Below are 144179 nucleotides of genomic sequence, written 5' to 3' on the forward strand. Positions count from 1 at the left end.
ACTGTCCGCTGAATGCATGAACAGAATCACTCAGGGCTGAGCTCAGGCTGATGGGGGAGGACAGTCTTGCGCAAGACCGTCCCGTTAGGGGCTTCTTCTCCCTCACCCAGAGGTGGAAATTGAGGCTCAGGGAACATCAGGGGACTTTGATCCACGAGTCAGGGGTAAATGGGGACCCTAAACTTGGGGAGAAGAATTAATTGGTGGAAGGGCGAGGGCGGGAGGAAGGAGCGCGATCCCCCATGCTCCAGGGTCCTCAGTCCCCCATGCTTCACCCTCCAGCGCCCCGTCCTGAGTGGGTGCCGGGGGCTGCGCTCACCTGGCCGGGGTTCCCGCGGCGCTGCGTGCTCCCGGGGATGCTCTGGTCTGGGCGTCGAGCCCGCGAGCCGCGGGGGCCACCGCCTCCTCGGGGCGGGGCGGGGCTAGGCCAGGGCCCCGCCCCGCCCCCGGCCCCGCCCCCGGCCCGCTCACCCCGCCCCCTGCCCAACCCCCGCCAGCTCCCGGCGCCCGAGCACCTCCTTCTCTAAAGCTCTCAGCAGGAGAAACTGAGGCCTGTCGGGTAGCGGTGGGGTGCAATAGACCGCGCTTCGGGTAGGAAAAGAACGCAAAGGCCCTGCCAGCCGACCTCTGCCCGTCCGTACAGGCGTCCTTAGAACCCCCAGAAACAGCTGCTGCTTGCTCCACCCAGCCCGCAGCCATCCCTTCTTCCACCCAGTCCTCTCTGTGGAGCCTACCTGCTTGTTTTCCTGCCGCCTTCCCTCCCTCCTCCTCTTCCTTCCCCACTGCCCCTCTCCTCCCTCTCTTCCATCTTTCCCACATTCCATCGCTTTTTCTCTTTATCCGTTCAACCATCCTTTCGCCCATTCTTTGAGAACCATTTTTTTGTCCATTCATCTGTCCATTGGTCCATTCGCCCGTTATTCCATCTGTCTTTTCACTTATCTATCTGACCTTCCTTCTACCCAAACTTCCACCAGTCATTTCTTGCATCCCCCCGCCCCTCACTCTGTTGGTGCTTTCACCAATCGCATCTTAGCAGCTGCAGTGAGTGCCTCCTCGGTGCTGGCCTGCGCCCTGTGTGGGGAACCCTGATGGCTCAGCCGCCTTGCCCCAGGAAACACATATTCAGGTGGCAGCAGCAGGGGGCAGTCAGAGGGCTGCAAGAGCACTGAGGGTTGGTCCCTTGGCTTTCAAGGGAGTGTCTGGAAAGATGTCACCTGCATGAACGTCTGTGGGCATAGGCAGGTGTAGGGAAGAGAAAACCAAAATCTTAGCCAGCACATGCTGGTGCCAAGGGATAAGATAACTGCTTTAATCATCACAATGCTGAGTTTTGGTCCCATTTTCGAGACTGGGAAGCAGGTTTGGATAGATGAAAAGGGGCTCCAAGTGTGGTGGGAAAAGCACAGGCCAAGGGGTCAGACCTGGCTTCACATCCTGGCTTTGCCACTTTCTTTCGGTGTGTCTTTGGGCAACTATGAGCCTCAGTTTCCTCACCTGTAAACTGGAAATGGTGTGCACTTTACAGTTGTGAAGTTGTGAGGCTTATGGCTAGTACTATATGTGAAGACTGCTTAGCATGTCGTCCGCCCAGGTGGTGCTCAACAGATGGTAGCTGCTATCACTGTGTGAGAGGCTGGGATTCAGACCCAGGCCCCATGATTTTCCACTTCAAAGCCCTGTGTCCAGTACATTCCTCCATTCACAAAGACTAGCCTCTCCCTCTCCCACCAGCGGGGTCAGAGATTTCATATTCCCCAGGAGCAGCTGGCCAGTGTTGTCTTGCCAGGAGAAACCTAGCTTACACCCAAACCACCACCCATCTCTGGGTTTATGACCCAGAAGGGCTCCGTTCCATGCTTCCAGGTACTCCACCTCCACCAAAGGTGCACCTTTATGGCACCCAGGCTGGGCTATTCGCCTTCCTCTGTGCCTTCACAGCTCTCTGAGCTTCCCTGATAACAGTTCTGTCCAAAGTTGTCTGATGACCAGAGTGAGAATTGCCAGGCAAGGGCTGTGTTTGTTGCTGTCTCCCCAGAGCCCAGCTGCCTGGCCAAAGCACGAGGCAGGCAGGACGTGTTGAATGTATGAATAACTCCAAACCAGACAGAGGGCTTGTCAAGCCTTAGTAAATTGAGTTTTTGTTTTTTTTAATTAACAGCTGGATTTTTTAAGTCTATGTTTGCATCAATGTAACCATAACCCAGATCAAGATATAGAATATTTTCAGCACCTCAGAAGCCCCTTTATGTACCCTCTGTGTAAATACCTCCAAAGATAACCACCCTTCTGACTTCTATCACCAATTATTAGTTTTACCTGTTCTTGAACTTCGAATAAATGAAATTACTCAGTATGAATTCTTTTGTGTCTGGCTTTTCTTACCCAATATTGCTCATGAAACGGATGCATGTTGTTAAACATAGCCGCAATTATTTTTTAAAAAAATTGTCTTGCAGTATTCCCATTTGTAAGCATCACAATTTATTTGTCTGTTCTACCATTGATGGACAATTTTTGGCGCTTATGAATATACATTTTTATATATGTCTTTTGTCAAAAATATGTACTCATTTTTCTTGGGTAAATAACCAGGATTGGAATTGCTAGGTCCTAGAGTAGGCACATATTTTAATTTAGTAGAAATTGCCAAATAATTTTCCAAAGTGGTTGAATCAATTTATACTCCCTCCCTGACCTAGACCATGTATGAGAGTTGTAAATGCTTCATATCGTGAGATTATGTCTTTTTATTTTTAGCCATTTAGACTAATAAAAATTAATCTTTTTATTTTAGACCCATGTGGTACGTCTGTAGTGGTATCTCTTTTTGGTTTTAATTTGCATTTACCTTTGATGGGAAGGCCATTGAACATCTTTTCAGTTGCCTATTGTCCATTTGTGAAGTCTTTTTTGAGTCTTTTTTTAAATATTGGGATTTCTGTATTTTTCCTATTGATTTAAAGGAGTTTTTATATATTCTGAACAAGAGTCTTTTTTTTCAGCAACTTTATCCAATCTTCCAAAAAATATGGAAACCTTCACAAATTTGCATGTCATCCTTGTGCAGGGCCATGCTAATCTTCTCTACATCGTTTCAATTTTAGTATATGTGCTGCCAAAGCGAGCACGAGTCTTTTTTTTTTAAAGATTTATTTATTTATTTAATTCCCCCCCTCCCCCCGGTTGTCTGTTCTCTGTGTCTATTTGCTGCGTCTTGTTTCTTTGTCCGCTTCTGTTGTCGTCAGCGGCGCCATTCCTGGGCAGGCTGCACTTTCTTTCGCGCTGGGCGGCTCTCCTTACAGGTGCACTCCTTGCGCGTGGGGCTCCCCTACACGGGGGACACCCCTGCATGGCAGGGCACTCCTTGCGCACGTCAGCACGGCGCATGGGCCAGCTCCACACGGGTCAAGGAGACCCAGGGTTTGAACCGCGGACCTCCCATGTGGTAGACGGATGCCTAACCACTGGGCCAAGTCCGTTTCTGAGCACGAGTCTTTCAATAGTTTTACCTCCCCAACATTTACATACACACATCACTTCAGTTAATAAAAAGGCATTCTGATTCTATTAGTGAAATAAAAGTATTTTTCTTTCCTTTTTTATAAAATGATCCCAGGCAACATAATATATGACACACTCATTTCATATGTACACAGTGGGGCAGGGCCCAGAAACCCAGCCTAATTTTCACGAGCTTACACAGAGCGTTCCTGTTTGTCCGGACTGGGCTCCAGAGCAGGTTTCAGTTGGTTGAGCAAGGGTAGGGAGAGGAGGGGAGGGCTCACAAGATGGGCTGATGGTGAATCTGCACCAGCCCCGGTGGCCCAGGACGATGGGAAGCACAGAAAGAAAGACAAGGCAGAAACAACCCCAGCTGGCTGGTTTCTAGTTGCTCCCACAACTAAGCTGGATGCTCACTGTTTACTGCAGTCGGCCACGTGGCAGGTGCAGGGGACCCAGCAATGGCTGGATACCAGCCTCATCCTGAGGGGCTCTAGGAGAAGAGTTAGACAAGCCAAGTAAAATTATGAAAATATTACTTCATCAATCGCAGCAAAGTTACCACACCAATGCCAGATGTTAGTAATAGGGCGGCGTATGGGAACTCTCCATTTTATGCCCGATTTTTCTGTAAATGTACAACTTCTCATAATTTTTTTTAAAGAGTCAGACAAGCGAGCAAGGACTCATACTGGAGTACTAAGTTCAGGAAGAGGTATGCTTGGTCAGGATGCGATGGGAGGAAGGCTCCCAGCTCTTGTTGGGTCCTGGGAGCTGATAGCATTTGAGCTGGGTCTGAAGGGATGAGCAGGAGTCACGAGGAGAGGGTGGCAAGAAGGAGGCTCCTTCGGTGCAGGGCTTCCCAGTGAGTGACCGGCCTGTGGCTGCAGTGTAGGGTGTGTTGAGAGACACGGCAGGAGTGCTAGGGACCTGGGGATGGCCCTGTACACAAAGGAGAATCTTTGCTTCCTTGGCTTCCAAGGAGTCTTGGCTCCTGGCACAGTGTTTCCAGGGGAGAAGCCGTGGGTCACAGCTTTCCAGTGCCTCTGGCTGCCATGGCCAAGAAGGGCGCAGTGAGCGGTTCTTTGTAGCATGGCCTTTCTGCTTAGAGGAATCATTATTTCTGACCCTTCCCCATGGTAACTGCTCCCACAAAGTTGAGCAGGCAGTCGGGCATTTAGCAAAGACCTGAGACCGAACAAAATCAGGGTTCTTTTCTGCCCAACGAACTTCAAAGACCCATTCCTGAGACACCGGGGTTTCAATGAGAGAATGTTTTTGTTGCTAGTGCACAGCAAGGAGGTCGGATGTCTAAGGGCTAACACCTGCCTCCCCCAGCTGCAGTCATTCTGATGGTTGCATAATATACAGGTTTAGGAGGTGTATACTCATGAGTAATTGGGGTGGGGCTGGCTCAGTTTCCTTCATGAATAAATCATTAAGGGGCTTTCCAGTGATCCTAAGACTTTAAGGTTGTAAAACAGGAGGGGGGTGGGTACAAAACGGGGAGTCAGTCACAAGGTCTTTACAATCACAAGACAAAGGTTGTAGAGGTTTACAATCACTGTCGGAGATCAAGGCCTCAAGATAATAGTTGAGCAAGTTTCAGTAATTTCAGGTATTTACTTTTACAAGGCATTAGAGAGTAAAAAGGCATTTATATAACGATTCAGTAATTATAATCTTTGGCTAATTCTTAACCCTCTGTTACAGATTCAACACCAGGTCAGTCCCTCCCCTCCCCTCACCTGAGTATTTCTCTAAAGAAGAGCGACCTCTGGTTCCGTGTTGTTTTTCTTCTGGAGTTGGGATCTGGAAGACAGGAAATGGGGGAAGAGGGTCCCCCTGATGCCCAGATTTCTGGGCTTGGCAGGGAGAAGCAGAGCTGGATGCCAGGGGTGAGGGTGCCAGGACCAGGGTGGGCACAAGGTTGGGGTGGGCTGGAGCCAAGGCGGGAGGGGCTGCTTGTAGGGCACACCTGAAGGACTTGGCTTGCTGCAGGAAGCTTCTGGCCTTGGTAATCTCCTGGGCCAGCCTCTTTAAATCATCACCTTCAAAGAGCGGCAGGACAGGATCCTTGAAAAGGGGAAATGAGTAGGAAGTTAAATCCATTTAGTGACCTTGGTGGGACCCGAAAATCCACAATCTCAGGAACAGAATTTTAGAACTAGTTGAATCCAGCCTCCCAGTGCAGGAAATCTTGTGGGTCTTAGCTTGCATGCCTTCAGGGATGGGGAGCTCACTGCCTCCCAGGGCAGTCATTCTGCAAATGGGACATGTTGAAATAAGAGGCTGAGAGTTGGTATAAGAAATGGGGAAAGGCAAATCAAGATGGTCTTTGAACTTCTTTGCCATCAGCACCTCTCTGGGGCCTGTAAAACAGAACTGGCTATATGCTTTTTAGCTCATTGTTATTAGGTGAAATCTCTCAGCTCTGTCTCCATTTCTGCTAGGAAAATGGCGCTCCTTATATCAACTAATGAAATTCCAGAGCCTAGCCTTAAAAACAAAAGTTCTCATAAGAGAATCTAAGAAAGAGGTGAAGGTATTCCTTCTTGGCCGCGGTACCTGGGGAGGTCCCATTCTGCATCCAAAATGATTCACAGAATTTGGTCTGATAAGGTAATAAACTGAGAACCTCCGCTACATCATCAAGTTTGTTTTTCTGTGTAGTAAGGCCACTTGGGTGAGAATTCATTCCTTTTACCAACTTGTTCCAGTCTCTGTATTATTTGTAATATTTGTCCCTAGAAGAGCTACTTGAACAAAGGGCTCATGTAAGGCACCCAAGCTTCAAAAATCACACCAGGTCCTATGAGAGTAACCTTTAACCTCCCAAATGAAATCTCGGATTCTGATTGGTTGTCTTACTTGATAATCCTGTTGCCCTGGAAATGTGATAATTGATAATACTGTGTTCCTAAAAGGTATAAATATGTTCATAATTTCTCTATCATTTTGGAAGAAGATCATTTGGAGTTTCCTCTTATCCCATATGCATGGAGGAACTCTGACTTTACTGGATTTGTTATTTAATGGATAATTTAAATATCTGTGTTTCAATGAATTTAACCCAGGAAGACAGAAATAAACGGGAGGTAAAGCATAGAGTTTAAGAGCACAGCTGCCTGGGCTCAGGCTTTGCCATTTACTGTCACTTTCAGTATCTCTCTACACCTCACCAAGCCTCGGTCTGTTCATTTTTAAATAGGTATAATGATGGTTGGAGGATTAAAGTAGGTCATCTTGAGAAAGCAAAGCACACAGTAGGCACTCAATAAATGTAAGCCGTTTCTATTAGTAAATGACCCTTCCAAACCCTGCTTCTTCTCTACCCTTGGCGACAGTCAGCTTAAAGCAGCAGGGAAACACCATCCCTTTAGCCAATACTCTGTCTTACAAGCAGAGATCTTTTTTAGGTAGGATGACAAAACCGCGCCTGCTGACGTTTTGCTGAGCCAGTTCAACAGGCCTCACCGCTCCACCACCTACCCCTTCATCAATGAAGCCTTTGGTCAGCAGGCCACGAATTTTGGAGAGCGCGTCTTCACGAACTGGGCAGTGGTAGCGCCCGCCGGTGAGTGAAGCCAGCTCTCTCAGGAATTCAACCGCTGCCCTGATGGGGTTGGAATAGATGGCTGGGGAGAAGAGGCCCCAGTCAGCTCCCCAAGCAAGAGCCCCGCAGCCCCTGGGTCCAGGGGAGTTGGACGCTGTGGGGCCTGAGGCATCACCATAGCCAAGAACTCTTTCTCCTCCAGTTTATGGGCAACGATAATATCACCATTTAGCCTGGCCTCCCTCAGAACACCTGGCCAGCATGCCTTGGCCCCCTTCCCTTATTGTTGGACCTGCCAGGGACACTAGTATGACTGTTACGGAGCTCATAGTTTAGACCAAGAAGCCAAATATTTTCCAACCTACTAGAATGTTCAGTTTTGCTTCTCTGAAGAAGCTGAATCTCTCTTACCTAAGGAATGTTCTTCTGTAGTGAGCGTCTATGAAAATGGCCAGAACGATGCTACATTCATCTGTTATGTTTTTCTCTCTCGTATTTTTTTTTTCCCTTCCTAAATATTCACAACTGTGTTTCCAGGAAAGATCAAGATGGAGAGTAAAACATGACAGCGTGAATCGGTGCAAATCTGTTTCCACGCAGGGGAAAAGCAGAAGAGCATGGCCTCTGGATGGTGAGCTAGGCACAGAGAGGTAGCTTCACTCTGTACCGTATTAGCTGTCCAGGCCCCTGAGAAAAAAATACATCTCCTAATTTCTGACTCCCAGGACTGGGGGACCAGGGAGATGGGTGTGTGACAGGAGGCCCTGACGAGGTGAGGAGGCTCAGACCTCCCCCCGCAGGCAAGCTGTCCTGGGGAAGGTAAAGCCCAGCCCAGACTTCTTATTGCTCACCTGTCAGAGCAGTTAAAGGAAATAGTGTGCACCTTCACATCTCGTTTCTCCTCGAGTCTTTGGACTTCGCTTAGAATAAGGCTACAGCTGGTGTCTGGCTTCCCATCAGTCAGGAGGTACAATCCTTCCACGTCGTGAAAACTGAAAGCTTTCTGAAAGAGCCGGGGAAGGTCGGCCGGCTCAGGGCCACAGCCAACCAGGAAGGGCAAAAACCGATGCCCGAAGCAGGCTCCTGCTATCCCCGTGGAAAATGATTCTGATCCGATCCCACTGACTTGTCTGTTAACATTGGGAGACCCCTCTTTCTGCTTAAGACAGACGGAGGAAGCTGCTGAGGTTTAGTAGAGTCTGGCGCCTTAGACCACTCAGCCATTCTGACACGTGGATAGTAGAAAAATTACAGTCCATTTCCTAGCTGGCTAACCCTGAGCAAGTTACTCAATCTTTCTGAGCCTCGGGATTGTTAGCTATAAAGTTGGAACAATGAGAATCCCTTTCTCACTGGGTCATTGAGAAACAAAACAAAATAGTACTTTGTAAATTCTCAAGTGCTTCGTAAATTCTAAAGCGGCATGCAAACGGAAAATGACGGTCTTAATATCAACAGAGATGGTTTTTTGGGGGAAGGAGGGTGTGGACCTCGATGGTCGAACTTGCCAGTAATGCTTGTAAGACAGAGGTGCTCCCCTGAGCTTCTAGATGGGTCACCCATTGCATCGCCTTGTGACACGCTGCATCTGTGCTCTCCACCAGCGTGTCCTGCCATGGTCGCAGGTCCTCTGCAAAGCCGAGCAGGTTAAAGCTGGGGGAGGAGGAGGAAAAGGGGGGGGGGCAGAGAGGGAGAGAAAGAGGCTGTTTAGAACAGGCCAGTCTATGTGACTATTGTGACGAGTAATAGAAGAAATTCTAGCATCGAGGTGGAGAAAGTGGCCACAGTAGTTGCTGAGGGCAGGGAGAGGGTAGAAGAGTTGTGATATGGGGGCATTTTTGGGATTTGTCCTTAATGATATTGCAGGGTCAGATGCTGGACTTTATATCTCGTGCCATAACCCACTGAATGTACTGGGGGAGAGTGCGAACTACAGGGTGAACTATTATCTGTGTAGTGCAGCAGTGCCCCAAAACGCGTTCACCGAGTGCGATGAGTGTGCCGCAATGATGCGGGAGGTTGTTGGTGTGGGAGGAGTGGGGTGGGGGAGTGGGGGGTATGTACGAACCTCTTATATTTTTTAGTGTAACATTTTTTGTGATCTATATATCTTCAAAAAAATAAAATTTACAAAAATGATGTGGTGGGGAGTGGGTTATATGGGAACCTCTTATGTTTTTTTTTTTTTAATGTTTTTTAAATGTAACATTCCTTGTGATCTACTAATTTTAAAAAATTAAAAAAAAAAAAAAAAGAACAGGCCAGTCTATACTGAATTCCTGGGGAAGTAGCCTCTGTGGAGACTGTTCATGGGTATCAGGGAAGACCCCTACCGAGAAGCTGTGGCCCCTCTTGGCGTGGGGTGTGGGCCACCTAAGAATGAGAAGGTTGGCACTGAAGATTCTAGATGCAGCAAAAGGGAAGTAGATTCAAATCCCAGACCAGCCACTCCCTGGTTATGTTATCTCGGGTGGGCAAATTCCTCAACCTGTCTAAGTCTTAGTCTCCTTATCTGTAAAATGGAGCCTGTTGTGAGGGTGGAAGGGACTTGTGCAGGTAAAGTGTCTGGTATGTGGAAATTACTCAATAAATGTTCACTCTTATTAATAGGCAGGCAAGGACGAACCCCACACAGCCTAGGACCTGAGGCTCCCCTGCTCCCATTTTTAAAAAATCAAGCACTGTTGAAGTCCACATTTCAGGGTCACACGGCAGTTTCTTTATTCTATTTGCAACTGTCCCTGATCCAGAGTTGGATTTATAAAAACTGCTGCAGCAGAAAGCAGCGTTCTTTCCTGTTCCAATAGCCTACTCAGAAGAGCCTTCCTGGATCCCTGAGGCCCTGGGGAACTCTGAGGAGTGAGGAGGGAAGCCTCGGGAACTCCCTCATGGATCTTCCTGAGGCCCCCACGCCCCCACCCGCACCCCTGCCTCCTACCTCTCACAGTGCTTCCGCAGCTGTTCCCAAATCAGCAGGATCAGCTCTGGCTTCACCTGCTGCAGGTAGGAGCCCATGGACCCCGACGTGTCCAGCAGGACGCACACTTTGCTCTCCAAAATGGCACCAAAGAGTCGGCGGCTCCCTGCTCGCAGGTGGGTGGAAACAGAGGCAGGAAAGGAGTGTGTGGGGGGTGTTGTTCCTCCAGGGCGGTTTCCCTCACTGTTTCTATCAAATATCCAGGCTTGCAGCACTGGTTGCCTGACAATTTATCAGATGTCAACCCACTGGCAGATGGCCTTTGAGGTGCTGTGGAGGGGGCGATTGTCCCAGGGCAGAGTGGGTCAGTGAGTCTGGGCATCAGGAGATCAAGATTTCATGTCTAGTTCTGCCTGCAGTGACTTGCACATCTTGGGCTTGAGTTTCCTCCTCTCTAAAATTAAGTGGTTGGACTAAAGAGTGTCCTGGTATTGTTTATAGCTGCAAGAACAGTTAAAGAGCATGTAGTTGGTCAGCTGGTCAACCAAAATTAAGCGAGCATCCATTATTTTACCAATCACTGTGTGGAGTACAAGGCAAACCAGAGAGGGGCCCTGTGCTCACATTGCTTACAGTTGGGCAAGGAAGATAGAAGTTAAATAAATGATGACAACTCTACCAAGGGTTAGGAAGGAAGAGATGATGTTATGGGAGCATGCAATGGGAAGAATCAAAAGTAGTTGGATATAGGCTGGGGAGCAGAGAAGCTATGACTGACGGATGAGGAGCAGTCAGCCAAGGAAAGAGGTGGGGTGTGGATGTCATGCCAGATAGAGGGAATGGAGAAAAAGCCAACGTGGGGAATGGAAAAAAGGTGGGAGGGAGAGACCCATGGGGAAAAGAGGGACACAAGTTAAACCTGGAGAGGTTGTAAGGGGTTTGGAATTCTCCCCGAGGAGGACCCAAGGCCCAGTGACTTGCCCAGGAGCAGACAGACCAGCAGTGGCAGAGCCAAGATTCAAACCCAGGCCTCGTGCCCAGGCTTTAATCCGGCTGCCTCTAATCCTAGTCCTTCTGGTTCCACAAGGCCAAATGGAGACAACACATGAAAAAGCCAAATAAACAGAAGACGGTGCGTCCAGTGTTCTCTCAGGATGCCTCTAGGATGTCATCGGAGGCAGTTGGAAAAACTGAAAACAGACACACAGCTCCCCGGAAAACCTGGTGGCCTCAGCTGGCTCGACCCACTGTCCAGGAGCCTCCTCCAACCATCTGGGTGTGGCTTCTGGCAATGCTCACGTCAAGATGAGGACATCCTGAAGCAAGGGGGGAGCTCCATGAGGATAACCCTCAGCCAGGCAGGCAGCCAAGGGCCCTCCAGCCACAAAGGCCCACTGATCCATCGTGGGAACCAGGCAGAGCAAACACCTTGCAAGCCAATAAGCCCTGCCACTTTACTCCCACCCCCACCCCAAATCTCTCTACCTCTTCTCACTTCAAACATCTCCAGCTGTCCTAACCCTTCACTCAGGCTCCTGCTAGGTTGCCCTGATTCCCCTTCACCCCTTCAATGGTACATTTTCCCCACAGCAACCAGAGGATTATTGCAAATGCTGACTTGATCACTCTCCCTTTATTAAAAACCTTTTAATGGCTTCCCGTCACTCTTAGGATAAAGGACAATGTCCTTACCACGGCCTCATCTCTCTAGGATGATCTCACCCTATCCTCTTCTTTGCCTTCAGTCTTCCCTTGGGATTAGCCCCCCTGCCCATTTCCTACCTTCCTTCTCTTCACCCAGTTAATGTCTACTCATTCATTAGATCTCTAAGAGGGTCTCTCTGCACCATGTGCCTTTCCTGCTCACACTTGTCACAGTTGTGATTTTACACTTGTTTGTGAGACTCGGTTGACATCTGTCTCCTCCTAACCATATGCTCCATGAGCTCAGGGACCACATTGGGTTTTGCTTTCCATCATCTCCCAGCACCTAGCAAGAGAGCAACATTTACTGTTGAATAATGAATGAATGAATGAAGCATCCCCTGGGTAAACGTTGAAGTGTTGGACAAGATGATTGAGTGGGTTCATGTATGTGAGGCAGGCAATTTGTACTATCAAAGAAATAGCCAAGTGGTCTTCACACGCTGGTAAATGTGAGTTGGGCCTGGGGAGGACCATGCTGTTTCTTGGCCCACCTCAGCCTCTGATCTGAAACTATACCTGGAGCATGCAGCCCCCTCCAGGGGCTTCGGGAAGCCGCAATCATTGCCGTACCTCATTGCCCGTGGGTTGTTTATACCAGGTTCTACTGCAGAGGACTGGACCTAGTGAATTTGCACAGCACCCTGATGGACCACAGGGGCCACCTGTAGGATCTCCATAAAAGGCTCCCTCCTCCTTCTTATTGCCCTTCCAGGCCCCAAAGCCTGAATACTTCTTCTCAGGTTTTTGTTGTCTGCCCAGTCCCTTGGACTTGACATTTCAGACTGTCTCTTAATTCCCAGCCCTGCTCTTCTGGGTTGTGAGCTTGGCTCTCCTCAGCCAGCCCTGGTCATTCTCCTGCTTGTAAAGAATGGAAGGCTTCCCCTCCATCATGACCCCCTCACCACCTTGACCTTCATGGACCAGTTGATGGCAACCAGTCATCTCCAAGATGAGCCCCCTGTGCCATCCATAAGGGTGAAGTATAAAAGGTGACCTTGAAGAACAGGCCTAGGTGGCCCATCTGTCATCCAGTGCCCTACAAATAGCACCTGCCCTGACCTTGCAACACAGAAGTCATGTTGTACCTGGATGACCATCCTGATCTAATCCCCTGACCTGCCAGCTCTTGAGTGCCTGGGAAGGGCTGACCCTGGGGCCCTGGGGCTAGCCTTCCATTTGCCCTTATGCCTTGGGACAGCAGGCAGGCTCACCGGACAGCAGCCACTGCAGCCTCTGGACATAGCGCTTCATCACCTTCTCCATGCATGTGATGTATGCCTCGATTTCCCTGAGGGTCCACTGAATGTGTCTCAACATTCCCTGGATGATGGCAAGCAGAGGCACATTTCTTACCATTGGCATTTTTTTACTTCCCCATCAACCACTAAAACAGCTACTCCATTTGTGGTTAATAATTTCCAAAACATCTCTTAAACATTCATTTTTAAATTTTGGTTTAAAAGCTCCCCCCTTCCCCACACACACACTTTTATTGTCCTACTAGGATTTATGGTTCCAGGAAGGAGCAGGGGAAGTGGGATGATGGTTTTGTGGCAGATGCAATCACTGTAATAATAAAAGACATAGTCTTTCTAAATTTTCAAGTGGAAAACTCTTAATGCCAGGTCAGTTCAATTCAATTTCAAACTTCAAAACTTGGTTGGAGAGGGAGAAGCATGACAAAACTATCATAAAATTCTTCTGGGAAATAAATTTGAATTTCTTTTTAAGGCGGTACCAGAGATTGAACCTGGGACGTCATACATGGGCAGCAGGTGCTCCAACCACTGAACTAAACTTGCTCCCTTTTTAGCTTTGCAGTTTCCCTTAAGGTTGATAAGGCAGTATAAAAGGGTAAGGAGAGAAAAGAGCCATGGTTAGATTTTCATTTTGTTCTGAATTTACTTGTTCCAGTGTCAAAACAATGTAAAAACTTTACCCCCAAACTGAAAATCGAGAAAAGAACTCCATCCCCACCACCATTCCACCTCTACCATCCTAACAGAACCCTCATCAGTATTGGGGGCACAGAGTTATTGGTGGATACTTCGGCCACAGCTCGTGCTGTCAGCAGATGTTTCTACTTCTCCTTTCAATGAGCCCTTCTCTGCCAGAGTGTGCTCCTCAGGTGGCTCCTGGAGGGTGACTGTGCTTCCAACAGGATTCTACTTCTATTGCCTGAGGGCAGACCCACTTTAGGGACCACGTGGGGGGCACCTTGGAAGCAGGGATATAAACCATGGTGTCATACATTCACATGGAGCTTGCCCCAGCACACTCCTCTCTGCTATTTGTGAAGATGCAGTACTTGGGGGAGAAAAAACAAAAACCTAAATGAAACATTATGACTCACGTTGACCTCTACGCTGGGGAAGACACAGCGGTATTTGGTTGAGGCTGACCTCTGTGCTGATCTTTGATGAGTGCAGTTGGGACCGAGGTGTCGAGAGATCTCTAGCTTAAGTTTTTTCAGTCCATAATTGGCTATCCACTTTAAAATAAAGAAAGAACTATTAGGTAAGCAAGGCTCAATGGAATGGTTGTTTGACTCATCTTTATTGAAACTACATATCCTAAATCTGTCTCTCATGGTAGACCTGTGGGGTTTCCTAGGAGCTCACTGAGCATCCATGGCATGCAGATTCCTTCCCCAGCTCTGGGGAGAGATGCACGAAAAATTTAGGAATGGGAAACAAAATTGACTGAGCACCTATACTCCCTAGTCTAGTGGGCACTTTGCTTCCTCAACATCCATTTCAATGCCCCCAACCCCTGCCCCCCTACATTATTTGGGTGGGAAGCCCTGATTGTTGAAAGCTCAGAGTGTAAACCAATTAGGGTCATCTAACTCCTTGCCAAAATGATGGATACAAGAATGGGCAGGCCCATCAGAACATAGAAACCAGCACCCCATAGCAACCAGCATCCCTCTCAGACTTGTACTGATGGATAGTTATGGGAAGAAAGCTGTTCTGTCTTCTAGATATGAACAGGGAGGGATATTTCTGTTGCTTGAAACTCAAAGCATATGACACCACATAGTGTTTTACACAAAATACACTTCAATTAGCCATCACATCAATCCTATTAGATGGTACAATTGTCTTCATTTTACAAACAAGGACATTGAGATTGAGAGTAGCTAAGTGACTGGCCCAAGGTAGCTAGGAAATGACAGGCACAGATTTTGAGCCTATGTATTTATCCCTTATCCCACCTGCCACATGAAGCTGTCATCCTAATCAGATGTGTCCTCATTTTCAAGAATGCCCACCCTCCTTGCTTGGGGGCCAGGTACTGGTGCAGACAACTTAGTACCTCTTGGCTTGAGCAAATTTTATCCTTTCTGGGCAACTGAATAGAAGGGTTAGTTCTTCTTACACACTTTCCCTGAGGGTACTTCTTGTAAACTGAGCCTAGGAGAAACACAGTAAGGTTATCACCTTGTGTACCTCTTACCACCTCACCCACACACTGTTCCCCTTTTCCATGCCAATTTTCCTGGTCAATCAAGTCAGTTGTAAAATTCCTTAGGTGCAGTTTGCTGAGAGGTGGAAAGGGAGGCTGTTAGGTGGATGGGAGAGGGCTGCTAAGGACCTCCCTTCTCCACACACCCATGACTGGTCTCTGGGATCTGTATCATTCCACAGGAATCAGTCAGGCTGGGCTCTGGGACTCCAACCCCTCCCCTTCTTCATCAGCCTCAATGCTAAGGAAACAGATCCCATCCACAGGATCCCAAGGACCTCAGGAGGTGTTATACTCAATACTGAAAATTCCCACTCTCTCGCTGGTGCCAAGACTTTGCATCCATTTCCCTGGCCTGGGAGAGCCAAGCTTCTTGAGGCTGGGCCTGCCCAGGGGCAGTGTGGTCCCTGACCTGGGGTAGCTGCTGCCTGGGGAAGGGAGGACCCTCCTTCCCAAGGGGCCTGCTGATCCCAGAGGGCAAGGGAGCTTCCCAGACTTTAGTGCAGGACAGTTGACCTCTCACTTACCCATGTTATTCCCTGTATCTGTGTAAAACAGTGAGAGAGAGGTCTCTGCTTCTTTTGACCTGGTGGTCTTCCTTCTCCTTTCTGCAGTCCATTCTTTTACTGGCTGGGCTGGAACTAGAGGACATTAGGCCTTTTGGCTGCAGCAGCCCTATGGGTTCACCGTCCAGTCTGGCTTAGGGGCATCCCAGTTTCAGCAACGCTCTGCCCTGAATGATGGGGCTCCAACATGGCCTCGAGGCACCCCAATCTCTGGCCTCACCTAGATCAGCAACAGCTAGAGCTACCATTGAGTTCTGATGTTTACCAAGCATGCTGCTAAGCACTTTCCATACACCATTCCATTTTCTCCTCAAAAATCTCTGGGTTACAGATGAAGTAAGTGGGTCTCAGAGCTATTAAGATATAGAGCCAAATTCCACCCTGGGTCTTGCTAACTCCACAGCTATGCTCTGCACCACTCTGCTATGCCTTTGGCATTAGAAATAAGATACAGGTCTTAGGTTCTCTGAGCTGAGCACTTGCATAAAGATATGGATGCCCCGTTAGATATGGATGCCCCATTAAAACCAGCTGGCATGTTACCCTTAGCCCTTTGGAAGCTGAGTTTCTCTGTCTGTAAAATGGGGTAGTAGAGACCCCACTGCATGAGATTGTTGGACACTTTCACTGGGCCAATCTTGGCAGAAGGGCTGGCACATGGTTAAGACTCATGGTCACAGATCCTTCTTGTTGCTTTCATCATCAGTACAGACTCCCCAAGGCACTGGGGCAGCCTTGGCCATGCCTGTGCCATCTCTCTGTCCCCCAGCCTGACCGTGACTGAGTCTCACCTGGTGGGATGCCTGCTTTGCCGCTGAGTGGACGCCATTTCAGGGCTTTCAATGGGGGACTCTTCTCTCTGCCAGGGTCCTCTTTAATGACCTAGAAAACAGGCAGTCTTTCTCCTTAGTGGCCTGGTCTCTGCAGTGGTCATTGCCCCAGTCATTCCAGCCTCAATCTGCCAATTAGAAAGCTTTGCAGTGAGCGGCCTGGGGAAAGAGATTCCTCAGGGTATGTCTGACCATCTTCTGCTGAAGATTAGGAAACATTAGGAGGGGCTCTGGACTTAGAGGTAAAAAAGTGACCTGTGTATGGTGAGTGTGTGTGTGTGGGGGGAGGGAAATGCTAGGACAGCTGAGAGATACGCCTCTCAAATCTGCCAGAGCTTTCTTCATCATCTCCCTTCTCTTCTTCCTACGAGATTGGGGTTCTGGCCCCCAGCATGATAAGCACCCATTCAGGTAACTTCTGTGCCCTACTGGGCACTCAGATTTAATGGAGGAGCTCCTTCGTTACCGTGCATCAGTGGAATGTGGCAATAGTTAAACAGTCACCAGGGCCCCAGGCCAGCTGAGGCGGCCTCTGAGCGATGCTCTGTGGAAAGGCTTGGGACCTGCCACCCCAGGGAGGCCCCGGCCCTGCTCCCGGGAGGCTCCATTAGAGGCCTCTGTGTGGCCTGAGCCTCTTCACCCTGAATAGACTCAAGAACCACTGAAGCCCAAGAGGCAGAGCCGGGGTTGCTGAGTTTCACCACAGACAGATGCTTGGGAAGGCGGGAGGGCGGTGTGCCTGGGCTGGCTCCCCACACCCGTGGAGTTCTTGAAATGAGGGTGGGGTCTGTGTGTTCAGAATCCCCAGGGACTGAGTCACTCACTATCTGGGATGGATTTCCTCACTCAGAAAATCTGCTGTGTTCACCAGGCCCGGCTCATTAGTGAAAGGCTTGGGAGCTCCCAGCTTCCCTTGCCCCTCCTGGTGCTGCGGCACAGTCACCCCTCGAGGGCCCTGCTGATTGCTGAGGTAGGGTGGGTGCTTTATGCAGCTGTGCATGGAGGCACAGGTGCACCCAGGCCCTTGTCCCATCAGGCCCCTTGGGCAGTGATGGCAAGAGCCCAGGAGACACCTGAATTCCTTGGTCCCAGAAACCCTCTGGGATAAGCCCTCCTGCAAGGGTGGTTAACACCCTGGGGTCCTTAGCGCTGGGTTAGGGAAGAAACCTGGGCTAGGCAGAGCAAAGTGTGATTGGTGGTGGGGGGGGGGGGGGTGCGGCAGAACAGGGGTGGCCCCAGGACTGAGAAGCAGGTGCCTCTGGAGGCCAGGGCTGGCGGCACCCCCGGGAGACCCTGCCCCCACCCTTGCTGGTCATTTTAGGCTCTAGGAAAGACCAGGAGACTAGGTGGGAACAAAAGCCTCTCGTGTTACAGTGGGGAGAGTCAAACCATTCTGACCACCGAGGGGGTGGCGGGCTTGGGAGGACAGAGTTTCTTGGGCTGGCTTCTTTGTGTCTTCGGCTTTTCTTTCGGGAGGGCTGCATTTTCCAGGACTTTTGCCGACTGGTTCTTCAGGGAGGACACCAGTAAGGCACACTGCAACGGGATTGGGGTTGGGAGGGTCAGCTCACCGCTCGGCCACTCTGCCTCTAAGCACTGGGCAGACAGACACATGCTGGGGTGACGGGTCCATGGGGGTCTCTGGCATCTCCTGGACTCCCCTTTCTGCCCCTGAAGTGCCACCTGGGGCTGAGAGCACTGTGGGCCAAGCCCATGAATAGGAACAACTCCCATGTGTGGAGGGTCTGGGTGGACCCAGGCTGTGGCTAGTTGAGGCCTTGTGCTCAGAACTCTCAAGCCAACCAGGCCAGAAGCCACCACCTTCCCCCCACTTTACAGAGGAGGAAACCTAAGCTCCGTGAGCTTAAGGGACTTGCCCAGGGCCACACTACCAGGCAGAGGAAAGTTGTTCAAACCCACATGGGTCTGGTCCAAAGCCAGTGCACTGTGAGGCCATGGAGGGCGGTAAGCCGGCCCTTGACAGCACGACCCAGAGACTGGAGGAGTTATGGTGGAATTCTTGGTTCCTTTTGCCTACAAATTTCTCATTTGCCTGAAATGTTCTCCAGGAATTATTCTCAACAAAAGGACCAGAAGACCCCATTAAAATGTAAATCAGCTCCTAGGAAGGGTGGGTTAAACAATGAAGGCCCTTCATCACATTGCCAGTGAGTCTGTCAGGTGAGGGTGGGACTGGTGTGCACAGAGGAGAGGGGTTTCAAAAACCCCAGAGGGACCCTCTCAGGGAGCACAGCCAAGGCACATCCAGGGGAGCCCAAGGGAAAGGACATGGGGATGTGGAGCAGCCCACAATCTGAGTGAGGAGAGGAATTGTCTCTGCCAATGGCAGAAATTAAAATGTGAAGCAGGGGAGCAGATGTGGCTTAAGCAGTTGAGCATCACTTGGGAAGTCCTGGGTTTGGTTTCTGCTGTCTCCTAAAGAAAATGAGCTGACACAACCAGCTGACGCAATGAGCTGATGCAATGAGCAGGGAGCTCAAGTGGTTGGGCACTCACCTCCCACACAGGAGGTTCCGGTGTCTCCTAAAGAAGATGAGCAGACAATGAGCGGACACAAAGAGCAGACAAATAAGGGGACAAACGAGCAGTCAATGAGAAGAAACAACAAGCAGATAGACGAGGGAGCCACCTCAGGTGGGGAGAAGAATTAAAAAAGAAAGGAGTTAAAAAAATGTGAGGCAGACTGGAACTGGACAGGGGTAATGGCTGCACAACATCATGACTGGACCTAGTGCCACAGAACTGTACACTTTAAGACGGTTACAAAGGTCAATTTTATGTTAGGCATAGTTTGCCAAAGTTAAAAAAAAAAGAGAGAAACTTAGTACAAACAAAGCAAAAACCTGGGAGGCAGGATGTGCCTCCTTCACAGGCTCCTCAGCCCAATTCCTTTTCCTGGTGGGAACGGTAGGCAGAGGACACAGCAGGTCAAGGGCCCTGCACGGGAATGTGTTTAGGGATGACCTTGATGGGATCAAGGGGCTGCAAGGAGGCCAGGGGCTACAGCATACAGACCCAAACCCCATGACTTATAGGAAACACCCATGTCTCCCAGGAGGCCTTGGATGTCAGTGGGACACGAGACATACCTTTTGGGAGTAGTTGGCGGCCTTTTCCATCTCAGACACGATGGCGTTGATGTCGTCGCTCTCATAGATGCCTGGGGACAAAGCACGTCCCGAGCGTGAGGAAGGTACAGAGTCCCCCCAAAGGGCCCCCACCTGGATGCACACCGGCCACGTGGGGGTGACCCAAGATGAAGGGTAGAGTGGGACCTCCATGCGAAAGGCAGGCTCAGCGGGGTTCCCACCAGTGGGGCAGGCCTTGGGACCCAGTGCCCAGGCACCCAGCCAGGAAGAAGTGAAGTGTCAGGAGCAAAGGTCCTGCTACTCTGTGAATAAAAGGATCCAGACGGGCTTCATTAAAATAGCTAATATCCATAGCGATTATTGATTTATTTGAGAGGGACTAGACTAGAGTGTAAGGTCAAGAGCACAGCTTCTGAAGTGGCCCGCCTTGGTTCACCTCCTGGTTAAGATACGTGCTCCGAATCTCAGCTTTCCCATCTGTAAAATGGGATCATAGTGATACCTACTTCATAAAGCTTTTGTGAAGAATGAATCACAGTGCATGTAAATGCTTAGAACCTTCCTGGCATGTAATGTTTGTCATGTAAGTGTTCGCTATTATTAGTAATAACCACCAATAGTACTGACTTCAATGTACAGGTTCAGCCCTTTTTCTATAGAAAGAGCGAGCTGTGGAGAGGGGTCCCAGAGCTCCAGTCCCGCTTACGCTACTAACTGTGTGCCCCACTGGCAGCTCATGTCCCCGGGAGTCATTTCTTCATCCGTAAATCAGGGAGGCTGGAGTGCACCAGTGAGTCCAATCCTCAGCCACCCCCACAGCACTGTCATGGTTTTTGTCTTATCAGAGCACCACCTAAGCCATCATTTAACCAATTTGAATTTTTATTTAAAAGTATATTTTTAAAAAAATGCATGTCACTGCTCACAAAGGAAAGTCAGTGCTTTCCTAAGAAATGTTAAAACAAGCTTGACTCCCACGTGTAAAAGTCTTGCTCCATGTCCACCTACAACTATATTTCGAGCCACCTATTGTGAACGCACAACCCTGTGGGGAACATTGAGCTAGGGGACCTTTGGAGCCCCTTCCAGCTCCGACTTTCTAAAATATTTTGAAGTGGTTTTACAATTTTTAAGGTCGTTTTCAAATTCAGCATTTCTGGACTCTATGACATCAAGAAGCTGTATTGGTGGTACAACAGCTGTTTGGAAAGAAAGAGGCAGAAGAGCCATTCAGTGCCCACGCACCTGTGTTTCCAAACCAGTGGAAACGGCCGCAGGCAGCCCGGGTGGCCTCCCTGTAGGCGGCGGCCGTATCAGCACGGCTGGCGTAGCAGGCAGGGGGCGTGGTGTCCACCTCCGCCTCCCCCACATAGAAGAGGCACACGTTGAGCTGGAGGTCGCAGCCTGCACAGGCTTCAGCCAGGTAGGCGCTGATCCTGGACTGCGAGGGAGAGAGAGCAGGAGGGGTCCAGAGCTGAGGGCTCGTCAGGCTGCTGGTCTCGGGGCAGCTCTGCCTACTTGTCTTTCTAGAGGGCTGTGTGTCCGGCCTAGGATTTGGCACTGACGGTGGAGAGGAATGAGCCTTGGCCACAATTTCAGCCACTTAATAGGGTATGGCCCCAGGGAGGTAGACCCCAGGGCCTGGGTACCCCAAGTATGTTTGGGGATCAGCAGCCTCGACATCACCCGGAGGTCATTAGCCCCGCCCCAGGCCTGCGGAACCAGAACCTTCCTTGTAAGGAGCTCCCCAGGGACTCGTCCGTGCATGAAAGTTTGAGAAGCGCTGGTTTAGAGAAACGTGCTGGAGTCATCGGTTGCAGGCTTCCACCTGGGGGCAGATGTGGGGTCCCCAAGGATAACGGGTACCCAAGACGCCGTACCCACCATGTCCTGGTCGGGGATGCCCCCCACGAAGAGGTAGATGCCCTGTGATTGGTGTTTGTCTTTGTCCTTGAAGTCCACTTCCAGCGCCTTCCGCAGGGCCCCGAGCACGTTCCTGCTGCCCCGACAGGGCAGCTCCAGGGCCCACCTGGGGAGGCAGGGGAGGTGACGTTGAGGCTCGCCCCGCAAGGCCCCAGAGGCGGAGCAAGCACGTGTGCACTGGCGGGGCCGCAGCGACCGGAAAGCAGGTGTTTTCTGACTTTTGCGCACTTTGGGATTATCTCAATCCCAAGAGGCAGGACCCCAGAGAGCCACAGCCTGAGTGGGGGGGGGGGGGGGGACCCGGGGTGGGGCCGAGCCAAGGCTTCCCTCAGACACTGCAGCCTCCCGCCACCTACCGCCAGGCGCTTTGTAAATTGTCGTGGCTCACGGGGACCATCTCGGGCCTCCAGCTTTCAATCGTGCTTCCAAACCTGGGAAGGAAGGAAAGAGGGCTTGCTCTTCGGCAAGAGGTAGGCGCCCTCGGTCATCCAGCCTTTGGGATCCCCAGGCTTTTAGGGGGACAACATTCTGATGACACCCCCAACTTGCAAGGACAGGCCAGCCCCAAGATTCCCTTGCTGAGATGATGCACATGTGCCCACACAGGCGGGATGAGCGCAGAGCTGGGGCTCTCGGCCAGGACACCGAGGACAGAGCTGGCCCTGGCCTGCCTGCCTTCCCGACCCGCTCACTGTCACAGCGCAGTGCCCTTCCCCAGGGGAAACTCCCGCCCCGTGGACCCAGCAACTGCTCCCTTTTAAAACTTCTCTTGCTCTGGTTCCCCTCCTAGCACATTTCCACTGTTTGTACAATCGTTTTTTTATTTCACTCTGCGTGTCTGATTTTCCCCTGTGAAACAGGCGCTTAGAGCCTTGGGAAGAGGGTTTCTCGCCCTTATTGAGGAAATGGTATTGCTGCTGGTTCCAGGCTAATTCCTCCACCTGGGCTCCTGGCCTTGTCATCTCCAGTCTTTTCTGAGCTCTTGTGCCGTAGGACACACACTCACACACACCCTCACACTCCCAACTTGTCTTCCCTTCCCCCTTCCCGATGGCCTCTACTTGCTTAAGCCTCTCCATACTAAAAATAACTTCCTCCTTCCACCCAGTGCTCTCTCCCCTTCTCCCCCTCTTCTCCTTCTCTTCCTCTTCCCCTCCTCTTCCTTCCTCTCATATTCTAACCCCACCCCGGTCTCCTGATGGACAAGTTCCCTGGAAAGACAGTAAAGCACCACTCCATCTTCTATCACTCCTCACCCTATTAAGCCAGACTGCCACCTGGGAAGTTCTCTGGCAAATATTAACAACGACCTCTTTTCTCCCCTCCAATGCAAATACCATTATTATACTTTGATACGAAGTCCAACCTTATAAACCCTTCAAATAGAATTTTAAAAATTCTCCTAATTTTTTACAGTCTAGGCCTGCACGTGGATTATTCCACACAGCTGTGACTCTGTCCCTACCCCTGGCAAAGGAGAAAGTTGGAAGAAGCTTCACTGGTCCCTGGTGCAAAGAGGACAGCTCGAGCCTCCACAGCTTACAGCACCAGCTACATGCTTGGCTCCTCCTGCACAACCAGCAAGGGAGAAACAATAGAAGCCTTAAACTAGAGAGAAAAACTGCACCCAGAAAAAATACTCTAGTAAGCCAGATGTGAAGACACCAAACAAAAATTACAATCTACACCAAGAAACAGGAAGTTATGGCCCAGTTAAAGGAACAAGATAAGCCTCCAGATGACATAAAGGAGTTGAGACAACGAATCATAGATGTTCAAACAAATCTCCTTAATGAATTCAATGAGATGGCTAAAGAGATTAAGTATATTAAGGAGACACTGGATGAGCACAAAGAAGAATTTGAAAGCATACATAGAAAAATAGCAGATCTTATGGGAATGAAAGGTGCAATGAATGAAATTAAAAAAACCCTGGAATCATATAATAGCAGATTTGAGGAGGCAGAAAAAAGGATTGGTGCACTTGAAGAAATGGCCTCTGAAAGTGAACATACAAAAGAACAGATGAAGAAAAGAATGGAAAGAATTGAACAAGGTCTCAGGGAACTAAATGACAGTAAAAGGCATGCAAACATACGTGTCATGGGTGTCCCAGAAGGTAAAGAGAAAGGAAAAGGGGCAGAAGGAATATTTAAAGAAATAATGGTAGAAAATTTCCCAACCCTATTGAAGGACATAGATATCAATGTCCAAGAAGCACAATATACTCCCATCCAAAAATATCCAAATCGACCAACTCTAAGACACATACTCATCAGAATGTCAAAGGCCAAAGACAAAGAGAGAATTCTGAGAGCAGCAAGAAAAAAGCAATGCATAACATATAAAGGATATTCAATAAGATTAAGTGCTGATTTCTCACCAGAAACCATGGAGGCAAGAAGACAGTGGTATAATATGTTTAAGATACTACAAGAGAAAAACTTCCAGCCAAGAATCCTATATTCAGCAAGGCTGTCTTTCAGAAATGAGGGCGAGATTAGAATATCACAGATGTTTATCACAGATAAACAGAAACTGGGAGAATTTCTAAGCAAGAGACCAGATTTTCGGGAAATACTAAAGGATGTGTGCTAGAGCCTGAAAAGAAAAGACAGGAGAGAGGGGCATGGAAGACAGTCTAGAAATGAAGATTATATCAATCAAAGTAACTAAAAGTGTCAAAAGAGTGGTGAAAAGAAAATATGACAGATATTAAGACAATAAATTTAACCAATGATGTAAAGCACTTGTCCTCAGAAAACTGCAACTCAATGTTAAACAAATCAAAAAAGGCCTAAATAACTGGAAGAACATTCCATACTCATGGATTGGAAGACTAAATATCATTAAGATGTCAATTCTACTCAAATTGATATACAGATTTAATGCAATACCAATAAAAATCCCACCATCATTAAAGAAAAAATTGAAAACACAATCATTAAATTTATTTGGAAGGGTAAGGAGTCCTGAATAGCCAGAAACATCATAAAAAGGAAAAGTGAACCCTCATCTCCAGACTTTAAATCATAACACCTACCTATAGTGGTAAAGACAACATGGTATTGGTCTAAAGACAGACACAATAGACCAATGGAACCAAATTTATGGCTTAGAAACAGACCCTCACAGGTATGGCCAAGTGATTTTTGACTAGTCTGTCAAATTCACGCAGCTTGGGCAGAACAATCCATTCAACAAATGGTGCTGAAAGAATTGGATATCCATAGCTGAAAGAAGGAAAGAGGACCCCTATCTCACACCTTATCCAAAAACTAACTCAAAATGGATAAAAAAATGAAAATTAAAAGCAAGAACCATAAAACTTCTAAAAGAAATTATTGGAAAATATCTTCAAGACCTGGTGGTAGGTGGTGGATTCTTAAAGGAGATCAGAGAAGGACTGAGTGGAATACTGATGTTTAATTTATGTAGAAGTTTTAATTAGCTTTACTGTAAAATTGTGGAAATGTATAGAGTGGATGGTAACACACAGTGAGTAACAGCTAGTTTATAAATGGGGATGTGACTGAAAATGGTAGTCTAGTTATATAAAGGCCAACTGACAGAATGCTTGAGAATAATCTAGGAACTGGATAGCACAGTAAACCAAGAGGTGTGTGAGAATTGTGGTTGATGGTACAGTTGCAAGAGTGTCCTTTGTTAGCTAAAACAAATGTATATCACTACTGCAGGGTGTTGGGAATGTGGAGAAGCATGGGAAAAATACAGCTGGAGTGACCTATGGACTGTGGTTGTTAGTAATAATATAATATTCTTGCATTTTTGGGAAACATGTACTGTGTTGATACTGAGGAAGTATGGAAAATGTGAGTCAAATATACACTATGGACATGGCAATAATCAGAGGATATTATTTTATCTGTAGTAAATGACGCACCACATTGTGGTGTATTGATGGAGACCTGTTGTTTGGGAATCACTTGCATGATTGTTTTATAAGTTTACAACTTCTGTCACAAAATATATATATAAATAATAGGGTGGGTTGGGGGAAGACACACCAGATGTAAGATAAGAACTATGATTAGTAGTAAGATTTTGACAATGTTCTTTCATAGTTTGTAACAAACGTCTCATGACAATGCAAGGTGTTGGTGGAGGGTTGATGTATGGGACCCTGTATGATGTTATGTATGTTTGCTTTGTAAGTTCACAGCTTTTACTATACACTTAATTGTTTATCTATATTCATATATAAATGATATAAAGATAAAATTGGATTGGTTAGGGGAAAAATACTTTGTTTAGTAGTAATATTTTGACAATGCTCTTTAATCATTAGTTAAAAATGTTTAAACACAATGCAAGTTATTGGTGGTAGGGTGAGATATTATTTATATTTGTTTGATGTTATATATGTTTGTTTTGTAAGTTCACAACTATTATACATTTATTGTTTATGTATGTTTATGTATGAGTGATATATTTCAATAAATTTTAAAAAGTTCTCCTAATTTTATTCCCCAGAAAAATTTAACTAGCCGTTCTATAGCCTCTCAGATTTAAATAAAATGTATATGTAAATATACTTTTCAGAAATGGAATTGTGCAATATATACTATTCATAACCTGCTTGTTTCCATTCATTTGGACTGATTGAGAACATTTTTCTATATTAACTTACACAAATCTCCCTCATTTTTTAATTGTGGTTATATATATATTTATATATATAACCCATTATTATTATTATTATTTTTAGAAGGTACTGGAGATTGAACCCAGGGCCTTGTATATGCAAAGCAGGCATTCAAACCATTGAGCTGCATCCACTACCCATTCCCTCGTTCTTTTAAATGCTTGCATGGTATCCCACTGTAAGAATTATTTTACCAGTTCCTTCTCAATGGTCTTACCATTTGTTTCTAGCCTTATCTGCTATTATTTCTCTACATTGAAATTCCTGTGCATTTTTCTTTTCACACTCATATTTGTATTTCCTTGAGATAGTTCATAACAATTGAAGGAACAAAGAACATATACTTAAAATTTTTTTTAAATACAAAGGGCTATATCAAATTACACTCCCACAAACAGTCACCAGCATTGGGCATTGTCAATCTTTTAAATATTTGCCAACCTGAATTGCAAAAAAATTCTATCTCACAGTTTTCACATCAGTGTCTTCTCTCCCCAAATTCCACAGAGTCCTTCACGCCTCTCCTTCCTTCTTTGCTTCCGCAGGATCTGACTCCGTCTTCCAAAGTCCTCCTCCCCTTGGCTGCCCCTCCACGCTCTCCTGGCTCTCCTCCCACCTCCCTGGCCGCTCCTTTCTGGTGCTTTGGACTTCCCCTTCCTCCGTCCACCCTTCAAAGGTCTGCGCCTTGCGTGTTGTCTTTGGTCATCCTCTCTCCCCTTTCGTCTCTCTAAAGGTGCTACTCATGCACGCTCAGGTTTTCAACCATGTAACCGAAATGCTGGTGGCTCTAAACCCCCGATTTCCTGCCTATGACCCCTCACTGCTGCTCCCAACAGGACATCTATTGAGAATACCCAAACTCGAACAATCCTTTACATCCCCAATTACCCATGTTGAGGATTGATGATACTTATCAGTAGAATTTTGGTATATTCAGCACAGGGTAATTTACCCGGCCTAGGAAGTTAGGGCCTTTAAAAGGAATGATACCTTCTGCTCTGCTGAGCTTTCTCAAGCCTGGCTTAGGCGTGATTCAGGCGTGATTGAGATAGGCCCTTAGGTTTCTGGAGGTAGGGAGGAAAAAGAGCTAGTGACTGAGAGTATAAAACTCAGCTCTGCCACTTGCTATGTGTGAGCCTGGGCAAGTCTTTAATCTGGAGATGAGATGAAAAATGGAGATGATAGTAATATTAAGATCATAGTGATATTGTTGTTAAGGGGAAATGAAATAGTGTAGATAATGTACATAACACCACACTTAGCACTCAATAAGGGTTTAAATACAGAGTTGTGATGCTAGTGATAGTATGTGTTGTAATTGTTGAATTTGCTGCTAATTATTGTTATTGTGCCTGTTGGATGGTATATTTGGGGAAGAGCAAATGATGGCCCTTGTTTTTTTAAATTTTTCTCTATTACTATATATACAACCTTACATTTTCCCTTTTAACCACACTCAGAAATATATATATTATATTATATTATATTATATATTATATTATAATATTATATTTCAGTGCTGAGATATAACACTTATTTCTTCAAATGCCTAGGTCATATATTCCTTATGTGTATTCTCTTCCATATCCCCAAAGCCTAACACAGCTCTCAAGAAAAGGTACTTTTGGGAAGTGGATGTGGCATAGGCAACTGAGTTCCTGTCTAACCACATGGAAGGTCCATGGTTGCTGGTGCCTCCTAAAGAAGACAGCAAGCTGGCATGATGGGCAGCCACAGTGAGCTGGGGCAGCCACAGTGAGCTGGCGCAACCAGGTGACACAACAAGAGACACAGGGAGGAAAAACACAATGAGAGATACAGGAAGGCAGAGGACCAGAAGTGGCTCAGGCGATTGGGCACCTTCCTCCCACATCGGAGGTCCCAGGTTTGGCTCCCAGTGCCTCCTAAAGAAACAAGGAAGATGAACAGACACAGCAAGCATAAACAACGAAGCGGTGGGGAGAAATAAATAAATAAAATCTTTAAAAAAAAAGGCACTTTCAGTAAGTTTGCTGAATGACTGAATGAAGAAATAAATGAATGAAAATGATCACCAAAACATGTGTCCAAGAATGTTTCTGCAGAATTTATTGGGGAAAGATAAGGCTCTGGGATAGAAAAATATTTAATAGTAATAGCTGACAAGAGATGTGTGTGTGTATCTATATTGGTAATTTAAATTTAGAATTGGAATCCTAAATGTTTACAATATTGTGGCTTGCTAGAACTGAGCTGGGAACTAGGGACTAAGACCAGGACATACCTGGTGACCCACCCTTTTCTCGTTTCTGTTTATCAGTTTGAAAGCCAAATGGGGCAATGGAATGGGTTACTCTACCCGGGCTGATAGAGCACTGTGTTTTGGGGACACTTATCACCTTCGCCCCAGTGGGACAGTCCTGCCACCACTAAATTATTCAATGCCCCAAACAAGCGCACCCAAATCAGATAAACCGATGGCCATGCTGGGGCGCTGGATGCTCTTTACATCTGCCGCCCAGCCGCCTGCCAGCAGCCCCAGCACAGCGACCGCGTCCTCTGGCGCGCCACGCGTCTCCCCACTGGGCTCTGCGAGGGCCTTACGCGATGATGTTGAAGCGGTCCTTGTTGGACAGCTGCTCCTCCAGCAGCAGCCGCAGGGCGTGTTGGATATGAATAATGTACGTGGAATTGGTCGCAGAGATATCCAGCAGCACAACCACCCTAAAAGGAAACACAAGCTTTAAGGGGAGAACTGAATCTCTCAGATAATGTTTATTTTGTTCCATTTTACTATTTAACGTTGTTTCCAAGGGGGCATTTGGCATGCCAACTTGACGGCCGGCCAAACTCTTTGTGGTTTGCGGTCCACAGAAGTGGGTTTGCAACAGCAGCCTAAGGGGATCCTGGAACCTGGACTCCCAGGGGGTCTGTAACGGCATAAAATCTCAGAGGGTGGGTTTAAGGGGCCCGGTATGCATATAATGATTTTCATACATTTCCTTCTTTCAAAGTACTAAGATTAAAAACTTTTATAGGTTGGGGTCAATGTAGGGAAACCAACAGAAGGCAAGCAAGTAAGACGGGAATAAGTTGTAGCTGGGCCTCTTGGGAAATTAATTGTATCTTTTTGTTTCCTTTCTCCCCCAATGTAAGATCTCTAGCTCCATTCTGCCTTCCTCTTCTTTCACTATTTCAAACCTTATACTACCACACCCATTATCATTTTGAGATAAAGATGGATGCAAAAGAAAATCCACTGAATTTAGGGTCAGAAGATCTTGGTTCAAGTCCCACTTTCTACTAGCTGTGTGACATTAGGCAAGTCACAAAACCTCTCTGGTCCTTGGTTTCTTCAACTATATGCTGTAAAGATGCTCTTCATAGGGTTGTTTTGAGAATTAAATGCTGTAACTCATGTGAAGACATTTTGTAAATGGTAAACATCACTAAGGTAAGGAAAGCTAAGAATGACTGCAAAGTATCCACTGCTTCTTGTGGCTCAGCATCCATTATCTCTTCTGACAGCAGCCTCCCATTTTCCTTTGGAAACACCTCTATCTCTATGTGGTGGGTGGAGCTGACCCCGCCCTAAGCTTACCCCAGGACAATCAGAACACCACATCCCCCTCCCGGATGGGCCCTTGACTCCAACTCTGGGGCCACTAAGCTGGTAGAAAATAAGCCTGCAGCTTCAGGTCACTATTTTGCTACCTGGATAGGAAACCCTGCCTGGAAAAAGAAAAAACAAAAACAAAAACAGAGAATAAGGCAGAACTGAGAGATGAAAAGAGAGAGATTCCTCATATGGACAAATCCCTGGATCCAGCCAGGCCTGAAGGCAGCTGCCAGATCTAGACTAGTATTTTCAGTTCCCTGAACCAGAAGTCCCTGTTATGCTTAAACCAATATGCATTTCGTTTCTCACTTTTTAATGGAAAGAATACTGCGTGACACAACGAGGGTGGTACTGCTGCTGCTGCTGATTTCTCCCCTCTCTGGGGGGAGGGGGTCTGCTGAGTGATTGTAAACCCTTAATCTAAGTGATGGCTCCTGACGCTGCCATCAGGAAATTCCCGAGATGGGTAAGTGCGCACACCAGACCCACGAAGGACAAGGGTGCTGCTTGGGGAAGTACCTTTTCTCACAGACGGTGCCCCAGATTCTTCTGCTGGCCAGGGAGAGCCACTCAATCCGCCTCTCGTACATCCGCATGGCTCTGCTGAGCTGTTTCTGCAAACCCCGGGGCCACACACAGTGAGAGAGTGATCAAAGGACGGGCAACGAAGGGGTCTGTGGGGAAAGGGGCCTTTCCCAGCTGGCTTCTAGGAATGGTGTGTCGGGTCCGCGGGCAGCCAGGCTGCAGCAACACTTTACTAAATTGTGGGAGAGTCGGCCACAGACCAGGAAGAGTCAGTCAAAGCATCCCATCACCTCAAATGGGGGAGGAAGCAGAGCTCGCCCTAAAGGACTAGATCTTTGTGTGCTGTTCCCCGCCCTGCTGGGGAGGAGAGTAGAGAAAGTTCCAGAGGTTCCACGGGGCGGAGGACAGTGTTTACAAGAGAGATTCCAGTTGGTGACCTGGGGTCTCCACATCCTGTGGTGCCTTCCTCCCGTTTCTGCTTCCCATGCGCCATGTTCTGCCTGGGCCTGTCACTGACCTGGTACTCGTAGAGGAAGGGCAGGTCCACGTGAACATTCTTCACGGTCCCGTCATGCCACTCAAATTGTACCATTGCCTTCTTCACTCAGGTGTGGGCAGGAGTGGTGATGACCAGAAGCACATGTGGGAAAGGGATTTTACGGTTAACTGGGCCCTGAACACTCTGAATCAGATGTGTGAGAGGGAAGTGTGCTCTGACACACCTCCGGTGAGATTACCCCCACCAGGTCCCTGCCTTGTCTGGAGCCGGCAGCAGAGGGTCCTTGGGAAAGGGAGCCCACTGAACGGACCATGCCTGGAGGCAAGCCAGGCTGCCTTCCTGAGAGGCTCTTCTGAGCATCAAGAGTTCTTATGACAAGATACGGTTGGACAGGGGATGCAGGTGGCTCAAGTAAGTGGGCACCTCCCTCCCACATAGGAGGTCCCGGGTTCAGTTCCTGACGCCTCCTAAAAAGAAAGCGAGAAAACAATAGACACAGAGAGCAGACAGCAAGCACAAACAACAGGGGGTGGTGGGTAGGAGGAGGGAAAAATAAATAAATCTTTGGGAAAAAAAAAAGACACGGTTGGGGATTTTGGTAATAGCAGAGTTAGAGACCTTAAAACACAATGGCCAGGGAAGCGGACTTGGCCCAGTGGATAGGGCGTCCGTCAACCACATGGGAGGTCTGCAGTTCAAACCTCGGGCCTCCTTGACCCGTGTGGAGTTGGCCCACGCGCAGTGCTGATGTGGGCAAGGAGTGCCGTGCCATGCAGGGGTGCCCCCATTAGGGGAGCCCCACGCGCAAGGAGTGCGCCCCGTAAGGAGAGCCGCCCAGCGCAAAAGAAAGTGCAGCCTGCCCAGGAATGGTGCCACACACACGGAGAGCTGACACAGCAAGATGATGCAACAAAAAGAAACACAGATTCCCGGTGCCACCTGACAAGAATGCAGGTGGACACAGAAGAACACACAGTGAATGGACACAGAGTGCAGACAACAAGGACGGCGGTGGGGGCGAAAGGGAGAGAAATAAAAAAAACACAGGCGGCGTACTTGGCCCAGTGGTTAGGGCGTCCGTCTACCCCATGGGAGGTCCGCGGTTCAAACCCCAGGCCTCCTTGACCCGTGTGGAGCTGGCCCATGCGCAGTGCTGATGCGCGCAAGGAGTGCCCTGCCACACAGGGGTGTCCTGTGTAGGGGAGCCCCACGCGCAAGGAGTGCACCCAATAAGGAGAGGGGCCCAGCACGAAAGAAAGTGCAGCCTGCCCAGGAATGGCACCGCACACATGGAGAGCTGACACCACAAGATGATGTAACAAAAAGAAACACAGATTCCCATGCCGCTGACAACAACAGAAGTGGACAAAGAAGATGCAGCAAATAGACACAAAGAACAGACAACCAGGGTGGGGGGAAGGGGAAAGAAAGAAAGAAATCTTGAAAAAAAAAAACAACAACAAAAAAACCCCACAATGGTCAGAGGTTCTTAGGTTTGGGAACCCAGGCAGGTCTTGAGGGACACTTTGAAAATCCAAATCGTTCATCCTGTTCTTTCATCATCCATCAAGCCATCATGTCCATCTTTCTATCACTTCAATCATTTGATCATTCATTCATCTGTTGCTAGAACTATATACTTCCCTCACTCCATCCCTCTTTCCTTTCATTATTCTACCTTTCTATTCATCTTTTTTTTTAAGGTACAAGGCTGGGGATTGAACTCGGAACCTCACATGTGGGAAGCCAGCACTCAACCACTGAGCCACATCAGCTCCCCTGAGTTGGTTTTTTTGTTTGTTTGTCTATTGTTGTTGGTTTTTTTCTTTTAGGAGGTACTGGGAACTGAACCCAGGACCTCCCATGTGGGGAGCAGGTGCTCAACTGCTCGAGCCACATCTATTCCCTGTATTCATCTTTTCATTCACCTACTATACTTTCCTTCCATTTCCTTATCCTTCCATTCATCTATTCTTCCATACTAACTTTTTCACTTTTCATTATCCTTCCATTTTTCCTTCCATCCTGCCATCTACTCACATTTCTATTTATCTATCCATTTAACTACATTTTCATTGATTAACATTTCCATCCACCCATCCATCCTTCTTTTCATTTCTCTTTCCAGTCTTCCTTCCATCTACCCACCCTTCCACACATCCAGTAAACATTCATTGACCGCCTACTTAACATTAGATGGAGGGAGACAGAATTGGAGAAGAAAGGCTTTTCTCTTTTAAAGGTCTCACACTCCTGTGGGGATTTAGACATGCAACAAGTGCATCCATTAACACATTACAGGAGCTATATGCAGAAGCCTCTACAAGCAGTGAGGATACAAAAGAGAGTGAGTTTCTTCTATTTGCGTGGGGTGGAGGAAAATGATGGAGGAGGGGGCCATGGTCCCTCTTGCCTTATCTCCCAAGTTTTATTTTCGGATCTTTCAAAAACAGCAGTTACAGGAGGTTTGATGCGTGTTAGGGTCCTGACTGGCAAAGCCTGTGCCCCATTCCAGGCCACCAGGCCCCATGCTCCTTGGGCTTTGACTTTAACTCTCATTGTCCAAACGTTTAAGAAGACAGGAAGTGCCAAGAAGGAACGCCCCCCGCTCCAGAGCACTGGAGAAAACTCTGCATTTGAATCCGGGTTACCTCATGGATGGTTGATGATACGGTTTTCCCGAGAATAGGCACAAATTCCTCCACAGGAGAGAATGCATTGGGTGCCAGAACCTGATAAAGGCTTAACTTCTTGGCTGTAAAAGTAGTGGGGGTTGAGGCACTGTCAGCCGAGCCCCAGTGGGGTTGTGCTTCTGCTCTGGGTTTGGCCGTCTTTGAGGCTTTACCTTTTAGACCGTGGACCTTCAGCCATTCTGTAGAAGTCGTGTCCAAGCTTGGGAACTCAATTGTGAGGGGATCCTTGTGCTTTGGGGGTTTAGGGAAGAGACTTGTGAGTGGCCCGTTTTCAACCTCTGTGCAAATCTGAGTGAAATAAAAGAACCTCACTGCAGAATCATATTTTAGAGCTGGAAAGTACTCCATCTCCCCAAACACACTCAGTTCCCCCAAGTGGAGCATCTTAACATTACTTCTTCCCCAGCCCCTGCTCTGGAGATTTCTGGAATTTCCAGGGGATGAGGCGGTTGTAGCCGGCACCTCCCTTCCCCTGTCGCTGCCCCCCCGCTGCCCCCACCTTAGCGTCAAGATCAGCGCCACAGTCTCCAAGATGGCATCGCCCACTGGGCTCAAACGCAAAGCTTCAAGGAACTAAAAAGGAGCTCCTACATCAAATCATTTAGGGAGCCCCAATCTTGCCCAGCCCTGCCCCAAACTGAAGAAATGAGGACGCTGAGGTTTTGAGGGGTTAAATCACATAGCTGGTGCATAAGATCAAACACCAGTAAAGCACAGGGCAGCAATTCCCAAACTTCGGTCATTAGATCACCACCCTCGTGAATTTTGCCGAATCAGAGCACAGATGTGTTATTATTTACATAATATCTTAAAAACATCATACATGTAGCATTAAGGCTTTTCATTTATTTTTTTACTCACTAAGTTGACTCTTTTGTACTTAAGTCATTTTAAAAAGAAGATATTATATATTACTACCAGAATGAACTAGTTTTATAGAAAATAAACATGGGACATTAAGATCATCCTGCCTACCACAGTAGTACATGCACTTCATTTTAGGAAACTCCTGGCAAGGTCTTGGTCTTGGGTTCAATCCAAACTCAGTTTTACTTAGCCTCTTCAGTTTTCTCCAAAGTCAAATGGGAATAACAATATACCTACTCCAGACTGTATGTGTGAAGATAAAATAAAACATTTAAAGGATGAAGCATGGTGCCTGTCTTATAATGAGCACTCAGTACATGAGAGCTATCATAACTATAATACTAATAATTAGTTTTATTTATAATCACTAAAAGGGCTGAAACTAAATTTAAGAACACTGCCTCTAGCCCGGTTTTAATTTACATCCAGCCCACGTCAAAATATCTGGTGCCTTGCAGCGCTCCCTTCATCCAATGAATCGATCAGTGCATCTCTCCTGTCCACAGCTAAGTTTCCTGAGGTCTGAACGCCCATAGCTTTTACAGGGCGTGTCCCCATAGCTGCTGAGTTATTCTGCCAATGTCAAATCAACCAATGCACCAGCAGGGACGTTTGTCTTCAGTGAGGTGCCGGAGTGGGGAAAGGCTTCCTCAAGACAGCCTAGCATGTGGAGTTGAATTTTGCATCGTTTTTGGGAAGAGAGGGGCAGTGGCGGAATGGAGGGAGTGGGAGGGGCCTGTTCTGTCTCTGAAATGAATTTTTCAGTTAGGAAACCCCCCAGGACCCATCGGGAACCATGGCAAAACCACCCAGCAGAACCCAGCTCAGAGCTCCGAGGTGCAGCTGGGGCTGGGGCTTTGGCTTGTTTCCTTTTCAGAAAAGGAGGCTGGAGCGAAGGTCCTGGGACGGGGGCCCAGCCTCTTTGCCCACGTGACCTACCTGCATTGTGCCACGCAGCTCCTCACGGGGCTCGTTGTGGACCAGGGCTTGGACATGGTCCAGGAGGCTCTGGGCTTTCTGGATTTCTTCCAGGAGCTCATCCGTGTCCCGGCTGGTGTAGATCTGGGGATGGGGGGAGCAACTGGACATCCACAAGTCCCTTGGCTACTGGCAGTGGCCAAGGAGGAAAGGGCAAGCAGCAAAGTCAGTTCCCAAAGCTGAGTGGCCATCTGTTGAAACCAGGGGTTGTAAACTCGGTGCGTGTGCAGATGGAGCCTGCCAATGTGTTCTGGCCCATTTGTATAGGACAGGCTTGCAGCATTTTGTTGCTGTTGTTGTTGTTGTTTTGTTTTTAAACTGAGAGATACTCTAATCTTAAAAATATAAAGCACCACCTCATATCTACTAGAATGGCTATTATATATTTTTTAAAAAGCACAACAGAAAATAACACACATGAATGAGGATGTGGAGAAATTGGAACCCTCATGCATTGCTGGTGAAGATGTAAAATGAGGCAGTTGCTATGGAAACGTTTGTAGGTTCCTCAAAAAGTTAAATCTATGTAATTAATAGCATCGAAATATATATCTGAATGTGATTAAAAGGGGGACCGTTAGATTATATATATGGTAACAGAATTAAAAAAAAAAAATTTAAATCCATGGAATTCGGCCTCACAGCAAACCCTAAGTGAAACCATGGACTACAGTTACTGGTACAATTATAAAAATGTGCTTTCATCAATTATAACAAATGTTCCACACCAATGCAAGGTGTTAATAATAGGGTGGTAGGGGAGTGGATGTCACTCTGTGTTCGAGCACCTGCTTCCCATGTATGAGGTCCTCGGCTCAATCCCTGGTAGCTTCTAAAAAATAATAATAATAGGGTGGTAGATGTAAAACCTATATTTTATGCATGATTGTTCTGTAAACCCAAAACTTCTCTGGTAAAGAAAAAAAGTTAACTAGATAATTACCACATAACCAGACAATTCTGTTCCTAGAATTCCAAAGGCTTGAATCAGGTGTTCAAATAAAAACTTGTAAATGAGTGCTCATGGCAGAGCCAAAAGGTGAAAATAACCCAAATGTTCATTAACAGATGAGTGGATAAATACACTGTGGTCTATCCATACAACGGCATGAATACTGTTCAGTCATAGAAAGGATTGAAGTCCTGATACATGCAACAATGTAGATGAACTTTGAAATCGCAATGCTAAGTTAAAGACAGATGCAAAAAGTCACATACCATATGATTCCATTTATCTGAAATATCTGTAATAGATAAATCCATAGATACAGAAAGCTGATGGGTGGTTGCTAGGGATTGTGAGGAGTAACTGCTTAATAGGTATGGGGTCCCCTTTGAGGATGACAAAAATGTTTTACAACTAGACAGAGGTGGTAGTTGCACAGCCTTGTGAATGTACTAAATGTCACTAAGTTATTCCTTTTAAAGTGGTTAATTTTATGTTATGTGAATTTTGTCTCAATTTAAAAAATGTAAATAAATCACACATGAAAAACCTAGACTTCTGGCTTTCCTAAAAAATTTAGAAGACCTGGTGACACTGAAATCACATTCCTCCAGAACAACAGTCATCAGGGCCAAAAGTGGCCGCCTCGTGCACTATCCAGTTTACCACAGTCCCCACCACTCTCTGTTGACTGCCTGCATTAGAAATTCAGTTGTAATTTTTGTTATCCTCATACTCTAATGAAGAAAATGAAACATTTTTTGTAACCATATCTCCATGAACAGTAGGAAAACAATAGATAAACCAAAAGGGCCACAGGTTTTAAGATAAAATATTTCTTAAACCAGCCAGTTTCTTCATTTACTATACTTCCTAGCCCCAATAGTTTGTGACTTCTATCGTGTCTGGGCAATGACATAACAAGAAGCGGGGTTTGTCCAAGGCAAATATAGTCTGACTTTGGGTCCCTGGTGTGAGATGATTGGTGACATCTGAATATGCTTGTGAGATGCAAATTCATTTACTTGTGGCTGTTAATGGTGAGTAGGCAAAGCGTAGTGTGCTCGCTGAATGGATGAGTGGATTCTTTATCTGCCAAACGGATCGACACACACTTTTGCTAATTGTTACCTCCGTTGTGGACACAGATTGGAAGATATTTCGCTATTAACTGGGACAAGGACATGGATGGATGTATTGGTACAGAATCAATTGTCCATTCTTCCAGGAGAGAGAATTGAGGCAACTGTTTTAGACTCGGTACTTTGGTGGAGAGAGAGGGAGGGTGGGGTCTGCATTTTTGCCAACTGGATGGTGACTCAGGATTCCACCAGCTAGGGTTAAAAGGCTCTAGGCTCACGACACGCAAACGACTCATCACACACACTGGCCCAATGATCTCTTCAGACTTGCATGTTGCCCCTGGTCATCCCACATACTCGCTTGAACCTGACCTTACCCGTGTAAACCTATGGAGCTTAGGGGAAGAGGGGAAGCAAGCATAGGGCATGATCTGTCCTAGCTCAGGTCCTGGACACAGCCTCGGAGGGAGGGACGGAGAGGGACACTGCATTGGCAGAAGGGCTCACCTCCATCTCCGGGCTGTAGCAGTGGTAGGAGCCCCCAACAGCTCCTGCCAGGTTCTTCAGGACAGCCTGCAAGGATGGAGGCATCACTTGGGCAGTGCCAACACCCAAACGAGCCTGCCCCTCGACTGGTATGCCCAACTCTCCAACACGTCTGTTTTACCAGAGAGAGAACTATGTGCAAGGAGAGGCAGAGGACAGGAGGGGACTGTGTGTTCTGGGCAACAACCTGGGGGGGGCCTCCAAGGCTGGCCCGGCTCAGTGGGCTATCATCCAATCCGAGGGCAGCCTTGGGGAATCTTGGGTACTTACGAGGGGCACCTGGTCGTTGCATTTGTAAGCGATGGTGTGGATGCAGAGATCCCTTCCCATCGTGGACTGCTGGATGTAGTGGGACAGGATTTCAGAGGGCTGATCTGGGCTGGGGAGAAGACAGAAGAGAAGGAGGGCTGTGGGTCAAATGAGTCTGAGAACATTCAGCAAAAGGATGATTCCCAGGAACATTGTGCCGGGACGACCACCTGGGTGGACCTCAGGCCTGGCCTGCCCTGGTGTCCCTGCCCCCGCAGCTCCTGCCCCCACACCTGTGTCCCTGGGGCCCTGCTCTCCAGGGCACGATTAGAGTCATTTTTGATGACCTTTCCTCAAGCCACGGATTGGTTCTTCAACACCCTTCATGGAGTCTGTCACCGGCTTGGGAAAGGAGACCTACCAGCTTCCCATTATGGTCACTAGAGAGTTCAGCCCTTTTATAGTGAAGACTTTCTTTAGGGCTTGTAGCAAGTTGTTGCCTCTGCTGGGCTGTAGTTTCTTTACCCAGTCCTTGAGTTCCTGGAGCCTAGGAAGATAATGGAGACAGTGGCAGCCACCGGGTGCTCTCAGGGAGTACCAGGCCCAGTACAAATACTAGCTCATTGAAACCCAACAATCATTCTTTGAGATGGGTACCATTATTCCCAAGTTATAGATGGGGAGACTGAGGCTCAGGGTGCAGTAACTTGCTCAGGGTCATACTGCGAGTAACTGGCAAAATCGATTTCAAACCAGGATCTGGCCACTCTGTCATTTGACGACTGAATGTCCCCCCCGCTCCGATCCTATGGGCTCTAAGAGCAGGCCTGTGGCTGGGCAGCTACTTCCCTATGGGATGGGATGCTCTCCTGGGGAGAGGAAAACGTAAGGCATGTAAGAAAGAGGTGCTGTCTTGGCTCAAAGCATCGCAGTAACCAGAGTCCTGCTCTTTTGCATGTCCATTTCATTCTGACGTGAAAAGAAAATCTCAGCTTGGTGCTCACAAGCCTTTCTTTCTTTATTAGAACTGTCAATCTCCCTTTTAAACAAAGAGCCCAAGTCCTGGGCCTAGCGCCTCTTCTAGGCAATAGGTTTCTGGCTATCACTGTTTTTCTTTCATTGGATTTAGTTTTAGAGCTACTTTCTAATTACAACCAGGGGTGTGGGCTTCCAGCTACGGTGACAATAGACTGTTTCCTTCAACGACAAGGAGAATGGAGTGCGTGTAGCTCAGTAGTTGTGCACGTGCTTCACAGGTACGAGGTCTGGGGTTCAATCCCCGGTACCTCCTAAAAACAAACAATATGTAGAGTTGATTTAAAGAAAAATAAGCAGTAGTACAAGTGGCACCAAGATATGACAGAAGCAAAAAAGATGTTCAGGAAGGACTGGTGTTGGGGGACTCTTGGCTGGATGATCTCAAGGTGACTTCAGCGTGTCAATTAGGGTGGAAATCACAAACAAAATGCTCCCTTTCACTGAGTCCAGATCCTTATTTTCTGTTTCATCTTCATAACAGCTCTGGGAAGGGTAGATATCGTTGTCCTCACTCCACAAATGAGAGAGGTTTGCCGAGATCATGCTGCCAGTGGCTGTCAGAGCTGGGACCCAAAGCCGGAGCCGCCAGACCTGGGTGCTTCTCCACCTGGAAGCTTCCTCTTCACAGCCAGCACTGCATGAGGAGCCTTCCCTCCCAGAAATCGAAGCATGGGTTTTTTCCTGGAATCTGCTCTGGGCTCTGGATTTCCTGGAATCAGCTCTTCCACCTGCTAGTTTGGAGACCTTGGGCATGTTCACTAATCCGAGTCATGCTAATCCTATTCTATGCAGTGATTATAAATATTAAATACGATTATATGTGTAAAGAGACTAGTGTGATATCTAACGTGTGATGGGGACAAGAATGTTCTCCCTCCATAGAAAGGAAATTTCTACTAACTGGTAAGTAAGGGAGGTACTGAAAGGCATTCCTGTTCCCATTTATGTTTATTTTTTATTTTTTGTCTTTATTTATTTTTTTTAATGTTACGCTAAAAAAATATGAGGTCCCCATATACCCCTCACCCCCCGCACCCCACTCCTCCCATAACAACAACCTCCTGTATCATCATGGGACATTCATTGCACTTGGTGAATACATCTCTGAGCACTTTCTGCACCACATGGTCAATGGTCCACATTATAGTTTACACTCTCCCCCAGTCCACCCAGTGGGCCATGGGAGGACTTAAAATGTCCAGTAACTGTCTCTGCAGTACCACCCAGGACAACTCCAAGTCCTGAAAATACCCCTATATCACATCTCTTTTTCCCACTCCCTACCCTCAGCAGCTACCGTGGCCACTTTCTCCATATCAGTGCTACATTTTCTTCAATTACTAATCACAATAGTTCATGAACAGAATATCAGTAAGTCCACGCTAATTCATACTCTATTCCTCCATCTTGTGGACCCTGGAATGGTTATGTCCACTCCACATCTATATTGAGAGGGGGCTTAGATTCCACATGGATGCTGGATGCAATTCTCCTGCTTTCAGTTGTAGGCACTCTTGGCTCCCTGGTGTGGTGGTTGATCTTCTTCACCTCCATGTTAGCTGGCTGGGGTAAGTCCAATAAACCCAAGGGTAGGAGCTGCAAGTCTGTTGAGGCTCAGGACCTGGCTATCACATGGACAGTCCAGAGATTCAGATCCCCTGAGTATACACTAAACCCCAGTGCCAACCACAGGTCTGGTAAAAGTAACAGGAGAGGTTTGTGAACAAAGATCACATCTGAGTCCAACTCCATCACTCAGGAACAGAAACTCCATAGTAGGGCCAACTGACATAAATACAAGATGGTAGCCCCAGAAATGCATGCATGTGTACAGACTGTCTCTGAAAGGGGTTCTGAGCAACTTACTGGGAGGTGGGAAGGGGATCTGGGGTGAGAGGAAGACTCATTTGCCAGTGTTTATCCTTTGGTACTGTTTGAATAAAGAAAAACAGACGTACACACGTTTGTTTTCATGACAATAAAACTATCTTTGTTAGTTTGCTGGATAAAAATAGTGTTTTGAGGTTGTTTTGTCTTTCACTGTGTGCACTGATCATGAGGGTAGACTTTTTTCCCCAAAGTTGCCAGCCACCTGTATTGCCGTTTTTGTGAATTGGGTTTGTATTCACTTCTCTACTGGGGTCTTGGGACCTGCACCTTGACCATACAATGAAGACACCACATCTTAGGGAAGAAAATAAAAAAACATCCTGCCAGGGCTGGGGAGCCACTCACATGGAGGCGCTGACTTCCACAGGGGCTGGCCAGAGGGCTTGGGTGGTGGTGCCGAAGGAGAGGACGTACAGCTTCTCCTTGTGGCTCAGCTGCTCATCAATGAGGCTCTGTTGGACAAAAACCGAGCCAGGGGAAAATGAGGGATGTGGCTTCACCTCTCCTGCCTCGGCTGGCTCCTCAGGGCTTGGGTGTGAGCTGTGCTGAAACGGCCCAGAGGTGCTATTTACTTCTCTCCCTTTAGGCCTCATCCCAGCTGCCCACCCTGGCCTGTCCCAGGTCTGTACACGTGGTGGGGGCAGGGCATGGGTGATCGACAGACCACTGTGGGAGCCTGTGGACCCTGGGGCTGCTGCATTCTTGGCTCGGTCATGAGGTGGGGGTGGATGAGTGCCTTGGCTGCCCTTCTCAGCATGTGCTCTGGCTGTAGCCTTGGCCCTTAACCGTGGCACTGCAGGGAGGGAGGCCTGAGGTTGGGGCAGTGGTTTCTCTCCAAGGCATGAGTTAGGCGTGGAGCCTGGGGGGCAATGGGCAGGATGGCAGTAGGTGGTGAGAATCCACCAGGAACGCTACCCCCCTCACCCGCCCTGCTTCCTGGCCAGTTGGAAATGTCAGCTGCCTGCCATGGACGCGAGCCTTGCCCGGATACCTTTGGAAGCTCGGCCCTGAGGGCCTGCCACAAAAGGGGCCTGCCCTGACCACCAGACTGAAACCAGGAATAGGGCACAAGTCTGGATGCTGCGTCCATGCTGAGCCCTCTCCAAAGGCCCCTGAACAGGCTACTGCTGCCGTGGTCCCATCCAGAGTTCTAGGGTTCCCTTCCATACTCCTTCACAGAGACCACAGAGGGTTTTCTCCATGCTGGGCTCAGCAACAAGGGTCTCACTTGCACAAATGAAGATCCTAGGAGGTAGCCACTGTTACCTTCCCCAGGTTACAGAGCAGATAACTGAGGTGTGGTGGGATTAGGTAGATGGGGGTTTTGACTCCAGTCCTCTGACTCTAGAGGGCTTTGCTTCTCTCTAACAGGCTCAGAGTGACAGTGCACCTGTCCAGGGACAGGCCAGGGACCCCAGAAGAGCTCCTCCCTCCAGAAAAGGCCGGGGAGCCCTCCGCTGTGATACACTGGAGCCCGGGTCCAGCCGATTCTGTCTTCACATTCTCTTTCCAGGCAACTGTAGGCCCCGGAGGCAAATTCTGGTTGGGAGTACTAGAGGTGAGAACGGCTGGAGGTTGTCACTACAACTGAAAATGGCTCTGGCTGGGTTTCTTAGAACTCAGCTTTAAATGAAGGTGCTAATAAAGTGTGAAGTCTTTGCATCTGCTCTACCAGAGCCAATTAGCAACCCTCCCCCCCAGAGGCGGCAGTGGATCCAGGTCTTGGAGAGACTCACCATGAAGTCCTTCTGGAGCTCCTCTTTCTGAGGCCCACAACGGATCCCTGACTCGCCAATGAGGATACCCACTCTGGCCCCCTTGATGAGCCCAAACGCCTGAAACCAGAGAGTACAGTGAAATAACCAGCCCGACCCTGTGCTCCTTAAAAACAATTCACCGGGCAGAGGGAAGAACCCTTAATCCAAAAAGAAGCAACAGGCGGCAGACTTGGCCCAGTGGTTAGGGTGTCCCTCTACCACATGGGAGGTCCACGGTTCAAACCCCGGGCCTCCTTGACCCGTGTGGAGCTGGCCCATGTGCAGTGCTGATGCGCACAAGGAGTGCCCTGCCATGCAGGGGTGTCCCCCGCTTAGGGGAGCCCCATGCACAAGGAGTGCGCCTCGTAAGGAGAGCCACCCAGCGCTAAAGAAAGTGCAGCCTGCCCAGGAATGGTGCCGCACACACGGAGAGCTGACACAACAAGATGATGCAACAAAAAGAAACACAGATTCCCGTGTCGCTGACAACAACAGAAACAGACAAAGAAGACACAGCAAATAGACACAGAGAACAAAAAACCGGGGTCAGAGGGGAAGGGGAGAGAAATAAATAAATAAATCTTAAAAAAACAAAAACAAAAAACAACAAAAAGAAGCAACAACAAGGAGCAGATGAAAGCTCCATTTTCCAGGGATAAAAAAACAACCAAAACCTCCTATGATCCTGACTTTAGCTCTGGGAATTATTTGCTCCTACTTTGTGACAGCCTATTACTTAAAAGTTGTTTTTTTTTTTTTTACCCTCAGCATTGACTGTCCACTCTTATAAAGGTAACACGTGTTCATAACTGAAATCTAGAAACGATAGAAACGTATCCTTTGCTTGATATCTCATGGTGTCAGCTAGCCTTATTTCTTTTCTGCCTGCTCTACCAATCAAAGGCAGGTCATTAAGCTTGCCAGCCGCAATGGTATTTCCGTGTGTTTTCTAATTGTGGTTCTAACAGCTATTGCTGTTTCTGTCTGAATTTGCACCTAAGTGTTTATAAACTGGTAAAGCCGCACTGCCAAGTGGAACTTTCATTCATACGAAACTGATCGTTCTCTAGGGGTGCTAGGTTCCACCTGCTGCTTTTTGACTTAAATCCTCCTCTATCAAATCCTTAATGGTCCTGCTTAATGTACAGTTCCGCTGTAGATGACTGTTTTACGACTCCTCATCTCGCCCCTCCAAGATTTCCTTTCTGCGCTGTCTCTTAGCAAATGATTTTGCCTCCAACTTCATGGAGAAAACGGAAGCATTCAGAAGAGAATTTTTCTTTAATCTTTCCACCACAGAATCTACCAACCTACCCACCCCTATGCCCACACATTTTGCATTTTTCTGGTTACAGTGGATCAGCAATCTAAGGCCAACCTTTGAACTTGTCTACTGAATCTCATCCTTCTGGCCTAATTAGGGACTGCTTCTGTCAGTTTCCCTTTGCTGGATTATCTATTTTTCCCTACTTTTGTATGATTTCCATCACCATACAAATAGGTTATAATATTTTTCATTTGAAAAGAGAAACTTTTCAGGACCCCACCTCTTCCTCCTGCTACCACCTCATTTTTCTGCTTCCCATTATAGCAACACTTCCTTACCTCCCATTTTCTTTGGGATCCACTTAAATAAGGCCTTTACCTCCCCTACACTTACAAAACCACACTTGCTGAGGTGATCAGTGACCTCCCTCTTGCCAAACCCTATGGTCAAATCTAAGTTCTCAACTTTCTTAAACGTTGAGCAGCATGTGGCCTATGTGTCAAGAATTTGATCTCTTGGATCACTTAGTGTACTTGACTCTCAGGCACTACCTTCTCCTTTGCTTCCACCTCACTGGCCAGTCCTTTGATTCTCCTTTGTTAGACAGACCTCTTTGTCATCCCAACTTCTAAATATTGGAGTTCGCTAGGACCTTGCTGCTGAACATGTGGGTCTACGGACCAACAGCATCAGCATCCCTTAGAAGTTTGTTAGAAATGAGGACTATTAGGTCCCACCCCAGACTTACCTAATAGGAATCTGCTTGTAACAGGAAGTCCCACTTGATTTTGCTGCACATTAAAGTTTGAGAAGCACTAGGCTAGGGCTCCATCTTCTACTCTTTTCTTCATCTACACCAGGGTTTGTCAAACTCAGCACTGCTAACATTTTAAATTGGATAATTCTTTGTTGGGGGGTAGTGGTGGTATCCTGTGCATTGTAGGATGTTTAGCAGCATCCCTGGCCTGTACCCACTAGATACCAGTAGCAACATTCCGTTCCAGTCATGACGACCAAAAAATGTCTCCAGACATTGCCCAATGACCCTGGGGGTCAAAATCATCCCTTGTTGGAAACTACTGATCCACACTCACTCCCTAAGTGATCTCATGCAATCTAGTGGCTTTAAATAGCATCCATAACATTGATGATCACCCACGTTCTATCTCTAGCCAGGCCTTTGAGTTCTACACATGTGCACTCAACTACCTGTTCAATGTCTCTGTCTGAATGTCTAAGAAATCTCTCAGACTTTATATGTCCCAAACAAGACCTCTTGATTTTCTTCTTCAAACTGTTCCTTCTCCAGTCTTCATTATCTCAAGAAATGCCATTCAGGGAAGTGATTTGGCTCAATGGATAGAGCATCTGCCTATCAAGTGGGAGGTCCAGGGTTCAAACCCAGGGCCTCCTGACCCATGTGATGAGCAGGCCCATGTGCAGTTCTAATGTGCGCAAGGAGTGCCGTGTCACATGGAGTGTCCCTGGCATAGGGGAGCCCCACGCGCAAGGAGGGCACCCCATAAGGAGAGCCGCCCAGTGTGAAAAAAGTGCAGCCTGCCCAGGAGTGGTGCTGCAGCAAGACAACACAACAAAAAGAGACACAGATCCCTGGTGCCGCTGACAAGAATATAAGCGGACACAGAAGAACACACAGCGAATGGACAGAGAGAGCAGACAACTGGGGGTGGGGGGGGGGTGGAGGGGAGAGAAACAAATAAATAATAAATCTTAAAAAAAAAAAAAAAGAATGCCATTCAACTTTCACCCAGGCATTCTAGTCAAAAACCAATCCCATCCATTGGCAAGATTTGCTGGTTCAACTTTCAAACTCTACCCTCAATCCAATCACATTCTGTCCTATCCACTCTAGCTGTTGAGTCTAAGTTACCATCTTTCTCACTTAGCCTGGTCTTCCTGCTTTCATCTTTCTCCTCTACCATCACTTTACAGGGTGACCCAAGTGATCTTTTTGAAACCCAAGTCAGAACATGTCACCATCCTGCTTAAAACTCTCACCTTTGGAATAAAATACAAACTCTACCAGACCCTTTCTGATCTGAAGCTGCCTGCGTCTCTCACCTCATCAGTCCACATTTCTCACTGTGCTAGCTACACTGGCCTGCTGGCTGCTTCTACAAACTGCCAAGCCTGTTCTGCCTTTAATTTACTCTTTCTTCTGCCTGGAACATTCTTCCCTCAATGTCTACACGGTTCAGTCCCTCACTTCTTCCACACTGGACTGTAAGTCCTATCAAAGCATGGTCTTGGTGTTGGTCATGTTTGTATCCCCAACCCTAGAGCAGTGCCTGATACATAGTGATCACCCAATAAATGTTTGTTGATTTAACAACACAAATGAAGCTTAAGACTTTCTAGGGCATTACCAATCCTCAGGGGACAGAATTTAGAGTTAGGGCCAGTTATATTCCTTTTAAAATTGAAAACATCTGCCATTAGAGCTTTTGCAATGGAAAACATGCATTCCTTTCAACCTAGTCATTGAAATAATTTATCCTATAGAAATAATTGGACAAGTAGATAATAGAAAATTGCAGCCCAGTGATGCCAATCCTTCTTTAGTTGACAATTTAAAAAATATTAAATACTATGGGTGCCCCCCAAAATATGGCTGTGGGCCTATTGGCCTCCAAGGCCACTAGTTTGCAACCCTTGCTTTTGTCCTTGGCAGATATAGAATTGGAAACCCAGAGAAGTAAGGTCACTTGGCAATGGCTTTAGGGACAGATCAGAGTCAGGGATTCAGACCAGTGATGGTCCATCCATCACTCCAGGCTACCGCAGCACCTAAAGTCTCACAATTTGATTTATGGGGGCTCTCTTCTCTGGGATTCAATCTGAGCCTGTTTCATTGCTCATCTGTAGCTCCATCAGAAAGGGGTGGTGGAAGGTGTGTCTGTCAATCCCTGCCTACTTTGTCCAAAAGTGCCAGGACAGGTATGGGAGGGGTGGGTAGGTGAGGGCAACATTCCTGAATGGATGTTTTTGGAATGTCTGAAGATTCCATCCCTCTGGGTTCTCTCTGCCTGTCTTATCATGTACAACCAGAGTGGGTCATGCCATAGCTGGCGACATGTATCTATTCACCAGTCCTAAGAAGGCAAAGGAGGTTCTAGATCTGAGATGTTGACAACACCCTGGAATGGGCCTGGGACAGGCAGCCTTAGCACTATGTTGTCACCTACTGGTCTTGTGGGAATTGAGAGTGGGGAGCATGAATTTTAGCATCTGCCCGTCCTCCCAGGGTTTAAAACAAGAGTTGAGGATTGCCTAAGGGTGAAAGCAAATAGTGAACCTGAAAAGTATCAGTTGGAGGAAAATAAGCTAAAATAAATAAGATAGTAAATCTGATTTTCCCATGGTCACTATTCTACTCTTGGAGTCTGAGGAAAACATTTAATCAAATGTTCGAGAAAAATTATGTTCAGATGATCAGCCTTTGTTTTCTAAATCTCATAATTGTTCTGAAGTTAAGTGATCTAGTGGACACCTGCTGTTTTTACCTGCCCAGGATCCATTTCCCCTTCTGAGTAACAGCCCTCTGGCTTTCCAAGTGCAACCAGTGGTCTCCCTTTCTTAGTCGGTGAGGTTTAGTTGGGGTTTAGACCTGGAGTACTAGTTCCAGGTCTAGCCAGTTACTATATCTCATCCCATTGGCTATAGCCATTGGTCTAAATTGGTCCAATGAGGGCCAGTCCCGGGACTTGGGAGGGTGTGCTGGGAAAGGGAAGTGAAGTCCCTTTCCACTGGAGTTGTCTAGCTGGTGGCCTGTGACCTTAGAGCTGGGGAGAATTTTGCTGAGAATGAAACCAATCCAGGGAAGTGGAATTGGCCCAATGGATAGGGCATCCACCTACTACTTGGGAGGTCCGCGGTTCAAACCCTGGCCTCCTTCACCCGTGTGGAGCTGGCCCACGTGCATGCTGACTCATGCAAGGAGTGCCCTGCCACGCAGGGGTGTCCCTGTGTAGGGGAGCCCCATGCGCAAGGAGTGCTCCCTGTAAGGAGAGCCGCCCAGTGCGAAAGAAAGTGCAGCCTGCCCAAGAATGGTGCTGCACACACGGAGAGCTGACTCAGCAAGATGACGCAACAAAGAGAAACACAGATTCCTGGTGCCGCTGATAAGGATAGAAGCGGTCACAGAACACACAGTGATCCAATGCTCAAGACAAAGAAAAAATTCTAAAAGCAGCAAGAGAAAAGAAAACCATCACATACAAGGGAAACTCCATAAGATTAAGTGCTGATTTCTCATCTGAAACGATGGAGGCAAGAAGGCAGTGGTATGATATAGTCAAGGTACTAAAGGAAAAAAATTTCCAACCAAGAATACTCTATCCAGCTAAACTAGCATTCAAAAATGATGGAGAGTTCAAAATATTCACAGATAAACAGAAACTGAAAGAGTATATCAACAAGAAACCTCCCCTTCAAGAAATTCTTAAGGGAGTTCTGCAGGAAGAAAGGAAAAAACAGGACAGTCAGAGATGGAGGAGAGTGTAAAAGCAACAAGAAAGACAAAAATAGAAGGGGAAAATAAAATAATACAAACAAAATATAACAAACACAAATCCAACCAAAATATGGCTACCATAAATAACTCTCTAAACGTAATAACACTGAATGTCAACGGATTAAACTCACCTATCAAAAGATTCAGACTGGGACACTGGATAAGGAAATACGACCCATCTATATGCTGCCTACAAGAGACACATCTTAGACCCAGAGACTCATGGAGGTTGAAAGTGAATGGCTGGAAAACAATCATACAAGCAAACAACAACCAAAAAAAGGCAGGAGTAGCTATATTAATATCAGACAAAATAGACTTTAAATGCGAAACAATTGTGAGAGACAAAGAAGGATACTATATTTTAGTGAAAGGGACAATTTGTCAAGAAGATCGAACAATCATAAATATTTATGCTCCTAACAAGGGCGCCTCTAAATATGTGAGGCAAACGCTGGAAAAACTAAGTGAAAGAATAGATGCATCTACAATTATAGTGGGGGATTTTAATACACCACTATCAACTCTGGACAGAACATCTCAAAAGAGAATCACTAAAGAAACAAAACATTTGAACAGTATATTAGAAGAGCTGGATCTAATAGACATATATAGATCATTACACCCAAACACAGCAGGATATACATTTTTCTCAAACGCACATGGAACATTCTCCAAGATTGACCATATGCTAGGCCACAAAGAAAGGCTTAATGAATTCAGAAAGATCGAAATCATACAAAACAATATCTCTGACCACAGTGGAGTCAAGCTGGAAATTTGCAAGGGACAGAGACCCAGACTTCACACGACAATTTGGAAATTAAACAGCACACTCTTAGAAAAACAGTGGGTCAAAGAGGAAATCTCAAAAGAAATCAATGACTACCTTGAAACAAATGATAATGATAACACAACATACCAAAATTTATGGGATGCAGCAAAAGCGGTACTGAGAGGGAAATTTATAGCCATAAATTCATATATCAAAAAAGAAGAAAGAGCAGAAATTGAAGAATTAACTGCACATTTGAAGGAATTAGAAAAACAACAACAAAGTAACCCAACAGGAAGAAGAAGGAAGGAAATAACAAAGATAAGAGCAGAACTAAATGAAATAGAAAATAAGAAAGCACTTGAAAAAATAAACAAGACCAAGAGCTGGTTTTTTGAGAAGATCAACAAAATTGACAAACCTTTAGCGAGACTAACAAAGAAAAAAAGAGAAAAGATGCAAATACACAAAATAAGAAATGAGAAAGGTGATATCACCACTGACCCCACAGAAATAAAGACTATCATAAGAGGATACTTTGAAAAACTATATTCCAACAAAAATGACAATTTAGAGGAAATGGACAAATTCCTAGAAATACATAAGCAGCCCATACTGACGAAAGAAGAAATTGATGATCTTAACAAACCAATCACAAGCAAAGAGATAGAATCAGTCATTAAAAATCTCCCAACTAAGAAGAGCCCAGGGCCAGACGGCTTCACAGGTGAATTCTACAAAACATTCCGGAAAGAACTAACACCAATCCTGTTGAAACTATTCCAAAAAATCGAAACAGAAGGAACACTGCCTAATTCCTTCTATGATGCCAACATTACCCTAGTACCAAAGCCAAACAAAGACACCACAAGAAAGGAAAATTACAGACCAATTTCTCTAATGAACCTAGATGCAAAAATACTTAACAAAATACTTGCTAATCGTATTCAACAACACATTAAACAAATTATACACCATGACCAAGTGGGATTTATTCCAGGTATGCAAGGATGGTTCAACATAAGAAAATCAATCAATGTAATACACCATATAAACAGATTGAGAGAAAAAAACCACATGATTATATCTATAGATGCAGAAAAGGCATTTGACAAAATACAGCACCCCTTCCTGATAAAAACACTCCAAAAGATCGGAATACAAGGAAACTTTTTGAACATGATAAAGAGTATATATGAAAAACCTAAAGCCAACATTGTTTACAATGGCGAAATCCTGAAATCCTTCCCTCTAAAATCAGGAACAAGACAAGGATGCCCATTGTCTCCGCTCCTATTTAACATTGTCTTGGAAGTACTGGCTCGAGCACTGAGACAAGAACCAGATATAAAAGGCATTCAAATTGGAAGGGAAGAAGTCAAAATTTCATTATTTGCAGATGACATGATCCTATATATAGAAAACCCTGAGAGATCTACAACAAAGCTCCTAGAACTCATAAATGAGTTTAGCAAAGTCGCAGGTTATAAGATCAATGCGCAAAAATCAGTAGCATTTCTATACACCAATAATGAGCAAGATCAGGAGGAAATCAAGAAACAAATACCATTCACAATAGTAAATAAAAAAATCAAATACTTAGGAATAAATTTAACTAAAGAGGTAAAAAACTTATACATCGAGAACTATACAAGATTGTTCAAGGAAATCAAAGAAGACCTAAATAAATGGAAGAATATTCCCTGTTCATGGATAGGAAGACTGAATATTATTAAGATGTCTATCCTACCAAAACTGATCTACACATTCAATGCAATCCCAATAAAAATCAACACAGCCTTCTTTAAGGAACTAGAAAAACTAACTATGAAATTTATTTGGAACAAAAAGAGGCCCCGAATAGCCAAAGACATATTGAAAAAGAAAAACGAAATAGGAGGAATCACACTTCCTGACTTCAAAACATACTACAAAGCTACAGTAGTGAAAACAGCATGGTACTGGCATAAGGAGAGACACACAGACCAATGGAATCGAATTGAAAGTTCAGATATAGAACCTCATGTATATAGCCATATAATATTCGATAAAGCCACCAAACCCTCTCAACTGGGAGAGAATGGCCTATTCAACAAATGGTGCCTGGAGAACTGGATAGCTATATGTAGAAGAATGAAAGAGGATTACCATCTCACACCTTATACAAAGATCAACTCAAGATGGATCAAAGACCTAAATATAAGAGCCAAGACCATAAAGACCTTAGAAAGCAGTGTAGGGAGACATCTACAGGACCTTGTAATAGGAAATGGCTTCATGAATATCACACCAAAAGCACGAGCAGCAAAAGAACAAATAGATAAATGGGACTACCTCAAAATTAAAGCCTTCTGCACCTCAAAGGAGTTTGTCAAGAAAGTAAAAAGGGAACCCACACAATGGGAGAAAATATTTGGCAACCACATATCTGATAAGAGACTTATAACTTGCATATATAAAGAACTCATAGATCTTGAAAACAAAAAGATAAACAACCCATTTAAAAAATGGGAAAAAGATTTAAACAGACACTTCTCCAAAGAAGAAATACAAATGGCTAAAAAGCACATGAAAAAATGCTCCAAATCCCTAGCTATCAGGGAAATGCAAATCAAAACTACAATGAGATACCATCTTACTCCCATAAGATTGGCAGCCATGAAAAAAACAGTAGAATACAAATGCTGGAGAGGATGTGAAGAAAGGGGAACACTCATCCATTGCTGGTGGGAATGCAGAAGGATCCAACCATTCTGGAGGACAGTTTGGCAGTTTCTCAAAAAATTATCCATAGATTTGCCATATGACCCAGCAATACCACTGCTGGGTATATACCCATCAGATCTGAAAACAAGGACACAAACCGATATATGTACACCAATGTTCATAGCAGCATTGTTCACCATCGCCAAAAGTTGGAATCAATCCAAAAGTCCATCAACAGATGAGTGGATCAATAAAATGTGGTATATACACACAATGGAATACTACTCAGCTGTAAGAACCAATACACTACAATCGCACGTGATAACATGGATGAACCTTGAGAATCTTATGTTGAGTGAAGCAACCCAGGCATTGAAGGACAAATACTATATGACTTCAATGATATGAAATAAGTTAACTGCCTCAGAGAGCTAGAGTCTGGAAAAGTGGCTTACTGGAAATTGGGGGGTGGAGGAAGGATGTGAGTTAATGTCTGTAGGGGTGGAATCTGTGATGAGCTGGGGGTAAGTATGAGCACAAAGAAGGGACAAAATGAGGGCAAGGGGTTACCTTCAGGTGGGGTTTTCTGGGTTTGAGGGGGGCTGGGGATGGGAAGAGGGGTAATATGGTCCAAGAAATAGGTGGGAGGGAGGGGCAACATACAAACATGGGAGAGTGCCAGAAGTTCATTGAGAACTAAATGTTGAGTAAAACGTACCAAAGTATAAGTAGGAGGGTTACCTGGTTAGGATGCTCAGGGGGTATGGTCTGATGCGGGAGGACTCCGGAGGGAATAGCTGAAGGCTCATTTTGCCAAGGTGGGTTCTACCAATGGGTGGGGTGGACCCATATCCTGGGGAAGACTAATGCCGTCGAATAGAGAGAACTGTATCTCTCGTGAGAAAGGACGGCTCCCAGGGCATTAGATTGGCAGGCGTTGTGGGCCCTAAGGGGAGGGGAAAATGGACGTGCAATGGATGGAACAAAGGTAAATAAGGGGGCAAAAGAGGAGTTATGTGAGAGTACACGAGGATGAATATAAAACAGCTAATATTACACCAAAAACATATAGGGGACGACAGACTAATAATGAAAACCATAAGACAAAACATAGGATAACTAAAAAATTTAGAAAACTGTACAACCTAAAGTATGGACCACATAGTAAGCACAAATGTTACCTTGTTTGAAAACTATAGTTTCAGAATCTGTACATCAGTTTCAGGAAATATGATATGAATAAGTTAAAAGATTATTGCTGTGGAAGGGAAAAGGTTTTATGGTGGATCTGGGGAAATACTGTATATTGTATATATGAATTTTGGTGATCTAAGACTCTTCTGAAGCTGACATTATGTTGGGATTCACTTTACGGGAAGTTTTGGATCACAGAGTGGTTCAACAATGACAGTGGAGGAATACTGATATGGGATGTTATTGACAGGATATATATGGTTGACAGGGAGTTATACAGGGCATATGCCCAGGGTATATGGTAATGTCTATATATACTCATAGTGGAAACAATTAAAAACAACAGCTGGGGGGTTACTGGGCTCCTGGCCGGGGGGTCACTGTTGTGGGCCCTGGGAGAGCAGCGGCAATCCTCCAGGTGCAACAGCAAGAACCAGGAAGGAAGGAGGGCCCAACAGTGGGCTCTTGATACTAATGGCTACACTTTTGAGCCTATGCACCTGCAATAAGAACAAGGCCTAGAGTAGCATTGTGCCTGGGGGTTTCCTCCTGACAGCCTTCATGTTACTCAAATGTGGCCACTCTCACAGCCAAACTCAGCGTGTAGATGTGATGCATTCCCCCCAGCGTGGGACACGACACCCGGGGATGAGCCTCCCTGGCACCGAGGGATCACTACCACATACCAGCTGAAGAAGCAACTAGAAAATGACCTTGAATTAAAGATTCAATGCGGAACAGCAGAATATACCTGTCTACATATAATAACATGACTTCGGGAAGCGGTTTGACCTAATGTAAGGGGGAAAAGGAAAGGAGAAATGAGATTATAAGGCTGTGAGTCTCTAAAAAAGAGTCTGGAGGTTGTCAGAAGGAATACCCCTATGTACAACTGAACAGAGTCTAAGAGACAGATAAGGTAGATACAACCCCAGGTATTGGTTCTTTTGAGGGATAAAGAGACCCACGGGTTCTATGGTCATGGCAGAAGGGGTTCACTGCCATGACAGATGGCCCTTCTTTGGAGCTGGTGTTTCTGCGTGATGGAAATGGACTCAGAGGGGATCTCTTTTCACAAGACTTGCATGCTACTTTATTGGAATTGTAGTTGGTGCTGGGTTTAAGATATATGTAGGGGATTTGAATCTCTGGACTGATAATATGACACCCAGGCCCAGAGCCTCAACAGACTTCAGCTCCTACACTTTGACTTATTGGACTTACTCCACTCAGCTAACATGGAGTTGAAGAAGGTCAACCACCACAACATGGAGCCTAGAGTGTCTACAACTAGAAGCGGGAAGAGTGCATCCAGTACCCATGTGGAATCTAAGCCCTCACTTGACATAGGTGTGCAATGGACACAACCAATCCAATGTCCACAGAGAAAATGTGGAATGGGTGTGGGAACGGTAGCCATGGGGGCTGCTGGGTGTGGGGAACGGGAGGAAGAGATGAGATGTGGAGGCGTTTTCGGGACGTGGAGTTGTCCTGGATAGTGCTTCACGGACAATTACGGGACACTGTAGATCTCCCCAGGGCCCACTGGATGGAACGTGAGAGAGTCTGGGCTATGATGTGGACCATTGACTATGGGGTGCAGTGATGCTCAGAGATGAACTTACCAGGTGCAATGGATGTATCACGATGATGGGAGAGAGTGTTGCTGTGGGGGGAGTGGGGGGCGGGGGCGGTGGGGTTGAATGGGACCTCATATATATTTTTTAATGTAATTAAAAATAATAATAATAAATAAATATTTAAAAAAAAAAAAAAAAAAAAAGAACACACAGTGAATGGACACAGAGAGCAGATAGCTGGGGGCAGGGGAAGGAAATAAATAAAAAATAAATCTTTTTAAAAAAAACAACAAAAAAACCCAACCAATACAGAGGAAAGGAGAGCCCAAAGATGAAAACACGTCCCTCATGACATCATTTGAGCATTTCATTACAGCTGTTCTTGAGCCTTTCATTTATGTAGGTCAAGAAATTCTTTTTTTATGTCAATTCTACACAAATTGATGTATAGATTCAATGCAGTACCAATAAAAATTCCAACAACCTACTTTACATAAATAGAAAAGTCAATTACCAGATTTATTTGGAAGGGAAAGGGGTCCTGAATAGCAAAATTATCCTAAAACAGAAGAGCAAAGTCAGAGGACTCATGCTTCCTGAATTTAAAGTGTATTATAAAGCTGCCTGGTCAAAATAGCATGGTAGTGGCATAAAGATAGAAACATTGATGAGTGGAGTAGAATTGAGAGTTCAGAAATAGACCTTCACCTCTATGGTCAACTGATATTGAGAAATAAACAAAAAATAAATAATAAAAATCTTTAAAAAAAACCAACAAAACCTAAACATAAAAGCCAGGACTATAAAATTCCTAGAAGAGGGGGACAGATGTGGCTCAAGCAGTTGAGCAACTGCTTCCCACATGGGAAGTTCTGGGTTCGGTTCCTGATGCTTCCTAAAAACAAACAAACAAAAAACAAACAACAAGCAGACAAATGAAAAAGCCAGCTCAAGGGAGCCAATGTGGCTCAGTGGAGATATGGGGTTCAATCCCCAGCCCCAGCACCTCAAAAAAACAAAACAAAACAAACACTCCCCACCCCCCAAAAAAAACCCAACTCCTAGAAGATAATGTAGAGAAACATCTATCAGACTTTGTAGTAGGTGGGGGTCTCTTAAACCTTACACCCAAAGCATGAGCAACAAAATGAAAAGTAGCACCTCAAAGAACTTTGTGGAGAGGGTTACAAGGCAGCTTACTCAATGGGAGAAAATATTTGGAAGTCACACATCTGACTAGGGTCTAATATCCATGATATATAAAGAGATCCTACAACTCAACAATAAAAAGACAAATGGACAACAGCCCTGAATTGACATTTTTCTAAAGAGGATACACAAATGGTGAAAAAACTCAGGAAAAAATATTTAACATTACTGGCTATTAGGGAAATGCAAATCAAAGCTACAATGAAATATTTCATACCTACTGAATGGCCACTATCAATAAAACAGAAAACTACAAGTGTTGGAGAAGTTGTGGAGAGATAGGAACACTCATTCACTGTTGGTGGGAATGCAGAATGGTACAGCCACTGTGGAAGTCGGTTTGGCAGTTTCTAAGGAAGTTAGCCATAGATCTACCATGTGACCCAGCAGTACTGCTACTAGTTATAAACCCAGAAGAACTGAGAGCAATGACACAAACAGACATCTGCACACCTATGTTCATAGCAACATATTCACAATTGTCAAAAGATGGAAACAAACCCAGTGTCCATCAACTGATAAATGGATAAACTGTAGTATATACACAATGGAATATTATTCAGCTGTAAGAAGAAATGAAATTGTGAAACCTGTGACAATGTGAATGAATCTGGAGAACATTATATTAAATAAAGCAAGCCAGACACAAAAGGAAAAATATTATATGATTTCACTTTTATGAACTAAATATAATGAGCAAACTCATGGAGTTAATAGTTAGAATATAAGTCACCAGAGAATAGAAAGTGGCTAGAGAATGGAAAGCTGAGGTTTAATCTGTGCAGAATTGGTAAAAAGTTGTTTGTAATGTTTGGAAATGAATAGAAACGGTGAAAGCACATCATATGATTTGTAATTAGTAGTGCTAACATATTGGTATATTTCTTGTTGCTTTTCTTTTTTTTTTTTGGAGTAATGAAAATAATCTAATATTAATTGAAGTGATTAATGTGCAACTTGGTGATGATATACCAAGTGACATTGATTGTACACTTTAGATAAAATATATGGTTTAAGAACAAAAAAAATTATAGGGCAATTTGGGGGAAAAATACACCAATGTAAGATATGGATTATAGTTATAGTAATACTTTGAATATGCTCTTTCATAATTTGTTACACATGTTTGTAATGAGGGTGTTTGTGGTGGGGTGATGTATGGGAGTTCTGTATGTTGTTTTCCCTGTTTGTTTTGTAAGTTCACAACTTTTACTGTACACTTATTATGCATGTGCAAGTATGAATGATATACTTCAATAAATTATTTTTAAAATGTGAAAAAGAAGAAATTCCTTTTTTAGCTTAAGCCTGTTTAAGTTGGAGGATTGTCCCTTGCAACTGAAAGGGATCTACAAATACAGATGGAATGAGTGAAAGAGGGGAAGGAAGAAAATCCACGTCTGTTACCTTCTTGCTGTTTTCTGTAAGCCACTGAATTCTCTGTTGATAGAGTTCAATAGTTCTGCCAAAACACCAGATAGACTCGTCACTCAAAGTTGGCTTCATTGCTGAACAATAGCCACTTACATATATGGAAGGAAGATGTGGATGGGATTTTTCTTATGTGTCTAAGGTATTGGGGTGCATATAAGAAAGGTCTAGCAAAGAGAAAACAGAAGTATTAGTTTGCTACAAAGAGAGAGGGCGTCGTGAAAGGGATTAGGCATGCAGATGCTGCTATACTGGTAATACAATGTACAGTTGGTGGAACAAGGGGTGGGTTGCTGAATGAGGGTAAGTCTGTGTAAGATGGGGGCATGGATTCTCATGTGGAAGGTGGCAGAACATTCTTGCACCTGTTCAAATCAGTATCTCCTGCTCTTCTAGAGATTGATCGTAAAGGCACAAATGAGGGAAACGGACTTGGCCCAGTGGTTAGGGAGTCCGTCTACCACATGGGAGGTCCGTGGTTCAAACCCCAGGCCTTCTTGACCCGTGTGGAGCTGGCCCATGCGCAGCGCTGATGCGCGCAAGGAGTGCCCTGCCACGCAGGGGTGTCCCGCGTAGGGGAGCCCCACGTGCAAGGAGTGCGCCCATGAGGAGAGCTGCCCAGCGTGAAAAGAAAGTGCAGCCTGCCTAGGAATGGTGCCACCCACACTTCCTGTGCCGCTGACGACACCAGAAGCGGACAAAGAAACAAGACGCAGCGAACAGACAACCGGGGGAGGGGGGGAATTAAATAAATTTTTAAAAAAAAGCTCTTTAAAAAAAAAAGGCACAAATGAGGCAGTGCAGCAGTTTTTCAATGGATTGACAAATAAAAGCATAGTTTCCAAAAGGTAGCCAGGGGACTTTCTTTAATGTCCCTTATTGCAAACCACTCCAATTGCTAGGTGGAAACTAGCACATAACAGGTCCTCAAGGCAAGGACTCGGTCACTTGAATCTAATTAAAGTAAGCTCAGGGAAGGTGGGATATGGGGCCTTAGACAGGGGCAAGGAAGGCCTTTGGATATGAAATCATGGTCCAGGGAGTGGTAAATAGCTATAAAGGATACATGAGGGAAACGGACTTTGGCCCAGTGGTTAGGGCGTCCGTCTACCATATGGGAGGTCCGCGGTTCAAACCCTGGGCCTCCTTGACCCGTGTGCAGCTGGCCATGTGCAGTGCTGATGCGCGCAAGGAGTGCCGTGCCACACAGGGGTGTCCCCGCGTGGGGGAGCCCCACGCGCAAGGAGTGCGCCCGTGAGGAAAGCCGCCCAGCTTGAAAAGAAAGAGCAGCCTGCCCAGGAATGGCGCCGCCCACACTTCCCGTGCCGCTGACACAACAGAAGCGGACAAGGAAACAAGACGCAGCAAATAGACACCAAGAACAGACAACCAGGGGAGGGGGGGGAATTAAATAAATAAATAAATCTTTAAAAAAAAAAAAAAGGATACATGAGTATGAATAGAGCCAAGAGTACAAGCTTTGTAATGAGACATGCTTGTGTTTGAGATTCAGCTTTGCCCTTTATTAGCTGTGTGACTTTGGAGAAGTGTGGTAACATCCCACAGCCCATTTCATCATCCCCAACATGAAGACAGTAATAGGATTCTCAGGTCAGTTTTCCAACAGTCAACTTGCTGAACACCAATTCTCTGAAAATCAATTTGCCGAATGAACATTTTAAAAAATGTTGCTCTGGATTCAAAACCAATCAATGGAAACATTACAGAAATCTTTAAAATCTGATTAAACCATCTGTGATGCTTTGGAGCTATGTAACCCAGAAAAACATGTTCTTAAACTTAATCCATTCCTGTGGGTGTGAACTCTTGTAAAGAGGACCTTTTGATGAGGTTACTTCAGAGGTAAGGTGTGGCCCAGCTGAATCAGGATGGGTCTTAATCCTATTACCTAAGGCCTTATATGGAAGACCACAGAGAAAGAAGCCACAGGGAGCAGCCAGAAGCTGGAAGTCAACAGAACCTGGAAGAGAAAGGAGAAGCCAGGAGAGGCCACCGCATGCATTGCCAGGTGACAGACAAGTCAGGGACCAAGGATCACCAGCAGCCAGCCCCCAAATGCCATAGTCCTCAGGAAGAAAGCATCACCTCGATGGCACCTTGATTTTGGATTTCTCCTAGGCTCAAAACCACGAGCCAAATTCATTGTTTAAGCCAACCCATTGCATGGTATTTGCTTCAGCAGCAAGGAAACTAAAACACCATAACCGCACAAAAACAGTTATAAAATTAACAGAAGGCTTTCATGTATTTGGCAAATTGGTCTCAGTGAATAATCATTTATTTAATAGCAATTGGATTTTGATGAACTGGCCTGAAAGTAACACTCTATTCAGGTTGTTGTGAGGATTAAATAAGATAATGCATACAGCCCTTAGCAGAATTCCTGATACATTAATAAATGTTAGCTATTAACTATTATTATAACATTTTAAGAAATCCCAGACAACCAGAAATCATGGGATAATAGATTGCTAGCGCTAGAATGGGATCTTAGGGACTCTTCTAAACTCTCTACTATCTACAATTGATCAAGAGGTATGTTTGTGCATATGTATGTATATATTTGCAAATATGCATGTGCTATTAAAAGTTGGTTTGGGAAAGGGGATACATGCATATTTTTGACATCTATCTGCAAAGGTATGAACCCAACCAGTTTGGCACTAAAACTGATCACTCTTAATCATTAAATAACAAATGAAACTGAGCTTTTATGTGTTTGCCTGAAAGGACATGAATTTTAAAGTGTTGAGACACACGGATCTGATCCAACTTCTTCATTTGTGAAAAGAGAACTGGGGCTAGAAGTGGGAAGAGACCTGCCCAAGATCCCACAGGGATTGTTGTTTGAACAAAGGTATTTTCAGGCTGCAGAAATGAGATCATGCTTGTGCTGTGGGGGTGTTGGGGGGACATTGAGAACATACTTACTCAGAAAGCTTTGATTCAAACTGGTGGATGACCTGGGTGGAGATGTGCATTTTCGGCCTGACATTTCTGCCCTCCTTCCTGAATAAGCAAAGCAATATGAAGAGGGCTCTTGGGTCCACAGGGGTCAAAGCTTGGGGGCAATGGCTTCAGACTTACAGGACAGATGTGCCCTGACTTAGAAGGTCAGCCAAGGTGAGTTTCTCAAACTTTAAACTGTGAGTCGAAAGCCATTCTTCAGAGTCCTCCAAAGCTGAAGGCTGAGTCTCACTCCCCTGCAGCTTCTGTAAGACAGAAACCAGAGTCAAGCACAAAACCGTAGAAAGAGAGGGCAAGGCTGAGGTGCCCTAGGTCCTTTTCATATGGATACCCATGTGTTGTCACCTCTGACCAATTCTACCTTAAAACAGTCTGTTTTAAGAACTCCCCTTGCTGAAGGAACATATGAATTGTAGAGACCTGTGTTCTGGGTTTGTTGCCCTGGCAATACCTGACTCTTACCACTCATCACCACCTGAAGGCACAATATGTAGCTAGATAACTAAAGGGTCATTTGCCATGTGCCACCTTGGGAGAATCTGAGTGTACGAATGGACAATGGCCAGACCAAATATGACAATAGAACTCTGATCCACAACCTCTGCAGCAACCAGCCCAGACAGTCAGGACTTGGCCAATGACTTCATTTCCCTAATTTTAAAAAAATTCTTGCCATGCCCCCTTCCAACTCAAGACAACCAAAAGAGTCAAACTGTCTCCCCTAACCTATCCCATAAAATACCCTGCCCCTAGTTAACCTCCTCCAGCTTCCCCAGGCCAACAATCTCCAACCAGAGTATACCTGAAGACTTCTTTTACTTCACTGTCAAACACAGTGACGGTCAGTGATGGTGGCTGACTCCCTTGTTATAGCTAGCTCTGAATAAATTGCTTTTTTTCTCATTTGAATGGTCTTTGTTCATTCCACACTTTTATCTCTGTATCTCTTCATGTGTGTGAATTCTGCCTCTTCATGGGGCTGAGGGGTATTCAACAAAATTTGACTAACTTATGAAAGAGAGAATAGGTTTATTTTATCCATTCCAGAGGCTCAAACTAGGAGCAACGTTTTAGAGGAAGCCTGGTTGGGGAATGGACTACATACCCTTCTTGTACCTAGTGACGGTCTGTCTCTTACACTGTGTTAAGTTTAGGATGAGGGTGATAGAGCTCAAATAGTTCATGGCAAGCATTCAGTATTGGCCTTGCTTTCTGGAAGGCCAAAAGGTGGAGTCCTCAACTGAGGCTCTGGGTCTGCTTTGCAGGGTCCACTCTTCTGAAACCTGCCCTTTCTTCCTTATTCCAATGGGCACTACGGAACCTTTCCGATGAGGCAGGCACTGTGCCCAGGGCTAGAGCTACAGAGGGAATAAGATAAAAGTGTTCTTGCCTCCTTGGAGCTTCCCTTCTACTATGGGTAGATGGGTAGTAAAAGAAAACTAAATAGCATACATGATTTCAGAAAGAAACAGTTCTACTGATAAAATAAAGCAGGGTAATGGGATGCCCAGCTAGGGAAAGCACATCCCAGGCCAGGGTGCAGAGGTAGGGAGGGATTGTAGTGTTTGAAGAATAGAAAAGTGGTCACTTGTGGTTGGAATGGAGAGATAAGGGGTAGTGTGACATGAGAGGTGGCTGGGAAGATCTGCCTGGCCTGCATCAGGCAGGGATTCTCAGCAAACCACTCTTAGGTTCGTATGGTTTGTATGTATCCAGAGTTGGCTACAACTCACTTAAGATATAGAAGGGCATCGTAAGGAGAGGGTGGTTCAGTCCCACTGTCAAAAGACCCCACCTTGTTGCTTCTGATAACCGTGCAATGGGTCCAAGCACAGTTCAACCCACTGGGACCCCAGTCTAGATTCAGAGATGGCTTTGCCTGCTCGAGCCCTACGTGGGTTCTGCTTGGGTGTGCATGTGTCAGGGCTTTCGTTGTGGTGGGGGAGGCGGTGGGCGAGGGCTTGGAGAATGTCTGCTGTAGCTGAATGAGCTGTGTGGGAAGGAGTGTATGCACTGGGGTTCTCCATTTATTAGCTTCGTGACAGTAGGCGAGTAGTCGTGACTCTTTCTTCACGTTTAAAATGGGCATGGTGAAGGTATGATATGGTAGAACATGACCTGATCGTTCCTGCATAAACAGTTCTCATCAGTGATACGTGTTGTCACAACTCTCCACATTTTTTGTGTTCGCTGCCTCGGCATCCATCTCACTTCAGCTAAGCGGCTTGCTTTGACACTGACCTTTGGCCAAGTTCATGAACAGCTTTCCAGCCCTGGGGCATCAACTTCCCCAGAACCCAAACTCACATCTGTGGCCACCACCCACACCACCCATGTACCTCACCCAGCACCCACAGCTGATCCTAAAGGACAAGCTCACCAACCCTACCAGCTGGGACTTTGGAGTCCCTTTCCCTCTTCACCGGCATCTGCTTTAACCTAACCAATCCTAGACTCCTGGGGCAATCCACCACCCTCCTCTCCTGGACTGCAGTAAAGGCACAAGCCCGTGGGTATCTCTCGTTTTCTGCCTGCTGGCTGAGCTCCCTGGACACCAGCTGTTCAGCTTCCTAGTTGACCCACTGTGGCACCCCTCTCTCCCTGGGGGACCTGTGAGTAACACACTACCTTTTTTAATGCATTACGGCCTCAGTTTCCTGTTGCGTCACACCTGACCGCTAGCCTGACCAAATTTAAAATCCAACTTAATTTGGAACATTTGTTTCTCGCCATGTGTCTCCTTTTGGCTTAGGTTTTTGGTTATAAACAGAAGGTAACCATAAAACGCTGCTATTATATTCCAGCCAGATAGTATTGCATGCCTTAAATTCTGTGCCTGAGGCCTGCTCTCCCTCTGTTTCAAAAGGAAATTAGCAAGTGTTAAAGAAGTGCAAAAAAACCCACATTAATACAGCAAACACTCAAGTAGCACGCATTACGTGTCAAGAACTTTCCATATATTAACTCATTTAATTGTACAAACTAGGCTCTATTGTTAATCCCATTTTGCTGATAAGGAAGTGGGTTACAGAGAATTTAAGTAACCTTCCTGAGGTCACCCATCTAATAATTGTGGAGCTGGGATTCGCACACAGAGAGTAGAGCTCAAGTCATGCTCCTTGTAACCACGACACTACCTCGCCCTTCTAAACTAGCCCCCAGTTGTGGCTTTCTCTGCGGGCGAATTGAGTGGGAACTAATGGGAAAGGTCACCCCTTTGTCATTATATGATTCTTTGCTAATTCCGCGAACAGCCCTGCTGAAAACCCTCCTCTCTGCCGCACGCTCGGAGAGAAACTGCAGCACGTCATAGGAACACTAGATGTCAGTCTCCTCCTCTTTCAGGTCGCAGCCATCCTCCCGGCTGAGAACTTGAGCTTGGTAGACTGCATCTGAAATGATCTGTGCGTTTAGGACACGGATTTTGCCCTACCAGTGCCTAAATGTCCACTACGAAACACGGCACAGATTTTGTGTTGGAATGCTCCTTTCCCTCGTCCCCGCTGCTGGGGGCCCCCAGCTGTTGCTGAAACGAGAGCGGTCCTCAGATGCCTGAGAAGTCACACATTTTGATGTGAAATTAGATGAAATAAAGACCTGTGTCATCAAGATCTGAAGTTCTTGAAAAATTCCTTCAGAATCTCAAGCCTCCATTGCCCTTTCCTCTTGTCCCTTCAGTTAAACTTGCTTTCCCTGAAGTGCCGAAACTTGAGCAGGGTGAAACATGACTATTTTCCTGATCGTTTAATTGGCAGCATGATAGCTATTGGTTTTGATTGATCATCATTTCAGAGGTATCATATTTCATTTCTAGTGCAGATTCGGTCAAGAGTTACGAGCTAACCTTGCACCTGGCAATGATGGATGACGATTAATTCTCTGGCATAAGGAATTCCGAGTTCTAAGCAATCCACTCTCCATCGTGGGCTGACAGCTCTTTCACGCAGTAAGAGCCAGCCTAAAACCACGGTTCTGGTTATTCTGGAGGTGGAGTCTCCTGCCATAACCCTCTTGTTCCACCAGCACTTCCTGAACCTGATTTTTGGATCTAGAATTTTAGGGAATCCTAAAAACAAAACAAATCTCAGGAAGGGGGCTTTAACAATTAAATGCTTTAACTTTAGGCTTTGTTAACATCAACAGAGTCTTCACATGTTCCTATTTACAGCATGGTCAAGAAGGCTGGAAAATTACTATCAACAGCTTGGAGATTCTTCAGTCATTTCTAATGACAAGGGATTAGAGAGGAATGCTTAATTCATCTTTTCCAGTCCTGGGATTCTTTGTGAAGAAAGAAATACTCAGAGTGTAACCCACTATGATTTGTAAGCACTGTTACTCAGGTAAAGTAATATGGTTTTTACCAGTAAGTCCTGTGTCTGGTTAACATGTGTAACCAGTAATCCATTATCAGGATTTCGGTCAAGTCCACTGATATCTTTTTGGCTCCATTGCTTCTTTGGATTTCTGCCAGTATTTCTCCTCAGGCTACAAAACATAAAGTGATTTGAACGATGATGCCCTGGCCTTGCATATGGACTCTGCATTGTCACTGCCTGCTCTCTTTCCCTTAGTCCCCCTGAAGGAATTTCTGTATAGTAACTGGGAAGGAGTCTTGTGGAGTCCTGATAAATTGTGGACTCCAGGTTCATGAGACACTGTATTATATTGCTTTGGTTGGTTAGATAACTAAAGCCCTCAGGAAGCTATAAGATGATGCAATGTCCGTTTAACCAGTGTCACGGCACAGTGTGGCAGACATTCCCTGTCCACTCCAGGGAGCAAAATATTGTCATCTATTTTTCCTTTACAACCTCAGAGAAGATGCTTACCAATGATCTTCCAGAAATGTATTATCTTGAGCATGGAAAGCTTGTCTATTTTGTGTAGCCATTATCATAACAGCCAAAGCTTATTTTCCTACGGAGGAAAAGAATACCAGAAAACAGAAGGATAAATGCAGCATGCCGGCAACAGCTTTATGGGGCTATCTATGTTCAGCCCCAACTAATTAATTCATTCAATAAATTACTATGGGCCACCTACTAGGTATCAGGCATTGTGCTAGGTGCTGAGGATACAAAGTTGAACAAGATGACAAGGGCTTCTCAACCTTGGCACTTTGGACATTTTGGACTGGGTAATTCTTTCTTGTTGGGGACCATCCTGTACAATGCAGGATGTTTATCAGTATCCCTGGGCTCTACCCACTAGATGCCTGTAGCATCCCCCATCTCCCCAGTTGTGACAATCAGAAATGTCTCCAGACATGGCCAAATGTCCTCTGGGGGACAAATTCATCCCTTGTCAAGAACCACTGAGATAAACATTGTCCTTGTCTTCACAGGGTTTACATTCTAGAGGGGAAGACTGATATTAAAAAATTTAAAAATGGGAAGCAGACTTGGCTCAACAGATAGAGTATTTGCCTACCACATGGGAGGTTCGCAGTTCAAACCCAGGACCTCCTTGACCCATGTGGAGCTGGCCCACGCGCAGTGCTGATGCATGCAAGGAGTGCACCCCATAAGGAGAGTCGCCCAGCGTGAAAGAAAGTCCAGCCTGCCCAGGAGTGACGCCGCACACACAGAGAGCTGATGCAGCAAGATGACACAACAAAAAGAGACACAGATTCCTGGGCCACTGACAAGAATGGAAGCAGACACAGAAGAACACACAGTGAATGGACACAGAGAGCAGACAACTGTGGGGGCGGAGAGGGGAGAAAAATAAATAGAAGAATAAATCTTTACAAAAAAATTTACAAATTACAAATTGTGATAGGTGTTATGAAGGAAATAAACAGGATGAAGTGATAAAGAGTAATCTGGAGGGAAGCAGACTTGGCTCAACAGATAAAGTGTCCACCCACCACATGGGAGGTCCATGGTTCAAACCCAGGGCCTCCTTGACCCATGTGGAGCTGGCCCATGAGCAGTGCTGATGCATGCAAGGAGTGCTGTGCCATGTAGGGGTGTCCCCTGCGTAGAGGAGCCCCATGTGCAGGGAGTGTGCCCTATAAGAAGAAAGAAAAGCCCAGCCTGCCCAGAAGTGGCACCACATACACGGAGAGCTGATGCAGCAAGATGACGCAACAAAAAGAGATACAGATTCCTGGTGCTGCTGACAAGAATAGAAGCGGACACAGAAGAACACACAGTGAATGGACACAGAGAGCAGACAACTGGGGTGGATGGGGGAAGAGATAAATTAAAAAAATAAATATTAAAAAAAAAAGAGTAATCTGGAAAGGGTTCTGCTTTGCATACAGGGGAGGTGGTCAGAGAAAGTAGCTTTTCAGCTTCTTGAAGGATGAAGAGGAGGCAACCGTGTTAAGTATGGGGAAGGCTGGACTAAGCAGATGTCAAGGCCCTGAGGTGGGAAACAGCTTGGCTTATTCAAGGAACTGACGAAGACCATTTGTCCAGCTCATGGGGATTTCGAGGCGGCTTTGGGAAGGGGAGAGGAAAACATTAAGATAAAGTTGCGTTCTTTTCTCTGGGAACTGCATCTGCACTCAAAGGAGAGTTCCCACAGCCTATTGGTCCCAGCTTATTGAAACAGTGGTAAAAATGTATCCAAAAAGGATCAGTTCCTCTCCCTGGAATTTGGAATTAAGAGCTGTGGGGCCACAATGTACATTCAGAAGCTGGTAAAGACTGACTTCAGAGAAAAGTGGAGGCAAGTGGTTATATCTTTTTGTTGTTCTCTAGTTTAGAGAGAAGAACCACAATCCACCTATTTATATGAATCAAAACCAGGAACCTATCTTGTCCTCTCACTGCCCATTTCCATGTCAATAGGCCCACACTGTCCTGGCTTCCTCCTTCCTCTCTGCCAGCTCCTTGTCTGCCTCCTTTGCAGGGTCATCCTCCTCAGTTGGGGCATTGTAAGTCATTGTTCCTTGAGGCTAAATTGAACATGCGCTTCTCTTGTCAATTTCTATTTTCTTCTTAGGTTATCTTCCCCATGTCCATGATTTCAACCGCCATCCTTACATCAGTGACTCCCAATTATATATCAAAAGCCAGACCTCTCACTCTGACTCTAGACCTCTATCTTCACCAACACTGAATATTTCCACTTGGAGCACCTCAACTCAATGTGTCCAAGACTGAACTCGTGATATTCCCTACAAACCTATTCCATTTTCATTGTTCTCTACCTTACAGATCCTCCATTCCTCAATTTACAGAAATCTAGGACTCACTCCTCAGAGCCAATCCAGAACCTAATCTTGCCAGTTTGAGCTCTCTCAAATCTCCCTACTTATCTTTGTTGCCAGCTCTATTAGTCAGCCAAAGAGGTGCTGATGCAAAATACCAGAAATCAGTTGCTTTTCATATAGGGTATTTATTTGGGGTAGGAGCTTACAGATACCAGGCCATAAAGCATAAGTTACTTCCCTCACCAAAGTCTATTTGGAGCAAGATGGCTGCCGACATCTGCGAGGGTTCAGGCTTCCTGGGTTCCTACGTTCATGGGGCTTGCTTTACTCTGGTTTCAAGGTTTCATCCTTCCTGGGGCTGGCTTCTCTTTCCTCTGTATGCTGACTACCCAGAGCTCCAGTTTAAGTCCTCAGCATCAAACTCCAACATCAAAACTCCAACATTAAAAGTCCTCAACTCTATTCTTCACCATGCCTTTTATCTGTGGGTCCCCACACACCAAGGGGTGGGGACTCAAGGCCCTAATCATAACTAAGCCATGCCCAGGTACTGATCAGATTACAAGCATTATACCAATATTTCTTTTTGGAATTCATCAATTATATCAAACTGCTACACCAGCCTAGTGTGATCTCTGTATAAACTACTGCAGTAGCCCCTAACTGGCCTCCCTGCATTCCTTCAGTCCCCTCAACATCCAATGTTATATGACAGCAGGGGTTGGCAGACACTCAGTAAATATTTTGTGGAGGGGAGATGAAGGGAGAGAAGGAAGTTAAGAAATTGCCTGGGTTGTCTTCCATACATATATATATATATAATATATAAATATTATATATGATGACTCAGCAAGTAGAAAACATTCCAAATGAAGCTGCAGCTTGAACATTAATTTAGAATATGTTCTTATGAAGTCATTAAATTAAATAGCTTAATGATGTTTCAGCAACTTGCTCTTTTGAATCTTTCATCTTTTCAGAGGATGCTTTGTTTTCTGGGAAGCCCCAAGATAATGTGGCCATGTCTCAGAACACTGGTTTTACTTCAGTCAGCTTTGCTGGGGGACTCTTAACAGCATGGGCTGTTGAAATAGTTATGCCTCCTGAACCCTGGAAGCCGCGTGGTATCTTTGTTCCCTCTTTTCGGTAAGCAATTAGCAGCACGTAATGAATTCAGAGGTCTGCACGACTGGTTCTGGGGTGACCTGCGTGAGCTGATGGAGGAGGGGCTGGGCTACATAAAACTAAGCAAGCAATGTGGTGTATGTGAGAAAGAGCACTGGGCCTTTGGATGCCTCATCTGCAGGATGGCAGGGGGTAATCGTAGCTGCCCTGCCAACTTCAAATCCATTAAGAGCATCACATGAAATTGAGAATGTACAAGTGCTTTGTAAAGTACAAAGTGCTGTTTAGACATGTAGAAGACCAAGAAAATATGCTGCATCTTCAAGCACTGCAGCCTATGCCCCTTAAACAATCACTCATCCCATCAACACCTATGGAGTGCCTCCTGGGTACCAGAGAGAGCTGGCGCTGGGGAGGTAGAGAGGAACAGGACATGGTCCTTACCCTTTTGTCTTTGCTCAGATGAAATCTTATTAGAAAGGTCTTCTTCGAGTACCCTATCTCATATAGAACCCCCTCCACCTTGCTTTATTTTTCTTCGTATCTCGTTTTACCATCTGATGTTCAGTATATTTATTTGTCTGTCCCTGCCCCCAAACACAATAGACTCAAAGTTCACTGCCATCACCCTTTTGCTTAAAACAGTGCCTGGAACATAGGAGATGCTCAATAAACATGGGCTGAACAAGCGCTCTCAGGGCAGGTCCTCCATTTAGGCAAAGGTGGCCCCATCACACCTGGGGAATGGCTGGAGGAAGGGAGAGAAGATCCAGACTGGTCCCTGGGAGAGGGTGGATTGGTCAAAGGGAGAGAGGGAGCCCTGGTTCCTGGATAAAAGTAAACCTTCAGCTAAGTTCCCAGGGTGCTAAATGTTTATCCAGGATAAAGCCATCCCAGGGGTTGTGTTTTTAACTGTAAGATAAACCTCCAGTCTTGCCTCATCCAATTCTCTCTCCATCCTGCTTTCAGGAAGATTTTTCTGTTATGCAGTTGTTCACGTTGTTTCCCATTTACTCCTCCACCAAAGCTCTTCAGTGCCCTCATATCAAGTCGAAACCTGCTCACCTCTCCACCTCATCTCTCATTCTTGTCCTCTCCCTGGCAACCCCTACTTATACACCCTTATAATTTAATACCTCCACGCTTTTGCTCAAGAGGTACTGACTTCTAGGAATGATGTTCGCCCCTTTTGTCTGACAAGACGGAGGCAGTCTTTACTGAACCCCTTTGCTGCCCCCAATTGCCATAGAGGAAATCGCTGCTCCCTAAGGAAGTCCTACTGCTCCGTCCTCGCTGTCTTCTACCGAGTTGCCACGGTCTGTCTCCCCAGCCAGCTCCATTATGTTCTTGTCTCCTGTCGTACCCCTGACCCCTAGCAAATGCCTGGTGTACAGAGAGCAGATGTAAGACCCCAGACACTGAAATCTTTCTTATCAGTCTAGAGCTTAGTGTCTGGGCCTTCCCAGCCCTCTGTCCTACCGCCTCGGTGATACTCACCCTTACCTGCATTTCTCCCCTTACTTCTCCATCTTCGAGAGAAGGGATGCTGGTCACCCCGGGGGCCCTTCCTCTTCGGGTTCCCACTCCTAGTTCCTCCAAGCTCTTCTATGCAACTCAACGGCAAAGCTTGCCCTGCAGGGAAGTGTTAGCTGGTCTCCAAGGTAACAGACTGCACCACTGCAGCTTGGGGAAGGAAAGGGCAAGTTTCCTTAACTCAGGGAAGGAGTTACCAGCTGGTTGCTGATAACAACCTCTCTCAGGTCACTCTGCTTTTCTCTGCCCTCACAAAAGATTTGGACTTGTTTTCTATTTTTAGTGCTTCTGGGTCAGCAGAGAACTATGGCTTAGACTAGGAAAGCCCTGAGGCCTGCTTGTCTTCCTGTAATTGGAACTGAGGAGAGCCTGCCACAAACCTGAAGGGCGGTCACCTCCCCTTCCTCCTCAGGTTCCATGGGTTCTCCCAGACACACTCTCTGGGACAGGTCTGGCAGCCCTCACCCCACACCAGGTCCAGCCCCACCCAAACCTGGCTAAGATCGTATCAGGTGCAGTGACCTCTTAGCATCTGAGAGAGATCATCTGCAGTGTTCCCAAACTAGGCACTAGGAAAATACATGTACACTCCAACACGGGGTATTCTGCTTCAGAACTGTGGTAAAGTGTGGGAACATGAGTTTTTAATAATGGTTCCGGGTGATTATGATGTAACCAGTCCTTGGCCCATCATTGGGGACCTTTCCAGCCCCTTCTTTTGTAGAGGTCAAGGGAGACAAAGTAATGTACCTAGCATTGAGCAGCTTGTAAATGCTTAAAGGATCTGTACTTAGTTTTTCTTATCCAGGTTGTTTCTCAAATCACTGTCTTCACTTTCTAAACCCTTCATTGTATACCTACATTGAACAGTAGTTTTCACATGGTAGAGAACCCCTTCAGATGCTGACCTCAGCAGTGGCTCCTATAGGACAGGTCAGAAAAAGCAAAACCCTTCAAAATAGAAACTGCTTACCTATCACAAGTTACTGTGGGTAGAATAGGCGTGAGTTGAGAGCAGTGTGTGTGAGTCCAGGACATTTGGCATCTGGTCAGTACCAACAAGGCAGGAGAAAAGGAAGATCAGAGAGAGGTAAGGAAGTCATAAGAGACTGAGAGCAACCAGCGCAGTGGTAAACAAGAGGTGAGGACTCGTGTGCCCACCTTTATTAGAAATGGCAGGGGAAGGGGCTGGCTGAGCTTGAGCCACCATATTTGAAGACATGGGAGCTCCACAGAAGTAGTCTACCACCCTCACCCATGCTCCATGGATGCACGGATTTTCAACATTTTACAAGAAGTGAAAACCAACATTGAAAAGTGTTTGTTAACACCTTTCTTCTACTTAACCTTCCATGGCACATACATTCTGGAATTATTTATGCCAGATGGATATAGCAGAGTAAGAATTTCAGGCTGTATGACCAACCAAGAGAAAAACCACAGCTAACCAAAAGATTGAAGTCAGAAGCCAAAGCAGGGGAGGTGAGGGATATAGCAAGAGGAAAGTAAGTGTGTATCAAGGTTCTTTTCATTAAGAGTCAGAAACTCAACTCAAACTTGCTGAAGGAAAATGGAATTTATTTGCTCATGAAACAGAAAAGCCCAATGATAGTACTGGTTTCAGGTGTAGCTTGATCCAAAGATAAAATGATGTCCACAGAAATCTGTCTCCATTTCTGAGCTTCCTTTTTTTCTGTGATGCCTTCCTTCTTAGGCAATCTCTTCTTGCGTGGTTGACATGGGTGCTAGGCAAACAAACTCCTATATTAAAAAAAGAGGAAAGGCTATTCCCCCAGACAAACAGAGGGCAAGCAATCAGAGATCTGAAGATCCGAGAGAGCAGGGACCTGCTTAGGATTTGGTAGCAACATCTTGGTGAGATCCCAAGACCTAAGAGGAAATGGGTCCTTGGTGCATCCAGGGGGAGTCCACAGGCCTAGGAGTTCCCAGGTCACCAATATCTACCACGCCCCAAGCATGGGATGGAAACAGTAGAACAACTGCATCATAGTTTTATTTTGGAGCTGGGACAACTGATGTTTCAACAGTAAGTATAGTAGATAACAAATGACTGGAGGGACCTTCCTAATGTTTCAGCCAGGGGCATGTGAATAACCCTAGGATACCCTAATAACTGAGAGATTTCTACTGACATGGTTGAAAGGGACTTAGAGTGAGATCTGAGTTGATTTTTTAAGGAAATGCTGTTTGGGGTGGTGGAAGGGGGAAGAGCCTTTTTGGGAAAATTTCCCTGGGTGCTCAAATCCTAATGGGCCCCAACAAAATCAGTGGGTGACATCATCTTAATTTTGCCAATCCAGGAAGTTAGCACTATAAAATACCACCTTATAAGAGACAAAGCTTGACAATGAGAGGGAATGATGGGAGATTGACAAGAAGAAGTGGGAGGTTTTTATTTCCTTTCAACAAAGCAGATTAAGATTCACAAGTTGTCCTTAAATAGGGACAACCTTTTATGGCTGTTTGCATTTCATGCCCATAAGAAGCAAACCATAGATTTAGCTGTTACAGCCAAGGAATCATGCAACTGGGACCAGATATTTTTGTTTCCTTTAAACTAGCCAAACTGACAATGTAGGCCAGCAGGAGTCCTAGATTTGAAGTCAGGGAACTTAGATTGCAAATCAAGATTCATGGATTACTAGTTATAGAATACTGGGTAAAGAGTTTACCTTTTTAACACTTAATTTACCAGTATGTAAAATACCACTTCCTACCTCACAGGAAGAGGATTTAGGAAAGTGACATGGAAAAGTTCATAACACAATGAATTTGATGTTAGTTTCTTTACCCAAATACTTACTGGATGTCATTATTTCTTAACCATGGTACTTAAAAAAAAATGAACTGCTGTCATAGAGTAGTTAATATGCTTCAGTGAGAAAGTCAGGCTATTATGGCATTTGGAAAGTTTCTATTGTCTAAAGCCTAAGTTCACAGCAGCTTTATTTTTAATAGCAAAAACCTGGAAACAACCTAAATGTACATCAACAGGGGAAGAGGTAAATATATACAGCAAATGTAATACTATGCAGCCATTCAAAACAAGGAAGATCTATATTTACTGACACAGAAAGATATCCATCACATATTAGGTTAAAAAAGAAATTAGTGGGAAATATATATAACATGATCTTGTTTTTGTGGAAACAACTGAACAAGACACACCCATTGCACATATATCTATCTATATCTATATCTATATCTATATCTATATCTTTATCTATGTTATGGAAGCACTAAAAAAATGTCTGGAAGAATACCCACCCCAAACAGTTAATGGTGGTTTTATCCAGAAGGTAAATTGTGGGGAAAGGAATTTTAATTTTCTGTACTCCTGTTTAATTTTTTTAAAAAGTATGGAAAACATGTGTTACTGTAAAAAAAAAAATCCATTCATCCCAGTTTAGGGTCCTAGTAGCTTCCTTCTCCACAACAGCACTTAGGGCAAGAAAAAGTTATTGATGATCCTGAAAGCAGAAATGAAGGAAAGTATAAATATTGGAATAGGGGGTAGGAGGGCTGGGATTGCAACAGTAAATCCATGTTGTCACTCACTAACTACATTAGTAAAGTATGTAGTAGCTGAGGTGGTCAAAAGCTTTTTGGATATAGGGATTCAATTCTTTTCCCTAGAGCAATTTATTATGGATAATGGAAAGGATTGGTTCTTCAACTGTATTTGCATTTTGCTGTAGAGAACAAAACAATGTAAAAGAATGTTTGTATATTTTCATTTAAGAAAATATTCTAATTGTCTTAGATGACCAATATTAAATACTTAAACAACATGAGAAAGAGTGCCAGAGTCAGGGCATGACATTTGTTTTGTTGGCCTGCCCTGACAGATAAATGGGGATTTGTTATTGACCTATTAATATACATTGCTAATACTTAAGTGACATAAAACAGCCAGTTGAGGATAATCATATCTAAAATGAGAGCAAATCCTTGAGTCCATATCTCTTAGCAGAAATAATGAAAACCATTTTGGCAGAACCAAGTCCCTGCAAAACATTCCAAATGTATGGCTTCAGGACAGCAGAGAACTAACAAGCTTGACAAAGCCAGGAGAAAATTCTCTCAGGATTAGCAGAGTACTTGCATCATCCTGGTCTTTTTAGCATAAATATCAATGTTTGAGCACTATGAGTTCAGCAGTAAAGGTTCCTGAGTCCACAGGGAAATCCTAAAGAGGTCAATGAGGCTGACGCTATATAGTCAAATACTTAAAAATACTGACCACTCTGATCTAGATTGATCTAAGCAATCCTTTGCCTTCAGGAAGAGTTTCACTGAAACAATCTGGGCAGAGAGATGACTGTGTCTTTCAGATGTCCAAGAAATATGGTTTCATAATTTTCCCTTATTACCTAGCCCCAAATTTAATAATAATTCAATTGAATGTGTAAAGCATTGTGCCTGGTCTCCAGGGAGAACAATACAAGTAAGTCATACTCTTTGTATTCAAAGAGTTTATAATCTAGTAATTGAGAAAAGCTTAATAGTAATAGCAACAATAACATTTGAATGCTTCCTATGTGCCAGGCATTTTCTACGTTTTCCCTTGTTTAAACCAACAATAACCCCATGAGGTAGGTACTATGATTAGCCCCATTCTAGGAAGGAGAAAACCAAGTTTCACAGGGGTTAAATGGTCAGCTAGAAATGTGGACTTGTGATTTGAATCCTCTCTAGAAAGAAGTTCTGTAACAGAGGTATAAGCAAAAGAGAAACAAAGCAGAAGAAATTAAATATATTTTAAATGAGGGAGGGACTAGAGAAAACTGCATGGAGGAGGAAGTACAGAAACAGCCAAGGGGAATAAGTTGTAGTGAGAGAATGGCAAATAGGGCATTTGTCAGTGAAAAGTGAAGAGAGAGTGGTGGGAAATGAAATAAGATTGAAGAGACAGTCTGAAGTCAGATTATGAAGGGTTTTGAACACTATGCTAAGGGAGTTTATACTCCATTCTCTAGGTAATGGGAATGATAGAAACTTAAATAAGGAAATGGCATGCTTTCTTTTGTGTTAGGAAAACTATTTTGGCAGAATTGATTGGGATGGATTGACGTAGATAAAGATTAGATGAAGGAAAACTGGTTTAGATGGCTACAGAGTATGAACAATTGTTTTCAAGGCCCATTCGGCGGGGTATTCTTTCTTTTGTTGAGCGCTCTGCTGAGACCTAGTCATTCTGAGGCCTCTATTTCTTCATCTGGAAAATGGAAACATTGTAGATGTTTTTTTAGATTCTGTCCTACTCTAACATTTTACAGGTTGTATGGAAAATCTCTTCTTGAAACTTAATCTTGGTGGTCTTCTGTGATTGGAACTAGGGCTGCCTTGTAGATATCTCGAATGTGCTTATAAATATCATTCCAGTATTCTTTTTCTGCTGAGAAAGGAACCAAAACTCCAAAAAATAATGTAGCATTACATTATCTTTAATACCACTTATAAATAACTACTTCTTCTTGCTGTTGCTGGGCAACTGTGACCCAAAAGAGTTGACTTTGCATAAAAGGAACTCACAGTCCTCTAGTCTTAGTGTTTATCCTATAAAGCAATCTTCCATCCAGTGGCTCAACAGAGTTGATGGATGACTAAGTCAAAACAAAAACTCATGTTATTGTTTTTAAAGACACTTTGTTGCCTTCAGAAGACTAAAGCAAAGATGAATGGGCTTAGGTATATGTGCAAAGAAGAAGAAAAAGATGGCTGGCCTTGTAGTCCTTGGCTCAATTTCTTTCACCTGTTCCATGGAAACATGATGCAGAAGAGAAAGACACATGTATGTGGCCTTTTGTTGTTGAAACATTCTTCTTAATGATAAACATGGCCTAATCCATGCCCTAAAATATCAACACCTCTTCTCTAGGCGAAAGCCAGGAAAGGGAGTGGTAAAAGGGAGGGGAGATCTCCATTCCCCCAACCAACCTGCACATTGCAAACAACAAAATCAGTCTAAGAGGTACAGAAGTGTCATTGTGTGACTATGTGAAACCTCTATATGAACCCAATTTCTAAAATCAGACCTTATTTTAAAGTAATTGAAGGCTTTTTAGTTTCTTTAGTAGACAATTTATTTTGATAAACTTGCTCAATAACAAAAATACAAGTGAAGAAAATTATGTTCATTTATACAGTTTGTATTAACAATTTGTTTTTAAACTATTAATTGAAAAAATGTTATAACCAATTAGAAAACAATTCTTAATAAAGTTGGGGATAATATACAGACCTTGATCACAAACTTTAAAATCTCTTGAGGTGAAACAATGAGTTAAGTCCTGTGTTGGAAAGGAATCCTACCTACACAGATCATTTTTCTTTCCTTCATATATTTTTATCCTTCAAAAATTTTCTGAAAGACAGCTTACCATTTTGAATTGTGAATGTAAATTTAATTTTTAAAAGGAGATCAAAGTGGGATGATAAAACAGTTACTGCAATCAGAGTAACTCATGACTGGTAGTCTTTTAATAAAGACAAAATAAATACAACATGTTCTTCCCAGGAAGCCCATGATGCAAAATAATAACTAAGAGGATATACAAAGTTAGTGTCCAATACTTTTTCAGGGCTTTTCCTCTAAATCAGTAGATTGTTTGTCACCAGGACTATTTATTATTATTTAAGTTAAGAGATTAAACAGTGAATTCATAGAACATCACATAGAGATATCAAAGCTTTAGGCAAAAGGGTAAAAACCAATTACGTGTTTTGGTCATCTAGAACATTAAAAAGAAAAAAAAGAGTTGTCCTTCAAAAACAAAACAAATGAAACAGAAAATAGGTTTATAAGAGGTACGAGAGTCAGAAAAATTACATATACACATTAACAACATAGAACATGGATTACCTTTGGAAAGAATCATACTGAAATGCTTGCTTTTAATGACTTGAAGTACTTTTCACGTTTACAGGTGTTTCGGCATGTTCAATAGGAGCTTCCAAAAATTTCAAACTAATTAAATCTTGTGCAAATAAAACCTATAAATAGTTTTCAGCAGATTTTACAGTGACGTTCTTAGGTATGAGAAGAATGCACACACTCTAAAAACAATGTAACAGACAAAAATTTGACAAATGATTGCACCATAAAACAGTGTTTTATATACAGTTTACAAGATATGATTTCCTGCTATAAATTAATACTGCACTATATAGTACTTAATATAGTGACCTTTTAAAAAGCAACTGATGGCAGTTGTCTATCTCTTCACTTACAGGATTTATAGAATTTCATATCAACAAGCCCATTTCAATGTTTGGTCTGGAAGAATACAAAGATTTGCCTTCACATACCACTTGATGGGACGGTTTTAATGCTGGCTTAGAGTGCTGACTGGCTAGAGGGAATTTTATCCTACCAGCCATTCATGTCCCCAAGACAATGATGAAATTAAGAATAATTTAATGGTTTGGGTTAATTGATACAAACGAAACCTTTAATTTTGCAATCTTATATGTAATACCACTGTAAGTGAAAGAAGTAAACAGTGGGGAAATTCTTAGCAGCTGAGAAATTCTCTCTCCCCATGCTCATGATCCAGTTAAAAATATTTTGAGAAACTATTTACAATAAAATTCATCTTTTGGAAGAGAAAAGCTCTTGGTTATATCATAAATTAATCTGATTCACACTTTGCTAACACTTTATCTCAGTGGTATAATGGTAACAACCAAAGCTTTCCTTCAAAGTGATCCATTAATTTAATGGGAACTGCAATTCCAAATGTCCAGAGAACATGTCCAGTGGTATTCTTAGAACTGACTAGACATCATAACACTTGGGGGAAAAAAGAGTCTCCTTCAGACATTCCCCAGGGTTTCTTTTCCCTGGGAAGCAAAAATGTGACATTCTCCAGGAACACTCAAGGAATATACCACCGTACTGGCCCACCTCTTACCCTCGACTCCCCAAGTGAGCTGAAATACTGGGGTTTTCTTACATGATAAAATACTGCTGAATGTCAAAAGAGACCAGTGTCAAATACCTCAGGCTCCTCCATTTCACACTTGGAATATCTGAGGAGGTAACCCCATCTTCAATTTATAATTTATCTATAATTTATCATCTGGCTTCTTAAAAAAAGTTCATTTCTGCTTTTTGTGGAGCATGGGCTACACAGGACTCTCTTTTGACAGGTACATTTGGGTTGGTTGCCATTTCACTATAAAGAAGGAAAATTTAGCTCCATTGCCATGAAAGACGCTCCTGCCCCACGTTTCAAACAGGAGATTATCTATTGTGTTCATTTGAAAAAGCAACTAAATTTTGACATGGAGGCATGGAAATGTGGAGAAGAGAAACACTGTATTTTTAAATTATTTGTGGATTCAATGATTAGCTGCAATGCTTCTTTTATGAGAAAAACTTAAAGCTGTGGGTTTAGTACAGCCCTTTAAATTAAATGCAAAAATGGTTAGCTTTTAGCGAACAAGGCATATAGCATATAAAGAAAATATTGTATTGCTCAGGTTTTTGATAAAGGAGATATATTAATAATGATTACAGATGAAAGGAACATAAGACTTAATTTTTATGGCAGGATAAAATTAGTGTTGTAAATAGCCAAAATATTGTGAATTGATATTTACTAGTGAACTCTGTATCTATGTATTGTGTGCTTGAACATATAAAATGTATTATTAATGTAACAGACTGAGCCAGTAGAAAAGAGAACCTCTGTACATTAGACAACAGTCACTAATAATTTATATAGTGTCAGATCCCCCAAATTATAAGGTTTGAACTTCAAAGTTATGACATGATCTTACCTTCTACTATCATATACAAATAAATTAACCCTAGAAAGAATTTTTAGCTTAACTTAAAATTGCACCTAGACAGGTATGGGATTATTTGTACCTATTACAAAAACCTGTTAAAATCAAGGGCTGCTACAAAGAATGAGGTAAACTGAAGACTCTCTCCACTATGCAGCCTTCAGAGAAATGGCTTTTTTTCTACTGAATTCTAGGTTTGCACACCACAGTGTTCTGCTAGCAAAGCATTCAGAGTTCTCTTCCAGGAACTGTTTGCATGTGTGTGTATATAAATTTACACACGCATACACACACACATATATACACACTGTATACTGCATCAGCAAAATATATATATATATTATATATTTATATAAATATAAGGAAGATTTCCCCCACCCACCCACCCCAAACAACATGTTTCTTAGTGTTTGATTTTTTTTTTTGTACACAAAGAATAAGGGATTTCAAGATTTTTACATACACTTTAGCAAACAAGTTTTGATCTATTGGCTTCTTGGTGCAGTAATGCAATGGCAATCTGTTTTGGTGCCAAAGGCTCATACCATTACAAGGGAACTATGAACACTAATTTCTTAGGAGGTGAGGCCAGCCCCACTTGAACTTCTCTTGCATCCCTCTGGTCCATCATGATTCATAAATACTTAGAATTTTTTCCCTCAAATGAATCATTAGACGTTAAAAACAGAGCAACAGAGTCACAAAGGGCCACATGCTTTTCAGTATAAAGCACTCTCCTTCGCTAGGTTGCTATCACAGTGCAGACCTGACTGCCTGAATATGCTCAGGAGATTTAGTCAATATTGTCTGTATTTGGTTAAGGAAAAGCCTTTCCTCTTTTTGTTTTTGTTTTTTTTAAATCCAAAGTGCATAGTGAGAACAAATCAAAGCATTTTTTTCTTTTTAACATCACTTTCATCTAAGCATTTTCTATGAAAGGACTGCTCAGATGCTTTGCCTTTGTCCTCCAACCCTCCAAAAGATTAAAAAAAAAAAAAAAAAAAATAAAAGCAGAGTCAAGCAATTTAGACATTCATCAGCCTGGTAAACAAACTTTGCCAGCAAATAGAAGTCCTACTATTGTAAAGAAAATTGATAAGACAAAAAGTACATATGATGACCCAACTACTGTGTTGTTGGGTAATTTATAAGGTTGACCTCCGACTTCATTGATGTAAAATCCTATTGGAAATATTAGGGCAGCCATACAGAAAAGGATCACTGTAAAACAAACCAAAACACAACATTAGTAACATGGTTTGGTGATTTAAAAAAAACAACAAAAATTTGGCACAAAGGAGGTTTATAAGAAGGATTGTGGGATGGTAACATGGTCAAACCTGTTAAAATATTGACCACTTGCTAAAAGGTTTGCATATATTATAGGTGAAATTATCTCCAGAAGTTTAACAAAAAAAAGCCTTTATTATATAAGGATGATTTTGAACAGGAGTATTAAGAAAGGCTTTCAACAAATCTACCAGTACTCATTTATACTATTCCTGACCACTTAGAAGAGTGATGTAAGGGCACTAGCTACAGTCAGGTAGGGGCTAAGTTCAGACTCTACTACTCACAAGCTGTGCAATCTCAGGTGGGCCTCTGGTTCCATTCTGAAAATAGGGAAGATATTAGAAGGATAAACAAAATACTATAAAGTCCCTGGGACAGTGCCAGGTTGAGAGTAAGAGCTGAATAAATGCTGCCTTTTATTATCATCAGGATTATTTTGCCAATTTTCTGTTCCTCTGAGTTGATATTAGTTAGAAGAAACTGAAAAAAAGGCCCATTCAAATGGAAGTGCCATTTATTGTATTCTGACTCAAAGTCAGCCAGTGGGAAGAGCTATGGACATCTGGGACGATTAGCAAATTGCCCGTGACAATGTTCTATAAATATAAAATCTCTCTCAGTTTTCTGTATATACACAGGTTTAAGTATATGTGTGTGTGTGGGGGTGGTGGTGGTAGTGAAACTTCCTTTGAATTTTGTACATAAACACAAAGAAATATATTATGTGTTAAAATGCTTCTAGAAAGATATCATAAAACCCTTTGTGTGGGTAGAATTATACAGACAAATGTTTAGCAAACAGTATGATCCCCTGTGCTACCGAAAAATAAAAGCTCTTCTTAGAGAACAAAAATTAGGTACCAATAAGCTAGCTTTCCCAGGAAAATATTTTTTGGCCAAACATTCAGAGTCCTTCAAATATCTTTGGAGGCAGAAACATTTCTTCAGTAGTAATGGGAAGGGAGGCATAGGTTACTATCGTCAATGCACATGAAAAGCTGAAACTTTTTGTTATTACCTAAATTACCTGAACATTTTCCAAATTAAACCTATCTGCAGGAATGTTGCCAGAGCCCTGAACATCAGCTGACATTACTCTCTCTCTCTCTTTTTTTTTTTCGTGTGTGTGTGTGTTATTCAACAAAATTTACATGAGAGCCTTGCCAGCTAGGAATCCTTTCCTGGAAGGAAAAACTTCAGCAATATATTTAAAAGTAGCATATTTTCTTGGGTGATATACTAGCTTAAGAAACACATCAGCAAACTTTTTGCTTTATACCATTTAGATAGATATTTTATACTATGCAGAATCTATCCAATTTTGGACCAACTACCACACTAAATATTATATATGCAAACTTGGATTCTTTCAGAATCCTACTACAGAACAAATGAAACTTTCAGGCATTAAGTTTTAAAGCTTTTGGCATTTCTGCTGCATAGTCAGCAATACATAACTTAATTTAGTGCTGCCAATGCCCACTTAGTATTATTTGTCACCAATTTCTAATGGTTTTTATGGCTTAATATGGTTTGGTAAATAAAGCAAAACCATAATCTAAGTAGCTAATAACATACACTCTAATAAAAAAAAAGGGACAAGGTTACTGTTTTAAAAACAGAACTTTCTTCTCAATGTTGACTAATAAAATTTTGAGGAATGCTAAAAAAATTTTAGAATAAAAGTATTTTTGAGATATGTAGATATTAAAGTTGCTCATTCTGTCAACTGATGTGCCAAATTTACTTCTATCCTTTCCCATTTGCGGTTGTAAAATAAAAATCTCTCCTTTATAATGGAGTAACAATTTTGCAACTATATTTAAAGTAGAGCTTAATATTTTATAAGAGTTAAACATTTTCCAAATTGGTTAGGAGAAGCTTAATCAAATTTTAAGGATGCAATGAACTGCCATTCAATCTAACTTTTTTCCTGAAATAATTAAGTTCTTCCTATTTACAGAGGGGCAGAGTTAATATAGGTGGATGTTTTCCTTTTAAACTATTGATAACTGTGAAGATGCTTTAGATCTTAGCGTTATTAATGCTGATAATATCTATTACCCCTTCAAGATTAAGTTCTGGGTACTAAACACACTTCTGAAAGACAATCTTCATTTCCTCCATGGTGCAGCGTTCTTGGTGGTGCGAATTAGAAATCAGGTGTACTGGTAGATAAGGAGATAAACTGGGGAGGCAAAGGAAAGGAGACAGGCCAGACTTGAATAAAATGACACATCTTTGTCTCCCTTACCCCGAGGCAAGCCTCATCTTGTGTGGCTCTCTTTTAAGAGATATTTCTCCACTGTGTGGCACCCATCAGAAAATGCTACCCTCATATTCATAAGGAAACAGCTTCACTGGAATAGAAATGCATGCTCAATACAGATAAAGTACGTTTTCCAGGGTTACGTGGAAACACTAGAGGGAGCCCCATCCCTCTCAGGACTGCTACCCCAAGGAGGCCAACTATGGTAACAAAAACAATGGATTTAAGAAGCCAAGAGAAGTAAGAGCTTTGTGTATACTTAAATGAATTTAACTCCAAGATATATTGCTACGTTAAAAACAAGGTACAAAATAGTGTGAAAAAATCTTGGAAATATATATTTATAAAACATACATACACATACATACATAGTTTTTATGCAGAGAATACCTGTGGTCCCAGAAACTGGTAACAATGGTTGCCTCAGGGAAAGAGATCTTGGATGGCTGGGTGACAGGGCCACAAGTTGATACTCAATTTTCACTTGGTTACTATTTCAAAGGTTTTGAATTATGTATCATATGCACATCTTTCCATTTAAAAATTAAATTATTTAAAAAATAAAACAAAGGAAAAACATGTTATATTGGAGGTAAGTATATAAATAAACATTCTCTGTTGAAGATAAACAAAAAAAACAAGACAACCCTAGTTCTTTCCCTTTATTTGGTCATAAGGATCAAATGCAAATTTTAAATGTTTTCTTTGGCTCAACTTTGTTAGATTATATTTAAGATTTTTGGTATTCAGAGTATATGCATTCCCAAATTTCAATTAAATCCAAAACTAAATTCTTCCTCTCTGACTTTATTTTACTCCTTAAAGAGTGAATTCTATCTAGATGAAGTGTGTCTGTAAGTAAAAGAGTCAAAGTCTCTTCAGATACCCTGTCAACAGCCTTTAATTTAGCAGCATTGTCTCTTTGACTCCTGACTCTACTCTCCAGAAAAGAGAGGCCTTGGGGAGGTCTGAATGAAAGGGGAAATATCACTAACTTGTTTCAAGCTGTTTAACAAGGGTGGAGAAACATTTTTATGTTAAACATACAGTATAAAATTTAAAATTAAGGGAGCTAGAGACCTACCCGGCACCTGGCTCCCCGCCCACCCCCCCACCCGCACCCCCACCCCCGCAAAAAAAAGAGAGAGAGAGAGACAGAGAGAGCCAGAAACATTAAAGAGGAAGTTTCACAGAGAGAAAATGAGAAATAAAGGCTCATGAAGTAATAATCCTTTCCTAGGGCCTTTTAGGATAAACTGTGTTTTAACATTAATAGAGAAACATGGGATTATTCCTAGTCCCTATGATACTAGCTCTAAATGAAAATATCAAGGGGAAGTTACTGTTATAATATGTATTTTTAAAAAACTTGTGCAAAACTGAGATGATTTTAAGGCACTGAATTAGAAGTTAAATCCCACAGAATTTTGTATAGATATTGTCACTCTTTCTTTAGCGGAGGGTTTTTCAACAGTGGAAATTTTGAGGCCAGATAATTCTTTGTTGTGGGGGGAGCTGTTCTGTGCATTGAGCAGCATCTCTGTCCTCTTCCTATTTGATGCTAGGAGCATTCCCCTAGTTGGACAATCAAAAATGTCTCTAGACATCACCAAATGTCCCCTGGAGGGGCAAAATTGTTTTAGAGAGAAAGAAGCAAACAAGCAGAATTACAAAAATATCTTTTCTTGTGTGTTTTTGTTTCTTTTATTTAACTTGGGATAAACCTTTGACGTATTCTGAAATTAAAGCCATTTTGCAAAGTGTAAGAGTATATGTATTGTAAATATATCACATCCTTGGGCATGGCTTAATGGAGAAAGAAATGTTGGTAAACAATTAATAACCAAATGTGTTCATTTTGCAATGGTCACACAACAACTCGAGTAGAAACTCAAAATGATGATTAAAAAGCCAATCACCACCTTCAAGTAATTTATATTTTTGTTGTATTTTCTTCTACATTTATCTTTATTGGATAGACGACACCAATAATTTTAAGAAGAGGAAAAGACTCAGAACAGTTGTAGCTCTGAGTCACAAACCTGGTACATTTATGTCACAATATGACCAAAAACGAAATTAATTAAAATAGCAATTCAAACAAGAGGTGATTAAGATTTTAGACGTCCTGGTCTTGTGGTGAGAGTACTGAAGAACTGGTGGGGACCGTGTGAAGTCTATTTCATGGCAATACGTAACTGGTGTTCTTTGATGATTATGGAGTCCTTATTATTGATTCTTGATTATCTTCATAAAAATACCACTGTGTGTGCTTTTTAGACAAATTTGGTAAGCACAGGTTACTTACTTCCAGTGAATGCTATCCATCGAGCATATTTTGTAGCTTCTCTTCGCCAGTGGGACGCCACCAGCAAACCACATGTGACAGTCAATGAAATGATTCCCATGATGATAAAAAACAGTGTGGTGACCCATTCTGGGGGGAGCCGGGGAGGGATGCAGGTCCGGTCTCGTCCATGGATGGTTTGACACTGTCGTACAAGGCCCACAGTGAGTGCTCCTGGGGAGTTGCAAAAGGTGGGAATACTTTAGTGGGTTTAGCAAATTTAGGGAATATTTCCTACTATCCCCTTACCAGTCCCTAAATCTTGTTTCTCTCTGCATGGGTCATTCAAGCACTTAGTTCCACTGAGTTTGACCCTTCGGCACACTGCTGCAGTTCACAATGTAGTAATCCTTGGCTTAACATACAAATTAAGCTTTTTAAAAGCCTCCCATGAAAGGCAGTCCATCTGGTCATTCATTAAACAAATACTTTTTTTGAGAACTTGTGTCTGGCACTGTTCTAGGTTCCAGGAAAATAACAGAAAGATGTGGTTTCTGCCTTTGCTGAACTTATATGCTAGCAGAAAGAGTTGGAGATTTTCTCTTCCCAGATCCAAGACTCATTGTATATTACTTTATTTGGCTATGGAGAAAAACAATTTTTAGGAAAAGTCTTAATTGAAGAGAAACTTGAAGTATGCCTAATTATAATGCATTTTAAAAATTATATAATGAATTAAACACTAGAAGCAATATATTTTATTAAAGGTAAAAGGACTAATTATTAATTTGAAGTATTTTTTCATTAAATTCAAGAAAATATGCTAAAATCTAGTGGATTACCCCTTCTCTTTGTTAAGTTCAATGATTTTGGTACAGGGTACAAGTATTCACATTGCCAAATCATTATTGATATGCATCAGCATAAAAGCACAAAGGCACTAGTGAAAATTTTTAAGTACCCCCCCCACCATTTAAGTAAGAAAGTGATTTTTGTAAAACATCAAAGGCTATTTTCCAAAAAGATGTTCTGGGGGTCAAACTCAAGGACCTCTTCTATCAAATTTGTGGTGAATTAATTTATAGAAACCCAAATTAGGAATGATTTTTTCCTCTTTCCCATTAAGAAATGCTTCTTTTAAATAAAAACTGCTCATTTTTCCTTTGAAGAGCAACTGCAAATGGGAAAAGTTACCAAAACTATAAGAAAAGAAATTTCTGGCACCGTTTGAAAACACAATAGTCTTTTTGTAACTCTTTTTTGGCCCCATTTTCTCAATATGAACACAAATTTTAAAAATAGACCTCAACATCATAACCCTTGCCATGAACAACTGCCTTCATTGAGGGTAGTCAATAAAATTCCTAGAGGTGTTTTAGGAAAATGCCTTGGTGGGAGAAGATAGCCCATGGCTGGATCTTTATGTATCTATGTATGTGTGGGAAGGTAGGGCTGTTGGAGAGAAGGTGCTTTCTAGCAACTTGCATTTTGCCACTGACACATTTTTAGCAATAAAGCAATGCGTTGAAAGAAGATGAAGCGAGAAATTGGTTCTGCTCTCAAAAGCAGACTCTAAAGCCAACTCTATCTCACCATAACTCTTTAAATACAGTGGGAGAGGTTAAGATTTACACAAGTTGTACTTTTCCTCCAAAACCACGTAATAGTTAGGCCCACCTGGCGGTGTCTGCGCAGGAGGCATAGCACTGTGATGATGGGCTGGTCATGGGCAGGACAGAGGCCGACCAGGGGAGAGGGAACGGGTGGACCTTCACAAGAAGGACTGCCTCTAGCCACTGCTTGCTGCCCAGTGACGTCAAAGGCCAAAGAGAAGCAGAACAGTTCACATTTTTTGATTCTTTAAAGTTTTGTGGTATAACTGCTTGAAACCAGAAAAGGGTAGGGATAGGGTGAGAAAGCACCAGGAAACTGCCTAATTGTCCTTAAATTGAAAACTAACGTTTCCTTGAAAAGAAAACTTGGGGAGGGGAGTGGCTTATTATGATAAAGCGTTTTATTGTAATTTTGGAAATAAAGAAGGCATTCACAGCAGTGCCCAAGAACCAGAAATAACCTGACAAATGTTCAGCTTAACAGAAGAGCTCTGCTCTTCTATTTACAAGGTTCCTTACCACTGGAAATCAAGACCAAATAAATATACAGCAGTTACATTCTGGAAGAAAAGAAAGCTAATGCTAATTGGCACCAGAAGGTTTATGTATATATTAAAATCAATTCATGAATATTTTATTGAATGTCTCTTGTGCCTGGCATTGTTGTAGAGGCCAGAGATTCTAAAACTAATACTGTCACAATTTCAGTGAGAGGAGACTTTGCTTAAAAAAATTATACAAGGGTTGGTACAAATAGTGGTCTATCAACACTGTTATTAAAATCCATTTTCTTCAGTAAGTTTCTAGGTCAACAGAATTAATATCATAGTCACACATTTATCATAAACTCTCTTGGGGGGCGGGTAGCTGCAAGGGTAATTGTGCTGCTACTATAATTACATCTTGTAAATTCAGACACTGTTAATAACCAAACTTTCATCAGGGTGTTTAAGTTTCATCTTTTACCCAAAAGAACTATCTTGTGCCTGTAGATTAAAAAAATCTATCACTTATGTTGACTAGCCAAGATCTTTTCCTTCTTCCAAATTCTTTTAACACATTTAGTCTGTATCACACAATCATGCACTTGATTTTAAGGTAGTCTCTTTTTATCCAAACAAACCATGAGATTTTAACAGGAGGGAATTGCACCTTCTACTTCACGGGAAACTCCCCAGTGGCCTGCAGCCATGGGTACAAAGCAGGAATTAATAAGCATATGGTGAGCTTAAACAAATTAAAAACAAACTAAATTAAAAATCACACTGCATTAAATATATTCTCCTGCAGAATTGTATCTTACTCAGTGTGGTTTACTGCAGCAGTAATTTAGCACAAGGTCAGCGATTCACTAATTTTTGTTTTATCCAACAGGACTTTTGCCTCTTGAAGGAGCCTAAAATTCTCCCCCCCCAAACAGCCAATCCATCTTTACACTGAAGCTGTTTCCTAGGTAACCAATTCAGCCAAATGAAAGATTTGCATACAATAGAAAAAAGGAAACCAAACTAAGAACTAGAGCATCTCACATGCTTCTCAGTATCTCACCTGTATATGCTAGTATGCAAAAGGAAAAATTTAAATGAGTCTTACCCATTAAGTAGAGGTATCTTAAATAAAGAGTCTCTTGACACTCATCATCTATAGATCCGGAGACAGTACTGAAATATTTACCCAGTCTGAGCATGTCTGTTGCCACAATGAGAGTAAGTATAACGCATATCATATTTCCACGTTCTCTATGGAACAGACAGTCTATAATGCAGGGGTTGGAAAGCAGAGAAGCACACACCCACCAGTTTGTCAGGGAAAATCACAGTCCATAAGTGCTTGCCAGCCTGGCTTTAGAGAGGAGTCTCCCAAAGAGTTGGACCTGAGCAAAAATGGCAGAGTTCACACTTGTTGCCTCTCCCAACCTGCCTTTGCTCCCCTCTTATTCACAAAATTCTTCTGCTCAGCTTAAGGTATTGTGATCTGGCCAGCCCCATCCCTGCCACTGATCTGGATCTCTTTGCTGTTTTCTAGGGATATAAAAATCTGTTCTTGACAAGTATCCCCTTGGTAACACAGACCAAATGCTTTCCTACAAAGGTCATAATGATTGACAAAGGCGTAGCAAGTTGCCCCATCCAAGAGCATTTGCATTTAAGCAAGGGACAGTATACCAGCTTAACTGAAACTTAACTGAAAGCTTCATGTTTTGGTGACAGGTTGGCTAAGGAAGTTTAGGAAAATTGGGGGCAGATAAAAATAGGAAGGGACCAGGAAGGGGGAGGACCCCAGTGTAGGTAGTGAGGCACACTGCCTGGCAGTTGATTCAATAAATGAGGAGACACACAAGCACAGAAAATAAGGGCCTATAGGGAATTTTTAAAAGAATTACTTTTTTTAGTTTTTTATTTATTCCCCTCCCCCTGCCCTTATTGTTTATGCTTACTGTCTGCTCTCTGTCCATTGTTGTGTCTTCTTTCCATGTCTGTGTGTCTTTTACTTCTTCCTTTTAGGAAGCACCGGGAACCAATCTCGGGACCTCCAGTGTGGGAGAGACACTCAAATTGTTTGAGTCACCTTATTTCCCTAGTCTGCTGCGACTCGCAGTGTCTCTCCTCTGTGTCTCCCTTTGTTGCATCATCTTGCTGCGCAGCTCTCCGTGGTGCAGACCAGCTCTACTTTACCAGGAGGACCCAGGAATCAAACCTGATGCCTCTCATATGGTAGATGGGAGCCCGACTGCTTGAGACACATCCACTTCCCTATAGGGAATTTTAAAATCTTACAAACTTTTTTCCTCCAGAAGCACTGATACTGGTATTGATTTCATCTGCCATGATTTCTAGTTTCTACCTTATGACAGAAGTGCTTATAAACAGTGAACTGACCAAAACAATGAACAGGTAAAACAAGGAAACTTAATGAACCAAAAATAGAGTTTTTGAAACCTTGGGGAATGTAAAAGGTTCAGGTCAACTATAGTCCCTAAGGAACTAGAGTAACAGTGTCCCCTCCTGTTACTTCCACCTGTTTTTATTCCTCCCTCGTGCTGCCAATTATGAAACCCTATACGTTATCCCCAACGATTATTTTCCTCTTTTCTTCACTTCCTTTCCTATCCAGCTTAAAGTTCTTGATCCATTATATGACACCACCTAACCTAACTTATTGCTTTAATGTCCTTCCACTGCACTTGATTGACAAAAACCATAACCCTGATTCAATATGAATTTCTCCCTTCTTGCATCTATCTACAGGCTGCTGGATGCTGCTGCATAAAATCAACCAATTAAGCATCAGCGCAGAGGGGTGCCACTGTAAATTCCTAATTTACAATCTTAGGGCCTTTACTGCTGTGCAGAAACTAATTTGGCTTCCCTTAATCAGTGCTTCTCCATTCCCTGCCTATTCCAAGTCTCCTGTCACTCTTCAAAATATCAGAACCATCCACCATTACATCACAACCAGTAGGCTGTCTCTACTACTTCTCAGAAAAAAAAAATAGGGACCATTAGACAGCAACTTCTCAATTTCCCACCATCAAATTTATTAATTTATCTGCACATGTTTATTCTTTCAACCTATTAATCCTTTGCGTATTTTGGATCCCATTCCCTTCCACTTTCTTTGAGATCTTGACCAGGTTATTTTTTCTCTTCGTGTATCTATCCATCGTTGGATCTCAAAAAATGTTTAAATATATCCAAGTGTCCCCTATTATACAACAAAACACTCCCACTATGCATACCCTTGCATCTACTTTCTATCTCTATGAATTTGCTGATTCTGGGCATTTCATATAAATGGAATCTTAACAATATGTGGCCTTGTGTGACTTCTTCCACATAGTATGTTTTCAAGTTTCATAAATGTTGTAGCATATATCAGTGCTTTACTGCTTTTTATGGAATAAAAATTCCTTTCAATTTTAGAATTTCTATTTGTTTTTTCTATGTAATTTTTGTCTCTTTATTGATATCCTCTTAGTGGTGAGACATTGTTCTCATTCTTTCAATCCTTTTTTTTTTTTTTTAAGCAACAAAACAATGACATGAGTAGCAAACCTAGAAAGAAATAAGTTTTGGTAATAGAGAGGTATTTAAGGATGCTGCTTATCTAAATTTGTCCCATCTCAATCCTTGCACTATTTATTTTTATATACAACCTAACATTTCCCATTTTAACTACTTTCAAATATACAATTCTGTGGTGGGAATTAAACTCATAGTATTCTGCTACCACCACCATCCATTATGAAAACTTTGCCATCATTTCAAATAAACTGTGTTCCAATTAAGCATTAAATACCCATTTCCTACCCCAAAAACTAGTAACCTGTATTCTAATTCTTCTCTGTGATTTTGCATATTCTAGTTATTTCATATGTATGAGACCTACAGTATTTGTCCTTTTTGTTGTGCCTGGTTTCTTTCACTCAACATGAGGTCTTCAAGTTTCATAGTTTTGTAGCATGCATACAAACTTCATTCCTGAATAGAATTCCATTGTATGAATACAGCACATTTTGTTTATCCATTCTTCTGTTCATGAACATTTGAACTGCTTCCAAATTTTGGCAATTATACATAATACCACTATGAATACAGGTATGCAAATATCTGTTTGAGTCCTTGCTTTCAGTTCTTTTGTGTATATACCTAAAAGCAGGATTAGGGAAGTGGATGTGGCTCAAGCAATTGGGCTCCTGTCTACCACATAGGAGGTCCAGGGTTCAATACCCAGGGCCTCCTGGTGAAGGCAATCTGGCGCATAGGGTAAGCTGGACCATGTGGAGTGCTGGCCTATGCAGGAGTGCCACCCTGTGCAGGAGTGTCAGCTAACGTGGAGAGCTGATGCAAGATGATGCAACAAAAAGAGACACAGAGGAGAGACAATTAGAGACAGAGCAGAACAAGGAGGTAATGGTACAAGAGAATGATCACCTCTCTCCCACTCTGGAAAGTCCCAGGATCGGTTCCCAGAGCTGCCTAATGAGAATACAAGCAGACACCAGAACACACCATGAATGGACACAGAGAGCAGACAATAAAGGACGGCAAGGATAAATAAATAAACAAATAAATTTATATTAAAAAAAAAAGTAGGATTACCAGGTCATATGGTAATTACATACTTAACTTTCTGAGGAATTGCTAAACATTTCCAGTGGCTGCATCATTTTATAGTCCCACCAACAATGTACAAGTGTTCCTATCTCTCCACATTCTCTTCAACACTTATGTTCCGTTGTGTTTTTTTAATAGTAGCTCTTCTAGTGGGTGTGAAATGGTATCTCATTGTGGTTTTGATTTGCATTTCTCTAATGGCTAATGAAGCTGAATATCTATTCCTGTGCTTATTGGCCTTTTGTATATTTTCAAGAAATGTTTATTCAATTCTTTTTATTTTATTTTATATATTTTTTAAAGATTTATTTTTTATTTATTTCTCTCCCCTTCCCTCCCCAGCTGTCTGCTCTCTGTGTCCATTTGCTGTGTTCTCCTGTGACTGCTTCTATCCTTATCAGCGGCACCAGAAATCTGTGTTTCTTTTTGTTGCGTCATCTTGTGTCAGTTCTGTGTGGGCGGCACCATTCCTGGGCAGGCTGTACTTTCTTTCACGCTGGGTGGCTCTCCTTACAGGGTGCATTCCTTGCATGTGGGGCTCCCCTACATGGAGGACACCCCTGCGTGGCACGGCACTCCTTGAGTGCATCAGCACTGCGCGTAGGCCACCTCCACATGGGTCAACGAGGCCTGGGCTTTGAACTGTGGACCTCCCATGTGGTAGACGGACACCCTATCCATTGGGCCAAGTCCACTTCCCTCAATTCTTTTTAAATTGGATTGTCTCAGGAAGCGGATATGGCTCAACTGATAAGAGCATCTGCCTACCATATAGGAGGTCCAGGGTTCAAACCCAGGGCCTCTTGGCCCATGTGGTGAGCTAGCCCACACACAGTACTGCTGTGCACAAGGAGTGCCATGCCACGCAGGGGTGTCCCCCATGTAGGAGAGCTCCACGTGCAAAGAGTGCACCCAGCAAGGAGAGTCACCCCGTGTGAAAAGGAACGGCACCTCATATATGGAGAGCTGACGTGGCAAGATGATGCAACAAAAAAGAGACAGATTCCTGGTGCCACCGGGAATGCAAGCAGACACAGAAGAACACACAGCGAATGCACATAAGAGAGCAGACAACAGGGGGAAGGGAGAGAAATAAATAAATCTTAAAAAAAAAAAGATTGTCTTTTTGTTGCTGAGTTGTAGGTGTTCTTCATATATTATGGATATCAAACACCTATATGGTTTCCACATATTTTCTCTCTTTCTATAGGTTGTCTTTTTACTGTCCTAATAAATTCTTTTGGTGCACAAAAGTTTTTAATTTGGTGAAGTCCCATTTATCTATTTTTTCTTTTGTTGCTTGTGCTTTTGGTGTAAAGCCTAAGAAACATTGCTTAACATAAAGTCCTGAAGATGTTTCCCTATGTTTTCTTCCAGGAGTTTTAGTTTTAGTTCTTATGGACAGGTCTTTGATCCATTTTGAGTTAACTTTTGTATATGGTGTGAGGTATGGGACCATCTTTATTCTTTGCCTATGGATATCTAGTTTCCCTTACACCATTTGTTGAAAAGACTCTCCCCCCCCCCCCACTCCCATTGAATAGACTCAGCTCTCTTGCCAAAAGTCAGCAGGCCAAAGGCGTGAGGATTTGTATTTTAACTCTCATTTAGATTCCACTGATGTGTCTATCCTAGTGCCAGACCGTGCTGTCTTGACTCCTATAGCTTTGTAGTAAATTTGAAATCAGGAATTATGAATCCTCCAATGTTGTTCTTTTCCAAAAAAGTTTTGGCTATTTTATCCTTCCATATGAATTTGATGACTGGCTTTATCATTTCTGCAAGAAAGTCTGTTAGAATTTTTATTGGAATTGCATTGAATCTGAATATTACTTTGGGTAGAATTGACATCTTCACAATACTTAGTCTTTCAATCCATTAACATGGAATGTCCTTCCATTTATTTAGGACTTCTTTAATTTTAATCAGCAATGTTTTGTAGTTTTCCATGTACAAGACCCTTATATCCTTGGTTAAATTTATACCTAGAAGATATATGATTCTTTTCTATGTTATTGTAAACAGAATTTTTTATTTCCACTTCAGATTGTTCATTACTAGTGTATAGGAACATTACTGATTTTTGTGTATTGATCTTGTACCCTGCCACTTTGCTGAATTTGTTTATCAGCTCTAGTAGCTTTATTGTAGGATTCTCTACATACAGCATCATGTCTTTTGTAAACAGGATTTTACTTCTCCCTTTCTTATTTGAATCTTTTGGCAATTATTTCTTTTTCTTGCCTAATCCCTCTGGTTAAGACTTCTAGTGCTGAATAACAGTGCTGACATTAGGTATCTTTGTTTCCTGATCTTAGGGGGAAAGTTTTCAGTTTTTCCCCATTGAGTACGATTTATGGATGTTTTCTTCTATTCCTAGATTTTTGAGTGTTTTTATAGGAAAGGGTGCTGAACTTTGTCAAATACCTTTTTTGCATTAATTGAGATGATCATGCTGTTTTTTTCCCCCACTTCATTCATTAATATGGTGTATTGCATTAATTGATATTCTTATATTGGACCACCTTTGCATACTTGGAATAAATCCCACTTGATCATGGCATATACTTTTTTAAATGTGCTGCGGGATTCAGTTTGCTAGCATTCTCTCCCACCCCCACAGATGGCTCCCTCATCTGTTTGCTTGTTGTTTTTGTTCTTTGTCTGCTTTTTTGTTGTTGTTCATTGTCTGCTTGGGTTTTTTTTTTTTTTTCTCTTTCTTTCTTTAGGAGGCAATGAGAACTGAACCTGGGACCTCCCATGTGGGAGAAGGGCGCTCAACTGCTTAAGCCACATCCATTCCCTGCTTGTTTTTTTCGGTTATTGTTCGTTGTCTGCTTGTTGTTTTTTCTTATTGTCTGCTTGTTTTTTGTTTTGTTTTTTTAACTTGATGTCTGCTTGTTGTTTGTCATCTTTAGAAGACACCGGGAACTGAACTGGGGACTTCCCGTGTGGGAGGCAGGTGTTCAACTGATTTTGCATCTCTATTTGTGGGGAGTATTGGTCTGTACTTTTATTGTCTTGGAATATCATTATCTGGCTTTGGTATTAGGGTAATGCTGGCCTCATAGAATGAGTTAGAAAGTGTACCCTTCTCTTCAATTTTCTGGAAGAGTTTGAGCAGTACTGGTGTTAACTCTTCTTTAAATGGTTGGTAGATACCAGTGAAGCTGTTTGATCCTGGGCTTTTATTTGTTCGGAGGTTTTTGATTACTGATTCAGTCTTTTTAATTGTTATTGGTTTGCTGAGTCAGTGTAGGCTGTGTGTTTCTAGGAATTTGTCCATTTCATCCAGGTTATCTAAATTGTTGGCACATACTTTTTTCATAGTGTCCTCTTACAGTCCTGCAAATTTTTGTGTGGTCATTGCTAATGCCCTCCCTTTTATTCCTCATTTTAGTTATTTGCATCTCATCTTTTTTTTTTGGTCAGTCTAGCTAAATATTTTTCAGTGTTATTGATCTTTACAAAGAACCAACTTCGAGTTTCATTGATTCTATTGTTTCTCTTTTCTCTATTTCATTTATCTCTGCTCTTTATTTCCTTCCTTCTGCTTGCTTTGGGTTTAGTTTGCTCTTCTTTTTTTAGATCTTCCAGTTGTGAGGTTAGGTCTCTGATTTGAGCCTTTCTTTTTTAAATGCAAGCAATTAGAGATATAAATTTGTCTATGAGCAGTCTTTGTTGTATATTTTTGTTTTCATTTGTCTCAAAATATATCCAGATTTCCCTTGTGATTTCTTCTTTGACATCTGATTAAATGTATGTTGTTAACCTTATATAGACGTGGGGATTTTCCAGTTCTCCCTATGTTGTTGATTTCTACCTTCATTCCACTGCGGTCAGAGATGTTTTGTATAATTTAAATATTTTTAAATTGAAATTTGCTTTGTGACCTAACATATGGTCTATCCTAGAGAATGATCCATGTGCACTTGAGAAGAATGCATATTCTGCTGTTTTGGGGTGGAGTATTCGTTCTGTATATGTCTATTAGGTCTACTTCATTGATAGCATCATTCAAGTTCTCTGTTTCCTTATTGAACTTCTGTCTAGATGTTCTATCCATTCATAAAAGTGGTGTATTGAAGTCTCCAATTATTATAGTAGAGGTGCATATTTCTCCCTTCAGTTATGTCAATGTTCACCTCATGTATTTTGGGGCACTGTGGTAAAATGCATAAATGTTTAGAATTGTCATTTCTTCTGGGTGGACTGAACTCTTTATTAATATAAAGTGTCTTTCTTTGTCTCTTGTAAGAGTTTGTGTCTGAAAGTCTATCTCATCTGAATATCACTATAGCTACCCAAGCTCTCTCTTGCTTGCTATTTGCATGGAATATGTATTTTTTCCATTCTTTCACTTTCAATCTGTTTGTGTCTTGGTGTCTTAGGTGAGTGCTTCTTTATCCATTCTGCCAATCTGTATCTTTTCATTTGGGAGTTTGATCCATTTGCATTCAGTGTAACTGACAAGGCAGGACTTACTTTAGCCATTCTGTCTTCCGTTTCTTATAAATCTTACATAATTTTTGTCCCTCTTTTCCTTTATCGCAGACTTCTTTTGTATATAGTTGATCTTTTGTGCCGTAACTAATTGATCCTTTCCTCATTTCTGCCATCTGTATATATTTCAAATATTTTCTTTGCGGTTACCCTGGGATTTGTATTAAACAACTTAAATCTATAGCCTACTAGTTTGAAAAGATAACAACTTAAATTTAATAGTGTACAGTCTCTGCTCATATACTTCTCCATTTCCCCTCTTTGTGTTGTTTTTGTCACATATACTCCTTTATATTTTTCATGTCCATAACATGGAAATTAGACTTCTTATTCAATTGTATTCTAATTTGTATAGGAAATAAAGAGTAGAGTTGCATACTGTGTATATCGTACTACTGGGTTTTACCTTCACCCTTTTTAAAAAAATTTCTCTCTCCTTCACCCCTCACTCCCCATTGTCTGCTCTTTGTGTCCACTCACTGTGTGTTCTTCTGTGCCTGCTTGCATTCTTGTCAGTGGCACTGGGAATCTGTGTCTCTTTTTGTTGCATCATCTTGCTGCATCTGCTGTTCATGTGTGCGGCACCACTCCTGGGCAGGCTGCAATTTTTTTGTGCGGCACAGTTCTCCTTGCGGGGGTACACTCCTTGCGTGTGGGGCTCCTCTACGCAGGGGACACCCCTGCATGGCACGGCACTCCTTGTACACACCAGCATGGCATGTGGGCCAGCTCACCACACAGGTCAGGAGGTCCTGGGTTTGAACCCTGGGCCTCCCATATGGGAGGCGGATGTGCTATCAGTTGAGCCAAATCCACTTCCTGCCTTCACCCTTTTAAGTACCTTTACTGGAGATCTTCACTTCTTCATTCTACTCTAAGCTACTATCTCCTGTGCTTTCCTTTTAACCTGAAGAACTCCCCTTAGTATTCTTGGTGCCTGGTGGCAGGCCCCTTTGTGACCAATTTTTGCTGTTTTTGTTTATCTATGAACTCCTTAAAGTCTCTCATTTTTGAAGGACAGTTTTGGCAGATAAAGAATTTTTCACTGGCAGTTTTTCTCTTTCAGTAACCTTAAATATGTCATACCACTGCTTTCTTGCCTCCAGGATTTCTGATGAGAAATTGGCACTTAGTCTTATTGAGGACAGATCCCTTGTAAGTGACAAATTGCTTTTCTCTTGCTGCTCTCAGAATTCTCTTTATCTTTGGCACCTGACATTTAGATTATTTTAGACATATTTAGACATTTAGATTTAGATAATGTATCATGGTACAGTGGGTATATTAGTATTTATCCTGTTTGAAGTTTGTTGTGCTTCTTGGACATTTATATTTGTCTTTCGTGTGATTTGGAAAATTTTTGACCAGTATTTCCTCAAATATTCTTTCTGCCCCCTTTTCCTCTCCTCTTTCTGGTGCTCCCATAAATTGTAGATTTGTATGCTTCATGTAGTCCCACAGGTCCCTTAGGCCCTGATCACTATTTTTCATTCTTTTTTCAATCTGTTCTGCAGACTGTATGCTTTAAATTGCATTGTCTCCTAGTTCATTGATTCTTTCTTCTGCTTGTTTAACTCTGCCATTCAACACTTGTAGTGTATTTTAATATCCGTTATTGTGTTTTTCATCTATAAGTCTATGTTCCTTTTTTTTTTTTTTTGGTAATAATACATTTTACTTTCAGAGAAGTTTTAGATTTATAGAAAAACTGCACCAGAGTATAGGGAATTCCCATACAACCCCCAAACCCTCACACTTTTAAAGTTTTATAATTCTACTTTTTGTTCCTAAATTGTCCTCCTTATATCCTTTAGTTCTATATTCCAAATTGTCTAACCATATATTCCTTTAGCTCCTTGAATTGACTTAGGAGATTTGTCTTTGATTAGTTTCTCCACTGTCTATGTTTCCTCTTAAGTTTTAATTTGTTCACTTGATTGAGTCATTTCTTCCTGTTTCTTTGTATGAGGGGGTTTGTGACCTCTGTTGATGTCTGGGCATTTGTTTTGATGAGCTAACTCTAGAAGTCAGTTTCTCCCTCTTGCTTAGGGTTTGAGTATAGATTTGGCTATGTATTAAAGTTCTTTTTCCATGCACAGTCAAGTTTATACTAAACCTTTATAGCAGCCCATGCTTACAATAGATTTTCTCAGATCTTTCTGCACCTGTCTCTTGCCCTGGATATGTGTGGTAATATTTACCCTTTATGTGTGACTGTTCCCCTCCAGAAGAGGATTTCCTTTCTTCCTCTGAGAGTCCTGAGCTGTTTTCTTTGTTTTTATACAAATTTTCTTCCCCAGCAACCACTATTTGCTCAACTTCTTTCCTATGCCCTGGGCCACTTTTTCATTCCAGCTTTTAGTCCTGGATCTGCCCTGCCTTATAGCAGTTCAGTTTCCCCTTTTCATGTGGCTTAACTTCTGCATTAGGGGATCCCAACCCATGGAACCAGATTGAGTCAGTGTTCAAAAACATCTGTTTTTTTCATTTAGGTGCACCAGCAATTAGAGAGGGGCCTGGGAGTGTGCAGAACTTGCCAATACTTCCACTGTGGGTCCCTCTGATTTCTGGGGGACTTTGTATGCTTGTACATACCTACTTTTAAGGCCCTGCCTTGGGCCCCTGTGCCTGAAGGTACATGGGACTCTTAAGTCACTGCTGTGGGTGGTTCTGGTTAGTGAATATGGGAGGAGGTACCAGACTGGAACACTGCCACTGTGTCTCTTAAACTGCATGGGACATGGATAGGGGAGGGTTCTAGACTGGCAGGTGTGCCCTACTCTCCCACCTAATTATTTTGGTGTGTAGGTTTTTTCTCCTTTGATACAGCACTTGTGGCATCTTTCTTCAGTTTCTATCATCCTTTAGCGTTTCAAGCAAGTTGAATCTTCCCTTTGATTTAGCTGTGTCTACTGGGAAATGTTCCTGGGGATGTATTATACCACCTTCTTGATGATGTCACGGCCTTTCTCTAATTCTTTATACATAGTTTCCTTGAGTTTCTGGAACATATTCATAATAGCTGATTTAAACACTTTCTAGTAAGTCTATTATCTGGGTTTCCTCAAGGATAATTTCTATTGATTGTTTTTTATAAATAGTTTCTGTTTCTTTGAATATGTCAATTTTTTTTTGTTGAAAACTATAAATTTAAAATGTTACCAAGCATTTAGTTATTTCCAGAGTTCTGAAATAGTTGATTTGACAATTTTTGCCAATGTTTTTAATACTTTTATAGTCCTTACTCTGTCATTCCAGAAGTTAACTCTGATAGGCCACTGTTGAAGTCTCGGCTTTTCTACCAGATTAGACAAGCCACTTAATCTTTCTAAGTCTGCTTCAGCAGAAAATAATATGACCTACCTTTGTGTGAAAATTAAATAAGATAATGAGATAATACCTATAAAGCACCTGCAACTGTAAGCATATAAAAACTTACATGTTTTCAGGACAGGAAATTAGATATTTTCATTTTGGCTTAAAAAAGATATGTAAGGGCAGTAGTGAACACAATAATTTACAAAAGTACACTCATAAAACTTACGCTCCAAAATGAAAGGGTGACATTTGATGGTTGCTAGGCTTACTGGTTAAAAAAATACTTAGGATTCCCCTGTCCAACTGTTTCAGTATGTCATTCAGATTGAAGATAAAGCACAAGGCAAGTTCAGACTTGTTGAAATAAAAGCTGTGGGGACAGCTTTTATAGGAACAGCAATGCTGGGAAATCTGGGATTGAGAATGTTTTGTTAACATAAAGAAACCACAAAATGTTTTGTTAGATAGCAAATAGGTAAGAGAATTATCCTTAACCTTTTTTATAAGCTTTATTTTCTTTTCCTTTGAACCCTATTGGCTGTTCCCTCTAACTCTATTTAAAAGACAACTATTGCAAGTTTTTGTGAGTAGGACTATATATAGCTCAGTGTTCATATCTCATTTTATAGTTGACTAAGTCATACCCAGCATTTGCTCTTTCATTATAGCTTATTCTTCTAGCTCTTGCTCCAGAAACTTTGGCCTTATATCTAATACTAAAAAGACATTAGACACAAACTAGCAGTACATCTCTATTTTAAAATCTGCTTTACTGACAATTATGCATGGTACCAGAATCTCCTCACTCTGACTTTCCTGATCCCTGACACTCTTAACATATAATGCATGAGAAGCTCACTAAAGAAAGCTTACCACAACATTTAAACTGTCCACACAATTTGTAGACAATTATGGAAAGATATCTGTCACACTGCTAAGAGTGGCCTACTCTGCTTGAGTAGGATTAGAAGTGGAGTGGGGAATGAGGTTGAGAACCCCTGTACTTTTTACTGTTTTATCTGCATGTAGATAATTCATATAGTTCTGTACTTTTAAAAAATTAAACAAAGTACATGTATTTGCTTTATATTTTAAAATTCTAAAATGCTATAAAGCACTACTCATGAAATTTAAATAAAATTTGCAAATTGTATTTTATTACCACTGTGACATTTTTCAGCCGGACGCAGATTTAAGTGCATGCTTTGGATCTAAAAGAAATTAGTGTAAGCTAAAACAGAATTTAAGTTACTATGTTGACACTTTCTATTCCATTTCACTTAGGGTATCATGGGCAACCCCAGTGGAGAAATGCAAAGGATCATATTAGATATCTATTGTTTCTTTCCTGAATGATTTGGCAGAAGAAACTCCAAACAACCGTTAATATTTATTTCACCTAAGCGAATAATCTCCATGTTTTGTATGTAGACCTGAGCTGATTTAGGATGGGTGATACTGGTTAAGGGAATAACAAGCCAAACAAATTTGGTAGTTTGAATCATTTTTATAGGTAGAAAGGTATTGCAGAAGTATTTTAATGAAAAGGCTGAGGCGGGTGGGGAGTGAGGTATATGGGAACCTCTTATATTTTTTAACGTAACATCTTGTGTGATCTATGTATCTTTAAAAAAAGACAATAAAAATTTGCTAAAAAAAGACATTCGAAATTGATATTTATGTATTTAGTGTAAAACTTTAAATAGCTAAATAAAATATAGAGAAACAAACTTTGGCCCAGTGGTTAGGGCGTCTGTCTACCACATGGGAGATCCGCGGTTCAAACCCCGGGCCTCCTTGACCCGTGTGGAGCTGGCCCATGCGCAGTGCTGATGCACACAAGGAGTGCCTTGCCACGCAGGGGTGTCCCCCATGTAGGGGAGCCCCATGCACAAGGAGTGCACGGGTAAGGAGAGCCGCCCAGCGCGAAGGAAAGTGCAGCCTACCGAGGAATGGCGCCGCCCACACTTCCTGTGCCGCTGACGACAACAGAAGCGGGCAAAGAAACAAGACACAGCAAAAAGACACAGAAAACAGACAACCGGGAGAGGGGAGGGGAATTAAATAAATAAAAATATTTCTTAATAAATAAATAAATAAATAAATAAAATATAAAACTAAATTATAAGATTGTTTTTAATTGATCTTGTTAAAATTTAGGTGAGGCTGCAAACCTGCAACTATTATTAAAAGTTATGGAATTTTTCCCATGTAAAAAAAAAAAAAGGCTGAGCATACCTGACCCAAGAGCCTTCAAGCAGAGAAAGGTTAATCTATGGATGACAATCACAAAGTACACAAGCGCTGCAGCAGACAAGAATGGCTCTCAATTATGCAGAGCTCTTCATAAAGAGTCATAAAAGTAGGAAATTTAGAGCTGGAAGCCATAGCAGATCATCTATACTAATTTCCCCCAATTTAGGGTTTAAGAGAATACTGAGGCCTAAAGAGGTTAAATGATAAATCCAAGGATACATAGTAACTAGTAAGGCTGTGATTAAAACACAGATTTTCAATTTTCTGCTTTGAAAATATTCCTGCCACAAGATGCTGACTTCCGAATACCATTCATTGAAGAAGGAAAATAAATAATATTCCTAAAATGCCATCAAGAATGTTCAGATTTGTATCAGACTAAACCTAATTATGACTTTGTAAGCACAGTAATAGTGACTCTAAGAGAAACATTCATGGGAGGTCAAAAAATATGTCTTTGGGTTCCTTTTGTTGTCAGTTCATGGGCATGACTGTTGTGGGTTCTACTCACTTTATATGGATAGTCTTCTCCCTCTCCAGCCACTCTTTCTAAACAATGTTGAAGCAATACCCCACTGCTAGCTCATTCTTCTTAAAGAAACATTCCTTTTTGTTTGTTTGTTTCAAGAACAAAAGTGTTCCCTGCATCAACTTTAAGTTCTTATCATACCTCTGAGGAACCTGGCTATTTATACTCTACCTTCAAACATCACAAAGGGTTCTCACATTAATTTTATTTGCATAGTTCAGAAAATGTGGACCATCACTTACTCAGAGCAATTTGTGAGGTAAATAACATAAATAAATGACTTTCCTGAGGATATAGTAAAGGTTTTGGTGCATGACTTCCAGGAATGTCAAAATGACTGTTCTTTTTTTCTGAATTGCTATACCAATATTAAACAACTCTAGATCATTTCTCTAATAAATTCTATCCTCCCAACAATTTACCTAAGCACACTAAGTCAAATTCTAAGCTATTTAGTCACGTTGTCCTAACTGGGAAGGAAAGTTATCACAGTGGTTAGAGTTCAATCTCTAGATGGAGATTCAACTTTCAGCTCTACCAATTACTGGCACTGAAATTTTGGGCAAGTTATTTAATCTCTGTGTGCCTCAGTTTACTCAATTTTAGGTAGGAATAACAACAGAATGACCTCACAGTGTTGTGAGGATTAAGGGAAAGAATGTGTATAAAGCACTTATAACAAATGCCTGGCATAGAGTAAGAACCTGACAAATGTGACATATTATTAAAGATCTATTAGTATTTCACAAAAGTGTGTACTTTTACTTTAAGAAAGGAAATGGTCTTATGGAAATCCCATTTTCCTCTTAAATTTATTGTTATTTCATAGTGCCTTTCTGTGGTCTTAGAAGAAAAAAATCATAAATGTTTTCAGTTTATATAAATCTAGCGAATTATTTAAAAATGAATCAGAGTCGTAAAAGTTTGGAGTCTTGCAAATACGGGGAAAGGAAGGTTAAATCAAGAGAAGTGTTTATTTATTCTTTACCATTAGTTTGGTGCCTCAATTACAGAAAAGGATGGATTTTAGATTAGAGAGCTTTGGAGAAAGACAGATGTTCTGATTCAAGACAGCTGTTTTTCTATTTAATCTTTAAGAGAAGCTTGTGTTCTCACTGTAGTTATATTTGGTTTCAGACTGAAAATGTAAGGTGATATCTCCTTCAATTTTCAACATCAGAAACACTACCTAAGCTTTCACAGAAATAAATAAAATCAATTTGCCATCAATTAGCTTACATTTGTGGTAGCCTTGATCTCCTAAGTAAATAGATGGTGGTCTCAGGAAACCATAAATCAGAAAAGGTCTCTGTTGAATTTGAGAGAAGCCTGAAAATGTGCAATGAGATACATCTGTCTTTTCTGTCCAGGTCTGGTAGGCACAGTGTGCTACACCAAGTTTTTATTGATTTAGCAAATACTCACTGAACATATGCTCTGTGCAAAATATTGTATTAAGTATGAAGAACAGAGACACGATCTATATCTATATTCAGGAGATTATAACATATATAAAAAAGTTAAAAAGCATAATTTAGAGCAAGATGTGAAATAGTGCAAATGGAATTGTGCAACTTAGTGGGATGAGGAATCTGGAAACAAGCATGGTAACCATAGACACAATATCATGGAACTTTGAGCAAGAAAATCACTTTGTTAGGTCTATTGTTCTATTTTACAAATGCAGTGTTTCTTAAAGTGTTCCTGATAACCTTCATAATTATTTAAGGTATAATTATTGAGGTATAATTTAGATACAATAAAATTGGCCTTTGCTGTCCTAATATAGAATATGTACATCACTACAGAAATGTCCTCATGCTCCTTTGCAAGCCCCCAAGATAGATGCTTTCTATCACTATAGTTTTGCCTCTATATTTCAGAAATTCTAGAAGTAAATTTCATATTAAAAAAATTATACAGTTTTTGCTATTATGAACGAAGTTATATATTTGTGTACAGGTCATATTTGATCATTTGTGTGGACATATGTTTTTTCTTATATTAATATCTGGGAGTGAAAATGCTCAGTCATATGGTAAGTATATGTTTACATTTTACATGTAAGGAACTACCAAAATGTTTTCTAAAGTGCCTGTACCAGTTTGTATTCCCACCAGCAATGTATGGAAATTTCCAGTTGCTTCCCATACTCATCAGCACTTAATATTATAAGTGTTTTTAGTCTTAGCCATTCTAAAACGTAGAATCTCTCATTGTGGTTTTTCTTTTTTTAAAGATTTATTTCTCCCCACCCCTTTATTGTTTGCATGTGCCATGTCCACTTGTGTGCTGGCCCTCTCTTTTTGGGAGGCACCAGAAACCGAACCCCCACCCCCGTCAGGACCTCCTGTGCGGGAGGAAGATGCCCAATCACCTGAGCCACCTCTGCTCCCCTCACTGTGGTTTTAAATTTATGTTTCCCTAATGCCTACTGATGTAGAAGATCTTCCTATGTGCTTATTTGCCATTTGCATGTCTTCTTTGGTGAAGTTTCTCTTCAAATCTTTTGCCTAATTTTTAACAAAAACGAAAACAAACTAAGGTTGTCTTTTTACTGAATTGTGAGAGTTCTTTACATATTCTGGACACAAGTCTCACTGGCATTTTGTAAATATTTTCTCACAAATCTTGCCTTTAAATTTTCTTAGCAATGTCTTTCGAAGGGGAAATGTTTTAAGTTTTGAGAGTACAACTTATCCATTGTTTAATCTTGCACTCTGTGGTTATCTCGTAACAAAGGGGGTAAACCCAACCATCCTAATCCCAGACTAAGATTTATGCAAGCAGAGATTATATCAGATAGGGCACCACGGTAATAAGCTTTTATCATTTCTAAAGCTCTACATATCAGGAGATAATCAATGGCTAATGGAAAAAGACTTGCCAAGGAACATTCAGTTTTTCTTATGCTATCTGGATAGACAACAAATCATATCATCTCAGCCATTTATACAACAAAAACAAAATAAGGATAGTTCTTCATTGCTTCCCCACACAAAACTCAATGCCTAGCCCATATGCTTGGTAAATATTAATTGCATTACCTTTGGAAGGTCAATCAATTGCCAAATCTATTCATTGCCTGATTAAACCATAGATAATGTTGTAAAAATAACAAAAGAGATAGCAAATACATCTGGTAAGAGGGAGCAAATTACTATATCACAACAGAAAGTCTTAATTAAAACAGCCATGGTTATTACAGTACAATTCTTATAAAACCAAAGATTGTCAATTATAATTCTGCAGAACTTTACCATGAGTTCTTCAAGTTCCTAAACCATGTCTCTTCTCACTCCATACTCTTTCTAGGCACTTTCAATTAGGTTCACAGATTGAATTATCATCTATAAGCCAACAATTGACAACTTTATCTTTAGCTGACATCTCAACTCCAGATTTCTAGATTATTTCCACTTAGATGTGTCACTAGGCACCTCAATGTCAACAAAATGAACTAAAAAAAAGGATCCAAAAAACTCAATAGCAACTAAGAGTCAAGTGTCTAGGATATAAAACACTTGTATATGAAAACCTGTAGAACATTGCTAAAGGAAATTAAAGAAGATACAAATAAATGGAAGGCCATTCCATGTTCACAGACTGGAAGACTAAATATTGTTAAAGATGTCAATTATACCCAGTGATTTACATATTCAATGTAATGCCAATCAAAATTCCAACAGCATTCTTTACAGAAATGGGAAAGCCAATCATCAAATTTATATGGAAGATTAAGAGGCCTAAAGTAGCCAAAATCATCTTGAAAAAGAAAGAAGTTGGAAGACTCATATTTCCTGATACTGAAATGTATTACAAAGCTACAGTAATCAAAATGGCATGGGGAGTGGACATGGCTCGATTGGTTGAGCACCTGCTTCCTGCCCCTTCTGGGTTGGGTCCCCAGTGCCTCCTACAAACAAACTAACAACAAGCAAAACAAAACAAAAAAGTCAACTCTGGGGAGCGCTGATGAAGTTCAGTGCTTTAGAGCCAGCTTCTCATATACGAGGTCCCAGGCTCATTCCCTGGCCCTGGTACCATTAAAAACCAAAAACCAAAAACCAACAACAAAAAAACCATGTTACTGGCACAAGGACACATCTACAGATCCATTGGTATCAAATTCAGAGTTAAGAGATAAACCCTCATACCTTTGGCCCATTTATTTTATTTATTTATTTATTTATTTATTTTGAGGTACTGGGGAACGAACCCAGGACACATCATATGTGGAAAGCCAGCTCTCCACCACTGAGCCACATTGGCTACCAAGTTGTCTTTTGTTTGCTTGTTGCTTTTGTATGTATGTGTGAATTAACTTTTGGATATGGTGTGAAATAGGTATCTACCTTCATTCTTTGCCTATGAATACCCAGTTTTGCAGTATTATTTCCTGAAGAGACTATTCTTTCCTCACTGAATAAACTTTGGGACCCTTATAAAAAATCAGTGGGGAGTGGATGGGGCTCAAGAAGTTAGTGCCTGCTTCCCACATAGGAGATCCTGGGTTTGGTTCCCGGTGCCACCTAAAAACAAAACAAAACAAAAGACAAAACAAAAACAAAAACAAGCAAAAACAAAAAACTCAAAATGGACCAAAAAATCTAAATATAAGAACTAAAACTTTAAAACTCATAGGAAAAAACATAAGGAAACATCTTGAGGACCTTATGTTAGACAATGGTTTCTTAGACTTTATACTAAAAGCACAAGCAAGAAAAGAAAAGATAAATGGGATTTCAACAAATTAAAAACTTTCATGCAAAGGACTTTATCAAGAAAATAAAAGGACAGAATGGGAGAGAATATTTGGAAGCTATATATTTGATAGAGATTTTTTATTTTTGTTTTTAATTTATTTCTCTTCCTTCCCCCCCCGTTGTCTGCTGTGTGTGTATTCGCTCTGTGTTCTTCAGCATCCACTTGTATTATCAGGCGGCACTGGGAAACTGTCTTTTGGTTGCATCATCTTGCTGTGTCAGCTCTTTGTGTGTGGGGCACTACTCCTGGGTAGGCTGCCCTTTTTTCACGTGGGGCAGCTCTCCTTGAGGAATGCATTCTTTGCATGTGGGGTTCCCCTATGGGGGGCGCCCCTGCGTGGTATGGCACTCCTTGCATGCGGCAGCACTGCATGTGGGTCAGCTCACCACATGGGTCAGGAGACCATGGGTATAGAACCCTGGACCTTCCATATGGTAGGTGAATGCTTTACCAGTTGAGCCACGTCTGCTTTCCATTGATAAAGATTTAATATCTAAAATGTATAGAGTCGAGGAGAGCTGATGGCCCGCGCCATGGAGAGCTGATGGCCTGTGCCACAGACAGCTGGTACAGTAAGATGACCCAACAAAGGGAGATGCAGAGGAGAGACTCAGCAGACCAGGGAGCTGAGGTAGCTTAAGTGACTGAGTGCCTCACTCCCATGTCGGAGATCCCAGGATTGGTTCCTGGTGCCCCCTAAAGTGTAGACGAGAAGACAAGCAGACACAGAAGAACATGCAGTGAATGGACACAGAGAGCAAAAAGTGAGCACAGGTGGCAAGGGTGGGGGGAGGGGAGAATAAATAAAATAAATTTTAAAAATATATATACATATATAAAGAATTCCTACAACTCAACAATAAAAAGACAACCCAGTCAAAAAACAATAAAAAAAAAAGATGACTAGACATTTCTCCAAAGAGATACAAATGGCCAATAAACACAGGAAAAGATGCTTAACATCATTAGTCATTAGAGAAATGCAAATCAAAACCACAAGGAAATATTACTTTTTTTAAAAAAGATTTTTTATTTCTCTCCTCTTCCCCCCCAGCCCCCCCTAGTTGTCTGCTCTCGGTGTCCATTTGCTGCGTGTTCTTTGTCTGCTTCTGTTGTTGTCAGTGGCATGGGAATCTGTGTTTCTTTTTATTGCGTCATCTTGTGTGTCAGCTTTCCATGTGTGCGGCACCATTCCCGGGCAGGCTGTACTTTCTTTCGCGCTGGGCGGCTCTTCTTATGGGGCGCACTCCTTGCGTGTGGGGCTCCCCTACGCGGGGACACCCCTGCGTGGCACAGCACTCCTTGCGCGCATCAGCACTGCACGTGGGCCGGCTGCACATAGGTCAAGGAGGCCGGGGTTTGAACCGCGGACCTCCCATGTGGTAGACGGATGCCCTATCATACCCACTAGAAGAGCTACTATTAAAAAACCAGAACATAAGTGATGGAGAGATGGGAAGCGGATTTGGCTCAACTGATAGAGCATCCACCTACAACATAGGAGGTTCAGGGTTCAAACCCAGGGCCTCCTGACCCATGTGGTGAGCTGGCCTGCAGGCAGTGCTGATGAGCACAAGGAGTGCCATGCCACGCAGGGGTGTCCCCCACGTAGGGGAGCCCCACGTGCAAGGAGTGCGCCCCTCAAGGAGAGCTGCCCTGTGCGAAAAAAGCGCAGCCTGCCTGGGAGTGGTGCTGCACACACGGAGAGCTGATGACGTAACAAAAAGCGACACAGATTCCCAGTGCTACTGACAAGAATGCAAGCAGACAAAGAAGAACACACAGTGAATGGACACAAAGAGCAGACAATGGGGGGGAGGGGAGAGAAATAAATGAAAAATAAATCTTAAATAAAAAAGTGTTGGAGAGGGTGTGGAGAAACAGGAACATTCATACATTGTAGGTAAGACTGTAAAATGGTGCAGCCACTGTGGAAATGTTTGGCAGTTCCTCAAAAAGTTAAGTATGTAATTATGGTATGACCTGGCAATCTCACTTTTAGATATAAACCCCAAAGAACTGAAAGCAGGGACTCAAACAGATATTTGCACATGGATGTTCATAGAGGCATTATTTACAACTGCCAAAGATGGAAGCAACTCGTGTGTCTATCAGGTGATAAATGGATAAACAAAATGTGGTATATACAACCAAAATTAAGATATGGGCTATAGTTAGTAGTATAGTCAGTGTTGATGAAGCTCTTTCATAGTTTGTAGTGATGCAAAGTGTTGGTGGTGGGGTAATGTAAAGGAGTCCTGTATGGTGACATGTATGTTTGTTTTGTAAGTTCACAACTTTTATTGTACACTTATTGTTTATGTATGTTCCTGTATGAATTATACAGCTCAATTAAATTTTATTTGAAAATGTGGTATATACATACAGTGGAATGTTATTCAGCTATAAGAAGGCATGAAGTTCTGAAATGTGACAACATGGATGAAGGCAATTCATCAAGAAGAAATAACAATTAAACATATATATACCTAAAAACAAAGCCCCCAAATCAACAACTGACAGATTTGAAGGGAGAAACAGATGGTTCTACACGAACAGAAAGGGCTTTCAATACACTGATTTCAATGAAGCAAAGAAAACTTAGACGATCCATAAGGAAACAGAGGACTTCTACAATACTGTAAGACAATAGTCATATACAGAATACTTCAACAAAAGCAGAGTACATATTCATCTCAACTATACATGGATCATTCTCTAGGATAAACCATGTTAAGTCACAAAATAAATCTAATGAAATCGGAAAGACTGAAATCATACAAATTACCTTCTCTAAACACAATGGAATGAAGCTAAAAATCAACAACAGAGAAAGAAATGGAAAATTAAAAAAATATGTGGAAACTAAGCAATACACTCTTAAACTACCATCGGGTCAAAGAAGAAATCACAAGGAAAAGTAGAAAATATCTTTAGAAGAATGGAAATGAAAACACAGTATAATAAAATGGGGAACAGCAAAGGCAATGTTCAGAGGGATTTTTACAGCTCTAAATGCTTACATTAACAAGGAATTATCTCAAATTAGTAACCTAACCTCACACCTAGAAGAACTAGAAAAAGAAAGGAAACTAAACCCAAAGTGAGCAGAAAGAAGGAATTAATAAAGGTTAGAGATAAGCAAAATAGAAGCTGGACCCCTGCCTCACACCATATAAAAAATCAACTCAAAATGGGTGAACAACCTAAATATAAGAGCTAAAACTATAAATCTGAGAGGAAATCATAGGGAAATATACTCAGGACTTTGTATTAAGCAGTGGATTCTTAGACCTTTATCAAAAGCTTGAGCAACAACAACAAAAAATAGACAAATTGGACTTGATAGAACTAAAAAATAGAAAAATATTCAATAGAGTATCAATGAAAACAAAGTTGATTCTTTGAAAAGAACAATAACATTGACAAATCTTCAGCTAGACTAACCAAGAAAAAAGGACAAGAAACAAATAACAAAAATCAGAAATGAAAGGGGGGATGTTATTACTGTCCTTAAAGAAATTAAAAGATTATCAGAGGATATCATGAACAATTATACATCATCAAATTAGATAACCTAGAAGAAATGGATAAAAATCCTAGAAACACTCAATTTACTTAAACTGACTCCAGAAAGAATAAAACATCTCAACAGACTAATAAGTAGTAAAGAAATTGAATCAGTAATACAAAACCTCCCAAAAAAGAAAAGCCCAGGACCAGATGGGTTCACTGGTGAACGTTACCAAACATTCAAAGGAGAATTAATACCAAACATCGAACTCTTCCAAAAAAACTGAAGCAGTGGGAACACTTTCTAACTCATTCTATGGGGCTAACATCACACTAATACCAAAGCAAGATAAAGATATCACAGAAAAAGAAAATTACACACTTATTTCCTTAAGAATTTAGATGTAAAAATTCTCAACAAAATACTAGCAAGCCAAATCCAACAGCACTTTAAAAGGATTACACATCATTATCACACATTATAGTCAGGAGCACCTGGTTTTGTGACTGGGATTGTGACTTAAAAGGGTAGTCTAGGGATATAAATGTCAATTGAAAGAAAGCTAGAGAATAATCTGGGGACTGAATAACACAGTGAACCTAGAGGTGGATGAGAATTGTGGTTGATGGTACAAATGCAAGAGTGTCCTTCTGTGAGCTAGAGTAGATGTATGTCACTATTGCAGGGTAGTAGGAATGCGAAGCAGCATAGGAAAAATGAAATTGGTGTGACCTATGGATTGTGGTTAACAGCAATACAGTAATATTCTTCCATCAATGCCAAAGATGTACTGTGTTGATGGTGGGGTATGGAAAAAGTGTGCCAAATATACCCCATTAACCAAGGCTGGTAGTAACAGTCTGATGATAATATTTCATAATCTGTAAAAAATGTCACACCATGGTGTGGTGTGTTGGTAAAAGGGTGTTGTATGGGAATTCTACACGTACACGATTGTTTTGAAAGTTCATAACTTCTGTAAGAAAAATATATTTAAAAATGATAATAGGGTGGGCTGGGGGAAAATATATCAAATGTAAGATATGGGCTATAGTTAACAGTACTATTTTGATGGTATTCTTTACTAATTTGTAAAAATGTTTTACAACAATGCAAGGTGGTGGTGGAGTGAAGTATGGGACGGACCCCTGTATAATGTTATGCATGTTTGTTCTGAAAGTTTACAACTTTTGCTAAACAATTATTGAAGGAGCAGGCTGGTAACTGAGCTGGGACTGTGAGGCAGAGAGATCCTGAGCTAACCAATAGGAAAAGGGATCCTGAACCAATATCCTATTGGTTGAAAATACACTGTTTTCAACCAATAGACTCCATTACCCTAATTAATAAACAGTCAATCAGCAGCTCCCAATTAGGATACCCTATTATAAAATGCTAATCTAGTCTACACATCCTAACCAATGCCCTCATGTGGAACCAGCGATTGACCAATCAGAGCTTTGCTACTGGGGGCACCACGCCCATGGGCGGTGACACAGTGAACCTATATCAAGTGCAGCCCCAGAGCCCTGGGTGCGCTTTCCATTTTCACCCTGGCCAGAGGAACGTCAAGCTGCAACTCTGGGCCAAGCTGCAATGCCGAGCTGAGCTGCCACGATGAATACTGAGCTGTGATGTGGAGACCAGTTATGCCGAGATGAGTCATGTGCCTCCATGTTCGCCCTGGGGGTGCTTCCACCAGCACCTCAGCCAGGCTTGTGCCTTTGGCCAGGCTTGTGCCTTGGCCAGGCTTGAGCTGTAACACTGAGGGCACTTTCACTGGTGCCTGAGCCAGGCTTGAGCTGCAACAGCAGGGGGTGTTTCCATCACTGTCCTGGGTTCGAGATGCAACACTGAGCTGTAATTATATAAACATTTGACTGTACTGAGGTTGTATTTGTTCATCCTGAAGTCTGTCTGAACCAAAGAATAAAAGCAGTGACAACACTTATTGTTTATGTATGTTCATGTATGAATGATATACTTCAATTTTAAAAAAAAAGGACTACACATTTTTATCAAGTCAAATTCATCCCAAGAATTCAAGGTGGATCAACATAAGAAAATCAGTCAATGTAATACACCACATTAATAGAATGAAGGAAGAAAAGCACATGATAATAAAAATTGACACAGGAAAGGCACATGACAAAACCAGCACCTTTTCTTGATAAAAACATTCAGAAAACTAGGATTAGAAGGGAACTTCTTCAACATGATAAAGGGCATATATGAGAAATCTACAGCAAATACTATACTAAATGGTGAAAGACTGAAAGCTTTTACCTAAGATCAGGAACAAGACAAGATGCTTTCACCAATGCTTTTCAACATTGTACTTGAAGTGTTAGCCAGGGCAACTAGAAATTAAAAGAAATAAAGGGGGAAGCGGACTTGGCCCAGTGGTTAGGGCGTCCATCTACCACATGGGAGGTCCGCGGTTCAAATCCCGGCCTCCTTGACCCGTGTGGAGCTGGCCCACGTGCAGTGCTGATGCGTGCAAGGAGTGCCGTGCCACACAGAGGTGTCCCCGCACAGGGGAGCCCCATGCACAAGAAGTGCACCCCATAAGGAGAGCTGCCCAGTGCGAAAGAAAGTGCAGCCTGCCCAAGAATGGCGCCACACACGGAGAGCTGACACAACAAGATGATGCAACAAAAAGAAACACAGATTCCCATGCCACTGACAACAGAAGCGGACAAAGAACATGCAGCAAATAGACACAGCGGGGAGAAGGGGAGAAGGGGAGAGAAATAAATAAATAAATAAATAAATCTTAAAAAAAAAAAAAAGGAAGAAATAAAAGGCATCCAAATTAGAAAGGAAGAAATAAAACTATCTCTATTCACAGATGACATTATCCTATACAGAGAAAATACTGAAGAATCTACAATAAAGCTACTAAAGCTAATAAATGAACTCATCAAAGCGGCATGGTATAAGTTCAATACACAGAAGTTTCCATACACCAGCAATGAAGGAAATCAAGAAAACAATTCCACTTAAAATATCAACTAAAAGAATAAAACACCTAGGAGTATTTAACCAAGGATGTAAAGGACTTGTATATGGAAAACTACAAATCATTACTGAAAATAATTAAGGAAGATCTAAAGAAATAGAAAGCTATTTTGTGTTCATTGGATTGCAAAACTTATTAACTTTAAAATGTCTGTACTAGGGAAACGGACTTGGCCCAGTGGTTAGGGCATCCGTCTACCACATGGGAGGTCCGCAGTTCAAACCCCGGGCCTCCTTGACCCGTGTGGAGCTGGCCCATGTGCAGTGCTGATGCGCGCAAGGAGTGCCCTGCCACGCAGGGGTGTCCCCCGCTTAGGGGAGCCCCACGCGCAAGGAGTGCACCCATAAGGAGAGCCGCCCAGCGCTAAAGAAAGTGCAGCCTGCCCAGGAATGGCACCGCCCACACTTCCCTTGCCGCTGACGACAACAGAAGCGGACAAAGAAACAAGACGCAGCAAATAGACACAGAGAACTGACAACCGGGGAGAGGGGGGAATTAAATAAATAAATCTTTAAAAAATAAAATAAAATAAAATGTCTGTGCTATTTGTATTAGGTGAACTCAGATCTCCCCAGGGTCCTAGGATCAAATATGACAAAGCTCTATCCTCTTCCATTTCTACAGAGCTTGCTCTCTCCTGTGTCTTCTTCTGTGTGTCTTCTTGAGTGAATGTCCACTTATATCAGCCCACCAAGGTGGTGGGGACTCAACTAGAGTCATGAGCTACTGATGTGATCGAGTCAAAGCCCTAATCTTAACATAATTTAGACAAAGACATCTCAGTTGAATCTAATACAATCAAAGGGTTTCACACCCAGAGGAATAACCATAACCTCTCTTTTGGAGATTCATAAATAATCTCAAACTGACACACTACTCAAAGTGACTTACAGATTCAACACAATCCCAATCAAAATTCCAACAGCCTTCTTTACAGAAATAGAAAAGCTAATTACCAAATTCATATGGAAGGGCCAGAGACTCCAAATAGCCAAAAACATCTTGAAAAAGAACAAAGTTCAAGGACTCACATTTCTACAGTAATAAAAACAGTATAGTACTGATGTGAGGAAAGACATATGGACCAATGGAATAGAACTGAGAGTTCAGAAATAGATCAACACACACAGCTAGTGATTATTTTGACAAAAGTGCCAAGCCACTCAATCGGGAAAGAATAGTCTCTTCAACAAATGGTGCTAGGAAAATTACACCACATGCCAAAGAATGAACTTGGACCCATACCTCACACCATAAAAAAATTAAGTAAAAATGGATCAATATTAGGCAATGGATTCTTAGACTTTACATCAAAAGCATGAACAACAAAAATAGACAAATTTGACTTCATCAAAATTAAAAATGGGGACGTGGATGTAGCTCAAGTGACTGAGTTCCTGCCTACCACATGAGATGTCCCTGGTTTGGTTCCTGGTGCCTCCTAAAGAAGGCAGTGAGCTGGCATGATGGGCAAGCGTGGCAAGCTGATGCAACGAGACGCAAGAAGAAAAGCATAATGAGTGACACAAAAAGCAAGGATTGGAGGTTCCTGGTGTCTCCTAAAGAGGATGAGCAAGACAGTGAGCTAAAGCAACAAGCAGGCGCAGAAGCTCAAAAAGATGAAGCAACAAAAGACACAAGAAGAAAAACACAATGAGAGGCATACCAAAGCAGGGAATGGAGGTGGCTCAACAATTGGGTGCCTCCCTTCCGATTGGGTGCCTCCCTTCCATTTCAGTGGTACTGGGTTCGGTTCCCAGTGCCTCCTAAAGAAAACAAGGAAGATGAACAGACACAGCAAGTGCAGACAATGAGGGAGTGGGGAGAAATAAAATTAAAAAAACATTAAAAATGTTTGGGCATGAAAGACCATTATCAAGAAAGTGAAACACAACCAAGAGAATGGGAAAAATATTTAGAAACCATGGATCTGATTAGTTTTAATATCCAAAATACATGAATAACCCCTACAACTCAATAACAAAAAGACTAACAACCCTATTAAAAAATGGGCAAAGGATCTGAATAGACATCTTTCCACAGTTGAAACACAAATGACTATTAAGCACACAAAAAGATGCTGAACATTAGCTGTTAGGGAAATGCAAATCAAAACTATAATAACACTACCTCACACCTAATAGAATGGCTTAAAACAAACAAACAAACAAACAAAAACCCCAGAAAATAAGAAGTGCTGGTAAGGATATACAGAAACAGGAACCTAGTACATTACTGGTGCTTGGAAAATAGTTTGGCAGCTCCCCAAAAAATTAAAACAAAGAACTATCATATGACCCAGCATGGTAAATTCAGTTATGCACCCCAGCAAAAACACATTCTTCATTTTGATCCTCATTTCTGTGGGCATGAGTTCATTTGTAAATAGCACTTTTTAAAATTATTGTCTTTTTTTAAAGATAAATAGATCACACAAAATGTTACATTAAAAAACATAAGAGGTTCCCATATATCATACCCCCCCCCATCAACATCCCCTTTCATCAATATTTGGCGAATACAGCCTGGTGCACTGCCATACTGCATGGACCATAGTTTACATTGTAGTTCACACTCTCCCCCAGTCCCTCTAGTGGATTATGACAGGGTATACAGTGTCCTGCATCTGGCCCTATAATATCATTCAAGACAACTCCAAGTCCCAAAAATGCCCCATATCATACCTCTTCCTCCCTTACCCAGGCCACAGCAACTCCCGTGGCCACTGTCTCCACATCAGTGATACTTCTATTGCTGGAGTCACACCAGTTCTTAGTAGAATACCAGCAAGTCCACTCCAATCCATATTATATTCTTCCATCCTATGGACCCTGGGGTGGCGATGTCCACTCTACCTCTAAATAGAGAGGGGGCTTAGATCCCACATGGCTGATGGATGCGATTCTCCTGCTTGCAATTGTAGACACTCTCGGTTCCCTGGGGAGGTGGTTGACCATTTTCACCTCCTAGTCAGCTGACATGGGTAATGGGTAAGCAGGGCTTTTTGATGATGTTATTTTTGTTAATGTGGCCAACTGAACCAGGTGGGTCTTTTTTTAAAAAAATTATTTTAAAGAAACTTTAGATTATATAACGTTACATAAAAAATATAGGGAATTCCCATATGCCCCACTCCCTACCCCTCCCACATTTTCCCACATCAACAAAATCCTTCATTAGTGTGGTACGTTTTTTACAATTGATGCACATATATTGAAGCATTGCCACTAACTGTGGATTATAGTTTACATTACAGTTTTCATTCTGTCCCAAGCAATTTTGTAAGTTATGACAAAATATATAATGGCCTGTATCCATCATTGCAATGTCATTAAGGACAATTCCAATGTTCTGAAAATGCCCCCATAATACACCTATTTTTCCCTCTTCCTCCCCTCAGAGCCTCAGGTAGGCACTGCCACCACATCAATGATAAAAGTTCTTCCATTGTTAGAATTATGTCAACAGTAGAATAATTGTAAGTCTATTTTATAGTCCATGGTTTGTTCCCCCATCTTGAGGATTTTGGGATGGTAATGACCACTCTGCCTTTATTTGAGAAGGGGCTTAGATCCCACAGGGCAGATGGATGGAACTCTCTTGCTTGTAGTTGCAGACTCTCTGTTTCTTGGGATGGGCGTCATCTGTCATCATCATCTTGTTAGTTGTTGTGGGTGAGTCCAGTGAACTGTAGAGTAGGTGTTGCAACTCTGCTGAGATTCAGAGCCCAACTAGCACATGGATGGATCAAAGATTTAGGTCTCTTGGGCATGCACCTATCAAGTATAATACTAACTATAGGTTCAAATAGAAGGGGCAGAAGAGCCATGTGTAGAGAAAGCACAACTGAGCCTAGCTCTGTTGCATGAGAAGCATATGTTCCAAAGTAGGGCCTGCTAGCAGGGTACGAAACTCCTAATCTGTCTGCCCTGCCTGTAGTGTTTGAATGTGTCCAGAGTCCTCAGGAGCCCTGCTATTTGAGGCAGTATTTACTGTGGTATTTCAGGTGTGTGTGAATCCATATTACTAGAGGCCTTAGAAAAAGAAGTCAGGGAAGGCCAGAGGAGTCAAAAGCCAGAAGTCAGCAGAAATCAGAACAGAAAATGGCAAGGAAGGACTTTACCAAATGACAAAAGGCAGAACTACAAGTTAAGGAACCCCCAAAATTGCCTGCAGCCAGCACCAGAACACTAGACTCCCAAAGCAAGCCTGCCAATATCTTCATTTTGGACTTCTTGTAACTTCAAAACTGTGAGCCAATAAATTTCCTTTTAAGCTAGCCCATTGTGTGATATTTGTCATAGAAGCCGGGCAAGCCAAGACACCCAGAAATCCCACTTCTAGGGATATCCAAAAGAACTGAAAGCAGGGACTTGAAGAGATATTTGCATACTGATGTTTGTAGCAGCATTATTCATAATAGTCAAAAAGTGGAAGTAACCCAAATGTCCATTAACACTTGATGAAATAGATACAATAGATAAAAAACATGGCATATACATACAATAGAATATTATTAATTCATAAAAAGGAATGAAGTTCTGATACATGTTGAAATATGGATGAACCTTGAAGACATCATGTTGCGTGAAATAAGCTGGATAAAAAAGGCCAGATAATGCGCAGTGCTGATGCGCGCAAGGAGTGCCGTGCTACGCAAGGGTGTCCCCTGCGTGGGGAGCCCCACGCGCAAGGAGTGCGCCCGTGAGGAGAGCCGCCCAGCGTGAAAAGAAAGAGCAGCCTGCCCAGGAATGGCGCCGCCCACACTTCCCGTGCCGCTGAGGACAACAGAAGCGGACAAAGAAACAAGACGCAGCAAATAGACACCAAGAACAGATAACCAAGGGAGGGGGGGAAATTAAATAAATAAATAAATCTTTAAAAAAAAAAAAAAAGGCCAGATATAGTATGACTCCACTCATATAAAATAGAATATGAAATCTGTGGACAGAAAGCAGAGTATAGGTAACAGGGATAGAGGGGAGAGGGTATGGGGAGTTAATGCATAATGGCTGCAAGGATTTTTTAAGGTGATGCAAAGTTTTCCTAATGGATGGTGGGGAGTGTAGTACAACATTGTGAATGTGAGTAATCCCTCTGAATTATGTGCCTGAGAGTGGTTGAGATGGGAAAGTTTTTGTTGTATATGTTTCCATAATTTAAAAGAGAGAATAAAAAGACAATGACAATTAAATGTAATACATGATCTTTTGCTGGATCTAATAATGGAGGAAAAAATGCCCAAAGGATATTGGGACAACTGAAAACAATGGAATATAGACTGTAAACTTTATATCAATGTTGAATTTTTCGAATTTGCTAACTGTACTTAGGTTACATAAGAGAATACCCTTGTTTGAAGGAAATATATATGGAAGTGTTCAAGGAGCATGATGCATGCAACCTTTCAAATGCTTAGAAGATGGATGGATGGATAGATAGATATGAAGATATATGATATAACAAACATGGAAAAATGTTAAAAAAGTTGATAAATCTGGGTATTTGGGTAGGGGGTATATTTAGTTCTCTGTATTGGTTTTGTATTTTTCAAATTGCCTTATACGTTTGAAATTATTTCAAAATAAAAAGTTTTAACAATTCATATATATATACATTTCTGCAAGTATACATATTTGTAAATACATAGGAAACTGGCAGGAGTGGTTATTTCTGGGAAGGAAAGACAAAATGGGACTGTGGGGAAGGGAAGAACTGGAGGGGACAAGAAAAGTCTTTATATATTACTTTTCATTTTTTTAAAATGGAATACATTCATATATTACTAAAATTAAAACATAAGAGAGATTTAGATGGACTGTATGGGTTATGAATGTTTCAATAAAATTGATTGGAAAAAAAAACCCACAAGAGATAAAGCAAGAGCTATGTTAGCCAGAGTCCTTAAATACAGAACAAGAAAGTTATGTATAGGGATCATAAAAGCATCCTTTCTGCTTTCCAGTGCACTTAACTCCTACATGCTTCAGCTGCCTGCTTTTTACAGTGGCAACATGACTGTTTGAATTTTTCTTACTCAAAATTTTATCCATAAAGGCCTACCCCAAAATAACTAAAGAAATCTAAATGGGTTAATGCTGACATCTGGGTTAATCCAAAAAGATTTAAGATTTTATTCCACAAATGAGCCCCTGGATGGCCTGGACCTGCAATGCCTAATACAAGGGCCACTAGACAAATGTGGTTATTGAGCACTTGAAATGTATCTATTACAAAAAACACTAAAGTCCTAAAATTTACTGCCACCACCATTTTTAACAGTTTCCAAATATTTTACTACCCACCAAGGCCCAGAGTCAATATCAGAGAACTCAATACACTTTATTTATAAGGACAGTGGATATCTAGCCTAAATCCAGCTCTTCTTATCCCTTTCCCACCCTTGTAAAGTCAATCAGAAATTATGTCACATTTATCTAAAATACCCAAGCTTTACACTATGAATTATATACAAACGTATTAGTAGAATCTTGACAGTGTATGAGACTATAAAGAATAATTATTTCCTTTTACTTAGTTTATATTATTGCTGTTAAACATAAACAGCAGATAATGCAGAATAGCTTGCGAAGCTATTTGAAAAGTTGTACTTAATACGAGGGCCAGGGAGAGGTGATACTGAGCAAACTAAAACTAGACTGCCTGGGTCTCTGTCACTTATCTCTGTGACCTGAGACAAGTTACTTATCCACCCTGTGCCTCACTTTTTTCATTTGTAAAATGACCTAGCACACAGGGTTGCTGGGGGGATTAAATGATAAAAGCATAGAAAAATGCCTGGCACATAGCAGTGTTCAATAAATTAGTTATTATTATTAATATTGAGATGCTGAGCCAATAGTAAAAAAAAAATGCTTCTGGCTACCGATCTTGGGGGAAGAGATGGTAATCACATATTGTTTCAATGGGTTTTATTCTATGTAATCATTTTCTGTGCTATTTTTATACAATTGACACTTCAGAATTTCATTCTTATCTAAATTTGCCAAATATTTGAGGCATGGCCCCTTGATCATAAGTTTAAGTGCCAAAAACACAAAATCAACTAGACTTTTACCAGGTCCTACATCTAAGACTCTAAAAAACAAAAACAAAACAATACTTAGCTCATGTTACAGCAGTGAGGGAGAAATTGGTCTTGAGCTAAACATAATTAATTATGCATCTCTGTGTATGGAACAGCAGGAGTATATGTTGATCCTATTTAATTTTTTAATTAATGAAATCCGAACTTTAGAAAATGTTAGGTTTTCCTAAGTAAGCACTGGGATACCTGGTATAATGGCTGGAATAAGAGAGGTGCTCAGTAAATATGTGTGGATAAAAATACAGAAAGATAAGGCAAGTATGTATGAAAAGTCTGAGAAGAGATGAGTATCCACATAAGCAATGTAAAGATAGATATTTAAGGATAAAATATCCCTCTGATAGATTATAGCTATGGCAAAAGCAAACGTACTGCTGTGGCTAAAAGACTGAAAGGGTGGATACCATGAGAGTGCACTGAAAACAAAACAGAAACAAAATTCCTACTGTTCATAACTCTTTTCTGTGTCCTCAGAAGAATGTGGAGTTCTATGTGTCATACCAGCAACCTAAAGGCCTCAGGGAGTTGGAGAAAAGGTTATAGGAACAGACGAAAAAGACTTTCCACGTTATAAATTCTCAAGGCAGTATTTCTGTAGTTTTTGATATATACTAGGCAATAAGTTATTTCCAATTAGAAATTACTAATTAATCAAAAGGCCTACTGTTATTTTATCTTATGCATATAATGTGGGAAGCAGATTTGGCTCAACTGATTGAGTACCCGCCTACCATATAGGAGGTCCAGAGTTCAAACCCAGGGCCTCCTGACTTGTGTGGTGAGCTGGCCCATGCGCAGTGCTGATGCGCACAAAGAGTGCCATGTCATGCAGGGGTGTCCCCCGCATAGGGGAGCCTCATGCGCAAGGAGTATGCCCCATAAGGAGAGCCGCTCTGTGCGGAAAAAGGTGCAGCCTGTCCAGGAGGGGTGCCACACACATGGAGAGCTGATGAAACAAGATGATACAACAACAACAAAAAGCGACAGAGATTCCTGACAAGAATGCAAGAGGACCCAGAAGAACATACAGTGAATGGACACAGAGAGCAGACAACTGGGATGGGGGTGGGGGAATAAAAGAAAAATCTTAGGGAAATAAAAGACCATAAAGGGCTAGACTATCTCTTACTCAATGGAAAGGAATATGAGTATGAAATAAGACAGATGTAGGTTTGACTTCCAGCTTTCCAGAAACCTAGCATCTGAGCCTCAGTTTCCTCATTTATAAATGGAAATATTTATACCTGCCTTACAGGGCTGTTGAAAGGATTAAGAAAGGTAAGTACAGGACAAACAGCACAGTACTTAGGTGCTTCTCCCTGCTTAGTTTGAACTGACTTCCATTTAGCCAGTCCTGGAGAAAACTCAGCATATTGATGCCCTGAACCCTAACCCAGGGCCCTGTGTTCTTTCAGTGTTAACTATGGCAACAGAGTCCTGGGAGTTAACTTTGGAAGCCCAAGTGAAAATACCTCCCATGGGGCTGGCCTTAGAAACACCAACCTGTAAAATAATGGCAAGAGACATACGAATTGTGATCAAAATCCATCAACTTGAAGTATATGGAAAGACTGAATGTTCTAACAAGTCATGGGAAGTAACTTCTGAGGTGAAAGTCAGGTAAATTTAGATACATTATATCTTGAATAGTAAATATATGAAGTTCATTAGTCTATGAAACAGCACAGGTGAAAAGCATCAGTAGCCTTAAAAAAAGGTTTAGGTAGATCTACAGATGATGGAGCCATGATGAATCATCAGGAGAAGATAGATGCTTTCAGGGCTATTCCTTACTTAAAGATATGTCAGATAGTCACTGACCAGGTCCACTAAAAACTCATGCCACCTAACTCACAGAACCCTAGCTCTCTTCAGTCAGGTTTATGTTGTTCCTTTTTTTTTTTTTTTTTTTTTTTTTGACTCAGTTGCATCCCTTACAGCAGTGGAGTTGTCTTCCCAGATAACCTTTCATTTCATTTAAAGGAGAAAATCAAGTGCATGTAAATGAAGCAACTTCATCTGCTCTCCTCTCTACCTGAAAACCTCTCTGAAGCTCACTTGACTCGCCATCTCAAAATTTCTCTGTATCATCTCTTCCTGTTTATTTCTGTGGGGCTAGTCATAAATTGACCCCTTTCATTTCTGATTGTATTTATTTGCATCTTCTCTTTTTCTGTTAGTCTAGCTAGGGATTTGTCAATTTTATTGATCTTTCTCAAAGAACCAGCTTTTAGTTTAGCTGATTTTTTTTCTCAATTTCATTTATTTCTGCTCTAATCTGTAGTATTTCTTTCTTTCTGCTAACTTTGGGATTGATTTGCTATTCTCTTCTAGTTTCTCTAGTTGTTCAATTAAATCTTTGAGTTTAGCTCTTCTTTTTTAATATAGGCGTTTAAGGCTATAAAATTCCCTCTCAAGACTGCCTTCACTGTATCCCGTAAGTTTTGATAAGTTGTGTTCTCGTTTTCACTTGTCTCAATATATTTACTGATTTCACTCTCAATTTCTTCTTTGATACACTGACTATTTAGGTGTGTGTTGTTTAGCCTCCACACATTTGTGAATTTACCTTTTTCCTGTCTATTACCGATTTCCAGTTTCATTCCGTTATGATCTGAGAAGGTGCTTTGTTTAATTTCAATCTTTTTATATTTATGGAGAGCTGCATTGTGACTTAAATGTGGTCTATCCTGGGGCGAGATCCATGGGCACTTGAGAAGAATGTATAACTGTCTGAGTTTAGATGCAATGTTCTGCACATGTCTGTTAAGTCTAACTCATTTATCATATAGTTTAACTTCTCTTGTTTCCTTGTTGATTCTCTGTCTAGTTGTTCTATCTAATGATGTGAGTAGGGTGTTGAAATCTCCATCAATTATTGTAGAGACGTCTATTTCTCCTTTCGGTTTTGCCAGAGTTTGTCTCATGTATTTTGGTGAACACTGGTTAGGTGCAGAGATATTAATGACTGTTCTATCTTTCTGGAAGATTGTCCCTTTTATTCATATATAATGGTCTTCAGTATCTTTTATAATTTTTTGAATTTAAAATCTGTTAGTATAGATATCTCTGATCTTTTTTGGTTACTATGTGCATGGAGCATCTTTTTCCAACCTTTCACTTTCAGCCAGTTTGTATCCCTGGGTCTACGGTGAGTCTCTTGTAAGCAGCATATGGATGGCTCATGTTTTTTTACCCATTCTGTCAGCCTATATCTTTTGACTGGGGAGTTTAATCCATTCACATTCAATGAGATTACTGTAAATGCATTATTTACTTCCATTTTCTTCTTTGGTTTTCATGTGTCATATTTTTGTCTGTCTTTTTACTCTTTTGGTTATCCTTTCTGCTATTCTGTCTTCTATACTCTCCTCCAAGCCTCTCTCTCCTGTCTTTTTCTTTCAGGCTCTTAACATTTCCTTTAATATTTCCTGCAAAGTGGATTCTTTTTTGCAAACTCTCTTAATTTCTGTTTGTGCATATTTTATTTTTTATAGATTTATTTATTTATTTATTTATCTATTTATTTCTCTGCCCTCCCCGCCCCCCGCCCCAGTTGTCTGTTTTCTGTGTCTATTTGCTGGGTGTTCTTTGTCCGCTTCTGTTGTTGTCAGAGGCACGGGCTGTGTTTCTTTTTGTTGTGTCATCTCGTTGTGTCAGCTCTCCGTGTGTGCGGTTCCACTCCTGGGCAGGCTGCACTTTCTTTCGTGCTGGGCGGCTCTCCTTACGGGGCGCACTCCTTGCGTGTGGGGCTCCCCTGCGCGGGGGACACCCCTGCGTGGCACGGCACTCCTTGCGCACATCAGCACTGCACATGCGCCAGCTGCACACGGGTCAAGGAAGCCTGGGGTTTGAACTGTGGACCTTCCATGTGGTAGATGGACGCCCTAACCACTCGGTCAAGTCCGCTTCTCTGTGTATATTTTAAATGCTCCTTCATATTTGAAGGACAATTTTGCTGGGTAAAGAATTCTTTGGCAATTTTTCTTTCAGTATACTTCCTAAAATATTTTCTTCCCTTGGCTTCCACAACATCAAATTTTCTTCTGGTTTCCTCTTAAATGTTCTCAGCCTCCTTAAAATGTTGGTGTTCCTCAGGGTCCTTCTGTCCTGTATTCTTTTTTCCTTACTCTTCATACTCTCTTTGGGAATTATCATCCCTATCCATAGCTTCTAAATCAATCACATCAATGGTTGTTTATTCTGATGTTCTTTTATCTTCAGTCAGATTTGTATAGCCACCTGACCCCTAGCCATATTCTCTGATTTGAAAACCTCCTCATATTCAAAATATTAAAACTGGGGTTCATTTTAAATAGTCTCTTATTGCCCTCATGATAAAGTCCACATTCATAACACAGCTTAAAAATTCTTCCAAAAAGCTTTCCTGTTGAGATCAGGCACAAGACAAGGATGTCCACTGTTATTCAGTATTGTGCTAGAAGTCCTAGCTGGAGCAATTAAGCTAGATAAAGAAATAAAAGGCACTCAAATAGGAAAGGAAGAAGTAAAACTTTCACCATTTGTTGATGATATGATCCTATATCTAGAAAATCCTGAAAAGTCCACAACCAATCTAATAGAACTAATAGATGAGTTCGGCAAAGTGGTGGAATACAAGATTAATATGCAAAAATTAATAGCAATTCTATACTGATGAGCAATCTGAGAAATCTGAAAAAAAATTCCATTTATAATAGCAACTAAAAGAATCAGATATTAGGAATAAACTTAACCAAGGACACTGTGGCAGTTTGAGATTATTTATGAATCCCCAAAAGAGGGATTGTTTGTAAACTGGTCTGTTCCTCTGGGTGTGATTCCCTTTGATGCAGTAGATTTAGCTGACATGTCTTGATTAAATTACCTGTTAAGATTAGGGCTTTTGGGGAAACGGACTTTGGCCCAGTGGTTAGGGCGTCCGTCTACCATATGGGAGGTCCGCGGTTCAAACCCCGGGCCTCCTTGACCCGTGTGGAGCTGGCCATGCGCAGTGCTGATGCGCGCAAGGAGTGCCGTGCCACGCAAGGGTGTCCCCCGCGTAGGGGTGCCCCACGCGCAAGGAGTGCACCCATAAGGAGAGCCGCCCAGCGTGAAAAGAAAGAGCAGCCTGCCGAGGAATGGTGCCGCCCACACTTCCCGTGCCGCTGACGACAACAGAAGCAGACAAAGAAACAAGACGCAGCAAATAGACACCGAGAACAGACAACCAGGGGAGGGGGGGGGGAATTAAATAAATAAATAAATCTTTAAAAAAAAAAAAAAAGATTAGGGCTTTGATTTGACCACATCAGTGGGGCATGACTTAGGGTTGAGTCCCTGCCCCCTTGTCACAAAGTGACGGGCACTCACTCAAGAAAACAAGAGGGGAGAACTTGGTCATTTCAGTCTTGCCATGTAAGAGAAAGGAGAAGGCTCAATCAGCTAAAGTCCAAGGGACAGCTGAGCTATTCACCTGATGGTTTGCAGCTGAAGAGACAAGCGTCCTGAGCAGCTGAAAAGGCCAAGAAAGAAATGAGCCCTGTGCCAGCCTTCAACTGAGATCAGAAGAAGCTGGGCCCATGGCCTTTTCTGCAGAAATGGAAAAGCCAATTATCAAATTTATTTGGAAGGATAAGGGCTCCAAATAGCCAAAAATGCCTTTAAAAAGAAGAATTAAGTTGGGGGACTCTCACTTCCTGACTTTAAAACATATTACTTAGTATACCATGGTACTGGCATTAAGACAGAAATATTGACCAATGGAAGCAAACTGAGAACTCAGAAAGAGATCCTCACATCTACAGTCAAGTGATATTTGACAAGACTGTCAAGCCCTCCCAGCTGTGCCAGAACAGTCTATTCAACAAATAGTGCTGGGAGAACTGGATATCCAAGTCCAAAAGAAAAGAAAGAAGACCCCTATCTCATACCTTCTACAAAAATTAACTCAAACAGATAAAGGAATGGAATATAAAAGTGACAATCGTGAAGTTCCTAGAAGAAAATGTCGAAAACATCTTCAAGATGTTGTGGTAGGCATTTGTTTCTTAAACCTTACACCCAAAGCACAAGCAAGAAAAAAATAAAAAAAAGATAAATGGGACCTCCTCAAAATTCAAGACTCTTGTACCTCAAAAGACTATCAAGGGTAAAAAGGCAGCTGACTCATGGGAGAAAATATTTGAAAATCACATATCTGCTGAGGGTTAATATCCATGATATATAAAGATACTACAACTCAACGATAAAAAGACAAACTACCTGACTAAAAAACGGGCAGACGACTTGAACAGACATTTGTCCAAAGAAGAAACACAGTTGGCAAAAACAAAAACAAAACAAAACAAAAACCATGAAAAAATGTTCAACATCCCTGGCTATTAGGGAAATGCAAATCAAAATTACAATGAGATATCATTTCAATTAGAATGGCCATTCTTAAAAAGTTGGTAAACTGTAAATGTTGGAGAGGATGTGGGGAGATAGGAATGCTTATTCATTGTTGGTGGGAATGTAGAATGATACAGTCACTGTGGAAGTCTGGCAGTTCCTGAGGAAAATGAATATAGACTTGCCATGTGACCTGGCAATGCAACTACTAGGCATATACCCAGAAGAACTGAGTAGTGACACAAAAAGACATCAGCACACCAGTGTTTATAGTGGCATTATTCATAACTGCCAAAAGTTGGAAACAACCCAGGTGTCCATCAACCAATGAATGGATAAACTGTGGTGTGTTCACATGATGGAATAGTATACAGCTGTAAGAAGAAATGTAGTTGTAAAGCATATGACAACAAGGATGAACCTGGAGGACATTAAGTTGAGTGAATCAAGCCAGACACAGAAGGACAAATATTGTATGATTGCACTATTATGAACTAAATATATTGTGTAAACTCATGGGGTTAATAACTAGAAATATGTCACCAAAAAATAAAATGAGGGTAGAGAAAGAAAGTTAAGGGTTAACTTGGGCAGAACTGGTAAAAAGGTTGCTTGTGAATCTTTGGAAATGAATGGAAATGGTGAGAGCACATCACAGTGTTTCTGACTAGCAGAGCTATTAAATTATATGGTATGATAGTGGTTGAAAGGGAAAGTCTCTAAGGCCATGTATATTACAGAAGGAAAGCTGAAAAATGCAACATGGGACTGTATTAACAGAGAAACTTGATGTGAAATATGAATAGGGGTAATACTGCATATATAAGACTGTTTTTATAAAATATAAACACAAACTAGAGACCAAAACAGAATAGCGGTTATGTATAGCAGAGGAAGCACAGAGAGATTGAGAGGTGAGTTTTTTGTTTTATTATTATTGGAATAATGAGAATCTGCTAATGATTGAAGTGATGAATGCACTACTATGTGATTATACCAAATACCTGTGTTTATACACTTTGGATGGATTTTTAACATTCTTTCATCCCTTCTTTCTTTCCCTTTTTCTTCTGGCCAATTCCTATTTGTCCTTTAGGTCTCAGCTTAGATGTCATTCCTCCATGCAGCTATTTCTAACTTTCCAAGACTGAGTTAGAGGCACCTCCAATGTACTCCCATAGCAATATATACTTCTTAGTATTTTAATATTCGATGAATTGCAACTAACTGCTGTCTGTATCTCTAAAACTGGGTTTTATTTATTGAATCTTGGCTTAGAAGTAGGCAAAAATTAAATTCTTTTCAAAGAATGGGATAAATAATTATGAGTCAGAAACACATTCATGATCATTTTTCAGCTGAAAAGAATACTTTAAAAGGTTTCAAATTACCAGAAATATTAAGTTGTAAAGAGAAAAAAAGTACTGATGCATAATTTGCCTAGAAATATGTTTTAAGCAGTTAATGTTCAGACACTCTAAGCAAGTTTTCAAAAGGAAAAGTAATGACCTGTCTCATTCAGTTAAGCTTTATGCAGATATACACGTTTAACCTGTTTGGAAAACACCTTTTTGACTTTCAAATACTTTACTGTATTTGAATCTTCTTCTGCAATGATGCACCATAGGTTCTGAATTCCAGTGAATATCTACCTACAGGTAAGTTTGCAAAATCATAAACCCAATAAAGTACTAAGGCTCAATGCATTCTCATCACTTCTGAATCACAGTGAAGGTAAAACAGACAGTATAGATTCCTTCTAGAGTCTAGAATAGCATGGTGATGCCCTTTGTACAGATTTTCTTCACTTAGGAGTAGAATTCATAAGCTAGGAACTTTCAGAACTTTCTGGGGAGTATGGAAGAAATAGTCTTGAGAAAACAGTCTTTTAAGAGTTAACTTTATGTTTTGTGTGAAGTTATTTAGCAATCTGGTGATTAAGAAATTTTCACCAGCAGTGTTAATAACTGGTTAAAAGCCTTTATTTAAGAATACAACAGCATTTATTGTGCAGGAGATTTAAGTGTCTAAAGGTACAGGTCACTTGACTGCTAACACACATTTTAATGATAAAATTAAAGGAAAGATAAAAGCTTTAAAATAGGAAAGAGAAATTTCCTCAAACCATAAGATCTATGAAAATATATAACATTAAGTATGTTGGGCTTTTTTTCCTCTAGATAGATGACAAGACCAGAAGACTATAAATGGCAACTCAGTTAAGAACTACAGGGAACCTTGTTTTATTCTATGAATCATATATGTATCTAAGAGTCCAGAGAAATAGTGCTTTCAAAATTTGGAGATATTTAACATACCAGGAATGTATATTAAGCAACGTGCCTTTTGATTTTTAAAAACAGAAGCACTGCAGAAAGGGTTATGGAAACAATGGTCTGATCATATGCACCCATTGAAGTGTAAGGGGATGGGGGAATACTAAAGGGTGTATACATGGAGAATAGGAAATATGTAACTTACATTATTTTTGGAAAAGATTTTACAAAGAGAAAAATAAAAGGAAACATGTAGACTATATATATAACAATTCCTAAAAGAGGCTAACCATACTAAAAGGTCAATGAGAAAAGGAAACCATTGTTTTACAAGTCAGGTTAAAATATCCTTCAGATATTTACAGAGTATTAATTATGTGTTTCCAATGTTAGGATCCTCTTCTTTTAAATACTGGGGTCTAACAACCTATCCAAGACATTGTTGAAATAATTAACATAAAACAAATTTAACTTCTACTAAATGCAACTGAGTGAAAATAGCCAATCACAATAAAAGAAAGTATTTGTATATATGGGTTGAACTGTGTTGTCCCCTTCTTCTCCCCCCAAAGACATGCTGAAGTCCTAACCCCCAATACTGCAGAATGTGATCTTATTTGGAAATTGGGTCATTATAGATGAAATTAGGCAAATTAAAATGAGGTCATATTGGATTAGGGTAGGCCCTTAATCCAATGTGATTGGTGTGGTTATAAGAGGGGGAAAGGAGACACAGACAGACATAGCCAAGAACACCATGTGATGACTAAATCACAGACTGAAGCCCAAGGATTGCTGCAAACCACGAAAAGCTAGCAAGAGGCAAAAAAAAAAAAAAAAAAAAAAAAAAGACTCTCTTCTAGCGAGTTCTAGCCTCCAGAACTAAGACAATACATATCTGTGTTTTAAGTCACTTAGTTTATGGTACTTTGTTACGGAAGCCCGAGAACCTAAGACAGCCATGTATGTGCTTGGTATAATGATAATATCAAGTATTTTATAATTCTCAAACTTTTTAGTTTTCAGTTCACTAAAATGTATAGTAAATGTAATGGCTCTTAGCTGATGATAATTCTTCTTAGTTTTATTTTAAAAATTGGGGGAAAACTTTTTTCACAATGTTTGGCTATTTTGAAAACTTGGGAGGGAAATTTCAGTAGCTTAATTGATGTCAATGCAGATTTATATTATCAACTATATATCTTACATTATCAAGATAAAGACATAAAACTCTTAAAATAGATGGGTACAACCTAGGAAAGGAATTGAAATCAATTATTTATGTACCTCAAGAATTAAAAAACTTTAAAAAATTGAAACTAAATCCAGAAGTTCTTACAAAAGGTTACAGTTCGATAAAACACTCTCAGAGATTGTTCTCTGTTGTCTCAGTCGGGCAAGAACTGAGGGAAGGGTTAGGGGCAGGAAACCAATCAGAACTGAGACCTCTTGCTACTACATAAGAAAAGTAAGAGTTTGGCAGCTTTCTTTCTCACTTCTCAAACAGCATCTCAAAGTGTTTTGGTTCAGAAAAATCTACTTTTGTCTGAAGCTCTATTTCAAAATCTTGACATTAAAATAAAGGACACTCTTATAAGAAATTCCCTCTTCCCATCACTCATCAATCTGGAGAAAGAGGAGGTAAAAGAATACATTATAATAGTTGGTATTATATTTGAAAGCTTCCTTAGTGCTAGGCATGGTATCAAGTGATTCACATATGCTCATTTAATTCTCAAAACAACTCAGGGTACTGACTACACAGGCTAAGCGACTAGGCACCAGCTAGAAAAAGCTAGAGTTAGGATATCCACCAGTTCTGATTCTAAAGCTGTGCTCAAAATTTACTATTTAGGAATACTTTTGTGGAACAGTTTTACCTTTTCTGGAATGTTTGTCCAGAGAAGTTAAAACCTTATAAACATCAACAAAAGTGTCTCATGAGCTTGCAGTGATGAATGCACAAACTGTAATTATACCACATGCCAATGATTGTACATTTTAGATAAAATGTATAGTTTACGAACAACAACAAAAAGAAGAGGGTGGGTTGGAGGGAAATACACCAAACGTAGGATATGGACTGTAGTTAGTAATACTTTGATGATGCTCTTTCACAATTTGTTACAGATATTTCACAGCTGTGCAAGATATTGGTGGTGGGGTAAGGTATAAGAGGTATGAGAGCCCTGTATGATGTTACACATATTTAAATAGTTAGGAAGACTTGACACGCTTGTTCACAACATTTACTATACTTTTATTCATGTATAATATACTTCAATAAATTTTTTTAAATGAAAAAAGAGTGTCTCATAAGGACTGACTTCCATGTGGGGCATATTCCCCACAGCTATTTTAACAGAATACTGAAAACAGTTTTCTCTACTTTTTTTAGGAATTCAGTTAATCTAATAAGCCTGTAATACTTTTCATTCTTAATTCTAATAAAAAGTACTTTTTCAAATTAATCTGATTGCCAACCTTATTTCCATTGAAAAATTATACTCAAGTCCTGGGCTTAGATCTTCTTGGCAATTTTTCTGATACATTAGAAAAAATTACATTTTAAAGCCACATACTCTAAGGATAGTTCAGGAGTAATTTAAAAAATAAAATACTATTTTGATTCTGCTAATTCAAGAAGAGGTTTTTCAAATGCTGTGATTATTTAAATCTACTTTGGAGACTACTTATACCAAGTACTTTAAGCAAGATCCAAATAAATTTCTGTATAGTTTAATTCCTCCCATCATTTTTACTCAGCAAAATCTCAAATAGTTTGCGTATCCAAGTTATTTACATATTTTCTCCCCTAATCTTTCCCTTTTCAAAGAACATAGAGTTCTTTTAACACAGTTATGTCCTTGTTTCATTGCTATTTTTGCTTTCTTTAATGAGTGAATCATTTTGAAATCAGTTATAATGTAATGTTTCCACTATCTCTCATGTAAAAAATGTGGGTCTAACAATTACCTTCTTTACCACACTTTCATCAAATCAACACAAGACACCCTAAATTACAAATAGATGAATGTCTTTAAGAATGAAGCTCTCTCATATATAACTTTCAGGCTTAGTTATCAATACAGACTATACCCAGAATAGTTGCAACTTTAACACTAGTTAGAATTCAGAACCTTGTTATTGATGAAATAGGAGGAATGAAGATCTGGAGAAAAAGCTATAGGGTCATCTTAGAGTCTGTAAGGAAAAGAGTAACAGAGTCAAATATCTTTAATTTAGGAGGGTAGATTTAAAAAAGGTAGATGTGATTACATGGAATGAAATTCTTGAAGAAGACTCAAGAGGTTAGGAGACTCTCAAAAAATGTCGTTCTAATAATTACAGATGATGCCAATAAAAGAAAGGGAGGTACTAGAGAAACCAGGATGGTAGCACAGGGCATCATCTAAAACAGCACACTACTTAAAAAGCAGTGTGGTTTAATGAACAGAGCTTTCTGAACCTAGCTCCCTCTGCTACCTCCTAATTAAATGTCAGACAAATCACTTCTCTGTGAACACACTTCTTCATGAGCAAAATAGGGATATTTCCAAGCAGAGTAGGAGGCTTGCTACCTACTAAGTAAAGTTCAATATTTCTTGGCATTCCTCTTTGTCCTTGGGCTATGTGTCAGTTTGAGATTCATGAACCGAAAAAAAAAAAAAGACTGTTTGCAAAATAATCTTTTCCTCTGGGTGCGATACCCTTTGATTGTATTAAATTCAAAGGATTTAAGTTCTCTTGATAGAACCAATTTAGGGCTGATTAGGCTATGTCAGTAAGGAGTAACTCAGTTGAGTCCCTGCCCCCTTGGTGGGCTGATATAAATGGACACTCACTCAAGAAGACACACGGGAAGAGAGAGAGCTCTGTCAGTTTTGCCCCTGGAACCCTAGGAAGAGAGACGAGCCATTCACCCAATAGTTGGCAGCTGAGACTGATATAAAATGCCCGGAAAGAAATGAGCTCTATGCCAGTAGAGAGGGGAAGCCTGAAGAGACAAGCCAGCCTACAGCTGAGATTGGAAAGAAGCTGGGCCCATGGAGCCTTAAGAAGAGGAAGCCCAGGGAGGAAAGACCAGGCTGAGATCAGCAACCACTTTGCTTCAACATATGGTAATTGACTTTGGTGAGGAAGCAACCTTGAGTTGGATTCTTTAGGGCTTTGTAACTATAAGCTTTTACCCCAAACAAACACCCTTTATAAAAGCCAACAGATTACTGGTATTTTGCATCAGCTCCCCTTTGGCAGACTAGCACAGGCTATATTCCACTAAGGGAGCACAATAGAGTACAGTGTTCAAAAGTTACTCACAAATCAGCTCACTCTCTAAAATTACCTATTCTATTTCCTACCCTAGGTTCAAAAGCTTGGTGGCAACGATTGTTCCTTTCCTGCCATGTGCAAGCTTGGACATGCTACCTAAGGTAAAAAGATTGATAAATCATATCTCCTACTACTCTCAAGGAACTTAAATTCTGCACTAGAAAATAAGGACAAATACCACACAAATAGCCATGATGCAAACAGATTACCATGAAAAATGTGCAAGGTGTTACCCAGAGGGAAAAAACCACTTTTGGTTAGAGGGATCAAAAATGTTTTAAGGAAGATGGTAGTTGGAAGATTATATTTGGGAAACAAAGCAATACAGAGGAGCACAAATGTCGATCCACGTAGGGAAAAAAGTAGGATGTCAGGCTGGAAAGGTTGGAGTCACACTGAGAAGGGTTCTGAGTGCTTTTTGTTCTCCTTTGGACAATGAAGAGTTCTTGAAGGTTTCTGGTACAAGTATATGTAGTGGTTAAGAGCAAGGACTCTAGAGCAAGACTGCCTGGGTTCAAATCTTGACTCTTCCACTTCTCAGCTATGTGACCTTGAGAAAGTTACTTGACCTTGAGAACATTAGTTGTTTCTATGTCTCTGTGGGGATAACAGCAACACCCTTACCTTATACAGGGTTGTTGAAAGGATTAAATTATTAATATATGTAAAGGGCCTAGAATAGTATCTGCCACAAAGTAAATGCTAGACAAGTATTTGCTATTATTATTATATGTCTCCTTTAGAAAGATAAATTTAGCAGCCAATGTATAGAAATGGACCAGGATGGGAATTTCCCTACCTTCTACCTTTACTCATGCCATTCCACCTTCAAGGATAAGCATGCCAAGTCTTAACTATTTAAATGCTCTTTATTAAATGCATCATTCTGTTAAGCTGAAATTCCACCTTCTCCCTGACCACCTGGGCAGAGTAGTTTCATCACATACTTCACAATAATTATTTCATATCTATATAGTTTATTGTCCCAGAATACATATTCCTTGAAGATAAAATAACTTTTCCTTTGCTTAAATGTAATCCCTTTGAATATTTCAAATAGGTCCTTCTAGAGTACAGATACTTCAATAAGCATTTGTTGTCAAATTGTCTGGAATGAAGCCTGGTGATGTGAGGGAATACCTGTGGGAAGACTTAAGGAATATTCATAGTAAATGAAAAGATTTTATCAAAAGGAATGCTACTTTATGAATGAAATGGCCACATCTTTGATAGTCTAAGAGTGATCTTTTACCTTTGGAAGTCAGTGGTCTGATTAGCAGAATTGATCTCAGCATGGCCTGTTTTTTTTAAGGCCTAATTGTGAAGAGAATTTCTATTAATGTAGCTGAAAGCAGACACAACAATTTTTCAGGTGAACAAGTTACTGCGACTATATTGCAAATGAGGAGACCTAGTGAAATTCTGCTTACCTATTTGACCCCACCAAATGCATTTTTCTTTACTCTTGTTTAATCTTTAACAATAGTAGTATACGGGCCTTACTTAAACAGCTCTATATTAAAAGTCAACAGCTGATTTTTTGCTCAGTATATATAACAGCAAGTGTCAAAATACCATATATAATCTTTTATTTATAGCAAAGGTAGTATAAGAGACACAAAAAAAGTACACGTTTTTTCTCTTAGTTAAAAAAAAAGCAGCAAGACAAAGAACTGTCAGTTTGCTTCAAAACTGAACTGGACTCATACACTGTGAAACTTCATGTTAGCAAACTATGTATGCTGTTTGGTACATATTCACAAATACATGAATCATTGATAGCAACACAAAAATCCATATACTCGTTTTCAAAAAATTAATTTATTAAACTTTTTTTGCAGCTAGCTGCTAGTTGGGCAATTCTAGAAAGTACTTCGAAAAAAATGTTAAGTATCAGAACTTGAAAATAAAACATTCTGACAATCAAAAAGAAACAAATGTCACGTTTACATAAATCATCACAGACAGCTAAAGCTGTAAATATGAAAGTTATACTTAATATATTGTAACTGCTGTTACTGTAAAACCTAATCTCTTGGGTTACTTAGAGGAAGGATATAAAGCAAGGTCCCTATGTAAGTAATTATCCACTCTTGTTGCATGATTAAGCACTTATAATTCAACAGTACCAATTTCATAAACAGCAATACTTCACTATATCATGCAATATGGCCCACTGCTTAAATATGCAATGAACTTGGGTATAGAAAAAAAAATTCAGTTGCATTACAGAAGCTAGCGATGACTAGAAGAATTTTTATTCCATAATTAGAACTAAATGTTCAGGTGTACAATTTCCCAGGTTTCCATAAAAAACTATCTCATATATTTCAAACTGATTTTCAGACTTTGAAGGGAAACAAATATACTCTTATATTCCAACTTTATAGCCCATCAGCTCTTAATATTCCTTTAAAATTAACTTCTGAAGAAAATTATTCTCACAATGCATTGTAGTTAATCTAACTTACTGGAGAACAGAATATTGGGGTCTGAATCTTCATGAAAAACTGGAAGAGCTGAAAGAGATAGTCATTAATAATTTTATTAATTATAAAATTAACTACAACTTGCCCAAGATCAACTAACTACATGGCTAATAAAGGGTAGAAGTGGGATTTGATGACATGTTGATTTGACCCCAAAGCCTGAGTGCATGTGCCCCTTCCTGTACACTTGGCTGCCTCTCACTTAAGAAAACCTCTCCAATCTGTTTCAGAAACATATACACCCGATGTACTCCTGGTTTTGGTACTTACATGTGTCCCATTAAGTCTATATTACCACTAGAACTGACTATGCAGTCTCTCTTCCCAGATTGGTACCAGCTGGGTTTCAGGAATATTCAAATAAAAGCACACCACGTTGCCTTAGATCTTTCTGGAACAAGGCAGGGTATAAATAAATAAGGAAGTCAATACAAAAGGGAAATAATAAAAATTTCAGCTGTTTAGATATTTTATCTAATAAATAATAATTATGACCAACATTTCAGCATTTACTATAGATCAAGTCATGTGCGCAGCCCTTAGAGGGTTCAGTTCTTCACAACCACCCTTTGAGATAAGTATATCATCCCCATTTTGTAACCGAGAAATTAAATTATACACCCCAAATCATACAGCTAAGAGAAAGACAATTCAAGAATCAAATCTAGAGCTGATTCCAAAATCCCACCCTAACCACTTTTAACTGCCCTGTAACTCCAACACAAGGCAATTACTTATCAGGAAAGGGGACAAACAACACTGTTTTAGGACACACTCAGCTGAGCAGTGGAGGTCTGATGGATATGACTGTTAAACTACGCCTGCTCTGAAACAGGCTCTGGCAGCCAGGTGATGAAGTAGTCACAAAGTATAGCTAGTTTTATGAGCGTATCAGCAGCCACCATTCTTGTAATTTCTTTTCCTGGATTTCCTTTCTTTTTAGCGATGTCCTCTGTCCTCGTTCATGGTCCCAAATTCCCCTCCTCTGAGGCCAGGAGCTTAGACCCTCATTGTGAGAGATGACTTTTGGAACTAAAGTTGTAAAGGAAATAAATGCTTTATTTAGGAAATCTACCTCATTGGCCTATACTGCAAAATTCACAGTATCAAAAATGATTTCAAGCTGAAAGCATGTCCTGTGGATACTGTAAAGACTGGTCTTTGAGTTTTTATTCAAAGTCCTCATAATTTGATATGTTGAAATAAATACTAGTAATGTTACCTTTTGTAAGAACTGTTTTTTTTAAAAACGATCTTTATACCACTTTACAATGTGGAGAAGTATTATTCTTAGCAGGAAAAGGAATTTACTGACTCAAATGTCCATCAACTGGGAAGCAGATTTGGCCCAATGGATAGGGCGTCTGCCTACCACATGGGACGGCCAAGGTTCAAACCCAGGGCCTCCTGACCCATATGATGAGCTGGCCCATGCACAGTGCTGATGTGCGCAAGGAGTGCCCTGCCACGCAGGGGTGTCCCCCGCGTAGGGGAGCCCCACGCACAAGGAGTGCCTCCCGTAAGGAGAGCCACCCAGCACGAAAAAAGTGCAGCCTGCCCAGGAATGGCGTCGCACACACAGAGAGCTGATGCAGCAAGACGATGCAACAAAACAAGAGATTCCCAGCGCTGCTGACAAGAATACAAGCAGACACAGAACACACAACTGGACAGACAACTCGGCGGGAGGGGCAGGGAAGGGGAGAGAAATAAATAAAAAATAAATCTTTAAAAAAAGTCCAACTGATGAATGGATAACATGTGGCATATCCATACAATAGAATATTTTTCAGCAAAAAAACCCTGATACATGCTATATAATAAAGATAAACCTTGAAAACATTATGCTAAATGAAATAAACCAGTCACAAAGGACCACATATTATAGAAGTCCATTTATATGAAATGTCCCCATAGAGACAGAAAGTAGATGAAAGGTTGCCTAGGGCTGGGTGGGAGGGGGGTGATAGCGAAGATGTGTGGATTTCTCTTGGGGGAATGAAAATGGCGATGGATGTATAACTCAGAATAAATTAAAATCCACTGAATTGTACACTTTAAGTGAGTGAATTTTCATGGTTATGTGAACTATATCTCGATAAAGCTGTCAAAAAGACTCAAAAGGCCAACGCAGAAATTTTGTTAATGCCTTTTAAACAAAAGAATACAATGTCAAGATTTTTGCCTTCTTAGGTAACCAATTTCTGTCCTGTTAAGTCATGTCCAAAATGATTAATAAAACAAAGTTCTAGGTAAGTTTGCTTGTTTAACAATGTTACAGAGCTCCTTTATGCTAAACCCTCTTTGTGATCACTGAAGTTGTCACAGTTGAGGGGAGAAGGGCTTATTAACAGTTTTCTAGTATTTAATAAATACGTTTATTTTGGAAATCTGTAATTTTAGTATTTTAAACCAAGGATTCCCAATTTACAGGCTGGGATCTACTTGTAATAGATCTCGAACCCTTTGGGATAGATGTCAAGCACCACAGTCCCTTATCTGAGACTTGCCAGGATTTCCTGTGGAACGGGTAGGATAGGCAGTGACACTCCCCCTATGTTCTCCCCCTACCCCAAAGCTTCTACTTCCCCAAGCACCTGCCAGTCTTTAGACTGAGGAAAAAGAAAATTACTCCTCATAAAATGTCATACATCTCCAGGATTTCAAGCAAGTAACACCTTCTCCCCATCACCTCCTGAGTTTTTAATCCATTAGGGGTGGGGGTTGGGGGTGTTGCATGAAGGAGAACTACATTAGCATACTTCTGGCTCATCCCCGTGACCCCCCACTCATTCCTCCTCAGGGGAAGCAATGGTTTTATTTGACTGTTGAGTTTTAGAGGAAAAATGGGGCATATGTAGTCCAACGTTTTGCCCTTGGGAGCCAGTTGCCCACAGGGAGCACTCATTCTTCTCTATTCTTTCATGTAGAAAAACCTAAAGGGGCAGGTTCTTCAGCCCTAACTGGGACTGGAAAGTTGTCAGTTCAATTTTAAGGTCCAGTAGTAGGAAGCCCACTTGCCCAAAGATAAAAGCCACAATCTCCAATATAATCTTTATCAGTAATAAAGATATTTTGGTTCACAAATTACCTTGCTGTCTTGGGTTGTTCTTTGTTTTTTCTCCATCATTTAGAACTAGGTGGGGAAAAGGGTGTGGATTAAAAACCCTAACATTCAATCTAAAAAATTTTAAAAAGATTTAAAATATGTTCAGGAATAAATATACTATCCTTAACTATGATGGACTATAATGTGCATTTGATAACCAACTCTACAGAGAGAAACTGTGACTAGATATAAGGTAGATGTTCATTTATATACTTGAAGATAATTTTGGGAAACATATGAAATCTTCATAAAGAACACTAGGCAAATCCATATAGGATGATTTAGGATGTTATAATCCTAAACAGCTGCTGAGATCCCTGCTGTGTAAAGGGATGCTGTCTCAATAAAGGGATCTGTAGATTGTTTAGATATATCAGAAGCAATTTTGTTTACCATGTTAAAATTAGCCCATTAAACTAAAAAAAAAAAACTTTTTTCACAAAAAGTTTGCATCTTTAAAATGAAAAATCGGTAATATTAAGCGACTTGTATAATGCGAAGGCTATCATTTTAAGATTGAAGAGAAAATTCCCTTCTGAAAACAGGCAAAATTTCTAGCCACTGAAAAATTTCAACCTCATTTAAGATAAATAAAGCTGTACATAAATAATGAAGAGTTTCCTTGAAGGGAGTCTTTGCAGTGCAAGTCTCATGGACATGTGGGGAAAAAAATGTGGAAATGACTATTTTACATTGGTCAAATATAAAATACCAATGGATTCAAATCAATAATGAATGGCAAAATTCCTTGAAAACTATAAAGCATTACTTAAAATAAAAGATATTGCTACTGATATTGAGTTCTAGTAATCAGCAGAAATTTGACCTTGCCATAAAAGAATTTTTTTGCCATTTAATATTTTTAGTTCCATTAACAGAAACTGTTAAGAAGGGTCCTTACTAAAGTGCTCCCTCCGTGTACTTTCCCCAAACATGTAAGATCTATTTGATTCATTATAGCTTCAAAAGTTTATACATAATCCACAAGCTATCAGAAGAAGTGTAAGAGTTACCATGCATTGTTGGAAATAAGAATGTACTTTATCTGTGTCTGGACCAATAAATAAAAAACTAAAAAATGTGCCAGTGTGAAGCATGATCCAAAATCTTATGATAATATCAGTCTGGGTTTTAGGAAGTTATTCTATTCAATTTTATTGATATTTTATTTCCTTCTGTGTTGATTTCCTTCTGTGAGGAGCAAAGAGACTAGAATACGAAGATGAGAGACTGGAAGAAGAGGGATAAAGTCCAAAGCCAAGAGGGGAGACAAATTTATTTCTTAACTTGTTTTAAGCCTGGCCTTATTATTTTTTAAATTCAAACATTTATTTTTCTCATGAGAGTCTAAGTGGTGGCCCCAAAGGGGGCCTGGGTCCTCTGCACAGAGACCCTGGTGTGCCTCTTGACGAGATGGTCAGTGAACTCCTGGTAGGCAGACGTGGTGAATACAGTCTCCTTCCAGAGGTCGGAGGGGACGGGGGGGAGATAGCTGTATGTCTTGGAGATGGCATCGAAGGTGGCCTTGGCGCAATTGCCCAGGGTGGCCATGTAGCCCCTGGCTGAAGTGTAGCAATTGTCAATACCAGCCACCATTATCAGCTTCTTGGGCATGAGGGCTGAGATGATGCCAGTGCCTCTGGGAATGAGGATGAGGCCCACCAGCACAGAATCACGGCATCCTGTCACCTGGCAAGGGACAGTGTAGGGCTACCAATCTTGTTCCCCACTGCAAAAGGATGACGGAGAGCTTGGCCAGAACGATAGCCCCATGGATAGTAGAGGCTACCTCCTCGGAGCACTTTGCGCCCAGACCCATGTGGCCACTGTAGTCCCCGATGGAGACAAAGACCTTGATCCTAGGACATGCGCCAGTACAGGTCTGCTTTTGCACAGGCATGATTTTTCAGAACCTCATCCTTGTGGGACGTTCTCAAGTAAAAGTAAATAATCTCAGACTCCCTGATGGGCAGAGAGAACAGATCTCCTCTAGGGACTTGATCTTTATATCCCTGACCAACTGGTCCAGCTTGGTGACAGGGAGCCACTCCTTGTCCTCAGCCTTGCCTCGGGAGCTCCACAACCTCAGCCAGGAATCGCACTGTCAACGCCTCCACAGAAGATGCCATTGTCTCCCATTCCAGGGCCTCTGGGGTATCCCGCAGCACTGGTGTCATCCACCATTTGGTATTTCCTCAAAGAAGCCTGGCCTTACTCTTGATGTTTCCTTATTTCCAAGGAAAATGTGTCAGTTTTCATAGTAGCAAGTTCTTAGCTTTTATTTCAAAATTAGGATTCTCATACCTGTTATTTTAAACCATGACTTAAAAAATATCAGCAGCAGTAACACAACCTTAATGACATCTAATTTTTAAAAATTAAGCACTTACAATGTGTCAGGCACTGTTCTAAACATTTTATATGGATTAATTCAGTTAATCATTACAATAATCCAATGAGATAGGCACTATTATCATCCTTATTTTACAGAGAGGAAACTAAGACACTGAGAGGCTAAGCAACTTGCCAAGGTCACAACTTACTAACTGTAAGCTGATGGAGTTTGGAATTGAATCCTGAAACTTTCCCTAGCAGTACAGTGCAGTGGTTTTCAAACTACATCCTGCAAAACCTTTCAGCTCTAAGAGTTCTATTTGGAAAATATATTTCATCCATTTTTAAAACTGCAATAAAAACACTGTAATCAAAACTTTCATATACTGTATATAATGCATGAAAGGGAACCAACACATTACCTCTTGCTGCCAAGCTGTCACTTTTGTGCAGACCTTGGAATAAAGCTCTGAGATCTCATCTGAACTTCTTTTAAACGTTTCATTGATTTGGAAGGTTATAACTCTGCCCTCATTTTAATTTTTAAATTTTTTTAAAACTTGAGACAGCAACTGTCTACATAGGTGAAACTGCACAAATGAGAATACAAACTTAACCATACATACCAGGGAAAGTTCAGGTCCATCTTATCACAGTACATGAACACAACAGTGAACACATGCACATATTATCCCATTTACTTTACGCTTTGGGAGGCCTACTGTCTGATGTATTTAAGAAAAGAAATATGTTAGTTATGAAAATTTTATTATTACCTCCTACTATTCTTCTTTCTAGCCACAGAATATTTAACTGAAGCATATGCTGAGATGACAAGGGGAGCTGTTAGAAAAAAGTCATCTCCTCAACTCTACCACAGCCATACATCCCAGTGTTTCATTCTGGAACTTACCATCAACAGAAACTGCTCTACCTTCCAAATCCCCTCTGTATATACAAACTTTTGTCCTTCTACTCTGTGGCATCAACCACTCCCACTGAGACTCATCTTCAATTTTACTGAGTCGACCATTCCACTGACCAACCTATTAGGCCCTTCCTTTATTTACTTTCACCTTTTATCCAGGGGAGATTCCACGATCCATCATTATAACGATACTCTGGCCAGTACCCTAAACACCTTTGCCCCAGTCATTTTGTTGCATATTATCTGGCAAACCTCAACCCTGAATGAAGCCTTCTATACACTTTAACCACACTGGTACTGAAGTAGCTGAGCTCTGCTGAAGGTCAAACATAGCAGGTGGGTTATCATACTGTATGCTCAGGACCACCCCCTTCAGTGAGGTTTCAACATTGAAAGACAATCTTACCGTGTCTCTAGTGGGCATGATCTCTTTGCAACTACTTATTACAAACATTTTCTACTTCTTCAAATCTTGGATTTCTGTCCCTTTCATTTCTATGGCCTTTCACAGTAAATAATAACTTTGCCTCCTAAAGTGAGGAAGTTACACTCATCTTGTCTTTGCATTACTTCAAGTATAACACAGCGATCTCTTTTCCTGTGCTTTAAATACTGTCCTTTTATATCTTCTCAGGAATGTTATGCTATTAATTCCCTCTTCCTTCTCCTATATATGTAACAGTTCCCTCCTACAACTACATCTTTTCCATGGACATTTAATCTATTTTATACATTAGGCTGCCACCTAAAACCTTTTGGCCAAAAGGACCTTTCTGCTAGAACAGTGAAACTCTTTTGCCCCTAAGTACATAAAGCCCCCCCCCCAATGTCTAGTAAGTCTCAAAAAATCACATAAAAGTAGGAAAACAAAAACAAGCCATGAACTGGATGTTACACATATTACTGTGCCAAATAGCGGTAACACTGGTATCACCAATATTTCCAATACAAAGCCCATAGAATCACCAAATTCTAAGCCTTCTTTGGGGCATGCTTTACAATTAAGAGTTCTGCTAAAACTGTGAAGCCAAGAAGAAGAGCAGAATTCTTTGGAGTGTTATTTTAATAACCAGTAAATCTGACAGCATGATTCTGTGTTACTAGGTCTAGACTGGGGGAGAGGAGGGAGGAGGAAGCAACAAATGTCCTAGCTGCAGCTTTTTTTAAGAGCTAAAAATATTGCAGGACAAATACAGAACTGTAAGTAATACTTTAAGAAATAAGTTCGACAGAGTAGTGATACATTTTTATAACAAATTATTCTTGGAGGAAGCTTGACCTCTTCCCACCCCCAAAATATCCCTTTCAAGGAACAGGCAGTTAAAAAACAAGATGATTCCTCAATCTCATCAGCTCTCCTGACAGCTGTTAACATTAATTAAAGATTTGGTCTCACAGGTCTGGGTGAGTGAGTGAGTGTGAATGGGTATGTGAATGTGTGTGTGTGATGGCCCAGGCTGAGAAAACTCTTGCTAGCACAGTCACCTGGGAGACCCTTCAG

At 41.8% G+C, this 144179-nt stretch overlaps 2 protein-coding genes, 1 non-coding gene and 1 pseudogene across 41 annotated transcripts in view; all 4 read right to left on the reverse strand.

Moving 5' to 3' along the window:
• Positions 1-2464: 2464 nt before the first annotated feature.
• Positions 2465-70550, reverse strand: VWA3A (von Willebrand factor A domain containing 3A). Of its 39 annotated transcripts, none has more exons than XM_071211253.1 (34): positions 70396-70508; positions 65432-65519; positions 64964-65087; positions 60720-60844; positions 60564-60641; positions 57588-57642; positions 42895-42993; positions 41504-41610; positions 38652-38777; positions 38252-38360; positions 37943-38008; positions 35369-35491; positions 33715-33850; positions 33521-33624; positions 30888-30968; positions 30365-30459; positions 28831-28950; positions 21938-22012; positions 21543-21687; positions 20904-21099; positions 19659-19729; positions 17938-18084; positions 16510-16600; positions 15680-15793; positions 15003-15100; positions 14038-14175; positions 12896-13004; positions 9999-10143; positions 8569-8713; positions 7912-8063; positions 6997-7120; positions 5483-5580; positions 5253-5316; positions 2465-3997 (listed from the first exon to the last, which is right to left on the reverse strand). In XM_071211253.1, exons 2-33 carry the CDS (start codon positions 65497-65499, stop codon positions 5265-5267), a joined length of 3516 nt encoding a protein of 1171 aa, XP_071067354.1. In that variant the 5' UTR covers positions 65500-65519; positions 70396-70508; the 3' UTR covers positions 2465-3997; positions 5253-5264. The 39 variants fall into 39 exon arrangements, 37 of the variants coding, with proteins under 37 accessions (XP_071067354.1, XP_071067370.1, XP_071067379.1 ...); XM_071211254.1 differs by having other exon boundaries at positions 2947-3997; positions 17947-18084; XM_071211252.1 differs by having other exon boundaries at positions 2947-3997; positions 5253-5349; positions 17947-18084.
• LOC111763731 (U6 spliceosomal RNA) lies at positions 3026-3131 on the reverse strand. The gene has a single exon (XR_002796542.1). It is a non-coding gene; the product is annotated as a U6 spliceosomal RNA (small nuclear RNA).
• Positions 70551-79630: 9080 nt separating the features above from the next.
• Positions 79631-144179, reverse strand: part of MOSMO (modulator of smoothened) — a 65756-nt gene continuing 1207 nt past the window's right edge. Inside the window, exons 2-3 of the mRNA XM_004447372.4 lie at positions 85113-85325; positions 79631-80463 (exon numbers count right to left, since the gene is read on the reverse strand). Coding sequence (XP_004447429.1) covers positions 80279-80463; positions 85113-85325 — 398 coding nt within the window. The 3' untranslated portion in view covers positions 79631-80278. The remainder of the gene's footprint in view (positions 80464-85112; positions 85326-144179) is intronic.
• LOC139437471 (small ribosomal subunit protein uS5 pseudogene) lies at positions 135621-141520 on the reverse strand (annotated as a pseudogene).

This window comes from Dasypus novemcinctus, chromosome 23 (genome assembly GCF_030445035.2).
Source record: "Dasypus novemcinctus isolate mDasNov1 chromosome 23, mDasNov1.1.hap2, whole genome shotgun sequence".
In the NCBI taxonomy this organism is placed as follows: Eukaryota; Metazoa; Chordata; class Mammalia; order Cingulata; family Dasypodidae; genus Dasypus; species Dasypus novemcinctus.

Coding starts and splice junctions, on each gene's coding strand:
- VWA3A (XM_071211251.1), bottom strand. CDS start 65,499: ATGATAATGGCTACACAAAATAGACAAGCTTTCCATGCTCAAGATAAT. Junction 57,643..60,563: donor TTTGAATCAAAGCTTTCTGA/GTAAGTATGTTC, acceptor GTGTTTTGGCAG/AACTATTGAACTCTATCAAC. Junction 5,350..5,482: donor CAGCAAGCCAAGTCCTTCAG/GTGTGCCCTACA, acceptor TCTGGGCATCAG/GGGGACCCTCTTCCCCCATT.